General features: G+C 32.8%; 1 protein-coding gene, 1 non-coding gene and 5 pseudogenes across 2 annotated transcripts; 4 read left to right on the top strand and 3 right to left on the bottom strand.

The window, feature by feature from the left end:
• The first annotated feature begins 6149 nt into the window (after positions 1–6149).
• On the top strand, positions 6150–6847 carry LOC120149771 (annotated as a pseudogene).
• Positions 6848–9303: 2456 nt separating this feature from the next.
• On the top strand, positions 9304–10759 carry LOC120149782 (annotated as a pseudogene).
• Positions 10760–11143: 384 nt separating this feature from the next.
• LOC120149791 lies at positions 11144–14951 on the bottom strand (annotated as a pseudogene).
• Positions 14952–27247: 12296 nt separating this feature from the next.
• Positions 27248–37357, top strand: LOC120149260 (annotated as a pseudogene).
• A 12936-nt stretch (positions 37358–50293) lies between these two features.
• On the top strand, positions 50294–53988 carry LOC120150920 (probably inactive leucine-rich repeat receptor-like protein kinase At2g25790). Its single transcript, XM_039163514.1, is given in 4 exon segments — positions 50294–50430; positions 50616–51006; positions 51009–53195; positions 53413–53988. Coding segments are annotated over 3 exon segments (2895 nt in total). The 5' UTR covers positions 50294–50430; positions 50616–50669; the 3' UTR covers positions 53784–53988.
• A 5375-nt stretch (positions 53989–59363) lies between these two features.
• Positions 59364–59470, bottom strand: LOC120151006. The gene has a single exon (XR_005518574.1). It is a non-coding gene; the product is annotated as a small nucleolar RNA R71 (small nucleolar RNA).
• Positions 59471–91632: 32162 nt separating this feature from the next.
• Positions 91633–101177, bottom strand: LOC120149799 (annotated as a pseudogene).
• Between the last annotated feature and the right edge of the window lie 2784 nt (positions 101178–103961).

Consider the following 103961-nt stretch of genomic DNA (forward strand, 5'->3'; position numbering starts at 1 on the left):
CTTCTTCTTCTTTACTCAAAAGTCCAAGTGTGTTTTTAAAACCCGAGCTTTAGAGAATAGTAGATCTAAAAAAATATTTTCGAAAATAAGGGCCTCATCTCATTCATCGGCCGAAAACTTTGATGTTTTTGAGCGAAAACAACACAACAACGCATGCAAGTCACCAACGAAACGAAAAAAGGTTCTACCTTTGTTATATTTCTTTGCTGTTCGAAAAGGTACAAGTGCTTCCTCTCCTCTGTATTTTTCTAGTACTCTAGTAAGATTTTTGTGGTAATCTTTTATGTATTGTGGATTTTTGCGTGTCTTTTTTCCAATGGGTTCTGATTACATATATTTATAGGAATAAAAATCCTATTTTTAGGTATTTATAACCGATTAAAACTCTAATGCAATCTTGTTTGTGTTTGTTGGTGATGACCGAGACTCTAGCGCCGGATGGTTCGGTAGGTTGAAACGTGTTGGTTGGAGTCCCACACGTCCACGATCTTGGCTTGGTTTGTTTTTGGGTGTTTCATGTGACCACGACGCCGAGAAAACTGGTGTTGTTGAGAGGCGTACAGCTGTGGGGGCTCTCGTTGAAGCTTGCGGCACTGAGGATGAATCTGCTAGGGTTCTGGAAACCCTACACGTTTGGACTCACGCGTTTGGGTTGTGTACAGTTGGGCTTCGTGTAACAGGCCTGCAAATGTAACAGATTTGTGTGTACATACGTATGCACCATATGTAAAAAAATATATATATATAAATTATAATGTAAATATATTATATAATGTTAAAGGATAAAATTTGGTGTCTTCACTAGTAATAATAAATTAATAACTATCTTTTTAACCACTAAAATAATTTGATTCATGTATTAAAAATAATTTAATTTTTAAGTAATATATTGTAATCAATTACATTATTTAATTGTCATAAAATGACCATTCTGACTTTAACTCTCGTAATATTAATATCATGATAAATCAAAAGCTATATATATTTTAGTTTAATCTTTAATTAAAGACATATCTATCTTTATTTGATTATCTTTATATTAAATTAACATTTTAGTTAAAAGTTTAAAATTAAAACAAAAAAATATTTACTTTTTAACATCTCACGTCATAAATATATTAGTGTTTAAACGATCATTTATACATCAACAACCCTACACTTTTTTTTCTTTTTCTCAAGTCTAATGTTCACTCTTTTTCATATTTATTTGATTGTTAGAGTATTAATCTTAGTGTTGTGGTCAATCGTTGATATTTCTTAATTTACTGCTCAATTTACTTTATAAATATATTCAAGTAGGCTTTGTTTCTAACAGATGAGAATTAAATTAATACATTGATAGATGTATGCTACATTTCTACTTGGATGTGAAACGGTTACCATAAGTGCAAAGTTTATCATCGATTGGGCTTGTGCTATATCTTACAGTTTAAACTCGTGGAATTTATGCATTAATTCTATATGTACTCTTTTAACAGTTTTCTAATCTTGATATAAGTGTTATCAAAATGAAAATTTTAGTGTAGCTTCAAACTTGAAACTTGTTATTCGATCACTGTAGGTATCTGCAACCTCTGATTTAATGTTGGCTTTTGTGGACTTCTTCCCTGGTGGAGATGAAAAGAGAACAGACCTTTCTCGTCGATTCCCTCAAAGGTTTCCTATGGCTATTATTTTTGGAGGTGACGGAAGTTACATGGCTCCATTTTCTCTTCAAAATGATAACATACTTGCCAGTCTTATGAGTAAGGTTAGTTCTCAGATTTTAACCGTGTAATTGATGAAGTGTTGGCTTCACTGAAAATTTTAGTTATAATGAAGTTACGCTAATTATTTCTTACAGTTGGTGCCCCTACTAATTGGTGTTGGAAGTCAAAATTGGAGGTTTTGGGGAATCAAAATTGGAGGCTTAGGAGAAGTCAAAATTAGGGGCTTTGGAAGTCATAATTGGGGGTACCGAATTCGGTGGATTTATTTTTTGTTGAAATTGTTAATGGGGTAATTGTATTTTAGTCCCTACATACTTTAAGGTATTTATAAGATTAGTCCTTAAGCTTTAACTATAAATACCCTAACCCATTTAGCTTCAATATCATCCCAAGTCATTTCTTTCTCCCAATACTAGAGAGCTTTCTTGTGAGTTGTGAGTGTTTTGTAAACACCTGTAATTTTTCTCTCTTTAGTAAAAGATCTGCAGCAGTCCGGAGACGTAGGCAAAATTAGTTGAACTCCATTATCAATTTCATGTATTATTTTTCCTCTTTTATTTCGCATTCTCACTAATCTGGTTATAGGGAAATTATTCGTTCTCGTTTTATTTCCCAACAACTGGTATCAGAGCTTTTGGTGGTGAATTTTTTCAGTTTTATGCGATGTTCCTATTAACGTGAATAGTGAATTTCGTGAATAGTAAAATTTAGTCGGCGATACGAATTTGTCGACGGAGGTGTTCTAATACACGGTTGTTCGCAAGAATTGTCAGAAACGATCCAAAAGAAGCCAGATTCGAGTGGGAGTGATGGCTGCAGACGAAGGGAATGTGAAAATTGAGAAGTTGGATGGAGAGCTCAAGACCTTCTTGGAAGGACTTAGATCAGGGGCAATGCTCGGGAGAGAGCAAGGTGATGCCCAAAGACTTTCGGATGCCATAGTTGTAGCTGGAAAGCTGACTGAGCTTGCAGGTGTCAAGCCAAGTAGCGATGTGTCGTCCAGGCCCATGCCCAGAGATAGTGGCAATAACGGGGAGACCAGGAAAAGGTGCAGCGGGGAGATGATAGAGAAAACTCTTTGAATGGCCAATGTGAGCCATCGACTGTTAATAGCCAAGGAAAGCCATTGGGAAAGAATGTCAAGGCTAAGTCTGGTGTAAAGAAGAAGGGGAGGAAGGAAAAATTGAAGTGTTATTTCTGTGATGGTCCTCATTTGATTAGAGGATGTCCCGAGAAGCGTCGCCTTACAACCATCATGAATAGGATGGAAGAAGGAGAAGTAGCGGGAATTGGCGCGGTCGCAAGTGTTAAAGCTACCAAGCAGGAAAAAGACTTGGTCCGATTGATTAGATCAATATGACCAAGCAAGGATCAAGATGAGGCAAGGCTGTTGATGTTGAAGCAGCCAAACTCAGAAGAAAGCCCGAGATTGCGAGTATCCAAGCAATCAAGATAGGGGAAAGACTTGATAAGGCTACACGTTCCAAAGTAGCCGAATCAAGGAGCAAGAGTGGTGCGACTACAAGTTCTCAAGTAGTCAACCCAGGATCGAAAGGTGACGATACTGCGTGTGTTAAAGCAGTCGAGCACAAGAAGGGACCCGGTGCGATAGCAAGAGATGAAGTCATCAAGCCGAGGGTGCAAAGTGAGTAAGTCTGCTCACAGTATGCCAGGATGGAGGCGTGGTCCAAGTTGAGGCGTCTCAGACATAAAGAGACACTTAAGGAGTGTGTGAGTCAATTTAGAAAACTCATGCTCAAAGTCCCAAGTTTGACTGAAGAAGATGGATTCTTCACCTTCATGTTCGGATTGAAGCCATGGGCGAAGAAAGTGTTAGAGCGAAGGGAAGTCAAGGAGTTGTCTAAAGCCTTGACAACCGCCGAGTCAATCAAAGAATTTGGAGTCAAGAAAAACAAGACTTCCAAAACAAAGCCGAAAGCCGAGGGTACTGGCAAGCGAATTCATGATGAAGGCAAGTCAAAGGATAAAGAATGTTGTTCATCGAGTGGCAAAGAAAGTCCACTCAATGATGAACCAGATGGTGAGTCTGGAGAAGATGTGTGCAGTCTTGACACAAGTTCAAGTGTCAAAGATGCTAAGCCAAGGGTAAGAGTCGAACAAACGAGGGGGGGTGCAAACTTAAGATGCCAGAAGTGTTGCGAGACTACCCGAGGGGAGCCGAGTCATCCAATGTGATGGATGAGCCCAGGATCGAGTTGTCCAGAGAAGAGGACGAACCCAGGATCGAGGGGGCATTGAGAGTTGGCTCAATACGATTCATTTCTGCCAAGACAAGTAGAAGCCAGGTGCAGGAGGAATTAGTCGTGTCCAAGGAGTTTGCCGAGCATGTTCGTGTAGAGAACATGGCTTCAGAGACCATCTTAAGAGAAAGGTCGAAGTAGGGGCTTGACGAGGATGTTCAAGTGAGGAACAATCCTTCAAATACTAGTGAAAAAGAGTCGAAAGGAGCCAACATGTTAAGGGACAAGGCAACCACATAGAAATTGTCCATTTACAAGGTGGGAAGTGAACTCTAACCTTCGTGTTAGAAGGGAGGAGGCAAGAACATGCATCAGACTTTACCGTGAGAAAGTGCCGATGCATGATGGCGCAAAGAACTCCAATGACAAGGGTTCAATGCGAGGAGTGTCAGACTTCAAGGAGCACGAAGGGCTGACGCAAAGTTTGAGTAAATGCCAATGAAATCAGAGGAGAAGGTACATCTCAACACTACTCTAGTGTTCTTTTGAGTTTGATTTGTTGTTTTAAGTGAGTATAGGTCGAGCAAGACCTAACTTTTAACGCGGAGGAAACAAAGTTTGGAGGGGATCCAAGACTTTACCGCAGGACCGGGAGAGTCCAAACCGAGGCAAATCAAGACTTGCAGGAAAGAGAGTTCCTACGGTAAAGATGCACTTGTGGGCGTGTTAGCCTATTTCATCACTTGGCGGTAAGAGCCGAAGCAAGCACAACCGTTATGGGAGGTTGAGTCCTTATGGGAGGACATGAGCAAGTGGTGGTGTCGAAAGGCAATCAAGTTGATGCAAAGTATGACGCGAAAGATCGTGAAGTTACATGCGGCAAAAGCCAAGGCAAACAGTTCGTATGGGAGGACCTAAGTGATATGATGAAACAATGCAGGTGAAGAATTCAGTCAAGTGGGAGTCTTCCATGAAAGATAAGATGGACAGACTGAAGTTGTGTTCAGCTTCAGTTGGCATGCTAGAGTAACAAGAGCAGAAATGTTGCTACATTGATCGAGGTGTGAAAACATATTAAAATCAGTCTTCAAGTGGGAGATTGTTGGAAGTCAAAATTGGAGGCTTTGGGGAATCAAAATTGGAGGCTTTGGGGAAGTCAAAATTAGGGGCTTTGGAATTCATAATTGGGGGGCATCGAATTCGGTGGATTGGGTATCGAATTCAATGTATTTAATTTTTGTTGAAATTGTTAATGGGGTAATTGCATTTTAATCCCTGCACACTTTAAAGTATTTACAAGATTAGTCTTTAAGCTTCAACTATAAATATCCTAACCCATTTAGCTTCAATATCATCCTAAATCATTTTTTTCTCCCAATACTAGAGAGCTTTCTTGTGAGTTGTGAGTGTTTTGTAAACACCTGTAAATTTTCTCTCTTTAGTAAAAGATCTGCAGCAATCCGGAGACGTAGGCAAAATTGGCTGACCTTCGTTATCAATTTCGGGTACTATTTTTCCACTTTTATTTCGCATTCTCACTAATTTGGTTATAGGGAAATTACTCGTTCTCGTTATATTTCCCAACACTTGGTACCGACTGATGTCTGGTTTGAATGTGCAATTACGCTCGGTTCACCGTGGACGATTGAGGGTAACATTTCGACCTGTCCTGCGATGGCTTGGAACACATGCTAATCCTACTTTGAGAAACCATGGTGTATGCATTTAACTTGCCTTGTTTCATGGTGCATCTGGTGGTCATTGCCAGTATGGACTTTTGGTGTATTCTGTTGAAGAGGAAAATGGACCTATATCCGTGGAAAATACTGTTGGAGTAGACAGAACTGAGCTTTCTTCAAGGTAAAATGTTTCTCTATGTTTTGTGCACCCATCATTTATCCGAACTTGGACATTTTAGTTTCATGTTGTTGGTGCAAAAGTAATGTTGGCACATTTTGAGCTTTGCTGGGTGAATAAATAGAAATATATCCCGGCATGGGAACTAAAGTTGGTAGTTATGCTTGTAATATATGATGGAAAGAAACATAAACTCTTACATGAATGTCTGTGTGCAACTGTGCATATGATGAATCATTTGATGCCTAATTATCTGAAATTTAACCTGGTTATTTTCACATTTGCTTCAGCTTGACACATACATTCAAAATCAATCTTGTTATTCAAGAAAAGATGTGCTTTTAACCCTAGATCTCCAAAGCAATGAAGGTTTTGCAAAGAACATGAGTTATGGGAGGTTATAGATACCAACAGCTTACAAATGCTTGAAGAGGAGAGAGATGTTTTACCTTCTCTCTTTCTTAGTCCGTATTACTGAACCTATTGGTCACCAGGTAGCTCACACAAATTTAAGATTATATTGTTTTTATAATCAAATCTTTATCTAACACCTTTGTTTATGGTTGCAGGATCTTGTTGGCTTACTCGTATCAATACTGCTTTTAGGAGATTTTAGCTTTGTGTTGCTTACATTCCTCCAGTTGTATTCAGAATCATTGGTGGATGTCGTTCTGGTTTTGTCTATTTTACCCCTTGGCATTCTTCTCCCGTTTCCTGGTGGCATAAATGCTTTATTCAGTCACGGGCCGAGGCGTTCTGCAGGTCTTGCGCGCTTCTATGCTTTATGGAACATAATATCTTTGTTTAATGTTGTAAGTTGCTGTAACTTTTAATATATTTGAATTGCTGCTTGTTTTCCAGCAATTTCTATAGAGGAGGATACAATATTGTATTCCTTCTCCAGCTTTGAAAAATCGTTATCTTGCAACTCCAAAATGTCTTCTCATCTTTCACCTGGTTGTTGCATTACTTTGTGGGTATGTTAACTATAACAGTCAGTCGCCGTTGAGTAAAAGGAATGGAATATTAACATTTAAGTGGATCCCGTCCACCTCAGTTGGTGGAGTACAAGGCTCTTAATCTTGTGGTCGTGGGATTGAGTCCCATGGTGGGCAATTTATAATTCGGAGGTCTCACACGGCTGCTCTCAACCTGGTGTTTGAGGCAGCCTACTATCTTACCTCCCCATTATATATGGGAATAAGGGTCAACTAATTTATTTTTTAGCAAGTGCAAAGGAAATTTTGAACTGTGATATAACCATTCTTGCTTTTGGATGCAGGGATGAAAACGAGTAGTGGATCTTCCCTGTTGGGTTGGTTTTGTGCAAACTTTTCCAATCACAGCTTATAAACTGGCATGTCACGAATCTAGAGATTCAAGATCGCTCATTGTACAGTGACGATTTTGAGCTTTTTTGGCAGTCATGACCCATCATACCAAACACGTACTTGTTAACAAGGTTCTTTCGTTACTTGTAAGAAGTTGATTACTAACGGAAAGAGAAACAAAGAAAGGTGGGAAAAATCAAAAGAAGAATATTAGGACATAGGATGACAATGGCATTCATTCTTTGCAGGGTTTCCTTATAATTTTGGGAGTTACAATGTAAATAACCAATTGGGGCATATGCTAATGCTTTGAGGAATTCATTTGTGTATATTTTTTGCTAAGTTTGCAATATTGTATTATCTTTTCAAGCAATATCACAATGCGAAGTTTCAATGTCCAAGTGCATCAATGGCTCTATTAAGTTATACCATTTATATATCTTACTTAGGACCACACAAAATTATATTTGAAGGGACTAATTTATAAAATTTTAGAGGAACAATTACTCTTGATTCTTTCCTGAATTTTTATCTTTGATAGATGTTAATTATTATATATTGAAATGATCTCAACCCTCCCATTTGTCTCTTTATTGTTTCTTAATTTTTTTTTGTCCCTTAACCCTTAGCGGTTGTTACCATAATTGTTAGTTTTTTCGGGGCTTTTGCCGGTTGCAAGCTTAAGAAATCTAAAACGAGGTCGTTTAACAGCCCAGACAACATCTCAAGTTGATTTTTCACTGCTATGACGAAAACAGAGATTCAAGCTGATATAGATGAGATGATCGATCAGTGAAAACAAAGAGTAAAGTTATTAAGGGAGAAACGAGATTCTGAGCGACAATGGAACTCTTAACACATAAACAAAGCCTAGAAAACAGATGGTTAACGATGCATGCTTACATATCCCTTTTACAAATTCAAGTTGGGCTAATAGTTTTTCATTTAGCTTAATAGATCATTGTCCATGGGCCCAAGCATTCACTTTACTTAGCCTGACTAGTGTACAAGGGTGAAAAAATCCGATCTAAAAATTTGAATATCTAATATGTTCTTAATTTTTAGATGGTACTTCTTCTCACTCAAAAAAATTAATAATTATATCATTAATATGTATTCAAATATTAAATTTAAAATTAAATTAAAATTTATATTTGATATTTATTTTTTTAGATCAGATATAAATTATAATTTTAATAATTCAAAATTTTAGATATCTAAAATTTTAGATAAAAATATCAGTATCTAAAAATGCATACCTCCCGTAGCCTTAGCCTCTTTTCTAACTATAGAAGACGCTCCTCCTGCCTCGGATCTGACAGATGGAAAATTTTGAAATAAACATCCCACGTGGCACAGTGGAGGAATTCGACCGTTGGGAATATGGCCTCCTCCGATCCAACCCCAATGCAAATCCATAGTTCATATTCATAACAACTCTTTTCTTTTTGTCATTTTCCTCTTTTTTTTATTCATTCTCAATCAAATAATAAATTCCCAATCGGTGTTTTTCTCATTCGGCCTTCCCTCTCTTCCCCCCTCAAATTTTCTTTTTGCTCTCCTTTTCTCTCTTTCTAAAACAATGGCGATCGCTGAGACCAACTCTCAACAACAAGAGAAGGTTAAGATTTTCTTTCCCATTTTTGTCCTTGGGAAAATAGTTTCATTTTGCCCTTGTTTCCAACCAAAAAAGAACCAAATGATGATCGACTTTTTAGTCTTTTTCTTTTATAGAAGAGATTTGATAAGCGTTTTCGCCGTATGAATTTTTTAAATACCCAAATAGGATTGATTTCTAGGGTTCTAATGGCAGATTTGGGGTTTTGATAAGTCTTATGCCTGGTTTTCGTACCCTTTGGTATCTAGGACTAGCGGATTTCGAAAACTTTTGAATTGAGCGTTGTTGATTTGTTTATCTTGCTTTGAGATTTGAGACAATGTTGGAATTTTGGTATTTGTATTTTAATCTGTTCATATTAAAATTTTAACAGGTTTCTTCAGAGGCTTCAGCGGGTGAAAAGAAAAGATGGACGCTGAGCGATTTGACATTGGAAAGCCCCTTGGACGAGGAAAGTTCGGTCACGTTATTTAGCTAGAGAAAAGAGGGTTTGTTTCTTTCACCTCTTTTCATGGATCCTTTTAAGTGCTAATACGAGGAAAATTGAATGTATTTGTGATTATTATCTGCTATTCTGGTTATAAACTATGCAATTCCAAAGATCAACCATTGACGTATGAATTATGATATTAATATCTGTAAATCTAGTACTAGGCTGATCCATATGTACTTCTGGAACAGAGCAATCATATTGTGGCACTCAAGGTGCTTTTAAAAGCCAATTGCAACAATCTCAAGTTGAACATCAGCTGCGTCGTGAAGTGGAAATACAAAGTCACCTGCGCCATCCCAATATATTGAGGCTTTATGGTTATTTCTACGATCAGGTATTGAGGCCTATATTGATTCTTCATTGTGTATAAGTTAATTGAGATGAATTAACATTTGTTTTTCCTGAATACCAAATTTTACAGAAACGTGTTTACCTGATACTGGAGTATGCAGCCAAGGGCGAACTTTACAAGGAACTGCAGAAATGTAAATACTTCAGTGAAAGACGCGCTGCTACTGTGAGTTAATTTTCTGGTTTTTTGGCCAATTGATCATCATGATAGTTTGTAATGCTTAAACGATTTACTGAAAGAAAGGGGGGACTAATTTGATTATTGTTTTGTATGCTTATGTTTGTTGTTTGTTGCAGTATGTTGCATCTTTAGCTCGGGCACTCATTTATTGCCATGGAAAGCATGTAATACACCGAGACATCAAACCTGAGAACTTGCTGATTGGTGCACAGGTGATTCCTACTCTATAGGCTGTAATTATCATTTGGGTTTTTTTACATTGAAAGCCTATAGGGCTCATATTGTCAACTGGGATTCCTTTCCAGGGTGAACTTAAGATTGCTGATTTTGGATGGTCAGTACACACATTCAACCGTAGGCGGACTATGTGCGGCACACTTGATTATCTCCCTCCTGAAATGGGTATGTATGTAGTAAATCATTAGAAATCCATTTTGTGTCCAGAAATGAACATTTATGGGTACGGGAAACAATTAGAGTTAGACAATATTTCACCTTATTTTTGACGTTCTCCTCAGTTGAAAGTGTAGAGCACGATGCTAGTGTAGATATCTGGAGCCTTGGTGTGTTGTGCTATGAGTTCCTTTATGGAGTCCCTCCTTTTGAGGCCAAGGAACACTCTGACACTTACCGAAGGTATGTTTCAGCTCAAAACTAAGATAAAGAAACGGCATTTTTTTGTTAGTTGCATATGAATGATGTGCCTTACTTTACCTCGTCCACAGGATTGTGCAAGTGGATCTGAAGTTCCCTCCTAAACCCATAGTTTCATCTGCAGCTAAGGACCTCATTAGTCAGGTATCATTTGTTGCCTTCATAACTTGCAATTAACAACGTTTAATGCACATTCTCTGAGCATTTTAACATTTACAGATGCTGTCAAGGATTCTTCAGAACGCCTGCCACTGCATAAGCTTCTTGAGCACCCATGGATTGTTCAAAATGCGGACCCATCTGGTATCTATAGAGCTTAAATCACATCCCTTCCTCTTAATTCTTTCTTGAGAGGAAGATTGGGCAAAGATTTCTGTTTTTTGCGACAGATGCATCCAAGCTTTGTATGAATAACAATATATCATAATTCATTTGTATGCTTACTATGATTTGTTGTTATGAGATATGCAACATCTTTTTCTATTTTCCTTTTTACTCTTTTTGGTACTAAAAAGTAGAATCCATCTTTGCTTTTTGTTTTTTGTGTTCCTTTTGGCCCCAATAATAGCACAAAATATAACAGGAGAAAGGAAAAGTCATGATGCAAGAAAGCATGTTCAGGTAGATTACAACAGTACAACCTAAGCTAAGCTAATACATCAAGCGGATAATCACTCAACCCATGTTAATTTTTCTTAGTGTGGAACTAAACCAGCAAAGCTACATCCTTTTCACTTGCTTGATCAGACATTGAAAATCATGCTGTCATCTTCCTTTGAATCCCTTCTTACTGTTCTTGTAACTGGAAAGGTAAGTGCCAGTGACACTGCCAAGAAGTGGAGCCACATCGATGTCGCTAATCGTTTTTTTTTTTTTTGCTCCCTGACCATCTTCTGGACAACAGCTACGAAGGGCATGCAATACTTCCTTCATGGAAGGCCTAATAAAGGGCCATGTTAATTTTAATACTTTTTTTTTAGTACACATCATTATCATGTCCTTCAAGTAAGATGATTCCCTCAACTCTGGATCAAGTATTTCAGGTATTGGTTTATCCTCTGAGAAGTGAAGCCAGGCCCATTCGACTAGGTTCGTATTCTGATCTATGTTATAGGCTTCTCTCCTTGACACCAACTCCAAGAGTACTACGCCAAAGCTGTAAACATCTACCATTGCATTCACTTTCGTTGATATGCGTACTCTGTTATGCAAATGACAAAAACTTGGTGTTAAAGGGATGTTCTGGTTTTTCTAATTCAGAAGATAGTTGATATTCAAAAGGATGTATCAGTTAAGCTTTGAGGACTTTACCTGGGGCGAAGTAACCGAAAGATCCTGCAACAACGGACATTGTGTGAGAACCTGCATGCCTGGTTAGCATCTTAGCAAGTTCGAAATCAGCACTTTTTTCCTTGAATTCAGTCTAATAAAATATTGCTCGACTTCACAACATGATGGATAATTGGTGTTGGGCACTCATGGTGCATATAGCATAGCCCCTGAGCAGCTCCAATAGCAATTTGCAACCATGTTGGCCAATCCAAGACAGTGTGACAAATTGAGCCCGTCTCCGACACCGACGACTTTTTATTCCCTTGAAGCCATCTATCAGGACTATGATTGTCCATGTACTCATATACCAGAAGCTTTGAATCTTCACTGGAAATGCAACACAATAACTTCACTATGTTGGAATGTCGAATGCTTGCCCAGTATTTCAACTTCTGCCAAGAACTCTTTCTCGAGTTTGTAATCCAGTTTCCTAGTGTTCCAAATTTTCTTAACAGCAACAGACTCATTCTAACGGTTAATGATAATTCTGTAAACCTTCTCCGATGCACCATTTCCTATGAGATTGTCATCTGTCAAACTGGACAATATTTTTCCTTCCGTGAAATCCAATCTCTGAAATGAGGTAAACTTCCATGATTCTAGATGATGTCTGCGCTTTTTTCTTGATAGTCTCGAACTATGAAGAAGCCAACACAAGGATAGCTAAAGAAAAAAGGATAACAAATGGTAGAATGATGGCAAGATGTCTAGAGGACAACCCCTTGGATTCATGGAGTTTGGAATTGCAGTCCGACAGCTTAAGAATTGGATCATCTGCACATAGATCAACATTGTTCAGAAAACTGTTTTCATATGCAAGGTTTATCGAACAGACTTGGGATCCTCCCAACGAGTTGATTGGATGACAAGTTGAGTGAAGTCAGCCTTAGATTGCCAATTCCGAGAGGAATTTCACCGGAGAATTGGTTTTCTGATAAATCCAAGTTAAGCAGGTTAGGTAATGAACCAATTGCAGCAGGGATTTGCTTGTTATCGGAGAGATCTAATGTAGTCAACTTTCTTCACGAGATTATTTCAGATGGTAATTCGCCAGAAAATTCATTACCGTTGAGAAGCAGTGTTGTAAGGCTAGAAAGAGTCGTTATCTCCTTTGGAATTCTACCTGAAAACAAATTGTTGCTAGCCTGAAAGACGACCAAATTTGTCCAAGAAGCAACCCTGGCTGGAATTTCACTGGAGAATTTGTTGTCACTAATTTCCAGCCTCGACATATTCGGTGCAAGTTCACTTGGTAATTCACCCGAAAACGAGTTGTTACTTGACATCAATGTAGACAAATTGCAAGTTGTCCATAGACCTCGAGGGATCTCACCTGAGAACTTATTGTTGTGAAGTTGAAAAGTGCGTAAAGTGCGACAATTTCCAAGCGACCTTAGCACTTCCCCACTGAGATTGTTAGTATGAGCAACCACTCCTTGTAGCACGCCTCCGGCACATAAATTTTCAGGCAGTTGACCACTGAATTTGTTCTGCGATACCTCAAACCCTTCAAGTTTCGAATGAAGGCCGAACTCTGGCGGCAAGACGCCGGTTAAGTTGTTCCGAAAAACATGAAAATCTCTCAGGGAAGGCAGAAGACCAACGCTGGCAACTCTCCCGTTGAATTTGTGAGATTATTATTAAATTTTAAAGTCTTTCCTTCCACTCTAAGCCTCTTTTATTTACATTGGGGATTGGTTTTAATTGGAGAAGCTTCTATAGCAGGACCTATGTATGTGATTTGAATGACTCACCATCCAATGCCACCTTATAGTCTTTTATCTGATAATAGAATGCATTTACAATAATTAATTGAGAAATATTTGAGGTTTCTAAAGACATTCCAATTTGTTTGCTTTCAAAAATGTAATTTGGGCTTTACATTTATTTATTTCTTGTAAATTTGGGTTATTTTTTAATTAAAAATTATAATAATTTACGTAGAATATGAGGATATGACAAATGTAATCGATATGTCTGAAATGTTTAATTAATTTTTCATCATTTAATTGAAGTATATGTCCAAACGAAATAATATAATAAAATTTTATTAAAATAATATTAATATTTTGAAGTTAAAGATTAATTTTAAATATAATTATAATTTGATTAAAATGATAGTTTTAGTTTTAACAAAGTGATTATCTAGGGATGTAAAAAACTGACCCGACCTGCAAAACTGATTGAAACCGATTTGAGTCAGAACTTGTTGTGACCCGAGATGGTGTTGATCCGAAACCGATTCGACTACGAACTAGTGTTGACCTGAACCCGAGATGAATCCAAAAATTTATGACCTGCACCCGACCTGCATCCAACCTGATGTGTACCCGAACCCGAGAATAACCTGACAAATAACTGATATTACCCGATCTGTTATCAATCTGACATGTTATAAACCTAATCCGTTACTGACTCAACCTGTAAATGATCCGACATGTTATTAAATTGAACTGATATTTACCGACTTGATATTTACCTGACTTGATATTTACCTGCTTGTAGTATAATTGATAAGTTAGAAAATAATTGTTGACTGTCATTTTCTTCCCGTATATATATATATATATATATATATATTATATATATATTATACAAAACCCGAAGGCCCAAATACAAAAAAAAAACTAGAGCCCATTTATAATAGACCCGATCTAGGCCCATGAACAGATAACACAACAACTACGGTTTCACATATCATCTCAGCCGTCAGCATCCACAACAACTACGGTTTCACATATCATCTCAGTCGTCAACATCCACAACCATTGGATCTGGATAGATCCAACGGCCCAGATTCATCAGCAGAAACCCTAGGGGATATTTCGCCACTACCTCTAAGTGGTCCACTCTGACGCTAACACGCCTCCACCGTCGCACAGAAGACTCCAGAAGATGAAGGGCAACCACACACTTCATAGCCCTATGGTGAGTCACCATCGTAGATCTGGTGACTCACCGGGGTTCCCTCTGTTCACTGATTAAACAGAGCATAACTGGGGGCCTATAAAAGGTCATCATCTACAAAGAGAAAAAAAGGACACAGAGCAAGCATCGAAATAAACAAAGATCGAGAGCAAAACACAAAGAGGAAAGAGAGCAACAGAGAGATTTGAACAACCACAAACAAGAATCAAATCGAAAGAAAAAAAGAAGGAAGAGAAACTTACTGAGGAGCCCAAACGTCGCCCAAAATCGTTGTTAACCGAAGGTATACAACTCATATCTACAACGATTGAGAGGCTTTTAGGAAGAAATGAGGGTGGTTTCGGTTTAGGTGTTTCGATCTAATTTTTATATTTTCCGGCCACCGTGAATATTTGAATTAAGACCATTAATTTATATATTTTACAATTTAATCATTAGGGTTTAATATTTTAATTTTAAATAATATTTTAGGATTATTTACACTAATAATACTTAGATTTCATGATATTTAGAATTAGAATTTTTAATTTTGATATTTTGCAATTTTAATCCCTTAATTTTAATATTTTCATATTATTAAAGGATTATTTACAATTATAGTACTTTGCATATTAAGTAGTTATAATAGTAACCTATAAATTATTTTTATGATTTAATCACTAAATTTATTATAGTTATTTTTATACATTTGGGTTATATTATTTTATACAATAAATCATAAAAATATTTCCTTAACTTATTAGGAATATATTTTAAATGATTATTAGTATAAAATAATACCCTTGATATTTATTGAAGGGATTATAAATTAAATTAAATTCAAATTTATAAATTTTTACTGCAAAAACAATTAAATTAATGAATAAAGGTACCAATTTTGGGCGTTGTGGGGGTGCTAATCCTTCTCCACACGTAATCGACTCCCGAACTCATTTTCTGGTAAGCAAACCCTTTTGTGTTATTTTAATAATATTTTTATAAATTTTATTAAAATAACATAGTATTTTTGGTGACCAATCACACCTCAATAAATGATTGGTGGAGACTCCTCAGAATTGTGTTATATCTTATGCCAGAAAAAAACACTTACTTTATTAATTAATTGTCTTTGTAATAAAATTAAATTTTTTTAATTTAGTTTTTGATCCTTTGATTATTTTAATAACCATTTTGGTATAAATAGTTGTACTAACTTGTTTGTTAATATTTTCAGATTAATTATGTCTTTATTGGAATTGAGGAATAAATTTTGTGAGTTATATGATTATGTGATTATGTTTCTCTTTCTGTTTTTCCTCACACACTATGCACTTTATTATCATTACATGAGCTAAAACCCCGCTCTTATCCTATTTAGCTTGAATGAGAAACTACTCCCTCGTGTGGTTTTCACCTCCGTATGGGATAGGGGACCATTACTTGAGCTCACACCTTATGTTCCTCGTGTGGTTTTCACCTCCGTATGGACATAAAGAAGTGTGTTCCTTCAAATTGAAGTCAATATGAAAGTCTATAATGGACTATGATTGAGGGTTTGACAGCCCAAGGGGGCACCATCAAGGACAATTCGATGACCCATTTAACCATAGAGCCAAGCCCAACATATAATCAGCCTAGAACTCTAATCTTGGAAATTCCTTGAAGAGAATACACAAGGAAAAGTTCTTTATGAGAATTTTCAGATAGGCTTACTTCTCCAAACAAGCAAATAAGACCCAATCGTCTGGTAATGCAAAGCATGGAAAATGTTAAACAGTATTCCCAGAGATGGAAGAACATAACTGTATTAGTATATTCGCCATTGAAGAAAATGAGTCAATTATGTTTTTTTTACGAATGGGAAACTTGATAATGGTGAATCCAGCAAGAAACCACCAAATATTGACATGTAGCTGAGAGAAAATGAACATGTCATCAACGAGCCAGTGACTAAGAGTGAAGCTGAAGAATTTTTGAATTTCTCACCTGCAGGGACCAATTAATCCAGTTTTTTCTATTACTAAGAAAGATCAATTTGGTTTGGGATATCAATTGACTGTAAGGGAAAAACAGAGGGATATTAGAAAGAATTAAGAAATGAGGAAGACAAAGTTAGCTGGAGAAGATCTCATCTACCAATGATTTTTCCACCATTGTGCAATACTTTTTGTGTCTTAAGGACATATGTTTTAAGATGAGCCACAAAACAAGAGACTGATAGTTGAGAATACTTTGAAAGAACTGAGTATCAATGTCATATCAGATGATCAATCTGAAAAAAGAAAGCTATGGGTATTTACCCCGCACCATCAGACTTTGAATTGAATTAATTGGACTAGGAAGAATTACATGTAGTTTTCAAGTCTTTTTCAGAGACCTCACATATCAATAACATGAATGTTGATGATACTAACCCGAAAATTGACTTTGAGCAGTTTATATATCCTGGGGAAGTCGAGGGTTGTGATAATAGTGAGAAATGTGACTTACCTTCCGAGTTGTTAAAAATGGTGGAAAAGAGTAAAAATAGATTCTGCCTCATGAGGAATATATAGAGATTTTAAATTTAGGGTCCGATATGGATAAGAAAGAGGTAAAAATTGACATCACTTTATCTGATAAAGGATGAAAGAGTTTGATTGAGTTGCTGCAAGATTACAAAGATGTATTTGCTTGGTCATAAGAGAACATGACAGGATTGGATACAGAGTTGGTAGTACACAATTTACCAATAAAGCCAGAATGTAAACCTGTGCAACAAAAGTTGAGAAAAATGAAACTGAAATGCTACTCAAAGTTAAGGAATAAGTAAAAAAACAATTCGATGTCGGGTTTCTTAAAGTTGCCAAGTACCTTGAATGGGTAGCAAATATTGTTTTTGTATCAAAGAAAGATATTAAAGTCCGTATATGTGTTGACTACCGAGATCTCAATAGAGCCAGTCCGAAGGATAATTTTCCTTTGTTACACATAGACATATTAGTGGACAATACTGCTAAGAATTCTTTATTCTCATTTATGGATGGGTTCTCTAGCTATAATCAAACCAGAATGCACCATGATGATATGGAAAAAACAACGTTTGTCACCATATAGGGAACAATTTGTTATAAAATGATGTCATTTGGACTAAAGAATGTAGAGGCAATATATCAAAGAGCTATGGTAACACTATTTTACGACATGATACATAAAGAAATATAAGTTTATGTCGATGATATAAAAGTCAAAGCCAAGTCAGAAGAGGAACATGTTGAGAATTTGAGAAATCTTTTCCAAAGATTAAATAAATGCTAGTTAAAGCTTAACCCAAATAAATGTACATTTGGGGTGACATCTGGCAAGCTTTTGGGATTTGTTATGAGCTAGAGAGGAATTGAAATAGATCCAGAAAAGTCAAAGACATTCAAGATTTACCATCCTCATAAACATAAAAGGAGGTTTGAGGATTTTTTGGGAGATTAAATTATATTGCTCGATTTATTTCGCATCTAACTGAGAAATGTGATCCTATTTTTTGCCTCCTTAGAAAGAGAAATTCTGGGGTATAAAATGAAGAATGTCAAGAAGCTTTTGAGACAGTTAAGAAATATTTGTCAAGTACCCCAATCTTGGTACTACCCATCCCAGGCAAACCCTTAATTCTTTATTTATCGGTTTGGGAAATTTTAATGGGGTGTGTATTAGGACAACATGATCAAACTAAGACAAAAGGGATAACAATTTACTATCTTAACAAGAAGTTCACTGATTGTGAAACCAAATACTTGCCAATTAAAAATTTGTGTTGTGTTTTGGTATGGGTCACTCGAAGGTTTTGGCAGTATATGTTATATAACACCATATGGCTTATATCCAGATTTGATCTTTTGAAGTATCTAATGGATGTACCTGTATTACCTGGAAGGTTAGCTCATTGGCAGATCCTGTTGTCAGAATTTGCTATCTAATAGTGGAAGAATTAGTTACATCCACCAATGAATATTAGAAGTTGACTTTTAATGGTGCTTCGAATATCTTGGGGCATTGAATTGGGGCAATCTTGGTCTCACCAAATGGAGAGCATTATTCGTTTACCAGTCGACTTAATTTTGATTGCGCAAACAATATGGCTATATATGAGGCATGTGTTCTCGATCTTAGAGATACCATCGAACGTAAAGTAAAAATGCTCAAGGTATATGATGATTCAACCCTAGTAATTACCAAATCAGAGGAGAATGTGAGACAAAAGATTCCAAGCTTGTAAAATACCATAAATTTGTTCTGAAACTCATCAAAGAATTTGAAGAAGTAACTTTCAATTACCTCCCCAGAGAAGAAAACCAAATGGAAGATGCCTTGGTAACTTTGGCAGTCGCATTTAAGATAGATGAGTATTCGAGTATAATACCTATTGAAATGCAGACCTATGAATATCCAGCTCATTGTTTTAACATTGAAGAAGAAGCATAGAAGAAAATAAAATGGCAGATGCCTTGGTAACTTTGGCAGCTACATTTAAGATAGCTGAGCATTCGAGCATGATACCTATTGAAATGCAAGCCTATGAATATCCTACTCATTATTTCAACATTAAATAAGAAGAGGTGAAACCATGGTACTATGATATATTACAATACATCAAATATCAGAGTTATTCTGAACAGGCAACTGAGAATGATAAAAGAACTATAAGAATAATGGCATCAGGGTATGTACTCGATGGTGAAATCCTGTACAAAAAGAGCCTGGATCAAGTCCTATTGAGATGTGTAGACATAAAAGAAGCCAAAATAATTCTCGAAGAAGTGAATGAAAAAGTATGTGGTACTCATGTTAATGGACATACAATGGCTAGACAAATTATGGGATTTGGATACTATTGGGAAACTATAGAAACTAATTGTATCAATTATGCCCGAAAATGTTACAAGTGTCAAATTTATGGAGACATGATGCACACTCATCTTTATTCGTTGCATGTGAAGACAGTTTATTGGTCATTCTCTATGTGGGTCATAGATGTTATTGGATAAAATTTTCTAAAAGCTTCAAATGGTCATCGTTTCATTTGGGTAGCAATAGATTATTTTACCAAATGAGTAGAAGCAACTTCTTATGCGAACATCACTCATTCCACAGTTTGTAAATTCTTAAAAAAGGAAATCATTGATATGGTCTACCAGAAAGGATTATTACTGACAATGCTTTGAATTTAAGCAACAAAAATGATGAAATCAGTCTGTGAACAGTTCCAGATAAAGCATCAGAATTCTACCACTTATCGCCCAAAGATGAATGGAGCGGTTGAGGCATCTAATAAGAATATCGAGAGGCTAATAGAAAAGATAGCTGAAACTTATAAGGATTGTCATGAGAAACTATTATTTGATCTATTGGTTTATCGAATTTCAGTACGAACGTTGACTGAGGCAACTCCATTTCCGTTAGCGTATGGGATGGAAGCTGTCCTACCTATTGTGGTAGAAATTCCTTCACTACGAGCTTTATCAGACGTAAAACTAGATGAATCATAATGGGTACAAGCCAGATATGACTAGTTGAATTTAATTGAAGAAAAGAGATTGAAAACTCTACCATTTGTTTTGTTGGCTTATAGAACTTCAGTATGAACGTCAACTGGGACAACTCTGTTTTTGTTAGCCTATGGGATGGAAGTTGTCCTACCTATTGAGATATATCAAAAGCTGATAATATGAACTCATGATAAGAAAGGTCCTTGAAGCAGGTAATGCATATTCTGTCTCTATTTGAGAAAAATGATAAGTGATGTCCAACATTTCACATTCTTGAAAGCAATTAGCCATAGAGATCATAAGGGATGGATAATAGAACTTGTAACACTCCCTTGTGATGTTGTCAACAACCTGTCAAGAAGAAGACGATGACTTCATTCGAAAAATGCACATATACATTTATGTTAGAATGATTGATTAAATTTGTAACAACATGAAGAGAATCCTTCAAGTTACTTAATTGTTGTTTAATAACACCAAAATGAGAACATGCAAGATTAAGAGATTTGGACATGAATAGAGCCACAAGTACCCATAATGGGGCATTATCAAAGTTAGACCTCACGGGGATCATGAAATTCTAATCAAGCATTGAGAGTGAACCTTATAACTTAAAATCTTCAGGCATTTTGAAGGCTCACATCAACATGCAAATATTGGGGCATTTTGAAGGCCCATTTCAGATAAAAATGATCCCATGTGGGGCATTTTGAAGGCTCACATTAGCACGAAAATGATGGAACATTGTGAAGGCCCATTTCAACCAAGAAATAACATGTTGGGACATTTTGAAGGCCTATTTCAGATGAGCCATGTGGGGCATCTTGAAGGTTCACATCAGTATGTTAGAGCATGTTAAAGATCTGTATCCTTTTTGGGTATTTTTGAAGGCCCATTTCAGCAAGGAATTAATATCCAAATATTCTGAAAACTTGGTTCAACCTGAAATAGAAAGGTTGAGGCATTTTGAATTCTCATATCATCCAAAAACAAATGTTAGTACATGCTGAAGGCCCGTATCATCTTTTAGAAAGATCATTGATTTGAGCAAATATTTCCAATGAGACAGAAAAGTATGAAAAATAAAAATGGTGAAACAATGACAGTGAAATTGACCATATACAAGCATTTTGTCCATCATATGGTTGCATGATCATGGTAATTTCATTTACATTGATGCTGGAAAGCCAAAGCATCCGACTTGTATTCCAATTGAGCTTTGTTCTTTGGTGTCCTTATAATCCCATACAAAAGCTCTGAACACTATACAAATAGCTTCCCTGGTTGAAAGATCTGGGCAGTAGCTACAGGAAAGGATTAATATGTTGTCAAATGTTCTCTGATATGATGTTGGCAAGCCAAAATATCCCATTTGTATTAACACTGAGTTTTGTTATTAAGTATCTTTGTGACTTCATACAAAAGCTATGAAAATGATGCAAAGAGCTTCTCTAGTTGAAAAATCTGGGTAGTAGCCACAAGAAATAATGAATGTGTTGTCAAATGTTTTATGAACCAGTAACAATGGTGTTGAACCAATGTTACCATCATATGGTGGTTCCATTTCTTGGCCTAAGCTAAAGGTTGTTTTCCAAAACCTCAAGAAATGTGAAGATTTCTTTCAACGGAAAAGGCGCAAAGATTTCCACAACAAGAAATTAGTGGAGTCAACTAAGATTGAACGATGGGTTGTTGCTTAAAAGTCTCAACATAATACGGTCGAAATGACTTTGTTCGAGATCTGACTAGATGTAGAGATATGAAATTGAATTAATAAAAATTCCCTTAGATGTGTTTTAAGAGTCAAATCAGAACAAATGATGTTTTCCTTAAAATGATAGATATTCATTTCAAAAATAAGAGCTTTATTGGATTTCTATACACGTTCAGCAGGGGCAAGAACTTGTTGGGGGTAAGAAAAAATTGATACAACTCTAGACTTGCAAGAGTGCACGTTGGTGTAAGCAAAAAAAATGAAGATCGCTTTTGGCAGCTATTCCCCTCACAGTCAATCCTTGACTTCCTCGTGAAGAGAAGTCAACCTTTATTATTTCTGACTCCCCAGTAGAGTCAAATTTTGACTTTCTCGTGAAGAGAAGTCAACATTTATTATTTTTGACTCCCCATAGGAGTCAATCCTTGATTTTCTCGTAAAGAGAAGTCAATCTTTTTAATTTGATATTCATGAAGTAAATTAATTCAGATTTGGTCTCCACGGAAGAGTAGTGGAAGCGAATCAACCTCGAGTCTGATCTTCATGGAAGAGTAGTGGAACATATTCTTCTTATTTTAGATTTGGTCTCCACAGAAGAGTAGTGGAAGTGAATCAACCTTGAGTCTGATCTTCACGGAAGAGTAGTGGAACATATTCTTTTTAATTCAAATTTGGTCTCCACGGAAGAGTAGTGGAAGCAAATTAATTTCAAGTCTGATCTTCATGGAAGAGTAGTGGAACAGATTCTTCTTATTTTAGATTTAGCCTTAACGGAAGAGTAGTGAAGCAAAGCAATCTTAACCTTCACGGAAGAGTAGTAAAGTAAAGCAATTATAAACTTCACAGAAGAGTAGTGAACCAAGATAAAATCAAGTATGATCTTCCCTAAATGAATAGTTGACCAGACACATCTTCAAAAATGGATATGAATACCCAGAAAAGAGGCACAAATCAAGTATGATATTCTCTAAATGAATAGTGAACCAGCATCATCCTTAGATAGACAAAACTCCTCATCACAAAGGAACCGTGTTATCTCAAATATCTTTAAAGATGATCAGACGTTTTTCATCACAAAGGAATAATGTCATCCACCGATCAGAACTCCTCATCACGAAGGAACAACATCATCCTTAAATAGCCAAAACTCCTCATCACAAAGGAACCGTGTTATCTCAAATACCATTAAAGATGGTCAGACGTCCTCATCACGAAGGAACAATGTCATCCACCGATCAGAACTCCTCATCACGTAGGAGTTGAGTCATCCTTAGATAGTCAGATGTCCTCATCACGAAGGAAACATTTTATCTCAAATATCTTTAAAGATGGCCAGACATCCTCATCACGAAGGAACAATGTATCCATCTATCAGAAGTCCTCAACAAGAAGGAGCATCATCATCCTTAGATAGCCAGATGTCCTCATCATGAAGGAATAATGTCATAGACTATTTGGATCTCTCCCATGAAGAATGGAGCAGATTTTCCATCAAAATATGAAGTTAATTGGATGAAAATTCCTTGTATTTTTATCTTTGCTCTATTCTTATTAACACAAAAATAAGCAAAGAGGGGCAGCTGTCGACAATAATTTTCGTCCCATATTTTTTATATATATTATATTATTATTATTATTATTTAAAAAACTCGAAGGCCCAAATACAAAAAAAAACCCGGAGACCATTTACAGTAGACCTGATCCAGGCCCATGAACAGATAACACAACAACTAGGGTTTCAGATATCATCTCAGCCATCAGTATCCACAACCGTTGGATCTGGATAGATCCAACGACCCAGATTCATCCAGCAGAAACCCTAGGGTTTCATCAACCCTAGGGTTTATTTCGGCCACCGCCTCCAAGTGGTCCACTCCGACGCTGCCACGCCTCCACCGCCGCACATAAGACTCCAGAAGATAAAGGACAACTGGGGGCCTATCAAAAGGCCATCACCTACAAAGAGAAAAAAAGGACACGGAGGAAGCATTGAAACAAACAAAGATTGAAAGCAAAACACAAAGGAGAAAGCAACAGAGAGATTTGAAAACCATAAACAAGTATCAAACCGAAAGAAAATGAGAGAAATAATAGAAACTTACTGAGGAGCCCAAACGTCGCCAGAAATCGTTGTTAACCGAAGGTATAAAACTCATATATATAACGATTGAGAGGCTTTTAGGAAGAAAGAATGGTGGTTTCGGGTTTAGAGTGTTTCGATATATAATTTGGGGTATTTTTTATATTTTCCAGTCACCGTGAATATTGACCGACGGTCGAAATAGTGACCAGAATAGTGATCGGTGGTGGTTAGAATAGTGACCGACAGTGGTCGGGCGGTAGCCGGCTCTCCCTCCGGTGAGGAAGTTTAGAGAGAATGGAGAACTTCTCTCTCCTTAGAGAGAGAAGCAAAATGAAGAAATGAGAAGAATTGGCCATTTTGTGCCAAATTTGGGGTATTTATACCCTCCTCAAAACTACTTCGTTTTGGGGAGGGACTATCTGGGTAATTCGAAGATGGGTAAACTATACCCATAGTCCTTGTAATTTGTAAGCCTAGCATTTTAGTCATTAAATCAGTTTTTTATTTTAATTTTGTTTTCGAGTTTTACTTTATTTTATTTTAGTCCATGCCTGTATATTTACATATATTTAGGGTAAATAGCATATTTAGTCCCTGATATTTTAATTCTTATATTTTAATCCCCGAATAGTCATTTAGGGTTAAATTACACTATTAGTATTTATGATATTTTTGAATTAAGACCATTAATTTATATATTTTTATAATTTAATCACTAGGGTTTAATATTTTAATTTTAAATAATATTTTAGTATTATTTACACTAATAATACTTAGATTTCATGATATTTAGAATTAGATTTTTTAATTTTGATATTTTACAATTTTAATCCCTTAATTTTAATATTTTTAATATTTTCATATTATTAAAGGATTATTGACAATTATAGTACTTTGCATATTAAGTAGTTATAATAGGAAACCTATAAATTTTATTTTTATGATTTAATCACTAAATTTATTATAGTTATTTTATACATTCGGGTTATATTATTTTATACAATAAATCATAAAAATATTTCCTTAACTTATTAGGAATATATTTTAAATGATTATTAGTATAAAATAATAACCTTGATATTTATTGAAGGGATTATAAATTAAATTAAATTCAAATTTATAAATTTTTACTGCAAAGACAATTAAATTAATGTAAAAAGGTATCAATTTTGGGTGTTGTGGGGGTGCTAATCATTCTCCATACGTAATTGACTCCCGAACTCATTTTCTAGTAAGCATGCCCTTTTTGTGTTATTTTAATAATATTTTTATAAATTTTATTAAAATAACATAACATTGTTTTGTGACCAATCACACCTCGATAAATTATTGGTGGCGACTCATCACAATTGTGTTTTTTCTTATGCCAGAAGAAAAACACTTATTTTTCGAGACGAGATTTAGAAAATAACAACTCTTGTTTTCGTTGGGCGAAATACAATCTCGACAATAATTTTGTAATATATCAATGTGAATAATATTTCAAATAGAATTAATTTATTTACTTTTTATGGTTATAAATTGTAGCCTATAAATATATTAAAAAATTATTATAATGAGTTGGTATTAACAATAAATATAAAATAGATTAAGACCATTATATTACTAAATTTACTTTAAATTGCTAAATTGCCTTTAGTAGCATGATTGGAAACACAAGTAGAGTGATCATAATACATTGAATATTATTATTGTTGACATTTATGTGTTGCATTGCCTTGAATATTTCTATGGTTACCTCACTAAGTGTATTTTTAGCGTGTGATGATTTTTACGCGTAGGAAAAAAGAGAAAAAAGAGTAAGGAGCTGAGCTTGACATCAATCACCAAGGAAATATTTACAGGTAACAATGATGACACACTACTGTATTCTAAAAGTTTTAGCTAGTCTGTATATGATAATGAAATGTCTTTAATTTTTTAATATAGCTAGTATTAAATATAATTAATAGTATGATATTAAACTATGCTTAAAAATTATTTAGGTTTTAAATCAAAAGTGTTAGGTAGTCTTATTCATTTTATGAAACAGAATAAAGTTGTCTATCAGTGCTTAAACTGGTTTGAAATTGGTAACAAAAAATATTATATTACGATTTTTCTCTGAATAATTATTTTATAATAATTGTTCAAGTTATGAAATAATATTTTATTTAGTTCAATTAAGAAATATTTTGAATTTCCGATATAACATCTACAATTCGTATACATATTATGGGTGTAATACTAGTGATTCTAATTTAACATCTCTAATTGGATTGGATCATCCATATCAATCTGGGTGTTACACTGTTTGTTACACACGATTGTTGAGGGATGACACTGTAATAACGAGATTCAGGTCGTTCGGCTTCGAAGACTGACATGGCTGTTTTTCCCGTAAATTAGCTTTTTATTTAATTATTTTACATTAATAATTCAACAAATTTTAATAAAAAATTTAATACACATACGGAAAATATTTAGATTATGCATCACAACTTTTTTTCTTTTTAATTTTAGGTAAGTATAATATCGTATTTGTTTAAAATAACATCAATCATTTGACGTTTAATGTGTATACCCCTATAATTTTTATGCTTAAAATTGAAACTTCAAAAAACATTTTTTATCATTAAAGTCACTCGTTTAATGCTATACATTACAACTCAAGTATTGAAATAGATGTTTTTTTTAATAAAAAGACATGTGTATATCATTTAAAGTTAATCTTTTTTACTAAAAGATTTGTCATACTTTTATAAGTTCATAATTTGTATTTTTTTTCGATTCATCATAATTTGTATTTAATATAATATATATTGTTTAAATATATTGTAAATAAATTTTAGATCAATTTAGAAAATATCTTAAAAATAGTATTAAAAAATCATCCAATGTGGAATGAGAGATATTAAGTGAAAACCAATAAACATCTTAATTTATTGTATACAATTAAGTTGAAAGTTTCTGCTAAGTCATATGATCTGATAAATTTTCTATTTGGTATATTATTTACTTTTATCAATAGCATGAAATTAAAAATTTAATTTAATGTCATTTTTTATTTTTTATACAAAAAATGTACAATATCTTAATAAAATCATCTATAATTATTAATGATTTCAAGATATCAATTTTTTTATCTTTTAAAAATAATTTTATCAAATCATCAAAACTAAAATTATTATAATAATTATGTGAAATAAACGTATTTTTAAAATTAATATTTTAGATATCTTCTATTTCCTTTTTCCCCTTTTCTTTATTATTCTTTAATTAACATATATTGAATCGAAATTCCAAGGGCGCTTAAACTGGCATTCCCTGAAAGACGGCCATTAGGGTTTTCCAGATTATACAAATACAGAGCTTGCTTAATCCCCAAAGTTTACTTCATTAAGAAAAATAACCTATTTTTGTAGTGTTTGATGGATCGTCTGCGCTCAAGACACAGATCGATCTTCTCTGTATTTACAAAAGCCGAGGTTTATAAATTTCTTTTTCTATTTGAGTGGCATTTTTATATTGTCGGTTATCAGCCTGTGGGGTCTAGAACAAATGGTGCTATGAATTTCTTTTTACATATATCGAAAATTTTCTATATTTCTTAATGTGTTGTCTTTGATGTATTATCCTGTATTCCTGCTTCTGGTCAACGTGAATACGGTTTAATGTTGTTTATGATTCATGAATCTGTTGATTTTAGTTTGCGTCTGCTATAGTTTGGATTGATTCTCTTATATTTCGCTCCTTATGTACAGATTGGGATGGTTTCTACAAAGCCATTGTGCTATGGAATTATGAAACATGTATATGCTCATTCTGATACGCCTTTATGTACAGATTGAGGAGAAATTGTTAATGGAATCAAGGGAGCTGCTACAGAGTTAGGAGTTTTGTCAAAAAATTGCAAAAAGTTTCGGGTTAGTTACATTTTCATTGACATCTTTGTAGTTTTTCTCTCTCCCCCGCCCTTATAGATTAAAGAAATGAATCAACTTGGACTTATATACACGCCTTTGCAGTTCATCCTCAGGTCGTGCTGGCAAACCCATTGGTAAATGGACTGAGGTCTTTCTTTACTCCATTACTATCTTAGTATTTTTTTCTCTTGTATTTCAATTCTGGTTATCTCATTGATGTTGTATACTTTAGGATGATCACTAATTTCATTATTGTTTCTTAGGTACAAAGCTGGTTCGCAGCCAGAAAGCAGGAAAGCACATCTGAAGTTCCTTCGTTTACCGATACACCCGAAAATCAAGCTCTAATGCCTGCTGAAACTTGCCCTCTAAACAATGGCCATCAAACTTCTCAAAATTTTGAAGGTGTGTCCTGTTTGGAATTTGAACAAAAGAAATGGTTGAAGTTTGGAGAGACTCGGTTATCTGGTTGTTGTTATTAGGTTTTAGTTCAATTTGCTACCTCATTTTGGGAGCATTGAGTATATGGCTTGAGACCTTTGTTTTTGCATAAATAGTTATATAAAATATAAACCATTTGTTCACACAATATTAAGATTTAATTTAATTGCATTTGCCTGTGTAATCATCATAATATCAAATTTGCCCTTCTGTCGTTCTTGCACAACAGGGCTGACGACTTGAAGTAACCTTTATTGCCCTAGTTCTTACTTCCTCTTTATTGTAATGTAGAACTTTACCAGTATAGATTAAAAGTGTCTATTTTAAGCACGAGTTCACTACCATCCATATTGTTGATTGGTGCAGAAATCTTATATGGTTTTCTTGGCCGTGTCCACCTCTGCTTTATGATCTGGAAATCATGGCATAAGTATTAAATATTGAACTGGACTGCCCCTTGTGTGTTCTGGGGAAAGTATGTTCTGCTTTTGCTAACATTTTCCCTCCCTTTAGGAGTGGATTCACAAGCTGGAGAAAAGACCCCTGATCTATCAAACTAAAATTCGAGGCAAAGTCATCTAAAGATGGAGCATGGCAAACAAATGAATATAAATTATTCCAAATAACAATTGTCCAGGCTTTTCTATTGAAATATGTTGTGCATTTATTCTGTTATCTTGTGGGAATCTTGTATTGAAACTTGCTTATATTGAACTGAGTTTACTTTGATGCACGGGTATGATGTTGATATATTGTCACTCAGCGATTTCTAAGTTCTGGTGAAGTTGTAAGTAGCTAAGATCATATGATTGCATTCACTGTATAGACCGATGCTCTTACTGAGCGTCATTTGATAAAATGTACTATTGTTAAATGAAGTTCAGGTCAGATGTGTTGGATATGGGGCTGAGGATGATAAATGGGTTAATGTAGAAAAGGCAGTACGAGAGCGATCCATCCCATTTGAGCATTCTGAATGTAATCAGGTAGCCATTGGAAATCTCGTATTATGCTTGCAAGTGATTAATAAATGATGCACTCATTGTTCTTAAATTTCTCAATAATCTTCCATCACTCTGTTAATTAGCGTTTCTTGGCTGGAATTTAGGAGAGGAGAGACCAATCAATATACTACGATGCTCACATCGTAAAGACTGATCGAAAAAATGCATGACATACGAGGTTGTAGGTGTCTCTTTTTGATCCGATATAATCATGACAACTCAGAGGCAAGCATTTTGTGTTCTTGTGAACACTTCATACTGGCTCGATTAAGAGTACATGAATGGTATTTCCTAAAAAGCCTACCTAGGGTTGTAAAATCGGGTAATTGTTCAAGTTTCAGTCAGATCTTGTCAGATCGGATAAAATCTGATACATGTCAAGTTAGGTAAATTTGATGTTTTGACTCGGATTAGGTCGGGTCCAGGTCAAATCAGGTCGGGTCATTTTCAGGTTGATTTGACACCAGATACAATTCGGGTTTAGGTCGGGTTACTTTTAGTTCGGATCGTTGCCAGTTCAGGTCCGAAGCAGTTAAGAAGCAGGTTAATTCAGGTTCGGATGGACTTCAAGCGGATCTCGTTCAGATCGGGTCACATCATTGGCAGATAAAATTCAAGTCGGATCTCTATAAGATACAAATTGAGTTCAAATCGGGTTGATTTTTATTTTTGGATTAATTATTTTCGTCTTTCGCGAACGTTGAATTGCAATTTGTAATTGTACATGATTTAGAATAAATTACTAATAATATAAATAATCATGGTTCAATTTTATGAAAAATACAAATTTAAGAATTAAATTGAACAAATATGAAATTACAAATAAAAATTTAAATAAATTAAACAACACACATTGATTAGGGATCAAATCGAAATAATTTTAAATTGTGAGGTTGAAATTAATACAAAAATGTACTAAATTATACCCATTTAAAAAGTTATGGGCCAATTAAAAAATAGAATTAAGTAATAAGTATGGATCAATTTCAGATGCAAATAAAATTTGGAGGACTAAATTGAACAAATATGAAATTACAAATAAAAATTTAAATAAATTAAACAACACGCATTGATGAGAGATCAAATCGAAATAATTTTAAATTGTGAGGTTGAAATTAATACAAAAAAGTACTAAATTATACCCATTTAAAAAGTTATGGGCCAATTTAAAAATAGAAATAAGTATGGGTCAATTTCATATGCAAATAAAATTTGGAGGACTAAATTGAACAAATATGAAATTACAAATAAAAATTTAAATAAATTAAACAACACAAAAGGGATCAAATATGAAAAATATTGTGAAATGGACTAAATTGCATTCATTTCAAAAGTTGAGAAAAATATTAAAACAACTAATATATATATATATAATATAAACTATATAGTTTATATATAAAGTATATGTATTATATATATAAACTATATAGTTTATATATATTATGTATAAACTATATATACCATGTATAAACTATAATACTATATAGTTTATATATGAACTATTGAACTATATAGAAACTATATAGTTTATATATAAATTATATATGAATTATATATAAACTATACAATTTATATTTATATATTATGTATAATTATAAATAATATATATTATATAAATTATATAGTTTATTAATATAAACTATATAGTTTATATATATATATATATAGTTTATAGGGTTTAGGGATTAGGGTTTATATTAATATTAATATTTATATTTATATTTATATAAACTACATACTATAATTTATATGTATATACCATATTTATACTATTTATATAAACTATAATTTATATTTGTATATTATATATGAACTATAGTTTACATATAAACTATATAGTTTATAGTTGATATTTACATATGAACTATATATATAAACTATATAGTTTACATATGACCTATATATATATACTATAGTTGATATTTATATACTATATAGTTTATATATGACCTATATATATATACTATAGTTTGTATTTATATACTATATATTATATATATAAACTATATATACTATAGTATAATTTACATATGAACTATATATAAAACCATATAAACTATATACTATATAAAATAATTTATACTATAGTATATATAAACTATATAATATATAAACTATATGGTATATATAAACTATACATTATATATTTCATTAGTATATATAAACTATATATTATATAGTTCATTAGTATGTATAACCTATATAGTATATGGTATATACAAACTATATATTATATAGTTCATTACTATATATAAACTATATAGTATATATAAACTATATATTGAAAAGTTCATTAGTATATTATAACCTATATATTAATTTATTAATATAAACATATATATTAATTGAAAGAATTGGAAAATATATAAGGATCAAATTGAACAAATTTTAAATATGAAGCTTAAATTAATAAACTGTAATATTAAATTTGGACTAAATTGAAAAAAAGTTGAAATATGAAGCTTAAATTAATATATTGCATCATTAAATTTGGACTAAATTAAACAAATTTAAAACTAGGATACCACGTTACAATGCCAAGAAAAGTTAAAAAACATGCAGGTCATACCCAAACCCGAAACCCAAACGAACCAGTATAAAGGCATTTTTTTTTTTAATTTTCAACATTTTTTCTCTTTTTCTCATTTCATTATTTTGCTCTCTCTCTAACTCTATGATTCTCTCAAATCCTCTGCCTTCTCTCTAGAAAATCAATTGTGTTCTTCATTTGTTCATCCAGTTCTTCCCCAAAACCCTCATTTGATCTTCAAAAACACCTAAACCAAAATATTTTCGTGTTTTTTTTCGATCAAACACCCAAATATTCTTCTGCGTTCTTCATTTGTTCATCCAGTTCTTCCCAAAACCCTCATTTGATCTTCAAAAAACCTAAACCAAAACATTTTCGTGTTTTTTTCGACCAAACACCCAAATATTCTTCCGTGTTCTTCATTTATTCATCCAGTTCTTCCCCAAAACCCTCATTTGATCTTCAAAAACACCTAAACATAAACCATTTCGTGTTTTTTGGATCAAACACCCACAAATTCATCCATTGTATTTCTGTATTATTCCCCAAATCCTTACAAACACCCAAAACTTAAAACCAACTTGGTTTTTTCGATCAAACACCAAAATCCAAATTGTTCATCTTTTTCAACCCCTAACCCTAAATCATAATTCATCTTTCTTAACCCCTAACTTAAACCTTAACCTAAACCTTAACCCAAACCCTAACCATAACCTTAACCCAAACCCAAACCCAAACCCAACCTAAACCTTAAACCCAAACCCAAACCTAAACCTAAACTTGAACTTATACCTAAACCCTAACTTGAACCCAAACTCAAACCGAACCCAAACTATTCGAAACCTTTATTTTTTCCTACGGTTTCATGGATAGTTTTTCGTATGAGTTGAATTACTCAGGTATTTCTTATTCCTTTTTGTTTCATTTTTTAATTTTATTTTAATATTTGAATTAATTAATTATTTATTTGTTTTGTAGGTCAAAACCCAACAGATCAGAATGACCATCATTCTGAAAGAGGTAAACTGTCTATTACTTTCTTTATATATGTTTGATATACTCGTTTATTTATGTTGATGTAAATGATGTACTGGTTTATTGTTGTTGATGTAAATGATGTGCTGATTTATTATTGTTGATGTAAATGATGTACTGGTTTATTGCTGTTGATGTAAATGATGTGCTGGTTTATTGCTATTGATGTAAATGATATACTAGTTTATTGCTGTTAATGTAAATGATGTACTGGTTTATTGTTGTTGATGTAAATGATATACTGGTTTATTGTTTTTGATGTAAATGGTGTACTGGTTTATTGTTGTTGATGTAAATGATGTGTTGGTTTATTGCTATTATTGCTATTGATGTAAATGATATATTGGTTTATTGATGTTGATGTAAATGATGTACTGATTTATTGTTGTTGATGTAAATGATATACTGGTTTATTGCTGTTGATGTAAATGATGTACTGTTTTATTGCTGTTGATGTAAATGATATACTGGTTTATTATTGTTGATGTAAATTATATACTGGTTTATTGTTGTAATGTAAACTAACTATGGTTTTTTTTGCAAGGGGGTGTAAATGATATACTGGTTTATTGTTGTAGTGTAAACTAACTATGGTTTTTTTTTTTGCAAGGGGATGTAAATGATATACTGTCTGAAGCAATTGATTTAAATAAATCCTCTAAGAGGAAGTTCACTGGTTCATCCGATTTTGAGAGAAGAACCTCTCCTGTTTGGGACCACTACACATTTACCAAATCTGATGATGGTTCTGTTTATGCCGAGTGTAGGTATTGCAAAGTTAAAAGGTATAAAGCTTATTCTTATATTGGTACTTCTAATCATAAAAGGCATACTGAGAAATGCCAAGCATATAAGGATTTTCTTGCTGAACATCCTCGTAGTGTAGATTCTTTTGATCAAAACAAATACCGTGAATTGTTTGCTGAGGCTATTCTGTGTCATGGTTATGCATATAGTATTGTTGAGCATCAAAAACTTAGGGATTTACATCATTACCTTAATTCTTCTGTTAAGGATATATCTAGGTATATTGTTACTAAGTATTGCATGTTGAAGCATGAAAAACATAACAAATTACTACTTGATTCATTGCATACTGTTTTAAGTCATGTTTGTTTTACATTTGATGGTTGGTCTGCCTGCACTTCACGTTCTTATTTTGCTCTTACTGCTCATTATGTTGATAATAACCGGAAACTTCAGTCTAAAATTCTTAATTTTCGTCGTTTTCCTCCTCCTCATGATGGGGAGACAGTATTTAAGTTTGTTAAAAAGATGATATGCGAGTGGGGTCTTGAAAAAAAGCATTTACCATTACACTTGATAATGCTTCTGCAAATGATAAAATGGTCAGGAGATTGAAAGATGATTTGAATGTCATTTCTTCTCTTCCATGCAATGGTAAGTACTTCCATATAAGATGTGTTGCCCACATTTTGAACTTGATAGTTCAAAAAGGTTTGAAGGTAATTGATTCTTCTGTTAATAAATTGCGTGAGATTGTTAAATTTATTGATTCTTCTGATTCTCGACTTTGTGCATTTGAATTAGTTGTTAAAGACTGTGATACTTCTTTCTCTGGTAAGTTAGTATTGGATGTTTCTACTCGATGAAATTCTACTTACTTGATGGTTCATAGGGCACTTGAGGCTTGATTAGCAATTAATTTGTTTGTTAATAGGGAAAATGAGTTAGATTTCATTACTGATAAATAGTGGGAAATTGTTCAAACAATCTGTGATTTTCTTGAGACTTTTTATGAAATTACTACTCTGTTCTCTGGTTCTAAGTATCTCACTTCTAACTTGTATTTGGCTAATGTTGTTTCAATTGAAAAATTATTGTGTGATCCTCATAATGATTCATGCGAAGGAATTTCTGCAATGGCTAGACCCATGCTTGAACTATTTGAGAAATATTGGTCTGATCACTCAATGATTTTGTATTTTGCTGTTTTCCTTGATCGTCGATATAAATTACAACTTCTGAAAAAGTTGTACAATGTTCTTATGTTGAGGATGAGGTTCAAATGAGGGTAAGTATCATTTATAATGAGTTTCTTGACTTATATGTATTTTATTCAAAAAAATGCACCTTGTGGTTTTTCCTCTTCTTCTTCTGTCCAAAGTAACAAATCCTTGGGCAGAAGTGAGTCAAGTTCCAATCGGCCTCAAGCTTTTAGAAAATCAGATTTATTTCAGGTTAGTAATTACAATTTTAAGTTGAATTTATCTTATTTATTTATTGTTTTCATTTACTAATCTGTCTTTTATTTTTTAGACTTTCGATGCTAATTTAGCTGCTTCAAGGAGTGGACGATCTGATGTTAATTCTTACATCAGTTTGCCTCTTGTCCCTCATACTGGAGAAACTGATTTTGATATTTTGGATTATTGAAAAAATCAAAGCATTTAATACCCGGTACTTTCTCGCATGACGAGAGATATATTGGCTATTCCAATTACTTCGGTTGCATCCAAATCTTCCTGTAGTATGGGAGGTCAAATTTTCAACAAATTAAGAGCTAAACTCTTACCTAAAAATATTGAGATTTTTGTAATAACTCGTAATTGGTTGTATGGTTTTGAGTCAGAGGATAAGGACGAAGAATACATTTCCGTGGTTAACGAGTCTTCGTTGTAAAGGTAATACAAATTGTTTTTTTATATTAATGTCATTAATATTTCAAATTATTTATTAATTATTTTAATTTTTCTTAGTAATTTTTAGGGTGTTTAAAGGTCCCCTGAAATCATTCCGAATTGGAGATTCGAATTGGAGATTCTGTCTTCTTTATTCCCTTCAAAGGTAACTTAATATTTTATATTTATTATGTTTATTTAATAAAACTTTCAAATTGTTTATTAATAAGTCTTTTCTTTTGTAGGGTGCCTTACTGCCTTACAAGATGCAATACTTGGTGTTTGATTATGCTTTATTCTGTTTTATATTGTTTGCTTCTATTTTATATTGTTTGCTTCTGTTTGATATTGCTTGCTTCTACTTGATATTTGTAAGGGTTTGGTAAAGTCGGAAATGTTTGGCACTGTTGGCCATCGAATTCCCTTTGACTTTACCACTGATTATATGCTTTCTTAATACAAGATGCTTGCTGAATTGATGCAATGATGCTTGTTGAATTGGTACATTGATGCTTGCTGGTTGATATTGTCTATTATTCACTAATGGCTTGTAAATTATTGTTGTTGGTATGACTTAAATCAATTTTAGAACCTTATAAATTCTTATATAAATAGTTACTCGTGTTTAATTATGTTGGTGGCATTTTAGCTTTTAAAGCTAGAAAGTTGCCCATAATTAAACATGTTGGCAGCATTTAGGTATAAAAGTTAGATGATGATATTTCTGGTAGTATAGTTAAGCTTTTTAGCCTTGTAAACATTATCTATAAGATCTGAGAGCATTTATTTCAACATAAATTTATTTTATTTAGTTGATTTTATTGTAATTTTAGTGTTTTCAAGTGTAATAAAGTTACCTTCATTTATAAATATTTACTTAGTATTTGTAATGTTATTCAAGTTTTTAATATTTAATAAGTCCATTTCAATTAATATATTTTGATTTTAAAATTTCAAGTTAAGTTTACTTAAATTATTAATTAATTTTCACATTAAAAGTAAATTAGATTTATGAATATTTTAACTTAGTTAATATAATTTAATAAAATCAAGTTTAATAAGATAATATTTAAATTTAATTTAGTGATTATAAATAAAATTTATAATATAAAGAAATTTATGAATTAGAATTAACATAAAAATCAAATTTATAACATACAAATTATAATTAATATAAAACTAAATTTCAAAAAATAATCATATTAATTTGATTATTATAATAATTTATGATAAAATTTTAAAAAGTAATTATATTAATTTAATTATCATAATAATTTAATTATCATAAGTTTATTTTAAATTTAAAATAACATAATTATATTAATTGTAACTTCACTTATAAGTTAGAATAATATCATATCACTTTAAAAACATGTCGGATCATTTACAGGTTGAGTCAATTACAGGTCAGGTTCATAACAGGTCAGGTTGAAAACAGATCGGGTTATACCAGTTATTTACCAGGTCAATATCGGTTTCGAATTCATATCAGTCATATGCAGTTCGGGTTCGGGTATCATATTTTCAGTTCAATTCGGGTTCAGGTCGTTCTCAGGTCGGGTTCAGATCCACAATTTTCGGGTTCACTCGGGTTCAGGTCCACCAGTTTCGACTCAAATCGATTTTGGATCGTCACAGCGCAAGTCAAAAACAGTTTTAACTATAATCAATTTCAATCAGTTTTACAGGTCAAATCAACTTTTTAGAATGTAAGCCTACCAATACTGATCTTTGTGGTTAACTTTTCCCTTTTTCCAGGAAATAGTACGATTGAAGAAACTGTGTTATATTCAAGGCCAACGAATGAAGTAATTTGCAGAATGCTTCTGAATTTTCAATTGCCTTCCAACAACTATGTATAATCACAAATTTCTTCATGTTCGTTGTGGCCAAAAAGATATACCAGTGGACATATCGGGGTTTTTTTTTTCTCCGGTACTAATTATTTTAAGTGTTTTCATATCTGTTATATAAAAGCCTAATACACAAGCAATTACATATAAATATTTTATAAAAATTGAAATCCTAATTAAATTCAATGACTTGACTTATTTTATTTTTAAAGGCGATTATAAAAAAAATAAAATTGGCTTCTTGATTTTCATCTCATTTAGTTAAATTTGAGAAAAATTGACTATGAAGTATCTTATAATACAATAAATAAGACTAAGATGAATTCCTCGATTACATTCAACATCCCATTAGATAACAAAAACTTTTAAACAGCAACTCTAGATCCTTATTTTTTTTCAGCAGATAAGCAGCCAACCTTTGATCGTAAATTTTGGTTTATTATGTTGAAGATCTTCTGTAGTCCGGTATGAATAAGGTTATTTATTTGTGAATATATTTATAGTTATTACGTGTTACAAATTTAAAATTGATGAATACTATTTAAGTGGGCCGGGAACCTAAGTCTAGTATAGGGATGACGAATCGTATTTTTTTTTTGGCTCAATAGGGCAAATATTTTAATTAATTAGCTTAATAAGGCACATTGAAATTTATTTTAGATTCTACGGTATTTATTACAGTACTTAATTATTTTTCTTAAAACTTGTTATGTCAAAGTAACAAATTTTATTAAAATAATATATATATATATATATATATATTATTTTTTTCTATCATAAAGATTTAAAAAAAGTAAAAATAAATAAAACTTGTCACGCCGAGGTGACGAGTTCCACCTGTCATACAGATGTTTTATTTAGTTTAAAGTATTAAATGCTTTGAGGGTTTGTTTAGTTCAAAGTATTAAATGATGTGATTGGACACTGAAATAAATTTTATAATAGATAAAAAGAACATTACATTAAGAACATAAAAACAACAAAATTAACACATTACGTTTAGGATATAAATACAACAAACCTTACACACATCTTAAACAATAAAATGAAATCATAAACATATGACTATTCTTTATGATGTTTTAATACTCTTAATCAGTAGACTCATCAGAAATAATATTAAATTCTTCAATAACCCATTCTTTTTCTTGTTGGAGTTCACATACACATTAAAATCATGCTTCCGGGTCTCCATCATCTACCTTTGTTTCCTCATCATCATTCTTAATTGGTAGGATATTCGTGCTGGAAGTAGTATATTCAACCATACAAGCAAGGTCGACATCAGCGAACTCTACAAACAAATCGATATTAGACATAGAATAATAGTAGTATGTCTCAATCATATCAGTAAGGACGACATCATCGCTTAGATAAAACCTTGTGCATCATAGTAGAAATTTATAATATAACGAAGATATTATTATATTGCTTCCGAGTTGAACCCTTCTTTCTGTTTTGAACTACAACTCGTTTAGTTGAATGTTTTTTTGAAAGACATGATTAAATGATAAAAACAGTTGCAAGAATAGTAGTCATGTTAGAAAAAAAGTCAAGTTTCGCGAGTGAAAGACTCAATTTTGCTAAGATGTTTTTTTTTATTTCACCTCACACATATTTATAGGCGCTTAGGAAGTGCTTCCTGTAGGACGAGCTAATATAACAAAAAAATATGTTTATGAAAAACTACATAACATTAAATAAAAAGCATATAAAAAAATAGGTTTATATTTGTCCTTGTCTGATACACCAGTGAAATAAAGTGATATATCACTAAAAAGTTTATGCATTGAAGTGATTGAGCATTGAAAAGTTGTCATTGTGTATGAATTGGTGTATAAGAAAATGACGTTTTCTGAAACTAATTTATTTATCACTGAAAAGTTTATGAAATGAAGTGATATATCAATGAAAAGTATATGAAGTGAGGTAATTAGCCACTGAAAAGTTATTATCCTTGTGTATTAAATGGTGTATGAGAAAATGACGTATTAAATGATCATAGATGATAGCTCATTTTTTAGAAGTTTCTGAAATAAATTGATATATGAATGAAAAGTTTCTGAATGAAGTGATATATCAATGAAAATCCTTGCTGAGTTTATCAAGGATGAAGAAATTTTTGTTCCAATGATAGTAGACGATTACACACCAATAATTGATGATTATGATATCACTGATGTTGTTTGTATGCATGTTAATGTTGATCCATGCTCACATGTTGATGATTGATATAACATGTATACTATGCACAACATATACAATTGTAAGTTTAAGTATCTCTCAAACGATGTTTATTGGCCACCAACAATTTTTGAAGAATAGTTGCCAAATTCACAATTACGAAGGAAGTTGAAGGGTTGATCTGAATCCAGTCGAATTTATATTGATATGGATTATGTAACACTCATAGCCCATATATGTTTCGAAATACAAGCTAAAGATGTCACATCAACTTGACAATTATTAACTGAGCATAAAGACTTAAAATCTTGATTCTTTTTAAACTTTCATTATTCAACATAAAAACGTTTACCTTATTCATATAAAATCATAAAAAAATATTTAATCACTGCAAACAAATCCAATTTCAGTCAGTAAGTAAACAGTTCAGAGCTGATCATAACTATATATCACTGCCTAAATGCTGTTTAATTTTAAAACCATTTAAAATATAACATTTATACTATTCATTCAAAAATATGATTAAATAATAAAATTAGTCAAAACTAAAGAAAATAATCATAGTTACTATTACAGACCCTTTTAAAATAAATTCAATAAAGCATGCCATCACGTGTAATGTACATGCCACTAATAAGTCAAATATATGATGTCTTACTGATTCTGTATATAGGTTTGACTTCCATAAGATGCTCAGATAACTCTTCACTTCATGTTCTTTTCTTTACTCGAACCTACACATACAAATTTTCACGAGCTAAGTAATAATTAGTGAGGCAGTAATATAACTAAAATGAGATAAAACATAAATTTCATAAAATATTATAAACATAAATCTATAATTTAAATAAAAGCATTAAAACTTTCAAACCGGGCTATTCATGCATTTTTCATCTTGGAAACCTGAAAAAATCATTATCTTATGATTTTATCAAAAATCATGTAAGTCAATATTGAATATCATAAACAACTTATGTTCATTTCATTCAAACATATTTCAAAACTTTCTTTTCAATTCCATGTTCATTTCTTTCATATTTTTTCATAACTTTCACATTTACTTTTATAGCCCAGTGTATATGCAAGAGAATACAAGATACGTGCAGACAAGTATGCAGCAGTTAGCTCTTCAGTGGTATCATCTAAATAAGAACATATTAACACACACAGTGTTATCATATCATAATCATAATATAGACACAAAGTGCAATCACATCTGAAATATACTAGTGTACCTACCGTTAACACCACAATATATCATAAGCACACACAGTGTTATCACATCGGAATCATAATATGCACACAAAGTGCAATCATATTAGAAATATACTAGTTACCCATTGGTAATACCACATTATATCAATCACTCCACCTCATGGCATACCAATTGTACCTACGACTCTCAATGCAATATACAACGGGCTTTATTTTAAATTCATATCATTTATAATTCAACGTTTCCAATCAATAGCATTTTTCCAATATCATTCTCATAAAAATCATAATTTGGGAAAATCATACCCTAAACATTCATGCAAACATTATATAAATAATTTGTATTTAAAACAGAAAACATATTTTAAAATAATAAGAGGTTGACTTATCACAAGTCATATCCAATCAAATTAATCAAACAAACTACTTCACTCACTTTACACTTTACTTATAAATCAAAATATAAGCCTCACCAAGCTTTAGGCTTAATCATTTACTTTAAATTGCTTTAATTACACAATTTATCAAAATTTCATATTCTGGCAGTTTGCACTACCTTCAAAAAAATATTATTCTGTATTAATCTACATACTTAAAAATTATTCCGTTTGCACCACTGAAAACAATACTTGAATACAAATATAACCATATAAGGAACTCCATCTAGTTCCACTTTTACAATTTATAGCGAATTTTCAAATATAACTGACAGAAGTTGTTTTGGGCAGAATATGCTGCTCTATTTTCTGACCTATCACTGATTAAAAAATCATATCTTTTTGTATACTCTTCGAAATTAGTTATCATTTGTTCTAAATGAAACTATACTGATATACAAATCCAATTGTATAAGATTCATCCTTCAATTATATTTTTAGAATTTATGGTTATTTTCTAAACTTACTGTTCATAACATAATTTCTAGGCAGATTTCACCAACTTGCATCCTTAACTTATTCACTAATTTCATTAGCTTACCAATTGAACATATAGGCTTGAATCACACTTCATATACAATAGGATTCACTTCTTAATGTAACTCCGACACTGGCTCATCGCAAGCTAATGTTTGTTCGATAACATAAATACAAGTTAAATGCACTCATCTTTGTCTCTCTATTGAACCTTCTCCATGATATTCTTCTCGATCCCACACTTTTTCCTCCCTTTTTAAGATACCTGAATAACTAGATTTACTGTGTTCCGATAATGTTATATAATAACATAAATATTCAAACTATATGTTAATATTAATGTAACACCCAAATCACACAGATCTCACACGAAATTTAAAAGCGAAGACCCAAAATTCTTCTCATAATTCATTATTGCTTAAAAGTATTTATATAAAATACAAATCGTAACAATTTATAAAAACGGGGCCTTAATTTAGAAACTAGATATATAAAATGAATAATATATATACAAAACGAATCCTTTCAAACCATGACCTCTACATGCCATTAAGCTGACATCGTCGCTTTTTGGTACTCAGCTGAGACTCCTCCGATGATTTTGTTGTCCCATTACGATCCACAAAACTGGAACCTGTGAACGAAAACACATTCTAAACGTTGAGCTCTCAAGCCCCACGTCACATAATACCTCTACCATATTACATGTATTCATCAAATGATCATGTTAACAAATAGAAATATGTTCATGCAAATACACTCAAACATCCTGAGGTAAGTTTAGTGATGTGGTCGAAGGAATTTACGTGCATCTCAGGATGATACCCCTAGCTTACCTAACATATCATAAATATGCAGAAACATATCAACAAACATGAGATAGGTCCAACAATGTGGTCGGAGGAATTTACGTGCGTCTCAGACAACATACTAGCCTATCTAAACATAATAACTTTTGGGTAAGAACCGAAATTTACGTGCATCGGAACTTGTATTCCTAAGTCTACCACGGATCCTCGAGAGGTCGGGGTGTGGTCTAAAATTTACATGCATAAAAAGCTCACGTCTTGATCCTATAGATACGAACTCTCTAGCATAAGGTGCGATTCCAAAATTTACATGCATCAAAATTCGTATCGGCACGACTCAGAATTTACGTGTATCGAATACGTATCATCAAAAAATATATTTGGATATCAACATAACATAACAGACAAACGTCATAATGCTAGAGTAACTCGGGTGTCCTAGTAGTTTCTCGAGTATCAAACAAAGGCTAGTTCTATGTCACTTTATTAATAACAGACAAACGTTATTAGTTGAGTTGATCATTATTGATGATATCCTAGATTAAGGGTTTAAGTATTTAAGAAAATAAATTAATGAGCCAAAATAAACTCATTCAAACGTGATGAGGTTAAGACAACATTTCTCAATACTTCAGATCCTTAAAGAATGCAATTTTACCTTTTTACATCGAGCAAAACAACGAAGGAAAGCTCTGCACAACAAAAAGTTTGGGATTGATCCTTTTGGTCGAGGGATCAATCCTTTTTCCCGAGGGATCGATCCTTTTAAAAAGGTATCGATCTTTTGATGGACAGAAACTTTGGGATCGATCCCTTTGGTCGAGAGATCGATCCTTTTTCTGGGAATGATTTACTTAAGCCCAGGAAACACTAAAAAATCAACCCAACAATTCCCCTAAGACTAGCAAAAATGCTTAACATCTTATCTAGTGTCTTAGAGGTCAAAAGGTACAAATTTTCATACTTGCAATATACAAATACAAATCTTGCCATGGAAGTTACTCTAGCATGTTTCATGAACTAAACAAACCCCCACATGTTTTTCTTACTGTTAGGATTCAATGAAGCTCAAATTGGTCAACTGGATAATTTTCCAAGAGGGGGTGAATTGGCTTTTTGAGTTTAGGGAGTAAGGAGTAAAAAGATAAAACAGTTTGCACAATGATTTATAGTGGTTCAACTTCTCAACCAAGTCTACATCCACTACCTAAGCTCATCACTTAGGATTTTCTAACAAATCCATTAATTTGTTCTTTATTTTTCCAGGAATAAAAGATAACCTTTACAACTCCCTAGCTTTTCAAAGGCTAAGCTAGAACCAACCCCTTTACAAAGGTTAAAAGATGTAAACAAGAAAACCTCTTAAAGAAATATGTTTACAAAAATTAAACTCACTAGAAAAAATAATTAAAAGATTTGCAATGAGCTCAAACACATATTTACAAGAGAAAAGGAAAAAATAAAGAGTGAAAGAGCTTGTCTCTTGATCTCTATTGCTTGGATAGGTGTTGTCCTTCTTCAAGTGTCCTCAACTTGTTTTTATATGTTGTAATGAGTTTGTGGTCGTTTCTAGCCGTTGGGGATGTTTTGGAGCCGTTGTGGATTAATTTTATGCAAAATAAAACTGCCCAAGATAGGGAGTATCGATACTCCTTTAATGAGTATTGGTACTACCTTTGTAATATTTAAATAAACTAGTCGTTGAAAACTGTTGGGCTTGACCAGTATCGATACTATGCTTCATGGTATCGATACCACTGTGTAAAGTAGTATCGGTACCCCTTGAGTATCGGTACCTATCTTGCATTCTGGAATTTGAGCAATTTGGAAAACAATTGGTAGTATCGATGCTACCTAGAGAGTATCAATATTTCTCTTACATTTGGTATTGGTACCATATGAACAGTATCAATACTACGTACCCAGAAAATTGTTTTCTGCTCAAATTCTAGTTTAATGGACTTTGAATTATTTTTGAAAATTTTGAATAAATTCAATCAAGTCCAATAACATTTTGCCTTACTTTTTTATATCAAAATATTATAAAAGATAGTTTAACACTTACCCCATACATGCAACCATATTCATTTAGATGACATTACAAGTGGTAATGAAGAGTTATAGTGTGTTACCTGAGCTCCTAGAAACTCAAAAACGTCTATAGCTTACCCAAGGATCAACCTTTCATTGACTTAACTTAAGGGGGTTCTTACACCATTTTTCCATCACTCAAAAGCCACCAGCCGATTCCAACATGAAAATGAAGGACATTAGGTGTTAAACAACAATTAAACTACATGAAAATCAAATAGAAATCTCCTCCTCGATTTTCAGCTCCTTATTCTCTTCTTCAAGTTTTCTTATCTTATTATTGTTGATCAAGTGTCAACTTCATAGCCTCTTTTACCCAATCCTCATATAAAGACGAGCTCGAATCCGATTCATAAATGTTTGAGTATTCAGGCCCATATATACTATTCAGAAATTTTTAGTAGTAGTCTTCCCACAAATGCATGATTTCAATCTCATATACACTCTATCAACTCACTCACTCCTACTTATAATGAAAATTTATGAAAATGATCGTTAGAACTCGTCACGTCAATATGACAAGTTCCATCGATTCAAAAAATCATGTCGATAGTTTGCCATCGGCTATAAATGGATGCTAATTAAAAAAATACTCGAAATTAAAAATATATTATTTTAATAAAACTTATCACGTCAAGGTAACGAGTTTCAAGCAAAATAATTAAATATTGATGCGTCGATTAAAAAATAATTGTCATTGAAATTCATCACATCAACGTGACGAGTTCTAAGAACATTGTTGCAAATGCCGTAGATCCCAAAATAAACTCTAACATGCCTTATTAGGCTAATTAATTAAAATATTTACCCTATTGGGCCAAAAACCGGAATCGTATTCATGATTGGGCTCTATAATTGGTCGCTGGTCCCCCATCCAACCCCCCCCCCCACCCCCCGAAATAAGGCTTAGTCGGTGCAAAATCTCCAATGGGACGTGAACATCACACGTGCGATAGACTCAACTTTAGGGTTTAAAAGCGTGAATGATGGACCGACCTTTCTAAAACTAGTTTGAAATTTTCAGTTATTTGATTGAACCATTCCTTTAAACCCATCCCTTTCATGCATAAACCCTATGAATGAAAACTCCACGATTAAAAGATGAAATAAAGTGTCCGTAAGTGTTGTTTTTTTATGTTGTAAATACTGTTGCTAAAGCTAGATGATTGAGGAGACAAGGGTGGTCGGTTAAACCTTTATTAACAGTCATATAGGGGAGCGTGACATGATTAACTAGTAGGATCGCAAAAGACTAAACACCCCTAGATTCTTGTCCAAAAAAATAAGTAATATATATGTTCTTCGATGTTTAGATAATTTCAAAAGCCAGTTTTGTAAATTTGCGATCCATTTTCATTTGAGTTAAATGTTCAAGTAACGATTTAATTTTTAGAAGTTATTATATAAGAATTGGTTATGGTTAATGACGAGTAATTAACTGTGAAATAATAAAAAATTGTAATTTTATTTGAAAAAAACAAAATCACCAACAAAGAAAATGAATTTCATTATACCGACAATAAAACGTAAAAAAGTCGTGAGAGATGTATAACAAACTTTAAACACATCATAATATCAGCAAATTTTATTTTATAAAACTCCAAATACATATTTATAGTTGTATGGTCACAAAATTTTAGACTCTACATAGAATCTTTATATCTATCGATGATCTTACTTTTTTAGTTAATTACTATTAAACGAGTTAGAACACTAATTTTTAAATAAATTCAAATAAAATTCATATTATAATATCTAATAAGATTTACTTTTATTAAAATGATCGAATAAAGATATATATTTTCTCAAATGGGTTTCATGTGCAAAGTTAAAAAGACGACTTTTTAATAAAATTTTCTCTTTTTTCTTTTTAAAACGTAGAAGGAATTTTAAAGAAGAATTGGAATATAGTGTTATGGAAGTGGTTTCAGCTGCCATGTGACCCTCAATTTGGCTGATGATCAGCAACCTCCGAGTGGATTCGTTCATCAGAAAATTCATTCTTTACAAAAAGAAGTGGGATATTCAAGTCCCTGTTACTAGCCAAAGTAATATATGTTTATTAAGTTTCCAACTTATTGATTACTCTGTGGACCACGAAGCGACGAGCGAAACCCTACACAAAATTATAAAAAAAACATTCAAGACCCTTGTTCAAGGGATGCGGGTCGGCTCCACGTCATACATGCTTCATTCAAAGAATTGGATTAAAAAATCAAGGAATAAATGAAAGAAACTGTAATGATACAAAGTAAAGAATGAAAGCACTAAATATAATTTATTGTTTTTAATGCTCTTTACAACATGGTGGCATAAATCAACTTTTTAATGTTATCTTACAAAGAGAATATTGAACTGGATTAGGCGTATTTGATTTCATCATCCCACCTCGAAACCACGATACCAACTAATTTATTCCAGTATAATACTACTCATTTGCAGTGGATAACGTACAGGAGTTCCACTATGAACATACATGCTTTTTTGTGTGTGTGTATATCATTATTTATAATTTGTTTATTAAAAACTTAATAAAAATATATTGGAACCCGTTAAATTGTTTTAATGATTAAAAAAATATATATATATTTTAATATTCTGAGTTCGAATAATTACGTCTTATAGATGAACGTGCATTATTAATAAATTAAAGCATTTTAAACAAAATCTAACTATTAAATAAATATTATAAAATAACTCATTATTAACTCATGCAATAGAGTCATGGATTACTCGTGCACCTCGTATCCGCCCATTCATACGGTGCTATGGGACAAGTTTACAACAGTCATGTTTGGCCAACCAAAGTCCAAATATATGTGCGATCCATATGGTTGTCGACAACTATATTGCACTATATAATAAAGGACAGTGCTAAATGCACTCAAATAGCGCATCTTTTTAAATATCAATTTATTTTATATAGATTTAGTCTTATTTTCGATTGCATTAGCTAGATCATTATACATAGCATTTTGACTTATAAAACATATTTTGGGTAATACATGGTTAAATAATTAAATTAAGGGCATATTACATCATTCATCACTGAACTTTACTCTTATTTATTTTATTTACTGTAGTTTTAATTTTAATTTTAATTTATTCATTAAAATTTTGAATTCTTCACGTTTTGATCACTTTGGATTGTTTTATTATTATTTTTATATGATGTAACTTTTTTATTATTTAATATAAAATAATTTTAAATGAATAATAAAATAAAATATTATTATTATTAAATAAAAAAGACTTAAAATAATCACCGTCCACCATCGACTTTCGAAATAATAATAAAATTTATTTTTATATTGAATAGTAATAAAAAATGCCACATTATATGAAAATAATAATAAAATAATTCAAAGTGATCAAAATAAAAGTAATTCAATAGTTCAATGAGTAAATTAGAAAAATTAAAAGTACATTGAATAAAATAGGAAAAAGAGTGAAGTTCGGTGAGAAATGGTGTATTTTACCCTTAAATTAATTTAGTAAATTGATTCAATTTGATTAATTTCGTCCGATTTGAACAGTTGGTTAAAGTTCTAAGTTTTTCGTTTTATTTTTAAATCTTAGAAGTATAATAATCAATTCTAAAATTACCTATTGAATTTATAAAGTATTTAAATTCAATAGTATATCCAAATATATTACCTAAACTCAAGCCTAATACATCAAATAATTACTCAAATCCAAATTTCAATAAAATTAAACCCAAAGTCCAATTTTATAAATTAAAACCTGAATATAAAATATAATTCAATAAAAAAGGAAGAAAATACAAACCTCTTAAAACTAAATATTTTGTGTGATAATCTAATTTATTTTGGTTTGTTTGATTGATTAGTTTAATTAACTTTTGGTGCACGAAATTTTTGTAAGATTATGGATAAATCTAATTATTTATATCAATTTTACAAATTTTCGTTTAAAGTTAATTTTTACAATATATACGCTAAAAGCTATAGCGATCATAAAAAAATTATCAAATTTAAAGTTGAATGTAAAAAGTATAATATTTGATAGAAAATAGAGAAATAAAAGAAAGCAAAGCATGCAAGGTGATGACGGGGTATGAAAAAGACCACACACTGTATATTCCTTCGAGAAATAAATGGTGGGGTCTTCCTCAAAAGCCCCATTAACAGAGCCTGAGAAGAGAAACCCCACTGCCTCAGCCTTACTGTAACGTCAATACACCACCTAGGCCTAGCTACTTTTGTTTTTCATCTTCTTTCCAGTTTTTCTGCCCACTCTATGTCTCTATTCTTATCTGTAACTCCCATTTTCAAAAATAAAAAATTATCTGTAACTCTCAACGCTCCAATTCCTATAATCATATTTCAAATATTATACTTTATAAATTTGGACATAATAATAATCAATTCATATGTTATAAATTTATACATGATATTTGTAACTCCTTTCTCTTTGCTTTTGCTCTCTAAAAAGGGGATGTCCTTTTCCTTCTTTTTTGTTTTGGGTTGGGGGGATAAGAGAGGAGAATCCAAGACAATGATGTAAACAGTGAGTCCAAACAAAAGGGGTTGAAAAATTCTGCTTTAACGTAAGCCATTGATGACCGATCTTTCTTTTTCTCTTTGCCGCTTTCTGCGTTTATATTCACTCTTACAGTTATAACTTACGATCCAAAACCATTCCTACTATTTTTCTTCTTCATTCACACTTAATGCAACTGTTGGCACCGAGGAGAATATTGTCTCAATAAATGATTTCTTCTGACAAACTCTGATATATAGAAAACCACCAATGACAAGACAGCTGAATGTTTTGATTTACATATATATATATATATATATATATATATATCAAAAGGAAGCAGTTAAGTGCTGCATCATACTGCTGTAGGCTCGTAAACCTGTTTGCATGGCTGATTATTTATATATTAGCATTGAGATTCATTAAATACATCAAATCTCAGTTGTAATTATCTTTACTGTCCACGTTAACTTGGTTGGTTGTAAGTTAATTCATGATATTTCTGATTATTTATTTACATTAATTAAGGGTTGTTTGTTTGCCTCTTAATAGAAACATTCAGCGCGTTTGTTTCGCATCTCTGAATGATTCAGTGCTGATTGATTCAACAAAACAATATTAAATGATTCAACACAGAAGTACATTCCGAATGATTCAGAGTCATTATCAAACAGCATGTCACATTCAGAGCTAATTCATACAGAGCCTCTAAATCATTCAGTATTTGAATCATTCAGCGCTTAATCATTCTGAAATAAACAAACAACCCCATCTCACTTCATTGCTTTCACGAGATATTAGATTTCAAGTTTTTTTTTGACCAAGAAATGAGGATTACTACCCCTGAACATGACTGAAAAACATGGTTTTACTTTCATCAAACATCAAAATTACACTTAATTATAGAAAATGGTTTTAGAACACTATAATTAAGTACAATGTTTGAGGTTTTCATATTTGAGGTAAATGGTAATTAAGTACAATCATCAAAGCTTTTCAACGATTACAGAAATCCCAGTTTCAGTCAAAAGAGCATGTTGATGGTAATATCCGACAAAATCAGAGCCTTTTCTTTTCCTTCCAACAAATGTCCCGTGTTCACTTTTGACCGTTTGATGTTTCAAAGCCAAAGTCAAGTTGCAATCTTGTAATTATTTGTTAATTCAATGCCCATTTCCCCATCACCATCTATTTATACACTCAACCTCTCGCCCTACCATCTTCACTTCAATAGTCACTAAGAAGAAAACACCAAGGACATACCCCTTTTCTGATATCATCCTAATTTCTTCTTCTCTGCCACATAATTCCATCTGATCTTTGAAGTTTACTGTAATCTAATGATTACACATAGGTAACTCTACACATTTCACCCATATTTTATCGTCGTTTATGATTTAGATTCCTTTGTTTAGAGAAAAGTTTCTCTTGCAGGTTCTTTTATTAACTAGTCTTTCCTTTGTGTGATAAAAGTAGAAGCTTTTGTTTATTCCTACCTATGCATGTATTGACTCGTTCTTTATTTTCCGTTCCAAGCAGCTTGGGATCCTTGGAATTGTATCAAAGATCATCTATAAGCTCATCAAACTAAAGATGAAAAAGAAAGGAGTTGAAGCAAGTCCAGTTGTTGTTGTAGTGTTTTTTATGTTCATGTTCTTGTTTTTCAGTTTTGTCGTGTCTGATAATGCTGATGAAGAAATTGAACTTCTTTTGTCTTTCAAGTCATCAATCCGGGATCCTTCTGGTTTCCTCTCAAACTGGGATTCATCTTCCACTTTTTGTCAGTGGCACGGCGTCACTTGCAATAATCTCGCTCATGTCGACAGACTTGATCTTTCTGCAAAAAACTTATCTGGGAAATTAGTTTCCTCGTCGATTTTCCATTTGCCTTTTATCCAGACTTTAAATCTCTCCAACAATCAGCTGTATGGTGAATTCCCGAGGATATGTTTTCTTCATCTTCTTCATCGCTTCGGCTTCTCAACCTTAGTAACAATAATTTCACAGGTCAAATACCAAAAGGTTCCAATCCAGACCTCGAGGTATTGGATCTTTCAAACAACATGCTGTCCGGGGAAATCCCACTAGAAATCGGATCGTTTTACAGCCTAAAATATCTCGATCTTGGTGGGAATGTTTTGGTTGGAAAAATTCCAACCTCGATCTCAAACATCACAAATTTGCAGTTCTTGACTTTGGCTTCAAACCAGTTAATTGGCCCCATTCCACATGAACTAGGCAAAATGAAGAGCTTGAAGTGGATATACGTCGGCTACAACAATCTTTCGGGTCAAATTCCAGAAGAGATCGGAACGTTAACTTCCTTGAATCATCTTGATCTTGTCTACAACAATCTCACCAGCCAAATCCCATCATCCCTGGGAAATCTCAGCGACCTTCAGTATCTTTTTCTTTACCAAAACAAGCTTACAGGTCCAATTCCAAACTCCATTTTTGGACTCAAAAAGCTGGTCTCTCTTGATCTTAGTGATAATTCGTTATCTGGTGAGATATCTGAACTGGTAATTCACTTGCAAAACTTGGAGATTCTTCATCTTTTCGGAAACAGCTTTACGGGTAACATCCCGAAGGCTTTGACTTCTTTGCCTCGTCTTCAAGTGCTTCAGCTTTGGTCCAACAGACTGTCAGGTGAAATACCTGAAAGTCTTGGAAGACGTAATAATCTCACGATTCTCGATCTCTCCACAAATAATCTCACGGGTCGGATACCAGATGGAATTTGCAGCTCGGGTCGGCTTTTTAAGCTCATCCTTTTCTCAAATTTGCTAGAAGGTTCCATCCCAAAGAATTTGAGCACCTGCACGTGTTTGCAGCGAGTAAGGCTTCAAAACAATCGTCTGTCAGGCGAATTATCTTCGGAGTTCACGAAGCTCCCTCTCATGTACTTCTTGGATGTCTCGAACAACTATCTTTCCGGCAACCTTGGAGACCAAAAATGGGACATGCCGTCGCTTGAAATGTTGAACTTGGCAGGAAACAGGTTTTCAGGGAAGTTGCCACATTCATTCGGCAGCCAAAAGATTGAGGTCTTGGACCTGTCGAGGAGCGGATTTGCTGGTACTATTCCACCTAGTTTGGGAAGCTTGACGGAGTTAATGCAATTAAGCCTATGTGGAAACAAGCTGATCGGTGAAATCCCCGAGGAGTTATCTTCATGCTACAAGCTCGTGAGTCTAGACTTAAGCCATAACCAACTCAGTGGTCGAATTCCAACAGGTTTCGCAGATATGCCTGTTCTTGGTCATCTTGATTTGTCCGAGAATCAATTATCCGGTGAAGTACCACAGCAGTTGGGGAAAATGGAATCGTTAATTCAATTGAACATTTCTCACAACCATTTACAGGGTAGTTTACCGTCTACCGGGGCCTTCCTTGCTATAAATTCAAGTGCAGTGGCTGGTAATGATCTTTGTGGAGGAGATGAGACGAGTGGTTTACCACCATGCAAAAAGGTTAAGCATCGGGATTGGTGGTTCTTGTTTGTTATTTGTTCTCTCGGGGCCTTAGTTTTGCTCGTCGTTGCTTCTTTTGTCTTCATATTCATTCGACGAAGAAACAATTTGGAGCTGAAAAGAGTGGAAAACGAAGATGGAATATGGGAATTGCAATTCTTTGATTCCAACGTTTCCAAGTCGGTCACAGTCGATGATATCACACTCTCTGCGAAAGAAGTCAATGGTATATGCAGAGGCAAGTCTTTCGTGGTGAAAGAAATGAAGGAAGTGAACTCAATTACACCGAGCTTTTGGTCTGAAATCAAACGACTCGGCAAGCTTCAGCATCCCAACATTGTTAATCTGATCGGAACGTGTTGGTCAGACAAAGGTGCATATTTGTTTTACCAGTATATAGAAGGGAAACTTTTAAGTGAAACACTTCACAATTTAACCTGGGAGAAGCGGCGAAAAGTCGCTATGGGGATTGCCAAAGCTCTACGATTCTTGCATTCCTATTGTTCGCCAAGTGTAATCGTCGGAGACATGTCACCGGAGAGAGTTATCATCGACGGAAAAGATGAACCTCGGTTACAGTTGAGCCTTCCTGGACTGTGTTCCATAGCGAACAAGCCCTTCATATCTTCGGCGTACGTTGCACCAGGTACGTGACATAGAAAAGCCCTTTTTTTAGTTGAAAATGAATCCTTGGCAAAATATTCATGGGTCAAACCCAAAGTTATGAGATATTATTTTGTCTTCAGTTCTACGATTATTGTGTCTTATTGGTGATTCATATTAGATATTCATTAATATTTCTATGAATACATGCACGTGCATGTTATCTAATATTTTCTTGCATATTTTTCCTTTGTTGACAGAAGCTAGAGAAAGCAAAGATATGAGTGAAAAGAGTGATATCTATGGATTTGGCCTCATTCTGATTGGATTATTAACGGGGAAAAGCCCCGACGATGGTGAATTCGGGGAGCAACACCAAAGCATGGTAGAGTGGGCTCGTTACTGCTACTCAGATTGTCATCTTGATATGTGGGTTGATCCCCTGATCAAGCCAGGCCATGCATTCAACGCCAACCCGAGCCAGATCGTTGAAGCCATGAATCTAGCTCTCCATTGCACCGCCGGCGACCCCATGGCTCGGCCATCCTCAACCGACGTATCTAAAACTCTACTATCCGCTTTCAAAATAACTTCCTGTGTTTCAGCCCTAAAGTTTTCTTCAACTGTTTAGGTTTTCTACTAATAATTACACAGCCTGACTTTGTTCAGAATTTTGGTTAATTTCCTTTTTTGTTTTCCCATGGTTTCGAGTTCTAAGTTACTAAAATGATTGTCATCACTCAAATGTTTTGTTTGATGGTATGCTGAATACGTACTATTGAGTGGAAAATTGTAGATAATTTAAATGCCTTCATAAATGAATTACATTTTCTGTTAAGTATCCTTGAAGATCTTCTATGCTTCCATGGCTCATCAGTCATCACTGCACTAATTAAGTTGCTTACACAAGTTTGTAACTATTAAAGTTCCAACCTTTTTAACTTAACAAATGATTTCAAAATGTAAAACGAGTAAGTGGATATCCCACCCGAAAACCCACTCTGTATCATGCGGAAAAAAAAAGGATTGAAATCTCCTTTTTTTGGAATGAGAGAGAAAAAACTATATAAAACATCTTGTTTTCCCACCTTTGATTGGCTGACATAGAGAGATCATTCTTCTCTTTTACAGCTTGGTTTTTAACTTGAAAATGGCATTTAAGGATTAGATAGAATTCACATGGATTTGGAGTTTTTGGACTCAACATCATGCCCTACTTCCTCCACTTTCATTTCCCTTTGTCTTCCCTCTTTCTTGTAGGAATTTATACCCCTTTTTTTCTTTACACTTTTGTCTTCACTTTCTCATATGTAGTTAACCAAAAAATTAACCACATCACTTAAATCTAGAGAAGTTCTACTGCATCCTTAATATACGGTTAAAGGATCTACCTAAAATATTAATATTTTTTAATATTTTCGGAAAAATACTTAATAATAACAAAATCAGTAGAAAAAAATAATAAAATCAATAACATTTTAACGAATATGTTAATAAAACCAGTAAAACATTCAATAATAACAAAATCGATAAAAACAATAATGTTTTTAGAAAGATCCTTCTGCTCTTTATCCAAAGACAAAGGGGGCAACGCGCGCCTTGTTTGTTCTTTCTGCAAATTTATATAAATATTTGTTTAATATAACACATGCTTGCCTACACCAAAAGTCAAAAGTTATAGTCACAGTTCACAAAGGGAATTGGTTGTTGCATAATTAGATGGATTGAGATATATATATATATATATATATATATATATATATATATATATATATATATATATATATATATATATATATATATATATGTATATATATATATATATGTGAGATTTTGCTTTCAACGGCAGTGAAAGGCTTGGTTTCACGCCCAGCAGCTACCTGTTAGGTCAAACAGCTAGAAAACAGGGACAATTGCTCATGGTGAAAGGGGACCGCTCTGTAAGAAAAATCCTGATGTCTTGATGATGATATTGTTTGTCATATTGTCGGACCACTATTCATATGTACAAAAGCAAGCAGCTAAAACAATGCCTGCCCTTTTATACTTTAACCTCGCATTTCAAGAGTTGTTCATGCTTGACAGGCAATGATCAAAGGATTTCAATATTCAAATGTCTGCAGCTCATGATGATATAAGAGAAAAAAGAAAAAAGAAGACGACTATTTGCAGAAATAAATTACCAACTGTTTTAAAGGGATGGGAATGCTTTGTTATAAGAGTTTGATTGTCGATATTCTAAATGAGATGGGGATAGCTCATTTCTTTTCTAACCTTTCTTGTGACAAACTTTTGCTTCAAAGTGGCAATGATGATGCTGAAGGGTTTTATTCTTTTTTTCATTCTCTGTAAGCAATGATGGCATTGACAAAAATCATTTTCCTTTTCCCTTGTGCCCAAACAAAACTTTTGGGGAGGAGATAAGTTCACATTGTTGGAAGATTCCATCAGTAAAGGAGCTTTAAGCATTAAAAATAAAATAAACTTGGTGATATTTCAAGGAGCAAACCAGCTCAGTTTTGCTGGCACAGATACGATTTTTGAAATGTTATCTTAAAAAGCTTGGAGATATCAATTATGGTTTTTCTCGGAGACCGTGCAAAAGTCTCTTCGATAGCCTGCTTTCTTCTATTAAAAAAAGCTCCTTTTTTTCCCTTAAAAATTATTGTTTAATTCAATGGGGGCATAGTCGCAGATCTTCTGTTTGAAAATATTCCCAGTAAATACCAATTCCAAAACTTTTTATCCAAAAAGTTCTCTTTTTGCATATCACAAGAACGAACCGTGTTTACATATCTCATCAACAACCCACTGAATTTCTTGGTATGGAAGAAATGGAAAGTGAGATGATCGTGCAGTTTCAGTTTGACCAATCTATTAGAATATATTTTTAAAATCATTTGCTGACATTTTTGTCATACCATGCTACCATCAATTTGATCTTTTATTAATTAGGGGGCGAAGTTTCAATCATAGTCAATTAGTTGGTAATTCAATATTTTCTTGGAATGCAAGTATTGTTAGTTGATGTGTCTAGAACTGTGTTATTTTTACATTATTTGTTATTTGTGTGATACTTAAACTGAATATTGTTATTAGGTTATTGCTTAAATTTAGGATTAAGTTTAGGAGAATGTTATTATTGTGTTATTGCTTAAATTTAAGAGTATGTTTAGCAGGTTGTTAATTTTATTTTGTTTAAATCTTAAATGTTCTTGAATAAAAATATAGTGTTTAGTTTCTTTCATCCATTCAGTTTTCTTTTCATTAAAATACCTACATTGTATCATAGTTTTTTTCTCTCAAGGGACCGTGTTAGTGCTTGCTGTCTCATGAAATGTGAAAGTAATTTTTCTTTGATTGCGTCATCTACTTTTGGAGACAATTATCAAGTTTTGGCAGTACGCATAGACAGTGATAAAACCTGACATTATTTGTTAGGGGGCATTTAAAAAGTACTTGTACATTAATCGAAATATCATGCTAATAAAAAAAACTTATAAATCCTTAAAATTCTTTGTTCACGTAAAAAATTAGAAAAAAGAAACAAATACATCAACAATAATGTTACAATTATGTTACCTAGAATTGTGAACGACGTTCTTTTAAAGAAACAAAATCAATCTGAAGTAAAAGTCTCAATATCTCTTTCGATATTAATAACCAAGTTATCTGCAAGAAATTCATCTTCCATCTTATTTCACAATCTTATTTTGGTGATCTTTATAGTTGAAAATGACCATTCACTAGTTGATGTAGACACTAGAACAGTTAAAACAAGCATGATTAATACGATAAAAAGATAAAATATTTTTTATTTTCTGTCTTTGTTAGAGCAACACAGTTGAGACAAACATGATAAATTTTACAATTTCTCATCAAGATGTATATCACACTCAAAATGCTTCAACTGAAATTCCAAATTCAATTTTTTCTGCTCAGTGAAATCAAAAGAATAATATTTTAAACAATAGTGCAAATATCATTGATATTAAAAGATTTATAATCTTCACTCGAATTCAAAGAAAATATAACTTTCAAAAGATCCATCACCTCTGTGTTAAACCTTATGTTCAATTCTTTCAATTGAAAATCAATCACTTCATTTAATATGTCAAAATGATAGTGGTGTTCCACTATTACTTGGTTTTGTTGGTGTTGTCGTGTCTACCTTCAAAATATTGTGCATTTAAATAAGGAATATTCAAATCAATCTTTTTACAAAATAATACCACATGCTTCAACAGACTTTCCCAACCATTCTCTCTCAAATCTTGAATCAACATCTTCGTACTTGAAACCAAATGCATAGCATTTACAATATCTTGAGACTTTTGTTGCAAAACTTGACATAATACATCAACAATGCCCATAATCTCTTTCATCAAATGCAAAATAAAAATAAATTCAAACAATTAAATCATTTTAAATGAACTAATGGAATCTCCTTATTGAGAATAAATGGAACCTTCAATCTTAATATTTTCAAGCACTAAGCAAGTTGCATCAAACATTGTTATAAGACTACATATAGAACGAAAATGTGAGCTCTAACGAGTATATCTGACTCGTTTTAAAGTATCAATTTGTTAATACCTTTTCCAGTTTGAAGTTTATTTGTAGCTACATATGTGCAATTGTAGCTTCTTGACTAGTATATAATTCTTCATGGCGTTTACATGAGGCATCAACAGAATTGATAATGAAACTCAATTTTTAAAAATTTGTGAACAGAAAGTACTGATAACTCTCCAAGAGAGTTATTATTTAAAATCTTTTTACTTATGCTTATGTTTTCACTTTAGCATATTAGGATCATATTTATATTGTTTTTAGTTAATTTTGCATTACATGCATTGATGGAGTGATTTGCTAATTTTGGATTAATTATTATATTTTGATGTGATATTGTTATTATGATATTACCACACTATTTGATGTTGCAATTGTTGTTATGGACTGATACGAGGTAGGATTGTTGGGTCATTGCTATAGGAATCGATACGCAGGAGAAGACTGTTGACAGCTAGATAGAATTCTAATATGGAAATGAGTCTTAATGGAAAAGACTCTCAATTTAATGTGGGGTTAAACTTACTTTTAGGGTTTTTAATTATATATAAAGGATGCGACAACCACCTTAAATAGAGTGCTTTTTAGGGTTTTATTTTATTCTTTTTATTCTTTACTTTCAACCATGGTTGCTTAGGCAATTTTGAGAATAGCAGCAGGTAGACATGAAGGTAAAGTTAACAGAGGGGGTGGTAGTGATTGGTGACAACATCAATGACAATAATGATAAGATGAATCTGAGAGGGGGTTTTATTTTTATTTATTTAAAATACTATTTAATTTATGTGGGATTTATTAAACATTGGATGATATTATTTAAGTATATTTATGAGTTCATATTAGTTAATTTTTCCCATTGATCGATTAATGTTGTTTGGTTTATTAAGGCATTAGTATATATATATATATATATATATAGATATATATATATATATATATATATATATATATATATATATATATATATATATTGCCCAGTACATTGAATCGAGAGGTGATTGTACTGTCGTAGAATAAGTGATTACGAGAGCAACATTTCAGTATAGAGAGATCTAACTGATTATCGTAGCATACTTGGTAAATTTGCATAAGTGGGTATAGAGATATAACACTACTGTGAGTTTTTGGGTGGAGTAATCAAGAGAGGAAAACCTACTAATTTATCTTTATTTTTGTTCACAACATCACATATATAATTTTGTTATTTTAACAATAACATAATTTTTTTCTTTTTGTGGTATATTTTAATAGTTCTTTTCTTCATAAATCAAAGCAATAATTGATGAAAGGAGAACAACATCAATATTGATTAAGTTGGAATAATACCACCTTTACAAAATATTATGATGTTTGTCTGCTTATTTGAAATTAAGCTATAGATGTTCCAAATGTTGCAAAATGAGGCAATATAGTAGGATTCACCGAGGACCCTAGAGCACACTTACGAGCATTTATGTAAGTTTTTGACTCATTCATACACAAGGAGTACCTGATGAGGCTTGAAGCTGAAATTATTCCCTACTCACTTGGTGAAAAAGCCAAGGCGTAACTTAACTCGCTGCCACCTGGTTCTATAGCATCATGGAATGAACTTGCCCAAAAGTTCTTATTTTCATTCAACCCTCCCAATATGAATGTTAGATTGAGGAACACCATCACATATTTCAAGCAAATGGAATATGAAAACCTTTATGAAGCTTGGGAGGGATTTAAAGACTTTATGCGGAAATGCCCAATGCACGGTTTCCAGTTTTGGACACAAATAGAGATTTTCTACAACAGACTTAACATGCAAACAAGGATGGTTGTAGATGTCTCTGCCAATGGAGCATTGTTGGACTAGTTCTACAATGAAGTGTATGATATCTTGGAGAGTATTGCCAACAATGACTACCAATACCCCAATACAAGGACTATATTGGGTAGACATATTATAGTAGTGGGAACGATGCTCTTACACACTGACCACATGTGACAACATTGACTGAAATGATAAAGAACATGAAAAAGTTTGGAGGTATGTGTGAGGTAAAAGCTACATCTCTTGTTAATTGTGTTTATGTAGTGATAACTATAATTTTGAAGAATGTCCAAAACCTTGAGTCTGTGTATTTTTTAAGAAATTACAACAAGAATGAAAATGTCAATGCTTATGGGAACACCTACAATATGAACTTCTGAAATCATCCTAACTTTTTTTAGAGGTGTCAGAATATAGCCAACCCCATTACGATATTGCAATCGACTTTTAGGAATACACACCAACATTATTCGAAGCAACAATATACTTAGCAACAACCAATGTTGCAACATCAGCAGTCCATTATCAGGCAATGCCACAACAACACACAACAATCAACAAAATTTTCAATGCCATTCTTCCAACCAAACCCTAACTTCAACATCGAAATTGATTAAGTCTCTGAAGGAGTAGATCTTAAGAAATGAAGTTGTGATCCAAATCCAGTCAGCATCGCTAAGAACATTAGAGAATCAAGCTGGATAGCTAGCCAATGCGCTCAACAATAGACCACAAGGAGCATTGCCGAGTAACATTGAAGTTTATAAGGCTTAAGGGAAAACTCCTTACAATGTGCATTGCAAAGCCATCACAACATGTAGTGGACTCCACCTTGGAAAATTAAAAGATAAAACAAGAAAGACGATGAGAAGACTAGACAACAAGCGAAGATTAAGGAGTTGGACGTAGAGATTCAAATACCCAATGTGGATGATAAAACAAAGGATACAGGACATAGCAATAATTATGTGACATTGCCACCTGTTATGCCACCAACATTACCTGTACAATATAATCCAAGACCTCCACCTCTATTTCCTCAACGATTCCAGAAAATCAGGGAGAACCAAAAATTTAGAAATCCATTGATGTGCTGTAACAATTGCGCGTTAACATAACATTGCTGAAAGCATTAGAGTAAACACCAAACCATGTTAAATTTATGAAGAGGTGTTTTTCAAGAAACATAGAATTGGTGTAGCGACATTGTCATGAGAAAATTACCCAATAGTTAAAGGAAAGAACTCACATTGCATCTCAATGACCAACAAATTACATTTAATGTGCTCGACCTTCACTCATGCAATGAAAAGGCGAATATCATGATGTTGACATTGTTGAAGCAATAATATAAGAGCAATTAGATGAATGTGGGAGCATTGAAGAACTCTTTAATTAATGTGAGAAAAGAAAACTTAGATGAGCCATAGGGGAACCAATGCTTCTATATTGATCGCGACATCAACAACAGTTCTACACCACTAATGCTGACTACAAAGTTACAGTATGAGCATCTAAGAAAAGCTACAAATGCTACCATGGTTCAAAATGACACTAGAACATCGACGTAACAAGGAATGATTCACAAGGCTTTGACAATGAAGGCCCTCATATGCAAAGTCACCCTTAAAGGCGTAGTATTTCTATGGTGACAATGAAGAAGTGTGTTTCATGGCTGATTCCAGCAAGCAAGAGTTTTTCTTTGAACAATGTTTCGACCATTTAAGTGTAAAAATCTGAAGCTGTACGATAATGTCACAGCAACCATCAACAAGTAAAAAGGATCATTTTACTATGACCTAGGAGAAGTTACCACAAACCTCCATTTTACTATGTGAAATAATTTTTTACATGTTTTCAATATTCATTTATAACATTAGATTAGATTAGATTATGTTTATTTATTTATTTATTAGTTATATTTAATGCTTTTATCTCGAGTTTTTTTCCAGCAAATGCACCATTGATCACCATATTGTCCTCAATTTGTACTTTTCTTGTTACATTTGCTTCACATCATTAGTTGCAGTTCCAAATAACCATTGATGCACAACATCTTCAACATTATTAGGGGAGTATAGTTTTCCTTTTTCCCATGTTTTCTTTTATATTATTTATTTTTGTATGCATTGAGGGCAATGCACATCTCAGGTTGGAGTGTGTTGTTTTTTTTTACGTTGCATTTATTTTTCTTGTTCATGTTGTAAAGTTTTTGTTCATATTGTCGATGCATTAGGATTAGGATGTTGTTGTAGATGATGAAATTTTTAAACTCTTTTTGATGAAATTCAATGACGATTTATTTTTCTTTTTGAGTGGTGAAATGTATTAGGAATGTGTTAGATTCTTGCTAAGGTTAGGATTTTGTAGGAAAACTTTAACACAATGGTGTATGCTTTCAATACTTAGAGACATTAGAAATTGTTGAACCCTATAAATCTCACAGCATTAGTAGATACTATAGCAAAACATTTGAACTTTTTTTTTAAATGCTTCAAATGCTAGAGGTGCCTAACACTGCCTCTAGCATTGTTTTGGACAAAAGGATATTAAAGGTACCCAAAATTGGCTATAGTGAAAAACAATGCTTTTCAAATTACAATCTATTAGAGGTGTCTAAAACTGGATTTAGTAACGAAATGTAAATAAAAACAGATCTTGGAGGTGCCCGACACTGACTCTAGCGATGAAATAAAGTGAGGAAGATGTTGCTATAGCATTGAAAATCTAAAAAAAAAGTTAGTAAGAATAATTTTTTTAATTAGCGAAGTATTGATTGGATACACCTTGCTTGCACACTACATCACTCTATGGATTCTGAGTTTGTTAAGTTGACAACACATTCCTTAACTTGAGATCAGTTAATGCTACCACATTTGTGGTAGCAATAAAAAATTCAAAGCGATGAAAGAATGAGTTAAAAATATAAGTTGGCTTGGAAGCATATTATTTAGCATAATCATTCTTTGCATTGTAGTTGCTTGAGGACAAGAAAACACTTAGGTTTGGGGGGTGTGATAACTCTCCAAAAGAGTTATTATTTAAAGTCTTTTTACTTTGGTTTATGCTTGTACTTTAGCATATTAGGATCATATTTAGATTGTTTTAGTTAATTTTGCATTACATGCATTGTTGGGAATGATTTGGTAATTTTTGGATTAATTATGATATTTTTCTATGATATTGTTACTCTAATGTTGTGACATTGTCTAATGATACAGTTGCTGCTGTGTGCTGATATGAGGAAATATTGTTGGGTCGTTGCTGTAGCAATTGATGCGTAGGCAAAACTGTTGACAGTTGGACAAAATCCTAATATGGAAAAGAGTCTTAATGGAAAATGACTCAATTTAATGCAAGCTTAAACTCTACTTTTTAGGAATTTTAATTATTATATAAAAGATGCGACAACTACCAATTAAAGAGAGTTTTTTTAGTGTTTTATTTTATTCTTTTCTTTTCTTCACCGTCAACATCCTATTAGGCAATTTTGGGGAAGAGCAGCAGCTGAACGTGAAGGCAAAGTCATCACCGAGAGGTGGTGGCTGGTGATCAGCGATATCATCAACGACAACAACAATAAGACAAATCCGAGAGGGGCTTTTATTTTTGTTTAGTTGAAATACTATTTAATTTATGTGGAATTTGTTAAACCTTGGATGTTATTCTTTTTAAATATATTTTTTGAGTTTCATGTTAGTTTTGTTTGCTCATTGATTCGATTGATGTTTACTTGGTTTTATTAAGGCATTAGTATAGAGATATATTGGCCTAGTCTATTGCATCAAGAGGTGAATTGCATTGTGTGAGCAATGCATCGAGAGGTGAGTTCACTGTCACAACATTAGTGATTGTGAGAGCAAAGTTTCAGTATAGAGTGTAACACCCTTAACCCGTATAGTGTACTCTTACAAGTTAATGATGTCACACTAAACATTCAAAACATTCTTAACCCAAAATAGGTAAAAAAAATTCTTTCACAAATTCCATATTTGTAACCATTTATATTAAAATAGTTAATCAGAGAAAATCAAATTACAACAGTTCGACTTCTATTTCAAATCATGTTTCAGGAAATAACAGACAGTTCTGCTCTGTTTCCTATAATAAATAAATTGTCTATAAATGTTTGATTAACATCCAATCAATTAATATTTAAAACATAGTTTAATATCAAAATATTTATTAAAACTATTAATTTATTAATTGCTAACCATATTTATAAAATTCCAAATATTTCTTACTCGTATACGTGCTAGCTAGAAAATTTAGAACACAATTGGATATCATCACTGTTACCTGTAATTATCCATTGGTGATTGATGCCAAGCTCAGCTCCTTACTCCTTTTGCTTTCTTTTTACCTACGCGTGAAAATCATCACACACTAGTATACACTTAATGAGGCAATCATAGAATTATTCAAGGCAATGCAATATATAAATGTAACAATAAATATTCAATGCATCATGATCACTTTACTTGTATTTTCAATCATGCTACTAATATTAACATGATTTGAATCACATATAAAATTTCTTACCAATATAATTGTTAGTTATTCCATAAGCTCATAAGCTTATTCACATGTTTTTCATTTATTACCCAATAAACCATAGCCCAAAATATAAACCTATGAGGTCCCCGCTATACGAGTCAAATATTACACCGTAGTGCTTTCTCATGAGGTTGGGTCATGCCTACCTTCTGTGCTAGGTATACTTTAATACAGTCCTGAATATGACGCCATAAGGTCGTGCCCACCATATGCACTAGTTATCCTTTAGTGCAATACTGAATATGCTGCTGCTGGACTCTATGGCATGTCATTAATACCACTGACCTTCAATAACATACTTGGGCTTATAGTCTTTAATTAATTCATCCATGGAAAAATATACCAATTAATTTAGCATTGGGTAGTTTATACACAAAATATATTCACATATATGTATATGCAAGAGATCAATGCATTTGATATTTAGCTTTTGACATATTCAAAACATGTCAAAAACATGATAAATGGCATAAATATCATGCTAATATAAATAAGGTAGACTCATCGCAAGTCTTCCTAGTGATGTATAAAACATCCATGTATAATTCATGCATGCATTTTACTCACTTGACATTATATACAAGTCAAAATATAAGCCTCACTAAGCTTTATCTTGATCATTTGCTTTCGATTTGCTTATATTCCCAATTTTTTTCACAATTTCATGTTCTAGTTGTTGCACTACCTTCAAAGAAATATTATTCTGTATTAATCTATACCTTCAAAATTATTCCTTTTATACCTATAGAAACTAGAATCAAATAAAATCTAACCATTCAAGGCACTTCTTCTATTCAATTTGTACAATTTATAGAGAATTTTCAAAGTTGACTTACAAAAGTTGTTTTGAGCAGAATCTGCTGCCCTATTTTCTGACCTATCATTGATAAAAAATTCATATTTTTATATACACCTCAAAATCAATAGTTGTTTTTCTACACAAAACTAGACTGATATGAAACTCCAATGGTATAAAAATCATTCTCTAATCATTTATGTATAATTTATGGTGATTTTGTAAACTTATTGTTCCGATCACAAATCCGGGCAGATTTCACCAATTTGCATTTTTGGCTTATTCACTAATTCTATTAGCATACCAAAGGAACAATTATGTATGAACCATAAAACACATAACAATTAGAAGTCACTTCTTACCATAGTAACTCTGTCATTGGCTCATCACAAGCCAATGTTTGTTCAATAACATAAGTACAAATTAAATTTGCACTCACCTGGTGTCCTTAGCTTGTAAACCTTCCTTAGATATTCACATTCCATCCTTAAGCTTCTCCTTATCTTAAATCATGTTTGATCTTGTTTTCAAGAACAAAATCTAAATGAGCATCATTTACAAAACATATGTAATTCAAAACACATATTATAATCATACTAACATAGGCACACATTAGAAAATAAATTCCTAAAAATCTTCTGATGCTCATTCGATACACTTTTCATGTCACAACTTACTTGTTGACCTTAACACTTGTAATTGAACATTCAATTTCCTTTTTATCCAAATTTCACATAACATTTTCACTTAAGTTCCCAACTTTTCCATGTTTGTGATTTTATCCTCAACTTTTACAAACTTTCCAAAATGACCCAATTTCACATCCTAACATTAATTTCAACATTCTAACATTAATTTCCAGCATAGTACATCAACTATTGAACAATTACACATTGATCTTATAACTTTGTAAGGCTTGTAGAATCCTTACTACATCATTTCCAACCCTTATATATTTTTTCCATAAATTTTCTTATCCTTAAACACAATGGTCTAATTCTTCAAGGTTAGGGTTCCATGATTTTTCACTTGATTTCAATTGATTCAAGCATGAAATTAACCTCAAATCAAAATTTCCAAGCTTCTACAATTAAACCCTAATCTAATTTCATCAAAATACAAATATTCCCAAATTAGGGTTTAGGCTGAGAATTATTAATAACATTTCTAGGAGGTTTTGATAATCACACAAGCTTGGAAATGTTTCTATAACCTAAATAACCTCAAAATCCATAATTAATTCATGAACCCTAACATGAACAAAAACCTTAAAATTTGGGAACTTAACATCAAGCATTATTAGCATGCAATAATGGCTATCAAATGATAGAGCTCTTCAAAAAGAACAATTTTCTTTTCCATAATTTTACCCAAAAACCAAAGGAAATTGCTCCAAAATAAAAAATAAAATTTCTCTTATCTAGGGTTATGAGGAGCACGTAATGGATGTTGAAGAATGCCTCATTTTCATGAAATTTCTAGTCAATTTCACGTGCATGTGTCATTTATTAAGCTTAAATGAATTTAAAATTCATTTAATTGGGAAATGACAATTTTACCATTAATGAAACTTGATCATTACATCCATACCAAACCACATGTTACTTATCATCTTTACAAAGTCAAAGATGAAAAAATCATTATGCTCTTTACAACTTTTCCCATGCACTTTTCCAAAAATTTAATTTTGCCATTTTCATCTAACGGTCCAAATTGAACATGGAAATAAATTCTCAAATCAAAAGATCCATATTATTTTCCATCATTTTATAATGTGGAAATAATATTTCTAAGCTTAATTTAATGTCCTTCAAATTTTCTCCAAATTCCTATTCGTTCCGATTTAATGAATTTTTACCGGACTTTAACACTTTCTAAATTTTAACACAAATTTCGGATAAAAAAATTGATTCCCACCAATGTATCATTCTTGGGGGTGAACTATTTATGGTGTCAAAACACCTAACTTTTTAAAATTACACTTTTGGTCCCTAAACTTTTAAAAAAATAAATTTGGTTTATAAACTTTTCCAAACTTTATACTTTGGTCACTAAACTTTCAAAATTTATATTTTGGTCACTACCCAAAATTTTGGTGTATTACATAGAGAGATATAGTTGACTGATTATCGTAGCATACTTGGTAAATTTGCATAAGTGGATATAAACATCTAGCATTGCTGTGAGTTTCTGGGTGGAACCATTGAGAAAGGAAAACATGCTAAGTTAATGTCAGACGCATTGGTCGTATTGCTGTGGAATAATTAATTGCATGATTGAGTTTAACAATTCCATAATCTTTAGCTGCTTTCATTGCCATTGTTGTGATTCTCTTCATCCCTTCATATCTTTATTCGAATATTTATTTTAGCTTTTATATTTTTATGTCTTTGTTCATAGTATCACATATATGATTCTATTATTTTATTTACTTAATGTTATAGCAATTCTCTAAGTAATTCTAATCTCTGTGGATATGATACTCGATGCATTAATTTGCATCTACTTTATTACTTGACATGATAATGTATGCTTGCACTTTTACTGTTACATTATTTAAAGTATCATGTACCTCTCAAGATGTATTAACAAGAGCCAATTGTAACTAATGAGCAAAACAATGCACATAATAAGCATAAGAATAATCATTAAGAAATAATTCTTTCAATCCTCTCCACTTCCCACGCATATTACTAGCTCCATCGTAACCTTGATCACGAATATCTTGAACATTAAGACCATGACGAGATAGAATAACACATATTTCATTTTTAAGAGTTAATGCCAATGTATCTTTAACATGTGTAAGATAAAAAACGCTCTCTAATATAACCATATTATCAACAAATCTCAAAACAAGAGACATTTGTTCTCTTTTGGATTCATCATGAGCTTCATCAACAATGATGCAAAATTTTGAATCTCTAATATCTTCACAAATCTTATTTCAAACTTTATTAGCAATAACATGTAAAATTGTCTTTTAATTATCTCCTTTTGAATTAAAGGAGAAACATACTTAGCATGCTTAAGGGCATTTTCCAACATAACTTTTTAACATCTTCATTATATGATGCCAAAAGCTCATCAACTCAAGAAAAATTTCATGATTTTTTGAATTAAGTGTCTTATCATGACCTCTAAAAGCACAAGCATGAAATGCAAGCCATCTAACAACATCTATCAAAGTTTTGACTCTTAGTTTTTTTCAAAATTTGTTCTAGTTTTTCTTGATGTATTACTTTTTCAATATTTCTAGATTTCTTCATTAATCCACACAATATCTTACAACATTATTATGCGATGAACAATGATCATCTCCAATGTGATTAAGAAAAGCAAAATTCTTTTCAAAATTTACTTTTTCCAACTTTTAAACCCTTTAACAATGAATACATCTCAATCAGGTTGTCTACCATGTAACGCCCTAATCCGGTCTGACCTAAAATCTGAAGGATTAAAATGTCACATGGAACCACCTAAATGGCTATCAATTTTTTAAAAACATTTAATATCTCTATATTCAAAACATATTAAAATACCAAATACAAATACATTTACAAAGTATGCGAGAGCCCCATATAGTAGTATCCAAAATACGTAAGTTTAAAAGTAGAGTTTACGACTCAAATATTACACAAAAGGGTCTATGAAAGTACATGACCACTACAATATTGGAAACGTACTCTGATAGATAATCAAGTTTGGAAATTCTAAATCTAGTGAAGAGTCCCTCAACTGGCACCTAAGAATATGCGCATAGAAACACATTTCATACGTTGAGTTCACAAGCTCAGTGACATACAAATAACTCAAATATACTATAGCATCCAACAAATGAGTATGCTACAATTATAATTATGAATCATGCATGCATTTATCACACAATGAAAATCGTCATTGTGTAACTTATAGCATCATAGAACTCACACCTATTTGCTTAATATACCTTAGGTAAGATCTGGGTCACATAGCATCAACATCTTACTATACACTAAACTAGGCCCTGGATACGTAGCGTCGTCACCTTTCCAAGCTAGTCTACTCTTCTCGAGTACTCGGGACGTGTCTGGGTCACTTAGTATCAACTCGAAGTCCAATTAGCGGTTTGAATGCCATCGCATTATATTGTATATATGGATATTCTCTTACTCAACTATATGTCGTACTCAATTAACTTGGGTGTCCTCGAAGTTTCCCAAGCATCAAGCAAGGCATAAATCTTATGGAATCTTACCTCATAACAGTCTTATGTTATCACACAAATTATTAGGGTTCTTATTTATAAGCTTATTAAATAGTTTTCCCTTCTAACGGAACCTATTACGACTCTCTATCACAAGTTAGGCTTATAGCCCAAATATTAACGATCGTATCAATACTCCTTATTGGGTATAAGTACTTCCATTCCCATGGTGTCACTTCTTCCCCGAGTATGGATACTAAAAATATATTCGATGTCTTGGAAAAAGCCTCAGTGTCGATATTACTCCTAAAAGTATCGATATTCTACCCTCAATATCGATACTTTCATGAGTACCGATACCAAAATCACATTCGATGTTTAGGAAAATACCTCAGTATCGATACCCCTACTAGGAGTTTTGATACTCTACCCTGAGTATCGATACTCCCTTAAGTATTGATAACAAAATTGACCACTAGAATATGATCAAGTCCCTAAGTATCGATACTAGGCCTCTGAGTATAAATTCCTCATGAATAGCATCGCTAATTCCTAAGGGGTATCGATACTCTCCTCATAAACCCTTTGAATTTTTCCCATCCAATACCAAAAAACCATGTTCTTCTCGTGAAAAACCTCCCAAATCACTCTTAAAGTATCCCTAAGACCCTCAAATAGTGTTAAAGGCTTATTTAGAGTTAAAGAGTAATAAAAGGTCAACACTTTATGCATGAACAACATCAATAACCCATTTTCATGTTAAAAATCCAAAATTCACCCAAATGACTCATACACTCATACAAGCATCAAAACTAAACATGTTGATCTACAAGCAGTAAGGAGAGGTTAGAAGTGTGTTACCTTACAACTAGGAGTTGTAGGAATAACCTCAAGCTCACCCAAGAACCTCATTGTTTTTGCCCTTTACTTTTGAGCTTTCACCCACCTCTCTCACTAGAAACAATAAGAAAATGAATTACTATTTCATCTCTAAGACTTAGGAAGGCTGGAAACTTGATTTTAAACATTAAAAAAGCTAGTATCACCCTAAGGCTTTCAAAACCAAAAACCCCCTCTAAACTTCTCCTATGGCTACCATAATCATTTGTGGAGAGTAAGAGCCCAAAAGAATGCTCTAGGAATGAAGATTACAAAATTTTCCTTCACAAATATGATTTAGGAAGAATGGAGGCAAAACACTCGCCTTTGGAACTTACAGGAGTGAATGAGAAGAGTTTTAAAATAATGAAGAAGACAAGAATGAAGAGGAGTTAATTCCCACGGTGGCATAAGCACTCTTTAAAGATTTTCAACTTTTAAAAGATTTTTGGGTAATTTACCACCTTAGTCATTCCTTATTTGTCCTCAATTAAAAAAAACCCTTTTTACATCATCTTGGGCCCCAAATCTAAACCCAATCATTCCAAAATTGGATAAGGGTTCCATGCAAACCTAATGGGTTTATTTAATTTTCTCTCGGGTTAGCCTGAACTACTAACCTGAGATTCAGGACACTACATACAAGATTTCATGGTAAAAAGATAACATGGAAAACAATGTGCAACATCCATAGTTAGAGAATACTCGAGCCAATAAAAAATTGAGCAAACCAAGAATATTGAAAACGCCTATGATGTTTTTCATAAGAAAATGAATAATTAGAGAGACGAATTTGATATGGACCTACTCTCAAGTACACTCATCGAATTTCATCTCGTTGATTAACTGTATATTCTCACATCAACTTACGTAACCTAAGATCACATTCTATGAACTAAACATTAATTCTTCAACAACCGGAGACTTTAGATGAGGTTGACTATAACTTTGATGACCAAGCCTTGGAGTGTTCAATGACATACTAATTTCTATACTATCAACGTCTTTTTCCTGAAAAAAATAATCTAATCTTTTTTGCTCATAATTTCACATAATTTGTAACATATAACCATAAAAATATATTAATTTAATTTTAAAATAAATTCACACAGTATACAAATTAATCAATAAATTTTAAAAGTTCTATTTATACTTTAAGTAAAACCATAAATAAAGATTTAATTGAAAAATTAAAAAAAAACTTACCTCTAAATGAAATAAAATACTTGATAACTTGATTAAAGTCTTTAACTCATAGAAGATGAACAACTCAAAAATATAAACAACTAAAAAAGAAAAAAACACAAAGAAATTTTTGTATATTGATATAAAAATAACAAAGAATAATTGATTTTTATTCATTTAAAAGTAAAATAATAATTTTAAAAAATAAATGTTAGTTCTTTTCAATAAATAATATCTAGGTGGTTTTCAAGTTTCAAAGTAATATACATATTCTATAGGTAATGAAATCTAATAATTTATGTAACACCCTCAATCTGTCTCCGACCCGGATACGAATCCAATTTGTCACATTGACATTTCAAATATTTACTATTACAAAATAGTGAATAATTTTAAAACTTTTACAAAATACAACTGAATAATTACATAAAATACAATCATATGATTTTACAAAATCGATTATAGCATATCGGATTCAAATCTTTATTTACATGCCAACCACAATCAATATTATAAAATACATACTATTCAATTCTTTTCTGATCTGATCATTGGAAAGGAGAAACTAACATGTCTTGCTTAACTTTTATCATTCTTCCTCTTCTCGGAACCTACGTGTGAAACAATCACACGCTAAGTCGTTGACTTAGTGAGCCATAAAAACATATAATAGAAACCATAAAACATTTCACATAACAGAATGCATACATGCACATATACCATCATTATCAACATCAACATCATTATCATGATCTCTATCATTATCATTAACCCATTTATCATATGATCTTGTACTTATCATTTCTGTATATCATATAACACATATATCATTTCACAAAGAAACACACATAACATCATATAATTCATGTAACACATTTCATATCAGCAAAAGCATATATATCACATATATTGTACTTGTTATTATCTTTTTATTAGCCCATGATACACATATGGTTCAGTGTAAACAATAATAACATGATATCATATAATAATGCAAACACTTTTGATATCTTTATAGGCCCATATACATTACTAAGAACTTAAGGTATGCGAGTACACTGAGGTTGTGCACATATGTTGTCATCACAACTCGTATAAATTCCCACTAGGGGCACTGAACACTTGTCCTGAAGAACCATTATGTCCCGAATGACCACTTTGTCCCGAAGGACCACATAGAACCCTCGACTCTTGACATGCCAACTATACCCTTAGCTCTCATATCACATAACATGGGCATTATCATTTATGTTTCACATATTCATATAGGCACATATTTCACTTACACGTAGAACATTTTCATATGATTCACATTCACTTGTCACATGACTTATATATTGTTCTTATGTCTTCTCATAGACATATATTCACATGTTCACATAGTCACATAGCTTATATTCTTTCTCCCGTAGTCATATAGGTCCATATCATATAACATATATCACATGTGCATGTAATCACATAGATCATATCATATAACTTATATCATTTCTCATGTGTTCATGTAAACACGTATGTCATATCTTGTTTACATATGTTCATATATACATCACATAACACATAGAGTAACATATAAACTTATACATGTATTCATATACATACTTTCATATAGTCCGTATATCAATGCTATATAACTTATCTCACAATTTTACATAATCACTTATATCACATTAATTATATATTATTTCCATGTATTTACTTATATTGGTTTCACGTATCTTATATTACCTATTCCTATAATCACTTATGTCAATACCACATAGCTTGTATTATAATTTCATATTCATGTAGTTCAATATCACATATTGCATATACATGTAATCATGTAGATCATATCACATATAATAACATATGACATATATATACCTATTTCCATGTACTCATGCACACATAAGTATCACATCAATCACAAATCAAATAACATCTTAGTAGTCCCTTCTTACCATAGTAACTCCGTCACTGGCTCATCGCAAGCCAATGTTTGTTCGATAACAAAAGTACAAATTAAATTTACACTCACCTTGACACTTTATATATCCAAATCCACTTCTATGATTTATCTCTTTGGATTGATCCTAACTTTGTGATCGTTTCAGAACTTGCTTGTTCTCGATATCTACACAATCATACATATAATATACATATCAGCATTCCAAATATTATGATTCAATCCTTTATTTCTTAGACTAAAAGAAAGATTTAATTCTATTTTCCTCTTGAAGTAGTGTCGGTACCCCCATAGGGTATCGATACCCAAATTGCATTCGAAGTTCTTGTTCCAAAAATGGTATCGATACTCTCCTTAGGGTTATTGGTACTCCATGTATCGATACTACCCTCCAATTACATTTATAAAGGTATAATTACATTTAAGCACCCCAACTATGTAAAAGTTACACTTAAATCATCAATCTTTTCAAACTTCCAAAATGGTCATATTCACATCTAACGCTCATTTCAATTCCAAAACAGTAATTTCCAGCATGGTACATCAACTATTATCCAATTATACAATCATTCAAAAACTTTTCTAAAATTATTAAATTGGTCCCCAATTTTTCAAAAATTATAGAATGGTCCCCAGATTTTTCTAAGGCTTGTAGAATACTTCCAACATCATTTCCAATCTTATATAATTTTTCCATAATTTTTCTCACTCAAATACATCATGGCCGAATTTTCAAAGAATAATTTCTAAAAAGATTCAACATGTTTTAACCATAAATCAAGCTTGAAAATGAATCTAGAACCTCTAAATCATCAATATTTATCATCAATTTCATGAATCCTATCATGAAAATAAACCATTAGATTTGAGATCTTTGCAATCCAGCAAGATTAGAAAGAAATATTGGTACCAAATGATAGCGTTTTTCGCGTAGATCACTTTCCTATTTCATAGCATAAATCAAATTCCAAAGGAATTGACTCAAAAATTGAAAACAAAATGTTTTCTTACCTTTGGGAGAGCTCACATCTTTGCTGCTGGAAGATGAAGAAATTCATATGATAATTCTTCATCTTTCTTTATAATAAAAATAAAAAAATTCCTTAAATGTTAAATTACCACTTTACCCTTGAAATCAAAATATATATACTAACTTACCCTTAATGAACTTGATATTTACATTAATACCAATCCACAAAAACCTTATCATCTTCCAAAGTCAAATATGAACAAAATATTTTCCCACTTTACCATTTTTCCCTTGCAATTTTCAAAACTTACAATTCTGTCACTTTAATCCAACAGTCTAAATTAAACATGGAATTAAACTCTTAAATATTATTTTCCAACATTTAAAAATATGAAAATAATATATTTAATCCTTATTTTCGAAACCAATCGTATTTTTTAAAATTACCATTTTTGATAGGGAAGCGGTGGCGGGTTGATGAATGTTGTTCTTGTTGAAGAATCAAACCTAGAAAGCTCTAGACTCGATGAAGAACAATGAGGAATGAATAGAGAAGGTGGCGGCAATAGCTAGGGTTCTTTTAGGGTTTCTTTGGGGTGCTGAAAACAAGGTAAGAAACAATATTAGAACAAGATAAACAAAATATAAAGAAATTGAAAATAAAATAAGATAACCAAGAAATCAAAAGATCTCCCTTATGAAGGTGAACGGTAAAGATGATAATGGTAAGGATGGATTTGTGGAAAATAGATGGATAAGTGTCCTATCGAGCCCTCCTAGTCGCAATGAAAAGGCAAACACGATAATATGGCTCTAACCAACCCTTCTAGTCGTGATGAAAAGGCAAATTGGAGTGTGAAGATTAATCTCCCTCACAAGAACTTGAAAGAACTCAAGGAGAAGAAGCTTCGAAGGCACAAGACAATCAACACTTGTAAAAACGAACTCTCGTTGTATTATTAATCAAAGAAATCTTCAATTACAAAGTTTAATGAAGCCTCCTTTATATAGGGGCTGAGTTCTAAAGGTCCTAAATAACTAATGAATAAAACAATAATAAACTAAACATTTCTTAACTCTAATTCCTAATAAAATAATAATAACTAAAGAAAATATTTTTAACCCAACCTTAATTCCTAATAAAATAATAAATCTAATCCTAAAAGATAATGCATCATCCTATATTAAGTTATATTACAAATAATCAATAAAAATATTGAAAATTCGTAATATTTACAATATTCCGTATTAATCCCGTATAGGATTTTCTGCATGCACCGTCTTCAGTAAAATAGCCATATCATAAGTTCTCGATATCGGATTGATGCAATTAAAGAACCTTTGGAAAGATAAGAGACAAACGGTCGTATATTCAGAAGACATCTTGACTAAATAAGATCAGGATACCATTCAAAAAGTCGTCGTAAGTCTGCTTCTGTTCTGATCTTCTTTTCCAATGCTTGGATGAGTGGATCATTTGGAAGAGTTATTACTTCTTCCTTTAATGTGAGCCTTGTGATGCATGTATCATCCTCCCTTTCTTCAAAAAGATTCGACCTCGAATCTGAAACATTAAAGGGAACACCATTAGAATCGTTTAATGATTCATTCACATTATACTTACCGAATAGATATACTTTGAATCTTCGAGACTTTGTTCTTCTAATAGGTTCGAGTAGAAACATTAGTCCAAAGAAGCATGTATTATGGAATATGGTGCATGTATCATTCCCCCACTCCTCAAAAGGATTCGTCCTCGAATCTAAAAATCCAAAAGAAAGAGATTTAGATGTGTTAAAAGAAAAACTTGTGAAACATTTACCAGGATCAATGTGATGTGTCTTTATGCGTTTTAGTCGAGGTTTCTTCTTTGTAGGAACTGATTTCTTGAAGTCTTGAAATCCTATTTTGCATACAAGTCTTGTAATCTGATGTTTTGGTTGAAATTCAACATGGCGTCGGCCACTGTTGGCTTTATGTATGATTATTTCGGATAATTTCTCCATGGTTTTTTTGTGTGGCGAGAATGAGTGTTTAAAAACCATGTCAACTGGTTTGTTAAAGTAATCCCTTAAGTCTCCTAAGTGGGGTTCATGAATTAATGATTCCCGGGAGGAGCTTTGTGGACTGTAGAACTTGTTTAGTTGGCAAGGAAACTCATATACAAGATAAAACTCATTAAAAGCACTTTTAAAAGTATGGGTAGAAATATAAAAAATATTTGAGTTATCGTGATATAAATCTTTGATATGTTCAATTCTCGGAATAGTATTATGAGTTTGATAGGTAAGAGTATACCTTCGTGGTAGTGTATCGTCTACTGTGTTTTGCTTACCTCGGTATGTTACGCACTTAAAGGAGTTGTGTTTAGTTTGGATGACAACTTCACGAGCCTTACCTTTGGACTCTCGTAAATCATGACTCTTCATTGATATAGCATAGTGATTAGGGCTTTCAGGTGGTAACCCGTCAGGAGGGTCACCTAGCACTATTCGACAACTCTTTGCGATAGAAGATGGTGTGGGCTAGTCTCGTATTGCTTTTACTTTCTCATCATTTACATGTATTCCCTATGCATGAACTATAAAGCATGTGGAGTTGTTCAAGTCATGTTTCGTCATTAAAATGACGTTACGACTAAGGCTTTCATGGATGTAGCCTTTTGTAACAAATTTAACTTTTTGGTTTCTTCGAGATTATATGTTTGACGAGGTATGATGGAACCTTGAATTAGATTGGTTTGGTGTTGTTTTCCTTTTTCCAATGGCAATCTGTCAGGTGGATCACCTAATTCTTCTTGAAAATCCTGTAACAAAGATGAAAACACACTAGGCAAATCTTTGTTAATGTTAGAAATCGAAACAATTGATTCTCTAAAGCGAACAAGGATGGAAGGTTGTTTGTAAAGAAGGTTCTCTCTCAATTCTTTTGTGCTCACACATAGATTTTGAGTCACTCTTTTCTTCTCACAATTAGGTTCACTCACCTCCCATGGGTCATTATTCTTTTGGCTTTTGTAACTAGTGACCTCTTTTTCTTTTGCCTCTTTCTCAGCTTTTTCTTTTTTTGCTTTCCCTACCTCCTCACAAATTATCATTTGATCTTTAGGGGCTGGAAGTGTGTCATTCTTTACTGGTTGTTCTTTCTCCTTGTTAGGTTTGTCATCTCTTAGCTTTTTAAGAGAATATGGAGCAGAAGACGAGGAAAGATTTGAAGAATTACCTTGGTAAGAGGATGAAGTACCTTGGTAATGTTCTCGGAATCTCCTTTGGATTTGTACTTCGATTGTCATTGCTTTGTTTAGTGTATCTTCAAGGTTTTCGTACCCATGGAGGTCAAGAAGATCAGTGATGTTTGAGTTCAAGCCGACGATGAATCTTGACACGGTGACCTCTTCTTTTTCGGTTATGTTAGCCCTATTGAGTAAGGACTGCATCTCTTTGTAGTAGTCTTCAACTGAACTTCTACCTTGTTGAAGTTGGTGTAGTCGTAGTTTAGCTTCTCGTGTATAATGTGTTGGTAGGAATCGCTTCCTCATGGTTTGTTTGAGGTCGGTCCAAGAAGTGATTGTTGGAATTTGGAATTTCTGGATCTTTTTCCTTGTTTGCATCCACCAAGTTCGAGCATATCGTTCGAATTGCATGGTGATAAGGGGAACTTGTTTAGCTTGGGGGTAGTCATGGTATGCGAATATGAGATCAACTTTTCCTTCCCAATCGATGTACCTGTCCGGATCGTTGTCTCCTTTGAAAGATGGGATCATGAACTTTGGTTTTGCAAAGAGTTCGAGTGCTTGGAAACGTGGTTGTTCTCGCCTGGGTACCAAAAGTTCATCATTGTTTAGTCTTGGATTCTGGTTTGGTAGATCCAGTTGTGGTTCTTATTGTTCTCTCACGGTATTGGTAAGTTCATCAAATCTTTCAACTTGAGTCGTGAGTCGTGAGTCGTGCAAGTGCGGCTAAGATAGCCGTAAGTGTCTTGTTGTTATTGTCACACATCCTGAAATCATAACACTCGAAAGAAAATTTTAAAGTAAAATAAAAATAAAAGAAAGAAAATTCAACAAAGTAAGAAACCTCACAAGTCACTCCAAGAAAGTAACACAACGAGAGGCAAGTAAGCCGATCTTGTACTCTTTAAAACTCACTTTACCAAGTAGTCTTTCACAGTTCGTATCGGAGTTTGATTACTAGCAAAGGCGATAAGAAAAACCTAAAAGCTCTAAGAGGCCAAACAAAGGTTAGACTCCAAGAGAACGAGAATGCAAAGAAGGAAGAAGTATGCAAACTCTTTAGTCCTACTAACACAAGGAAGATAATGTGTTAGATAATGCAAAAGAACAATAACAGGGAAAAACAAAAGAACCTAAAGCACTAAGAGTCAAAGAAAAAAAGGACCAAACCAGAAAACCTAGAAAACGCTGGATCAACTTGAGAAACGTTTTTAGGGGGTTACCGGTATCCAAAAATTCTGGAAAAATTCTTGAATATCTTTCGATGTGTCAAGAAAACCACCTGTAAAATTTCAGAACCAAATACCTTCAGTAGTATCCAGTATACTCTGTTGAACGGTGAGTCCTCAAACAATATATTTTTCTTGATCACTTTGTTTGAAGTTGTTCTTGATCTCCAAAAATTCTGATTTTTTGTGTGAATGATCTCCAATATATGGAGTTTCAATCTGGAAATTTTCACCACAAAATTCCTCCTGTAGAATTTTCAAGAAATTCGACAATATTCTAGACCGAATCTGCCGATAAAACTTGAATGATGTATTTGAAGGATCTAATGAACTCTGATCGAAGTGAATTTTGGACTGGAGATTAAACTTAAGACGAATATGATATCTGGAGAAAATCAGCCCTAAATACCTTCGTTTGCAATTTTTTTTTTGAAATTTTGGTTTTTTTTTTGTTTTTTTTGGTTTTTTTAAAATAGCAAACTAACAAGAATGATTTGAATCTAAATTAAAATTAAATAAATAATAACCTGAAATTATGAATCTTCTCTGAACTAGCTCCGTTAGGGTACCTTGACGGTGTTGTGTGCAAGAACAAACAAGATTGCTTGCTTCTTTCCAAGAATCGGCCCAAATCTGATACCAATTGATAGGGAAGCGGTAGCGGGTTGATGAACGTTGCTCTTGTTGAAGAATCAAACCTAGAAAGCTCTAGACTCGATGAAGAACAATGAGGAATGAATAGAGAAGGTGGCGACAATAGCTAGGGTTCTTTTAGGGTTTTTTGAGGTGCTGAAAACAAGGTAAGAAACAATATTAGAACAAGATAAAAAAAGATAAAGAAATTGAAAATAAAATAAGATAACCAAGAAATCAAAAGATCTCCCTTATGAAGGTGAACGGTAAAGATGATAATGGTAAGGATGGATTTGTGGAAAATAGATGGATAAGTGTCCTATCGATCCCTCCTAGTCGCAATGAAAAGGCAAACACGATAATATGGCTCTAACCAACCCTCCTAGTCACGATGAAAAGGCAAATTGGAGTGTGAAGATTAATCTCCCTCACAAGAACTTGAAAGAACTCAAGGAGAAGAAGCTTCGAAGGCACAAGGCAATCAACACTTACAAAAACGAACTCTCGTTGTATTATTAATCAAAGAAATCTTGAATTACAAAGTTTAATGAAGCCTCCTTTATATAGGGGCTGAGTTCTAAAGGTCCTAAATAACTAATGAATAAAATAATAATAAACTAAACATATCTTAACTCTAATTCCTAATAAAATAATAATAATTAAAGAAAATATTTTTAACCCAACCGTAATTCCTAATAAAATAATAAATCTAATCCTAAAAGATAATGCATCATCCTATATTAAGTTATATTACAAATAATCAATAAAAATATTGAAAATTCGTAATATTTACAATATTCCGTATTAATCCCGTATAGGATTTTCTTCATGCACCGTCTTCAGTAAAATAGCCATATCTTGAGTTCCCGATATCAGATTGATGCGATTCAAGAACCGTTGGAAAGATAAGAGACAGACGGTCGTATCTCCAGAAGACATCTTGACTAAATAAGATCAGGATCCCATTCAAAAAGTCATCGTAAGTCTGCTTCTGTTCTGATCTTCTTTTCCAATGCTTGGACGGGTGGATCATTTGGAAGAGTTATTACTTCTTCCTTTGATGTGAGCCTTGTGATGCATGTATCAATTTTGGTCCCTAAACTTTTTAAAGTTTATACTTTGGTCACCAAACTTTATAAAATCTTATAATTTAGTCACTAACTAAATCCATTTATGGAATAAAAAATTTTTTGGGAAAAATATCATCTAGGTCTTTAAACTTTTCTCATTTTTCTACTTCGACCATCAAACTTTCAAAATTTGTATTTTGGTCACTAGCCTGCTTTTTGGGATGTTACAATTTATTATACACATCTTTTTGAGGGAGCCAGTTTAATAATTTATTTTGGGGGGATGGCCTCCTCTAGCCCTTAAAGCTTTCGCCTCTATGGACAAAAATTTACCTGGAGGTTGTAGATCTTTGAAAAGCAGTTGAAGAAGACTATGAGATTCCTTCATTGTCAACCAACCCCATTATAACACAGATTAAAGCACAAAAAGAAATGAAAACAAGGAAATCAAGGACAAAAACATTTTTATTTGTTACAACATCATCGACTTTCACCCAAATTATGTGCCTAAAATCGGCAAAGGGATGAAAATTTTTATGGGATGTAAGTGTTCAATCTTGTACGTGATTTTGAACTGCAGAAGATAAAGGAGACTGATACAGTCAAGGAGTATTTTAACAGGATCATTAGCATAACCAATAAGGTCAGACTGCTAGGTTCATATCTGACAGATTCAAGGATTATGCAGAAAATCCTCGTAACAATACTTGAAAGGTTTGAGGCCACCGTTACCACCTTAGAGAACATGAAAGATATGTCAAATATTACTTTGACAGAGCTCTTAAGTGTTTTTCAAGCACAAGAACAAAGGTGTGTAATGAGGCAATAAGGGGTCATTAAAGGTGCTTTACCGATTAAGCATCAACATTATGGAAAGAACCATAGACTAAAGAGAAAAAAGTTTTATGTTGCGAGTGGAGAAAACATCACATTTGAAAACAAAAATAAAACATGAAATAGAATACTTTGAGTAAAAATGACTATCTTTCATGTCAACACCGAGAGAGAAAAAAACCACCATCATTTCAAGTGTTGGAGAAGATCAAATAAAAAGTGTAGCAAGTGTAACTAATGGGACATGGGGTTGTTATTTGCAGGTATACAAATTAGCAACAAGATAAAACACAAGTGACAGATCAAGAAAATGATTAGTTTTTTTTGCAACTTGTTTCATTGGTCAAGAAACGAGTTAACGTTGGTTCATTGATAGTGGATACATTAATCATATGACACATGAAAAAGAATTGTTCAAAAATTTGAAGAGCATTGAGTCCAAGAAGATCAGAATTAAGGATGATGAATGTATTGTTGTCAAAGAAAAATAGATTGTAGCCATTTCAAGTTGTTCAGGTACCAAGTTTATTACTGATGTTCTTAATGTATTTGATATTGGTAAAAATATACTTAGTATTAGTTAATTAGTAGAGAAGAGATTTAAAGTGAAGTTCATAGAGAATGCATGTGTAATGGAAATGTTACATTCTAGAAAATGGTCGAAATAAATATGGTAAAGAGAAGTTTTTCCCTCAATCCAATGTTGAATGAGCAATCAAATTTTCTAACCAAAGAAATCATCACAATGTTGTGGCATAAAATACTCAGACATTATCACCATAAGAGGATATTGAAGATGAAATCTAAAAGCATAGTAATAGATCTTTCAGAACTTGATGATCACATATTAACATGTAAGGCTTGTCAATTTGGAAAGCAAAATAGAAAGTCATTTCCAAAGACATCATGGAGAGCCACTTGTAAGTGCCAATTGATTCACATGGACATTTCTGGACCTTAAAGAACTCTTTCATTAGCATGTAATTGATATTATGTTGTTTTTATTGATGATTTTACAAAAATGTATTAGATTTTCTTCTTAAAATTCAAGTCAGAAATAGCGGGAGCATTTTGAAAATTCAAAAGATTTGTGAAAAATTAAAGTCACAATCATATTCAACTATTGAGTTCAAATAGTGGCAAGGAGTATACATAAAAAAGTTTCAATGCATTTTATGCACAAGTTGGCACAATTGACAGCTCTTTATTTGTCGTAGTAAAATGGAGTTAGTGAAAGGTGAAACAAATACATCTTAGAAATGACTATATGTATGGCGCATGAAAAACAAATCTAAGAAATTCTTGGCAAAGAACTTATACTGCGATTTTCCTGCAGAATAGACTATCCACAAAAGCAGTCAATGATCAAACACCTTATGAGGCTTGGTATGGTTATACACCTTATGAAGATCAAAAACCTTATGATGACATGAGGAGTACCTCAGGATAAAGATAAGCATGGGTCAGGTTCAAGTAAGGTTTTGGTCAATTTGGCCCGAAAATATATACTCTCCTCCCAAAAATTGACCCGACCTGAGTTTAGGGGTAACTTCACCTGACATGAACTTGACCATATTTTTTATATCAAAATAAATAAATAAATAAAAATATTATTTTATTAAATCAAAATAGGGATCTAATTAAAAATTAATATATAAAAGGTTATTATTATAATTATCCCTAAATATATAAGGTAAATTTAAATTATTTTTCTAGTAGGGTAAGATATTTTCACTCTAAACCCGACCCTAAACATTTCCTCTAAAAAATTGACCCGACTCGACCCAAACCAAAAATTTATTTTAAAAATAAGACCAGATCAGGTTGAGTCGAGTCAAAATTCGTTGGTTTGGGTCTCGTGCCCATCCCTACTTCAAGCTATTATTTTCTCATGGAGCTCAAATGAGCAAGAAATAGTAGCTCAATTCATTGTTAAAGCAAAATTTATTGCTACAACATCTATTACCGAAGCAAAATTTATTGTTGTAGCATCCAATGTTTCAAGCTTTTGTCGTTGAAAATATTATTATGTGATTTTAATCTTGAACAGAAAGACAACAAAATATGTTTGTTGATAATTAAGTTTTCATATCAAATTTTCACAATCCATTGTTTTATGGGAAGACTAAGCATTTCAACATTAAATTTTCTTTTTGAGAGAAATACGAAAAGAAGGTAATGTTATACTGATTCATTGTAAAACAGAGGAGCGAGTCGTATATATCTTCATCAAAACGCTTTCAGTAAATAAATTTAAAATTTTTGAGAATATAACTTAGTGTTTGTCGTTTCTAAAGCAAGGAGAAGTGTTAGTTGGTGTGTTTAGGACTATTTGTATTTTTAGATTATCTGTTATTTATGTGTTGCTTAAGTTTAGTAGAATGTTGTTAACGTGTTATTGTTTAAATTTAGAAACATATTGTTAGTAAGTTGTTAATTTTATTTTGTTTAAATTTTAAATGTTGTTGAATGAAAATTACTGTGTTCAATTTCCTTCCTCCATTAAGTTTCTTTTCATTAAAATACCAATAAGTAAAAACACACAAATATTATTAAAAGTCGTAACTTATAGGAATAAAGTATATAGACATTCTATTTACCAAAGTAGAATTTATTGTTTTCAATCACTTGTTATTTTCATCAGAATCATTTACCATGTATAATCTAATGTTATTCTCTACTATATTATGTTTTACTATATTATTATGTCTTCTCACTTACATTGAAGAACCATATACACTCATTGACATAGTGTCAAAATCATTCATAAAAAAATAATTAATGTGTTTCTAGATTCTCTCAAAACTTTATTTCATATGCCTTTTGTCTCATTGATTATAGTTCAGGATCAACCAAACCAAATCAGACAACAAAATCATAATCCTTGAAATTTTTTAAATTAATTTTCTTATGTATTTGATGGGTAGGTATAAGAGAGGTACTTGACAATTTTATCTAAAAATCACCCAAAAAAAATTAAAAAGCACCAATTTAACACCCTTGTTCAAATATGCACAAAACTAGAAACCTTTCTGAGAAAATAAGGAACGTGTTGTGTGAAACGCGCCTTGTAAAGTTGGAAATAAGGCGCGTTGCAGGGGGCGCGCTTTCTTACTGAGTTGGCACTACGTGGGAAGGCATGTTTCAGGGGGTGTCTTTGTGTGATTTTGCGTCATTTCAGAAGATATTGTGGGGGACGCCTTCCATCCGCCCGTTACTCTCGCCCATGGTTTCCCCCTAAACCCCCTCCATTCTCTATCTTCAAACATATCACACCAAAAATCTTATATTTCTCTCATCTTTCTTATTAGAATTTCCTTTAAATAGGTTTGTCAAAATATTTTGAAGGTATAAATTTTATTTTATTTTTTATTATATTTATTGAATATTTTTTTTATTTTATTAATTATTTGTAATTAGTTTTTTTGCAGTTATAAAATGGAAGGTGGGATGTTGCGACTGGATGTAAATCAAATCTAAAGTCATTTTAACAATATTAAATTGTTTTATTTTATTTTTTTGAATATTTTATTAATTTAAATTTTTAATATTATTTCAAATTTTAATTCGTAGAATATTTATTAATTAGGGAAATGATCGTATATTAGAAGTGTTTATTCGTAACACTAAGGTGAACACATTGTATCGTATCTGGAGGTATTTATCTAAGGTTGAATTTGATTATATAGCCAAAATTGTTGGAAGTTGTAAACTTGAACTCACCTTTATTTCTACACTAATCGAGAGGTGGAGACCAAAGACATACATATTCCATCTTTCATTTGGGGAGTGCATCATTACACTGGAGGATGTTTTAATCCATTTGGGGCTTCTGGTAGATGGAACTGTTATTTGTGGTGTAGTAGATGGTGATTGACATTATTTGTAAATGGAGTATCTTGGAGCTTCCTTGATTGACTTCAATGGTGGTCAAATACCGTTATCATGGCTTAAGTCCACTTTTCAAGAGTTGAAAAAAATTGTTCCAAAGGATGAGGCAAAAACATTTCCCCGAGCATACATATTATGAATCATAGGAGGGATCTTAATGCTCGACAAATCTCAAAATCAAGTTCTTTATATGTGGTTGCGTCACCTCAAGGATTCTAAAGTAGTCGGGACATTGAGTTGGGGGCTCCATAGTTTTGGCATTTTTATTTAGAGAAATGTGTCGGACAAATATTATAGTAAAATTGCTATTGGTGGTTGTCTCATTCTTCTCCAATCATGGGCTTGCTATCGCATGCCATTTTTATTTTCGGTTATGAGTCATTTATCTTCCCGTTATTATTAAGGTAATTTCAATACTGAATTCGTTTATAAATAATTTTTTCACTATATAATTAAATGTATTTTTATATTAAATAGGTGGTCATCAACAAGAAAAATCATTGTGATATTCATGATAAATTAGAAGATATCCTATTACTCATTGATCAAAAAACTAGGTTAGAGGTATGCTTTTAAATTCTAATATTTTTATTTAATTATCTTTATATAATTAGAATATTATTTTATAAGAAATATATATTTTTGTGTTAGTTCCAATGGTTACCTATTCAACCAATGAAATAAACACTTGCATCCCACCTTACTTGAGGGGGCTAGTAGATGTATGGATAGCGGTTGTCTCTTATATGTTATGATATTGTTGAGTGGCATTCGATTGACTGATAGTGTGATTCATCAACTTAGTTTCACACTATATATTCCTAAGCACCTATGAATCTCGATAGTATGTATAACGTTGATAGACAAGGAAAAAAAGAGGTTAATTGGGTGGTGAAGCTAAGAGACTGGATAATGATTTGGGGGGATCGATATCAAGGCATGTTCCATTGGCAGTATATGTATGAAATTGGATCTTCGATTACAAATAACTATATTTAGTGGTTCAACGGAAATAGAAGACTATATGATGTGGGAGGATCTTCATCAACGCATGCCCTGTCGGTAATATATGTACAAAACTAATATAATTTGGGATATAGTAGAGATAGTGATGCTTTTACAATGCTTAAGCACTTTTAGCTTAATCCCTAGATGCATTGGGTGAAGAGTGATAACACTTGATATCCTTCTTGCAATCATCTTTTTATGTGAAACAATCGTATACCCAACATATAAGTTGCTTGAATGACACCCATTGGTTTGCTTCAAAATATGACAATCAACTTCAATATTTGCACAGTACTTGGAAAAAAAACTCAATTATACCTTCCCTAAATAGTACATCTATATTTTTTTGAAATATAAGCCTTTCATAAGAGCAACCATTCAGAACGATCTACAGGTTTCAATGCATACCTATGAAGACGAACAATTGCAAATATAAATCTATAATTTGAAGCCAAGCAAAAATCCAGTATGTTAAATTAAGGTTGAGGGAATCCTCAATAGAATTAGCAGCAGTGCAATGTAAAATCTCAACTAATATATCATTTGGGGAATAAGATAATGAGTATTTAATTGTCATTGATATACGTGGGAGTTTTTTTATTAGATCAGAATGAAAAGGATATATAACAAATAAAAAAGTGAGGGCCACTTGATATCCTTCATATATATATAGTTAGTTTTTTTCTACTGAGAAGTTCCCCCCAATGGGAACATGATATCTGCATATAATTGACTGAAATATGCATAGATAATCTGACAAAAAAGGAAGACTTGTTCCACAAGAAGCACTTTCGCCTTTTTCAAAGAATATTTGTTATGTCATAATGTCTCATCCCATCAAACATATATGGGGTTGACGTGAATAGTACCATGACTGGGAACATGATATATGCATATAATTGAATGATATATAAAGAGATAATCTGACAAAAAGGGAAGCTCGTTCCACAAAAAGTGTTTTCACCTTTTTTAAAGAATCTCTATCATGTCATAATGTCTCGTCCTATCAAACATATATGGGGTTGATGTAAATAGTGCCACAATTTGGAACATGATATATGCATATAATTGACTGAAATATGCATAGATAATCTGACAAAAAGGGAAGGCTCATTCCACAAGAAGTGATTTCGCCTTTTTCAAATAATCATTGTCATGCCATAATATCTCATCCCATCAAACATAAATGGGGTTAATGTGAATAGTTCATGACTGGGATCATCATGTCTTTATTTAAATTCTCAACTACTCATACTCTTAAACTATCAAACATTGAATCTCTGAAAGTCTCAAACCGAAAACTCTCAATCTATCTAACTCTCAAAATGAGTCATATTTATGTTATTGTTTATTATGATGGACAAATTTAGTAATCTGAAGATGGAGTTATTTTGAATCAGAACGTTATAACCCCTTAACCTTCAAGAGAAACATCACTCTTAAGGAGTTAATCACAAAAATTTTCTTAAAAGTTCATGTTACAAGTACTAGAAGACTATATTAACTTTAGTATAGATTTCCTACTGAACTTTTTTCATTGACATATACATCATTTGATCTCTTATGATGATGATGTTGCCATATGGTTTATGCTCAGATGAAAAATTTAGAAGGTATTAAAAAATGTATGCCATATTTGTTGAGGTTGAACAGTTCGTGGTATGTCATTATGGTCTCATTATGGGTTAGCTCATCAAGTTGAACAAGTTGACAACCCAACTCAAATAATATGTAATGATTTTACATCACTAATGGAAAATCCACCTCCTGGAGCCATGCCATCTAGTTAAATGGGGTGGCATTTATCATCAACTACTTACGATCTCTACCAAGGTGGCCCCCATGAATAATCCATATGGCAATATCTTGTCCTATTCAAAGGAAAGACATTCATCTATCAACTTTTTCAACCTCGTCATGGAAATCCATGACACAACAATCTGCTCAATCTCATATACCATTATGTCTTTAAGTTCTGGGGGGAGGCATTAATCTGCCAACTTCTTTGACCTCTATATGGAGATGTCTTCGATGCAGCAGTCTGTTCACAACTCATATGACACAATGCCTTCAATTTCAAGGGCAATGATTTATCTTCCAACTTGTTTAACTTAAACATCGGATTGAAAGATGAACCCTCATCTCCATCAGAAGAACCTCTTTGTGAGCTAGGTACGAATGGTACTAAGACAAGATTATTCGTTGAACCCAAATCACCGTAATGTAACAAGAACTCTGATGATGATGCAAATAAAGTTTCCATAAATATGACACCAATCAAACCTCCAGCACATATGTACAAAGTTGACTATGACGCAATATACTAGCCAAAATTTTAAAATGTGCCTAATGTTGGAGAGCATGGATTTAACTCATTAATCAATAATGGTGAGTTATATTTTGGAATAGAGTTCACATCCAAAGATAAAGTAATGATTGCAATAAAGAATTATAATATTCATAATTCAGTTCACTCTAGAGTTAATCGATCCACCATCGAAAAGAATGTTTTCCATGTGGCCAATGTGATAACGGATGCAGCTGGATGATTCGTGTATCAATGAGGGAGAGAAAGAAAATAATATGAGAACTAACAAGATGCAACGATCCTTATACATGTTATGCAAGAGGGATCAACCAGGATCATCTAAAATTGGACTCTAACATTATTTGTTAAGTCATCAAGCCCATGGTCAAAGAAAGCTCTCGCATAGCTATTGCACTATTAATTTCTACTATACAATCACAATATGGGTATACCGTCTCCCATTGGAAAGCGTGGAAGATAAAATAAAATGTTGTTATAAAACTTCACGGCGAGTGGATTCTTATTACAACGAGCTATCAGTTGGTTTAAACTAATGGAAATACTAAATCTTGGGATAATAGTTGATTTCAAAACTCTCCATGTATACAAGAATGATTGAGTGGTTCGAGATCGATGCCAATTCTACCGTGTTTTTTGTAGACTTGCCCACAGTGCATTAATACGGTGAAATACTGCAAATCGATGATCCAAATTGATGGTACATTCTTGTATGGAAAATACAAGCAATTTTTATTATTAGCAGTTGTCCAACACGATAACCTTAACATTCTTCATGTTGCATTTTCCCTTGTTAAAGGAGAATATACAGAGTCTTGGTCTTTTTCTTGAAAAAATTATGGTTACATGTTGTCATGAGGGAACACATTTGTAAAAGTTCAGGCCGAGGAGTTGAGATCAAAGTACCATTGGACTCTTTGGTACCAATGGACTCTTTGGGTCCAATATGGAAACCCCCACATGTCCAACATCGTTATTGTATCCGAAATATTAGTGCAAAATACCATGGAAAATATAAGAAGAATAATGAACGCCAAGTACTTATATGCATTGGTATGTTACTTTTTTCAATTTTATTTCTCAATCATTTTTATTTTATTTATTTATACTTCACACTAACTAGTACATATGACTTAGGTTATGAACTCTTACCTCAAAGGATTGAGTTTATGCTTCAAGAGTTGAAGGGAAAAAATGAGCAAGGATACAATTACATCAATCATCAACAAATAAATGTGAAAAAATGCATACGATGGTGGATATCGATATGGTCATATGACAACCAACTTGCCTGAGGCTATCAATTCAACCTTAAAGGGGTGCATCATTTACTTGTAATTGCTTTGGTTAAATCGGCGTATTTTCGTTTCGGTCAACTTTTTGCCAAGCTTGGGGGACAAGCTCTTACTTGGATGCAAAACGACCATATTTATCACCCAAAATTAGTAGCAGATATACATAATTATATCGTGTGACAGAAATGTCATAACCTCTTCAAGGGATTGAATATAACTCTTTTAGTGTTAATCTACAATAAAGGTGGTGTGATTGTGACTTTTTTCAAGCTATAAAGTATCCGTTCTCCCATGTCATAGTAACTTGCTCACATTCCCATTGGACTAGAAAAGTTATGTTGATCTCGTATACCAACTTTTGCAAGTATTCAAGGTATATGAATTTGAGTTTCTCCCCATAGGTGATGAAAAAGACCCAAATGAGATTCAAACTTGGCTTACAATTATATTAGATTCGTTGTTATTAAGGGAGTTAGGTCATCCAAAATCCACTCGAATTTATTGTGATATGAATATTTGAGAGACGTCAAAAGAAAATAAAAGATGTAGGCATTGCAGAAACCTAGACCACAATAAGAAAAAATGTTCATCTCTTTTATCATCAATAAACTGTTGATCATTACTTATATAATTGTATCTTCTAATATTTTAATTTTATGTGATTTTATTTTTTTGCATAATCTTTTCTTTTCTTCTATTTTATGTATTTATATTTTATATTTTATCATATAAATATTATTAATGATTATATATATATATTTAAACGATTGCGATTATGAGTTTACAATTTAAAGTTTACGATTTGTTTTTCGATTTCGGGTTTAATATTTGTGTTTTTCTAGTTTATTTTTAACCTTAAACCATTTAACCTAAAAAACCTAAACCACTCATTTAAACCCTAAACCTAAACCACATGTTAGCCACATCAAAATTTTCTCTGAAAAATGCGCTCCAGGAGGCACGCAGTCAACCTAAGCAAGGCACCTCCACCTTACTTTATCATAAACGGTGCTAGTTTGGTACATATTTAAATAAGGGTGTTAAATTGTTGCTTTTTAATATATATTTTTTTGTGATTTTTGGATAAAGTTACCGAGGTACTTCAATTATGTAAGGTTTAAATCTATTCCGTAATTGAATAATCTTGACATGACCATTAATAAGGATTGACATTGACTCAAGATGTGAAAGAAATAGACGTTATTCTTTTTGTCTTCAACTAGGCAAATTCTTTGATCAACATGAAAAAAAAGGATCTTAATAGTCAAATTTGCTTTACCACTGTTGGTCAGTTCATGGAAGCAAAGTCTTGAGGACAGGAAGGATATGGAAGATTTGATAATCATATTAGCTTTTTTAGTGGAAGTATTCAGCAAAGCACATTGTAAGTTAGGAGGATGGCAAATTCTTTGTCTTCCAATTGTACAAAGAAGGGGGTGAAAAGGGATAAAGGCTCAGGCTCAGTTTATCACCCAAAAGCAAAAGAATCAGTAGAGATAAGTTAATCATGGTGGGGTTGATAATTCATTATCTGATTTTACACATTTCAATAGAACTTTCTCTTTATCAATTCGACTGATGTTTTCCATTTAAGGGATATGAAAACAGAAACAGGTGATCATCAATATCATAGGATCTAAGTCTAGATTCCATATTAGATGCTCAACATCTTGTTCCTTTGGAAAACCTTCGTCACAGTGAAAATGACATGCATAAACATCAGTACTTTGCACGGATCAAGTAAACAAGGAAATTTTACTGATTCTGTAAGAATAAAAGAACAAGCTCATGGATAAATGTAATTGATATGTCTGAGTAAGCAAGGTGAATCATAGACATTGGATTTGAGGGGTAAAACGAAGCAAAGGGCACCTGATTGCGATCAATGAAGCAAATAGAAAAAATGGGGTTAAGATCGAGGGCCCCCTGAGATTCCATTCGGTTCAACTTCCTTATAACAGTGTCATTTTATCATCAGTTAAAGGTTTCTGCAAACTAAAGACTAAATAAATGGAAAGGGAAGTCCTTCTAATCTAGTTGTTGCTCTAAATCTTTTCTCTGCCAAATATCAAACAAAAGACCAGTTGAGGAACATGAAGCATTTACATTGAGCATTTTCTTCATCATTTACCATTTTCCAAGCGACTGCTCTCTTATAGGAAATTGGTCTCCCCATGCTTGACAAGAAGATACCACCTTGAAGGCACATAAAACCCTGTTCAACCATATCAATCAGCATTATTATCAACCTCATAAGTTTATTATTTTTCAATTATTCATTTCAAAGAATATGTTCACATATACCTGCTGCGTCACTTGTGGGAACTCCACAAATAGAGCTTTTCGTATTGTCATCGAAAATTTTCTCCAAAGTTATGTCCTGAAGTGCTACCAGGGTTGTTTCAAGCATGTCAAGTCCTGCTTGATTAGCAAATGTAAAAACTGATAGTGCCTGCATATATTACCAAGTAGGATATATTTTGTAGCAAACAAGACAATTTTCAGAAAATCGTAGAATTCGATTGGGAGAAATAGGAAAGAAAAGTATGAGCAACTACCTCCAAAGAGCAGCATAAAACTGCGTCGCTGTGATGCCAAAGCGTTTTTAGAATCGATTCACTTCCTTCGTATTCCAGCAGCTCAACTCCGAGATAGCACCTGCAAAGAGATGAACAATCCAAAAATAGTGGTTAGCTCGAGTCTGGAATGACATAATTGGCATTAGATATAAGGATTAGATTCATAATTCAGAGAAATGAATAAAAGGGATTTGACTGACACACCTATGGCTCTGAGAATTCCAATGAGCAAGCGCCTGTGCTTCAGGAGTACCAGGAGGTGTCTGAAAACCAGCAGGAGAGCCTAGATGGGAGGGAGAGAGCGCCAATTCCACCCTTTGAACAGAGGCAATAACACTACGGACATATTGCCAAGCCATGGTAGCCACATTTTCTTGAAGGTCAATCTCATACACAAATTGGAATGTTATTGCATCACAGACTTTGTGCTTCTATAACGACTGGAATTAACACCAGTTGGTCTGTTTGCAGCAGCTCCAACTTCAAGAGTTGAGGCAAGGTCGAGTGTACGATCTGGACTGGATGCATCCTACATAAGGTTTAAATTCGTTTAGTAAGAACTAACTTGAACAAAACTAAACAAAAAACAAAGTGGTAAAAAGATACTAAATCAAAGTTTAGATAGTGTCGCAACCGTCTTTCGGTTGGGTCCGGAATTGAGCTTCGACTTAGGAAAATGTGGATTGGAGTCGCCACGACCACTTTAAAACGAATTTAGGTGGGTCGGACACCATTTTACCTGATCTGCGTTGTACCAGAAACGTGTCAAGTTCGGGAGTCGGGTACGGTCAAGGAAGGATTAGCACCCTTGAACCGCCCTTTCGGTACCACATAATTTTCAGTTGTCTTAAATTAAGAAAATTGTAATTTTAAATAAAAAGGTAAAATTTGATCCTGATAACTTACCTTAGATTGATTTGAAAATATCCTTAAAAAATCGAGAAATGTGTTAGATAAACAAGGTAAAGAAAACAAATAAGATAAAGAAAATAAAATAAAAGGGAAAAAAAAAAATAAATAAAATAAATTAATAAGATAAGAAAAAAATAGTAAATAATAATTATATATAGTAATATTTGAAAATGAATATATATATATATATATATATATATATATATATACATCAAAGTATTAATAAAATAAATAAGCTATATATATATACAACAAATATTTAAAAATAGAAAAGTTACCCTCTCACTTCACCGAAAGTAGGGGGCTTTAGTCAGAAATAAGACAAAAAGAGGAAAGTGGAAGAGACTTTAGTTAAAAATAAAACAAAAAAATAGGTCCTCTAAGTTAGTAGTATATAATATAATGTTTAATAATAATAATGATAAAGACATAAGATTTAAAAAATAATAATATAATGAATAAAAAATAATATAAAATAATATATATATATATAAAGTTATAAGATATATACGTAAATAAAGAAATAATAAATAAAAATAATTAAGAATATATATATATTAATAATAGGTATATAAATAAACTATTAAAAGTATAAAAAAAATATATAACTAGATAAAGATAATTACAATATTTATATAGTAATAATAGACTTATAAGCAAACTATTAAAGAAATATATATATATATATATATATATAATAAAATATAGTAAAAAAATTAAATGAAAATAATTTAAAATATATATATATATACATATAATAATAACATGAATAATAAAAATAAATGAATAAAATATCCATATAATAAATAAATGGACTAATATATATTTTTAAAAAGCTCTTTCCCTCCTTTAACCGAAAATCAAACCGATTTTTCAAAATAAGCCTCGGGGAAGCATAGATCTAAGAGAAAAGATCTTGGTTCCCTTGTGTTCATTGGCCCTTTCAAAGTAAAAACGAAAAATAAGAAATGAAACAAGTCATATGCAAGCGAGAATCGAAGTAATATAGGTAAAAATACCTCATTTATTTCTTTGTTAAAAATTACAAGCGAATCTTTGGGGCTTATTGCATATTTGCTTTCGGTATTTTTTGTGTGTGTAATCCCGTATGATAATCGTGTCTTACAAATGAGAAGGATTACATGTATTTATAGTGAAAAAAACTAACAATAGAATCCTAATGCAACTAGACTCCTTGCTCGGTTGTTGCACCTTTGTTTGTGTGGTTGTTGCTTTAAAAGATATGGTGGTAGAAGAGTCATCTTAGGAGATAAACCTTTGCTAATTCTATCTTTTAAGAAAATTGGTGTATACAGATAGTATTATGCATGTAAAAAAATTACCATTCCAGAATCAAGAGAGATGATGTGAAAACCGGAAGGAATAATAGGCACACCAGCAGAGAATGAAAGCATCAATGGGGACAAAGATGAGTTCAGCACAAGTGCCAACTGCATTCTTATCAACTCCACTACAAAGCTGAGATATTCATACAAGGAAAAACATAGGTTACCATAAAACAAGAATTATACAGGGAAATGGAAGAATGAGAACTAAATATAACATAAGTTGAGGGATTGTTGGAGAAAACTTAAGTACCTGCAACAGGAAGATGTCATTGGGCATGATCATGTCCTCTCGATAGTGGCCCATATTTTCAAGCTTAATGACCTCCATGAACTGCAACAAAAAACGAGGAGCAATCGGAATACTTTACGCCTATTGATGCCAAGGATTATTCTGTAATCGCCAAAGTTCAGCAACAAATTACTTACCTCTTCATTCTCAATAGTGTGAGCTAGAGGAAGAATGACCTGACCTCCAAAACTTCCACCTCGAACTACTGGCAAACCACAGGGATTGACAGCAGCAGCAGAGTAAGCATCAATTCCGCTGTCTGCCCACTCTGATCGATGTTCTCGCAAGAATCTGAGAAGTATGACTGGCGGCACGTTCTACAAATAGAACCAAAGCACAGGTTCATAAACATGTTTGATAAGATTAATAGTTCAAAAAGCTATAATATTATTGTTTCATATCGCTAGATCTTCTTCTGTTATTGACAAATTTGCAACACATTTAGAAGCTGACCTGGAGTAACACGGATGCTTTGGCACATATAACCGCATTGCTCATCGAAGGAAATCCATTGCCATAAGAAAGATTTATGCCCATCATTTTTCCTGGAGATGAGTTCACAAGTAGGGTAACGTCATCAACGCCATCACTTTCCAACATAGACCATCCTTCATCGGTAAATCCATTAACAGATTCGTTAAATCCCCTGGACAACAGAATTTGTTAGATTCCATTCCATCCATTTTAAAAAGTGAATTCCGAAGGGCTGGATCAACATACTTGTACAACTTCTGACTAAGTGCACGAAGGGCAGCAGGTTTTCTGCCCCAACCTGTAACATTTGGCTGAGATATTTCTTGTGAAATCTGCTTCAAATGACGCAAGGCCTGCACAAGTTCCGAACCAAAGGTTGAATCACTTAACTACTTTGCATTATCTTGGCACTAAATAGAGTTTACATCTTGCAAAATCTGTAATTATAGATGCAGAAAGAAATCTTACCGCCATTGTTGTCTTCTGAGCAAGTAATGTTGAGGATTCGTAAAGAGGGCGCACTCCAAGGCTGCATATAAGCAAGTAGAAAATTGATATTTTTGCCTCTTTAAATGAATGCCAATGTTTCAAAACCGAAGCATTGCGATTTACAAACCTCCAAATCCATGTGATGAACTATGTGAATGATGGAGCCTCCACCATCACAAGGTCTAATTAGATAACCACTAGGTAATTATTCTGCTCTCACAAAATTTACAGCTGGCGGCATACTTGGACCATTCTGAGTGTTGTTAAGTGATCTTTCACATATCTAAGCAGAATATCACCATTATAAAAATCAGAATATAAAATCTATTCTGACAACATTACCTCAAAGGAACAGAAAAAGCTCTATAGGAAACATATATACCACAAGACTACCGTCCTCCAAAACAGATGTATGGCGCAGCAACCAAAAGTCTCGAGCTGGTGCCAATGTTGTTGGGGCATAGAGCTACAAGAAGGCAACCGAAATTCAGAACTCTTACCAAAAGCAATTGCACCATTAATTTCAGACTTAAGTTGCAAATTAAATGAGAAATAAACGGGAGCTTGGCTAACCTGCATATAAAGCAGTTCAATGGTTCCACCATTTCCAGTGGACAGCATGTTTATAACAGCCACAGCTCTGCAATCATGATACCATGAAGGCCGATCTTTAAGGATTTCCGCGACCTACATGGAAAGAAAAAAAATATTGTCATTCGATTCTTCTCCAAATTTGAGCCAATAAAAGAAATCTCCTCTCAAAAGGAAGCAAAAAATAAACTCTCTTGTAGGATCTAGTCCCACAAGTCCGCATGCACGTGCTGCCACACCACTGCGACCATGAGAAATTGCAACGATTCCAATGGAATCCGGACCAGGCTGCACATAAAAGGCAGATATGAGCATCTAGCAGTAGGAAATATCGGTGCAGGAATCTGATATCAAGATCAAACAGGAAATTTTCATTTGATATCAGATTAATCATTGTAAGACCAGAGCATGTTTGAGTATTAACAGCATGCTATACGTATCTAACACTTTCTCCATTTTAATATTAATCAGCATTCATTATTAACCATTCATAGAGAGAGAAAAAGATTTTCCCATAACATATTTTTGGAAGCCAATTAGTCAAAGAATTTGTTTTATTTTTAAAAAAATCTAACTCGTATGAGATACAAGGGAATATTAATTAGTAACCTATAGAGAAATGGGACAGTGGGGTTGTCCTCGATATTGACATAACAAATATGTGTTTTGATGTTGCTTAGAAGATTAGCAAGATTTTAGGCTTTATTTTATATAAGATTTTTTGTCCATAATGACAGAGAATAAGGGAGTATGTAATAGTATTAACAAAGAATAAAGGTATAAGGAGTATGTAATAGTATTAACAAAGAATAAAGGTATAAGGGAGTATGTAATAGTATATAAGATTAGCAAGATGTTTTGTGGTGGCTAGGGTCGTCTTCAACCACAACAAAACCACCGCGGTTAACAAAAAATCCAATAATTTGAAGCAAATCAAACACTTGACAATATGATTTTAAGGTTTTCTTCCTCTCCTTTTAAGATAAAGTTCTTACATTTTAAGTCTGTTGGCGGAAATAGCTGTGAGACTTGCTTTTGTAACCCATCGTTCTCCTCCATTAACAGTTTATTCATTGCTGTCAACTTCCTGTTCACAGCTTGCAGGCATTGACAGATCCGGGAATTAAAAAATGGAGGTCCAAAATAAATATTATAATATTCTGTTGAAACATTTTAATATTTCGATATAACAAATTAAGTTAAATGGATTTTAAGATTTTCCAAATGATTTTCTAAGTATATTCGATATAACTATTCGAATATCAAAACATTACTCCAAATATTTCAAAAATCATTTTTGATCCTTATTAGTGTAAAATTAGTTTTAATCATAAAACAATTTCAAAATATTTTACAAAGTATTTCGAACCAATTCAAAGCCAAAAATTCCAGAATACTCAGAGGGAACCGATTCCCCCCCATAGGAGGAACCGATTCCCCCCTGAATGGTTTGGCTCCGAGATTTCCAGAATGCTCGGAGGGAACCGATTCCCCCCAAGGGGGTACCGATTCCCCCTGTTCAACGGTCGAAATATTGAATTTACACTTAGGGAACCGATTCCCTATAATAGGGAACCGATTCCCCCCACTGTCCAAGCTGTTTTATTAAATGTTTTCACACTAAAACGGCTATAATATCTTCTCTAATTATCCCCAACGTTCAGAAGTGATTCAAGGTGTATTTAAGCAAGCTTAGAAGCCATTGATCAACAACAAGAAACATCAAGCAACTAGAATCAAGAGAGAATCAAAGAGAAAGCATCAAACCTCAAGTTTGAGCATTTCAAGCCCATTTTCATTCAATATTCATTTTGCTTTCAAGAACACTTTTGTGCTCAATTGTATTCATCTTTGAGTGTTCTTTTCTTTGTTCTAGAATTGTGCAAACATCTTACCTTGTGAGGTTTTCTTGTAAGTTTGCAAATTTGTAATCTTCTCTTTGAGAAAAGAGTGTTCTCAAGAGTTGGGGTATACTCTTGAGGGAATTGTAAGGTTATCTCTTTGGCCTCAAAAGAAAGAACAAATTAGTGAATTTGTTGGAAAATCCTTAGTGTGGATAGCTAAGTTAGTGGACGTAGACTTTGTTTGAGAAAGTCGAACCACTGTAAATCGCTGTGCAATTGCTTTCAATTTCTGCAAAAGCTTCCACAAAATTTTTATTGCCAATTCACCCCCCTCTTGGCCAATTTCGTCATTCGATTAACTCAACAATTGGCATCAGAGCCTAACTCATTTGAAGGTTTAATCGCCTCTTGAGTCGATCCGGGAAGAGTTACATCGATTACAAAGTCATCAATGGCCTCCACTTCAAACTTCGACTCCGGTCTTGATTCGATGCCCGTCAACAAGCCTCCTTTCTTCAATGGAGCTAACTATGCCTATTGGAAGAATAGAATGATGTACTTCATTCAAGCAAGTGACATGGGAGCATGGAATGCTGTAGAAGAAGGATACATCAAACCTCTCACTCATCCAAGTTGTGGAGTGAAGGAGACAGAATGTTCCAGCTCAACTCCAAAGCCATCCATATTATTTTTGTGCTCTTGGACCAGATGAATACGGAAGAGTTTCATCGTGTACAACCGCCAAAGAAATATGGGACAAACTTCAAGTCACACATGAAGGTACAGATGAGGTAAAGAAATCAAAAATTAGTATTCTAACGCATAGCTATGAAAATTTCAGGATGAAACCAAATGAAGACATCAAAGCTATGACGGATAGATTTTCAACGATTGTCAATGGTCTCAATCATATGGAGAGATCATCTCAAATGAAAGCTTGTGAGGAAGTTAGTCTCCCTCCCAAATCATGGCAATCAAAGAAGACGGCAATCATCGAGTCTAAGGACCTATCGTCCTTAACTCTTGAAGAACTTATCGTTCACTCCTCTCACTCATGAGATGATGCTTGAAGATGAGGTGGACCTTGATAAAGTTGAAGAGACACCAAGGAGAAGGAGAAGAAAAAACATTGGAGTTGCTCTCAAATCCACAAAAGATGAGAGTGATTCTAATGATGATGATGACGAGGAAATGGCATTGTAGTAACAAACAAAACAAAATGCAGTATCTTTTGAAATATTATACTCAAGTCAAGAATACTTATTAAACCAAGATTTATTAAAGCGACGTAATGTACCTCCTCCGAAGTCTGTTTGAGGAAATTTGTGCTTCTTTGGTTGGCAAGCACCTCTTTGTATGTATTCTTTCCTCACTGCTTCTCGATCAATTGGATGATAATCAACATTTTTTTCCTTTTAGCTGGATCATGTGGAATAGAGATATCATTAACTTGGTTTTCCATCTCTCTTGATGCAAATGTTGTACTATCATCTTGTGTAATACATGTAGATCTCATTCTGGTTTCTTGAGTTTGGAGCATATTATTTGAAGGAAAAGAAAATTCTTGTTCGTCTTGAGTTTGAAGGTTGAGTCGGTGATGAGACACAAATTGGCACTTGGGAAGAACTTGCATCATTCTTTTTGGACTTTTGAACAAACCAATCCAACATTCTATTCTTCTTCTTTCGTTGAGAGTTGGTTTTTTCTATATTCATATTCTCATTACTACAATTACAAAATTTACAAACCACAATAATTTAGATTATAATTCACTATTAATATTTATATTTATTATCAAAGAAGTAAGATCTTAATTACTAATTAAGTAATTTTAATGGATTCAACGTAAAAGTTAAAATATCCAAATTGCTTTTGCTTAAATTACACAAATTTAATATACTTTTTTCTCCATCCCAAAAATATATATTCATAATTTTATATATCACAATTTAACATTCAAATATTCTTCATAAAATCACTAAAATCTATTAAATTAATCTAGAATTTAATTTTATCTCTTAATTTTAACTCACTCAAATTAAAAAATAAATTTCAAAAACACAAAAACATAAATATGAATTTAACTAAATTTAAGAGGGTAAAAGAAAGAAAACCTAAGCAAAAGAAGTGAGTTGTACTTTACTTGCAGGCAGCTTGGTTGGAGAAGTTCACTGGAAAATCGAAAATCGTCGATGAATGACGTCGTGACGATTAGTTTAGACTGAACCAAGGGACCGATAGTTGGGTTTCATAGCAGCTGGTTTTGAATTAAAAAAACAAAACAGAAGCTTTAGAAGTGAGAAAGTAAACAAGGTGAGATGAATTGTTGTAAAGATAAAATAAAATATATTATTTTAATCAATATTTTTTAATTTAAAAATTTAGAATAAAATGTTGACATTAGTTTCTTACCTACGTCAAAGAGCACAAAGCTCAAGAAATAGGTGTGCAGAATTTTTAACTCTTAATATAATATATTAAATATTGACAGTTTTAAGGAAAATGGGAGAAAGTAAAAAAGGTGAGATGAATTGTTGTAAAAGGTAAAATAATATATATTATTTTAATCAGTATTTTTTTAATTTAAAATTTTAAAATAAAAGGTTGATATTATCTTTTTACTCACGTCAAAAAGTACAAAGCTCAAGAAATAGGTATGCATAATTTTTAACTCTTAATAAAATATATTAAATGTTGATATTTTTTTAAGGAAAATGGATATGCATTTGAAACCTCCTGGGCCACATAGGTCCGCCCCTGCTTGGAGGCGTGATGCTTCTTTTTGTTGTTTTCCTCTACATCTGAAAATTATCTAAAAGGAATTGAAGTTACTGTATAACATGCATGGGTAGGGTTGTTTTAGATGACTGGATTACTCTTATGTTTGAAGATTTGGAAAAATATGTACCTTCGATTTTGGAACCAAACTTTAATCTGTTTGGGCTCGATGTTGGAGAGGATGGGGCACTCACGAATGAGCTGTTGGCGACGCATGGAGCTAGGCTTAGGACATTCATGGTACAAACGTTCTAAAGCTTCCACTTGCTCCGGCGTGTACCTTACATACTTGCCACTATCCATTGCTATCCTTGTCCCTTCTTTGCAGGATGAGGTCACCTCCATCATCACGTCTATAATCCCCTTCAAAACCAACTACAACTAGTTTCAATATATATATATATAGACCCAAAAAAATATCAAAGCATTAATTCTCAAAACTATACGTATTATCATATAGTAGTCAAAAGAAGCAGTGAGATTAATTACACCGTTCTCTTCTCCGGGAACTAGGGAAACACCAACGGATCACCGGTGAGGCTTCAAAGATCCATTCTTTGAATTCTCATAAAGGGAAAAAAAAGCTTTTTCCTGGTATACCAAATTCTGAGCTTTGGGTAATTTAGCTTTTGGAGTTTTAGCAAAGGGTAACACTCTCTAGAAATGAAAGCTCTTCGTCTTGATCATGTTAAACAAATATCAGATTAAAAACAGAAGTTACTGTTATGTTTGATGAAGGAACAAAGAGGCTTCTGTATACTGTTTGGAGGAGGTGTTATATATGAAGAGGAGAGATTGATTTGATAAAGGGAAATAGGGAAAAAGAGAGAGATTACCCTTAATACCTGACACAATATCAGACTTTGTTTTTGTTTTCACATCTCAAATCTCAATCATAATAATACTACTACCTCTGTTGCTGCTTTCTTCTTTCATTTTTCTCTCTTTTATCGAACAAACTTAAGCATACCGTCTCTTCGGTCGTGGTGTGGCTAAAATATACAATTAAGATTGAATATCCAACGATTAACTTATTAGGATCACTACAACAAAATGGGTTAATAGCGGCATTTGTCGCGGTGTTTTTAGAACAAACGTCGCTAAAAACTCGTACTAGACTCGTGATTTAGTGGCGTTTATATAAAAACGGCGATAAAGAATGAACTTTAGTGGCGTTTTTATACAAACGCCGCTAAAGACTCATATTTTAGTGGCATTTTTATACAAACGCCGCTAAAGACTCGTACTTTAGTGGTGTTTTTATAAAAACGCCGCTATAGACTCGTACTTTAGTGGCGTTTTTATACAAACGCCGCTATAGACTCGTGCTTTAGTGGCGTTTTTATATAAACGCCGCTAACGACTCGTTATTTAGTGGTGTTTTTATACAAACGCGCTAAAGACTCATACTTTTGTAGCGTTTTTATACAAACACCACTAACAACTCATACTTTAGTGGAGTTTGTGTTTACAAATGCTGCAAGTTTACCAAAATGTGAGTTCGTTAGAAAATTTTGAGATCAAGTTGTCTACTTTAGTTACACGATTTTGAGAAAATTAATTTCGAAATGATATCAATTAATTCGTTCTTTTGGGTTACTCTCGGTACACTCTACTTATGATGCATTTAGGACTATTGAACAACTCTGGGATTTGAAAGAAGATTTTGAATATAATAAGTGTTGTAAAGTATATTAAATGTTATTAAATATCTTTAAATAATTATCAAATATTTTTTAAATTAATCAATTTATTATTAATGATTATTAAAATTTATTAAATTATTATAAAATAAACTTTAAATTTATCAAAATATTATACTTGTTATAATATTATAACAACTATTTTATAACATTTATAAATTTAATAAGATTTTTATGACTAAAATTTATGGAAATAATACGAAAAGTTTGTTTTTTTAAAGAGAAAATAACCTCAGTGACAAAAAATGCCTTATAATATACGATTTTAATAAAAAAAAATTTGGATTTGCCAAAATGACCAACTAAATTGCAATGTGATCGATAATTCGCAACGCGATCTCCGGTATCACAAATCAGTTTCCAGATTCGCAACGCGAACATCGACTATCGCAATGCGATTTTCCAAATTCGTTGCGATAGTCCAAGTTCGCGTTGCGATTTATTCCAAATTCGTTGCGATAGTCCAAGTTCGTTGCGATAGTCGAAGTTCGCGTTGCGATTTATTCCAAATTCGTTGCGATAGTCGAAGTTCGCGTTGGGATTTATTCCAAGTTCGTTGCGATAGTCGAAGTTCGCGTTGCGATTTATTCCAAGTTCGTTGTGATAGTCGAAGTTCGCGTTGCGATTTATTCCAAATTCGTTGCGATAGTCCAAAATCGCAACGACTGGTGGTATTGCATTTGTTTTTTAAAAATTTTCTCTAAAAAAATAATATTCGCGCGGACGTGTCGAAGACACGTATTACCACGACCACGAGATGAGACGAGATGGACGGCGGCTGCGGCGGCGCACGAGAGTCCCCCTTGTTCTCTATCACTCAACAAAGAAGTGGGAAAGCCAAGCCTTAAATACCATTCCCAATAGTGTTTCAAATACTATGTGGGATTGAGCATTACCAACACTTGTTCCCAATACTATGTGGGATTGAGCCTTAAATAGTGATATTATTTGTGAATTATAGTTAATGACTTTAGTATTTGTATGAAAAGTATTTGTGGTTCGTTTAGTTTTCATGCAATTCTAATTTATTTTCAATTGATTGTAATTGCACGATAACAATTTTTTTTATTATCGCGAGTGATGCAATTTTTTTTAATGTTTTGCTTAAAATTGCAATAATCGCGATTGATTGTAGATTGACTTTTAATTATGACATATTTAATCGTATAATACCAATGCAATTGGTTGCTGATTCAGTTGTTTTAAGGTGCATGATTGTTAATTGTTTCCTGAATAATCACATAGTATTGGAAACAAGTGTTGGTAATGCTCAATCCCACATAGTATTGGAAACACTATTGGAAATGGTATTTAAGGCTTGGCTTTCCCATTTCCTTGCTGAGTGATAGAGAACAAGGGGGACTCTCGCGCGCCGCCACCGCCGCCGAC

The sequence above is a fragment of the Hibiscus syriacus genome, unplaced genomic scaffold (assembly GCF_006381635.1).
Source record: "Hibiscus syriacus cultivar Baekdansim isolate YM2019G1 unplaced genomic scaffold, ASM638163v2 tig00002793_pilon, whole genome shotgun sequence".
Taxonomy (NCBI): domain Eukaryota; kingdom Viridiplantae; phylum Streptophyta; class Magnoliopsida; order Malvales; family Malvaceae; genus Hibiscus; species Hibiscus syriacus.